Genomic DNA, 144,179 nt, shown 5'->3' with positions numbered 1-144,179 from the left:
AACAGCCAGGCTAAGGAAGAGGTTCTGAGTAAGTGCAGACATATTTAAGTTTGATAACACTGTTTCTCACTTTGCTATTGTTTCATGGTGCCAGTGATTTAAGAAGCAACCAGGCACACAACTGTGTATTATCCCACTAATATATATACTGAGACATACCAAGGAGAGAGACATAACCTGTCTCGCCCACCCAATATTTATATCCTAGCTAGATAATACTGTAATACAGAAAATAGCTGTGTATTCTGGCTGCCGGACAATATTCCTGGCTCTGCTAATGCAATCCCACTGAAGCGGAGCAATCATTCTGATGCATCTTTAAAGAGACTTTTGATTTTTAAAGTGAAATAACTCATGGGGAGGGAGCTGCTACCAAGATGATTTCCAAGTAGTAGATGTATGGATGAGCATCTTGCTTGTAGTGCCTGTGTACTGTGCATCTTTTATGGTAAAGGGAAGAGAACCTGTGTTTTTGCGAGCTGATCCAAATCTTGCTGAAGTGGAAGGAAATCCTGCAGTGAGCTTTTGCTGAGTGCATTGAACATGAACCAAAACTGCAGTAAAAGATATAAAATGGAAATGTTTTTTTTAAATAAATAAAAAAAGACATTTGATACCTGCTGTGTAGTTTGCATGTTTTCTCTCCTTTGCCTTACTCTTTATTTGCCTTGCCTACTTTAGCTTTTTTCCTAGGTCTCACTGTTTTAGTTTATATAGAGTCTGTAGCTGTGGGTTTCTCTTCTTAGCTGGTAGTCTTTTGTAGGAATAAAATACACTAGCAGGAGGGAGAACCAGGCTGCTTCCAGAATAAAAATATTACTGCCTGTATGAAACGTCCCATCTACCTTCACAGCCTGATTGGAAAAAAACATATTTAAAGTCTGGGGGGTTTTTGTTTTTGTTTTTTTTTTTGTTTGTTTGTTTTGTTTTGTTTTGTTTTGTTTTGTTTTGTTTTGTTTTTAAGGTGATGGTACTTTGGTAGAGTATCCATCTTCTTTTCTCCGTCTCCCTCCTTGCCACTCATTATTTTGCCTGCTCTGTCTTCCTGTGATGTCTTCTCTGTCCTCAGTGTTTTAACTGCTCTTTAATCCTCTGGAGCATATTCAACAGTTTCTCTGTGTGTGCAGAGTGAACAATTCCTTTTTGTACGCTCTGTGGAAACATTTCTAGCATGGCTCTTTGAGCACATGTGCTAGCTCAACAGGGAGGGCAGAATTCTTGATTCCTTACAAAGTGCTTGCTGTTTTAAGATTAGGGAGCTGTAGATTAAAGTGAAAGTAGCAGATCTGTGCTTGCATGGTATATGGTGACTGCGCTGCAGCCCTGCATGAAGGCTTGGTTATGTTTGGCCCATCTGCCTTGCACAGTAATGATTTTATAACTTTGTGGCAAGCAGCATAACCTTTTTCATAGCACCATCAGCGATGACTTTTTTTGTAACAAGAGTCCTGTGGAAAAAGATTCATTGCATTGAAATAGGGTGTAAAGGTGCTTCCTGTGGGAAGAGCTCAAATGCTGCAGCCAGCATGTGTATCATATTCTCTCTGCAGTTTGTAATATATGCTAATTTTAATATTCAAATGAAAAATGGAAGTGCATGAGCACAACCTGAAGCAATATTATAGCTCTCTGTGATCTTCCCTGTTTATTTATGTGTAGCCTGAAACAGGACTGCAGAATGGAAGGCACAGATACTGTGGGTGGCAGGCGATAAATGAATTCCCATCTTCGATTCTGAAAGAATGATTGTAGTCTACGGCTGGATCTGTATTGAGATGGCTATATCCCCCCACTTGGATAGTCACCAGAATACCTTATAAGGTGATAATGGCAAATTCTGTTAACTCTGCCGTTTGTCTAACAGAATGTGGTTAGGATGGTCCATGGAGATAGTGCTTCAGTATGGAAACGTGCAGTCCTAAGTGTCCTCCTAAAGGTGACGTGGGCAACTCGGGCAGAGGTGGTGTCTGTGTAGAATGTAAATGCGGTTAAGTGAACACCGACGGGGCCAAGTGCCTTCGTGTGTGCTCTCCTCTGCCAGTTCTTTCCTTCCCCCTTTGATGGGGGAAACTCCACAGGTTCCAGCCCCAGCTGCAAAGGTGACAGCTGGTTCCAGCGGTGGGTCCTTTTCTGCTGAGACGTAGGCTGGAAGAGTAAAGAGCTCCTTGCAGAGCTTTTAAAAACCTGACCGCTGAAGGACAAGGTCAGAGGCAAGGAGTCAAGGGTTTTCTCTGTTCAGACTGGAGCTGTAGGAGGTGTTAGTGCAGGTGCACAGTGGATTGCTGGGAGCCCTACCCGTGGGGAATCACCACCATCCTCCTCAGGAATTCTAATCCATCGTATAAAAATGAAAGGCCTTTGATTCAGACAAAGGTTAGGTGTGTTGTTACTCGTCATTCTAGAACTGGAGTTTGAATTAAGCTTGGCAAAAACCCTAATGCTCATGTGAGCACTTTTCAGCTCTGGGTGAGTGCAAGCTAGGTCCAGGGAACAGCACCCTGCAAGTCCTTGGAAGAGATGAGGAAATATCTCTTGGGGCAGATTCAGGTTGTCAATTAAAATTTAATGATAGCCTTTGGCAATATGAGAGCAAAGGTTGAGTCTAAAGCCTTTGTTCAGTCCTATAAATAAATTAAAGCCGTTAGGTGCATTGGTCATCGTTTAAAAGACAGCTTTTGCCAGTAAACACAATCACATCATGTATTAGACTGTGGAATCATGAGTACAACTGTACAATGGCAGAAAATTAAAAATTGGCTTCTACTGCAGGTTTACTATGGTAAATAGGTATAGTGACTGAATAAACACAAGCGAGATGGCAGAACAAAATTGGAAGCAGCTGATTACTGACCTGTACCGGTTATTGTTTTGCACAGGGGGTGGTGACAGTGGCGAGGTGAGAGAGCCAGCGCAGGGTTCTTTCGCGATCTCAATAAGAAGGGCCTGACAACAAATGGCTTAATAAGACAACTGCTTTGATATGATGGAATAATAAGAGGAGCATAGATAGCAAGTAAATCTTGCGTCCCTTTAGATGCTTTACTTGCTACCCTTTAGATGAACGGGTACCCCGCGTTCATGCAGCATCGGACAGAGCCCGGATTGAGTTTCCCCTGGTGCGCTGCGCAGGGCAGAGCAGATGCTGTCTGTGGAGAGAAGCCCTCCCTTTCGGTCATTTGAGCTAAGATATAATTTCCCTACATGAAAAAAAAATCTGTTCCTAAAGGGCATTGTCATGAGAACTTCTTGCTGGACTTCCAGACAAAGGCAAGGCCAGGCGGGTGGCCTAAGCGCGGTGCTAAGTGGGAGCTGCCCGCAGGCTCCTCCGTTACTCCCCGCCGGCTGAGTTTATCCTGCAGCCACGGGTTTGTGCAGCGCGACACAAGGCTGGGGCCACGCTGGGTGTGCGGGTTAAACTATCCTGTGGGTCGCCAACTCCTAAACGTGCAACCGTCTCGGTCAGGATCAACGCCCCACCCCTTGATCCACGTACAGCTTACCTTTCTCAAAGACATTGTAAGTTACAGATGACATTAATAACATACGGGCTTCCCAAGCCTGAACTACGAGGTCCAGCAGAGCAGACATGGCCTGCCTAGGATCGCGGACTCCTCGAATACCACGTCCTCCGCAAGGCTCCCAATACAGTCACAGTACTACACCCCAAGCTAAGCATACATCTCACCACCTTTTGTTTAACATCAGCTGCACGGAGCTCCATAGCCTACCCGCCTTACCCATCGTTTCAGACAGAACAAGTGCGGAGAAAACCTGAAATAGGACTGCCTTCCCCTCCAAAAAAAAAAACCCAGCAGAAGATGTAAAGAGATGGTATGTCTTGGTAATAAGAGTGTCACTCCTGAGAGCATCCAGCACCAGAAAGCTTGTTGCTAGGCAAAAGCACAAAGGAGTGTGTAATAATGTTCCAAAGAGGAGTCTGTAGATTTGATTCTAAGAAAGCAGCTGAATTTCAGTAGAGACATTTACATATTTACTTTGTAGAGCTGGTGTTTGATATTAATTTTAAAAGAAGTCTATAATTTGCCTTGCTGACTATTGTGTTTTAACTATGGCACTATTCTAATGCCTCCCATTAAATTTTTTTCCCACCGCAATTAACTTATGTAAAATCAGGTTTCCAGGGTTTTTTTCAAATTTTATGAAGAAAATTGCCTTGAATACGATTACTGTGCCATGGCTTTTCACAGTGCGTTTGTTCGTTGTCTTACACAGTTAAACATGTGTTATTAAAATACAATAACAGTAACATCATAGAGTCGCAATTACATTATGAAAACATTATCTTCATGGAATAATGGTACTTGAGGGACACAGTAAAGTACAGGTTTTCACAAAAGCATCTTGAGGTTATTTTACCAGCATGATGATGTCTTTATAGGCATGTCATGAGACTTCTGCATTGCTTTTAAAGTGAATGCATAATAATAATAAAAAAATCCTGAAAAGTAGCTCTTGCTTAAACTTTAGTGACTTAATTCAAGCAATTTGACTACCTTTTCAGAGTTGCTGTTAATAGCCGGAAGACTTAAACTGTTGAGAGAGTTAATCAGTACACATATCTATGTATGTACCCTGTATTTACACGCATATACAGACAACATCTATGTGTGTGTGAGTGCCCATGTAAATCCAACTGGAATACAGACCTGTTAAGTGATCGGCTATCAACAGATTTTTTTTCTTTCACTTTTCTCAGCAAGAGAGACATGGTAAAATCTTAAAGCTGGCCTTACCTGTTGGCCTTGCTGGAGCTACAATTTCAAACCAGGGATTTTAACCCTCAGGCCAAGGGAAATATAGAAAAATCCAAACATTTGAAGTTTAAATAGGAGAACATTTTTTAAGATTTTGAGGGTTTTGTGTGTGTGTGCGTGCGTGTTCCAAGCCCATCCTAGTACAACAGGGTAGTAAGAAGAGGGTAAAACTTTTGTACCCTTTATGGCAATTTTTTCTCCTCTTTATAGGAGATCTGAAATGTAGATGATGTGCCGGCACATGCTGAATGTTCTACAGACACCAAGCAGTATCTTATTTCCTTGATAACGGCTGGTTCCTTACTTGCTGTAGTACACTTTGGTATCCCATGTAAACGGGCAGAAAGAAAGACATTTCATTTAGGTAGAAAATTAACAGCAATAATTATGAAATCAATGTACAAGTTTCTTTACATTAAAAAAAATTAAGTAATTGATGACAAAATTAACTGCACATAATAGCATGAGTCATATTAATTCACATATCTCTAGGCAATTCTATAAAGATGGCTTCAGCATTTATATTACTTATGATGTCTCAGCCAGTTCTGGCATGCAGCTAAGGAGGGAATAGATTATTCTGCAACAAAATGAAGTTATTGGGAGTAATGTTAATATCGTTGCTTATTTATAAAAAAGTAGTCATCCATGTTTGTGTAAAACTAACTCAAAACTGATCTCAGCTGCTAGGCAAAACAGGGCCACGGGGAAGCATATGACAAAAGGACTTACGAGTGAGTCCATGCCTTGCAAGCAGTTTTCGCCCAGGGACCGGGTATGGTGGGGTTGCTGCTTCTTTTTCCTGCTTTACAAGCCTTCCTTGAGGGTGATTAAAGACCTGATTAGTGTCTCAGGCTGTGGTAGGGGGGAGGCTCTTTCCGCAGCTCTGCCTCTGCCGCTGACTCCCCTCCACATCCATTTCCTTCATCCCCCAGGTTATCCTTAGGTACGGGCAAAGCCGCCAGGCCGCCCCTCGAAGGGGATGCTGTGCCTCTTTGCAGTACGGTGCTTTAGGTAACTGCCTCCACTTACAGCTAAGGCTGCTCCTGTGTGCCTGTGTTTACGTGCAAATGCACATATGTGCTCTCTTACCTTTAGCTTATTCATGCAAGTGTTGTCCACAACTGTTTAACTTGAATAAAGTGTTTTTGTCTCTCCTTGCTGAAGGAAACATTTGATGTTTGATGGAGTTATATTTATGTGATGTATTTGCCTGGTATCTTCGTATTTTTGCTGATAAATGAGCTTGTCAGTATATAAGCAGCAATCTGCTGCATTAAGCAGCTCTAGCTCGTGAAAGATGATGCTAAGAAAGTGTAGTTGTTTTATATTGCTGTGTGATTGTCCTGGCTTCGGCTGGGATAGAGTTAACTCTCTTCTTAGTAGCTGGTACAGTGCTGTGTTTTGGATTTAGTGTGAGAATAGGGTTCATAACGCGCTGATGTTTTAGTTGTTGCTAAGTAGCGCTTGTCCTAAGTTAAGGATTTTCAGTTTCCCATGCTCTGCCAGCAAGCAGGTGTGCAAGAAGCTGGGAGGGGGCACGGCCAGGGCAGCTGACCCCAACTAGCCAAAGGGATTTACCGTACCATGGAACGCCATGCCCAGTATATAAACTGGGGGGAGTTGGCCGGGAGGGGCGGATCACTGCTCGGGCATCGGTCAGCGGGTAGTGAGCAATTGCATTGTGCATCACTTGTCTTTTCTTGGGTGTTAATTCTTTTTTTTTGTTATATTCCTTTTCCTTACAATTATATTATTATTATTATTATTATTATTATTATTTAGTAGTGTATTTTATTTTACTTTAGTTATTAAACTGTTCTTATCTCAACCCATGAGTTTGACTTTTTTTTCCCTCCTCCCTACCCCACTGGGAGGGGGGAGGGGGAAGCGGCTGCGTGGGGCTTGGTTGCTGGCTGGGGTTAAACCGTGACAGTGATTGGCTTCTGAGGTGGAGTTTCAAACAATTATTCTATTCAAATAGACAAAGACAGGATGGAAAATTTTCTTTTGACGTAGTCTTGGACTCTTATAAAAAATACCGGCATTAACAAAAGAAGGAACAACTTAACGTCTTTATGGGTGGAAAGACAGGAAACAATTTACCGTCTCCTAATGAAATAACTGTTCTAGAAGTGAAACATTTATTTATTCTACAGCTCTTTTAGAAAAGCCATTGCAAGGACACAGCCTAGCGTCTGGGAAAGGTTGTGGAGATTGGGTGGGGGGAATCCCTGACTGCTGGAGAAATGCCGATGTCGCACATATCCTCAAAAAGGGCAAGAAGGACAATCCAGGGAACTACAGGCTAGTCAGCTTCACTTCTGCCTATAGAAAAATCACGGAGCAAGTCTTCTTGGAAGCTATTTCTGGGCAGGTGAAGGAGAAGGAGGTGATTGGGAATAGCCTGTTTACTAAGGGTTACTCATGCTTGACCAACTTGATTGCCTTCTGTGAAGAAACGGCTACATCTGTGGATGACAGGAGAGCAATAGGTGTCATCTATCTTGACTTTAGCAAGGCTTTTCACAGCCTCTCACAGCATCCTTGTATCCAAGTTGAGACTTTTAAGAGTTACAGTCTGGATGTGTGTTAGTCTAGTTATTATGTAGTAACAGCCTAGACTAATAGGTAAGTGAAAGACTGGCTAGGTCATTCAGCTCCAAGAACAGTTCATGCTCAACCTGGAGAGAGGTTACAAGTAGAGTTCCAGAGAGGTTTGTGGTGGGACCTGTCCAGTTTAGTGTATCTGTCAATGACCTGGAGGAGGAGGAGGTGGTGTGCACCTTCATCTAGTTTGCAGATGACACCAAGCCAGGCAGTGGAGTTGATGTGCTTAAGGGCAGGGCCACCTTCAGAGGGACCTAGGCAGGCCAGAAGAAGGGGCCAGCAGGAACTTCATGAATCCAGCAAGGTCAAATACAAAGTATTTCCCTCTGGGATGGACTAACCCTCTGTAACAGCGCAGGCTGAGGAATGTTCTGACAAACAGTACAGATGAAGACAGGCAATGTGCTGGCCTCTATCAAGAGGACCATAATCAGTAGATCAAGGACAGTGGGTTTTTTTCTCTTTACTTTGCACTCATTAGACCACATATGGAATTTTGCATCCAGTTTTGGGCCCCTCTGATATTGATAAACTTGAATGAGTTTAGTGGAGGGCCCCTAAGATGGTCAAGGAGCTGTATCACATGAACTGTGAAGAGAGGCTGAGGGAACTGGGCTTGTTCAGCCTGGAGGAGAGAAGGGAACATAACAGAAGTCCTTCCTATGATGTGGTTACCAGGAACAACTTCCCTTAGGGGCATGATGGGAAAACAAGAGGCCATGGTCATAAATGGGAGGTTCCAATGACATGTAAGGAAAATATTTTTCATTGTGAGGGTAATTAACACCGGAATAAGGACCCAGCGGGGTTGTATAATCTCTGTCCTTGGAGATGTCTGGGTAATGCCCAAAGCAACCTCATTTGAACTCAGTGTTGACCTTGCTTTGAGCAGGAGGTTGGACTAGAGACCTCTGGATGTGCATTTTGGCCCACAGGAGTCTCTGGTTCTACAGAATAACGCAGCAGGTTCTCTGCTGGAGAAGACTCTCGGAGTTCCGCTACAGCCCATGAAACTACAGCACGTTATGTGACTTCCCCTTCTGTTCCTGCAATATGGAAATAGAGACTTGTCCTAATTTGGTATTACAGTATTACAGCATCCCTTTTCTGAGCAGGTATGATACCCATGAAAGAGTAAATTTGCAGCATAGCTGACAGGAAAAAGATACAATCCCAAGAAATTTCTCTGGTATGATGGAGCCTCACTGCACAGCTTGTAGGATAAATTTCAGGCCATGATGTAAGTTTACAACAGATTGCATCAGACAGCATTACATACCAAAATAACCCCCAGCAGACACCATCAGCAGAGATGCAAGCAACCTGGCAGCAACTGAGTTGACATGAAGTGAATGCGTGGGGTAGGCCAACCTTGAGGGCTGGAATAATACACAGAATATAATATGTGTTCATATCTTCTGCAATTTGTAAGGAAAAGGAGAGAAGAAATTGTGGCCCAAGTTTCCAGAGAAGCAAGAGCAAATGAGGGAAGATCAGTTTCTGCCTTCCAACGCAATGTTAGTGGTATTGCCTTCGAGGGAACCAACCCTGCATAAGACTTGAATGCACTGGGTGCATGTCAACGCCCTGAAGCTTTAACCGCTTTGCAACATGCCGTATCCAAAGTCACTGCTGCACCAGGTAGATGTAAGGCAGACTGCCTTACTTTTTGTTATGAGCCAGTGTCTTTCCCAAGAACAACTTCTTGCTCCTTGTCACGTGAAGCATTTTTAGGCTTGTAGTGTTTTCTTTTGCCTGTGGCTTTATGAGCTGTGAGGCAGTAACATGCTACGCAAGACAGGAGTGCAGCGTCAGGGTTTCACTCGATAGCTGAGAGGATGTAAATTAGTTGCGCAGAAGTGTTGGTACAAGCAGAGTTTTCAGACTTCTGTTTACTTCAGCCACAAGGCTTGCGACCTTGACTTCCACCTTCCGAACACATAATGTCATTTTTTGCTCTTCTTTCCCATTGTTAGGAGCTGGGCAAAAAAAACCCCTAAACCGTGCTGCTGTTGTATACTTGTACTATCACTTGCATGTCTGAAATAACACTATTCCTTGTAATCTTTGCAATACATAGCTGATATCTCAGGCTAAAACCACTTCTGTAGCTGAACATATGACATGCTATGACATACTGAACTTACAATGATCTTGTATAGGTGCAGACAAGTGTACTGTGCTTAAAAATGGCCTTTCCAAATCTGCTTTTATTGAAAGTACCTCCACTGACTGCTGTCTAAGATTAACAACACACTCAACGTTGCTGGGATACGAGGCTGTTCACAGGCGGCCCAGCTTGATGGATTTCATGCACCACTTAAATATAAGCCATATGTCCAACATATTCATCTTTCTCACCATCCCTTGGGTTCGCAGGTATGTTTTGTCCGAGGTCTGTATGCTCTGCAGCTGTAGCAGCAGGTTTGCAGCTGGGGTAAATTGGCACAGTCTGCTACACTACCTGAGGATGTGGTCTTTTATTTGTATTTTTGGATTTAGGAATCAGAGGTATTCGAGGAGAGGAGCCCCAAAGTGTCTGGGGCTCTTTTTTTTAATTATTATTATTATCAGCTGAACAGCTGAATATATATATTTAAAGCATTTTTTTAGTCTTCTCTAGTGACTCACACTTTCAGTGAAACATGGTCTGTAATTATGTTCTCCCTTGGTTTTTACAGTGTCTAAGCATTCCTATTACATTTGTCTAATGCTTGTACTATTTCTTCTGCCTCTTTTTAATTTTTATTTTAAGCCTATGACTAAGGGAAACAATTTAAAAACCCATTACAGTGTTGTCCTTGATGATGTGTTCATCAGAGAGCAGCTCATAATGCTCTCCTAGGACTGAAATTATTGGGTATCTTCAAAGCTCAGCTGACAGAAGCTAACGAAGCAAAGGAATTAGCCTGATCTATGAGATAGAGAGAAGAAATTCCTTTCTGCTTTTGCCAAAACATAATAGAAAGGACCATTGTTGGTGTGAGGGAAGCAGCCCCCACTACCGCCCTGGCCATTGGCCTGCATTGTGAAACGTGGGTTATCCACCACTGGAGGTCTTTTAAGAACAGGCTGGAACAACACGTAACTTGGCAGGAGTATTATATGCTTTGACGAGCCTGCCTCAGAGCATCGGGTTGGACTAGATGACCTCTCTTAAAGTGCTTTTTTATCCCCGCTACTCCAATATCGTTGTCTTTTTTCCCTGCTTGACAGGCAATACAGATGTAAATGCCCGTGTGTAGCTAAGCAACGTCTCCAACTAGATCTAAAGTTTTGCCCCCCAAAGTCACTTTTTCCATTTTTGTCTCTGAGAAAATACAGAACTGGAGGCTGGCTCAGCCCCCAGGGGAAAGCTGCAGAACCGACGAGGAGCACGCGTTTCCTATAGCAGTATGGAGGGGCAAAGAGCATATGCTGCTCTCACGAAACCATGCTCTTCAGGCCCCCAAGCCCCTGTTTCAAAGCTTAGGCTTGGAGACTAGTTGAACAGGTCAGTCAAGAGGCCTTAGCGTGCAGAATAGACGAAGAGAAGACAAAGGTATCTAGCTAGGTTCCAGGTGGACGCTCCAAAATCTATTTAAATTTCTTCTGAATCTGCCATTTAAAAACTTTGAAAGAGTTGATCCAGATCAGGAAAATTAATCTGAATTCAGGCTTCTAGCAGAACCTGGTGCAATTCTTCAAATCTGTCGTATGCCTTCGTAATCTTTTGCGTTTGCACTAAAGATGGAATATATTTGGCTTTAAAAAAATCGAGGACAAATTTGCATTAAAATTTGCTCTAATTCATTTTAAGGCCTTTTGGATTCTTAAAATGGTGTATCCAGCTAAAGTTGGATGGGGCCTTATTTTGCTTGGGAAATGCAACATCTGAAGTGGTTGATGTTGTGCTGTTACCGCAGTGGCTTGTTTAAACACACTCTGACTGACTTGAATGAACCCTTTTAAGTTATGATGCATTAAGATTTACAATGCAAAAGCTTTTTCTTTTCATTTTCCTTTTTGCTCTGTTAGTTACAGTCCAAACAAGCATAGCTATCATCTAGAGCAAAATCAGGCATTGCCAGGTTCATGGTGCAGTAACTTCGAGACAGTTAATACGGCTTTTTATCTGTTTCTGCTTATCTTGTAGTGCAAATCCTCGCTCTGTAACACACCCGAGGAGGAGAACAGCCAGGATGGAGGGCCCCTTGCCGCGCTGCCCCGCTGAGCCAGGTCTCTCCAAGCAGATTGATCGGATCCCGTCCTTGGCTGGTCAGAGTGAGAATGTAACAAAATCACTGCTCTCTTCTTCCCTTCCGAGGCAATTTAACCCCCAAAACACTTTTCTCCTAAGCAATTTTCAGTTAGTAACTATTCAATAGGGGTTTTATCCAGAAGTTATTATGTTCTTTGATTATTTGAATCATTTGGAGTACTCTGGAAATGTCACAGCATTCAGTGAAAACTGCTGACAGCTCTTCATATCCTTAATGGGGTATCCCATTGTTGCTAAAATGTATTCAGTGTAAAACAATGTAATGAAAACAGGCAGAAACTCTCTCTCGATCTAGTCTAAATGTAACAAAAAAAATCCTTGCTTAGTTTTTAATCAACAGCTTTGCTGTACTATCTTGTGCATACTAATACAGTCTTCTTTTAATAATAAAGAAGAGAATATTCTTAAAATTAACTTTATCAACAGTTAACTGGTTAGTGCCATAGTACTTGGCTTGATATTATTGGTTATGACTGTGACAAAAGACATCTTCCAATTTTCAGCCCAAGAGTAACAGAACTGGGCAGTCACCGCCGTTACACTTTTATTTTTTACATGTTTGTATTTGGATATTCTTTTTCTATCATGTTTTTTAGTAAAGTTTTTCAGGTCTGTCTCAGATTCTGTAGAAGTAGTGCAGCTCCCAGAAAAGGCAATGGACCAGATTAACCACTGATGCCATTTCACACATCCAGCAACCTCATCTAACTTGCACATATGTTGTATATATGTTATATATGTGATTTTATAACTTGCATTCAGAAAATGTTGAAGGGAGTACGCAGGTAGAGGAAGCACAGCTAATGGAAATTTCCTCAAACAAGACTTGCCTTGCAGCTTAGCTGTGATATATGATAGGGATTGTTCTCTGATAATCTGGTCCATGAACTCTTGCCATTGGGTTGCCATGTGCAAGGAAGGAAGAAGCTCTTTTTTGTTGCAGAAAGAAGGTATGAAGAAAGTTAATAAGAGTTATGAATAGAGCTGCACACCAATATAAGCCACAATGAAAATATACAACCAACTGGAGAACTGCTGAAAGCAGAAGGGTGTTGAAAGTGGTGCACTATGTACTTGATTTATGTTATTGACATCGAAAAGTGTTTTTGGATGGTGTGAATCCTTATCCAACTCTAGCAGAAAACAACGGCTCTCTGCAGTCACACTCAAACTGTCTCTCTCTCTTTAGTAAGGTATGTCCTTTCTGACAGCAGAAATAATGCCCCAGTAAAAAGCTTGACCAAAGGTTTTATTCCTGCACATGAGTGTTTTGCTGCTGGTTTTCCTTATTTTTCTGTGTCTGAAGCTGTTCTTTCCTGCTGTTACGCTCATTAACTTCACCTCCCGGATGAGCAGCTGGAATCAGCCCACGTCTCCCTATAAAATGACAATACTTGGCAGCAAGGTTGCAAGACCCTGCCGCATCTTCCTACAGCTGCTGGTTCATGGTAATTTTCCATGATAGTGAGGAACAGCCGACCAGCTAGCGATGTAGGGTCAGTGCATGCTTTAAACAGGCCAATTCCTGTGCACTGGTGTAGTAAGTCTAGATCAGTGAAGAATATACCCGTTGCATGAGTGACAGAAATCTGTATAACATTTCCTTTCTGTTGTTTCGCGGTAAGAAACTGTAAATTATTTCACAAGTGCACAGATATGACAGTGTTTGTTATCATGCTCATTTGTATTATAGCTGTTAAGGTCTTGGGTGTCTTGAAATATTATGTGCTTTAGCAAGGAAAATGCCTCTGCTATTCCGCTGAAAGCTTGCTCTGTGCAATATGTTTCCACCAGAGAAGATGCTTGAACGACCCAAGTAGAAAATGTAAAGAAAAAAACCCTAACAAAACGAGAAGGCACCTTTGCAGAGTTTCAGCTGGTAGCCTGGACGGCAGGACCTGGGCAGAAGGGAATGCTGTGTCCGGCGGGGAGGGTTTGTCCCAGGGGAAGGGGAAGGTGATGTCTGCCTGTCTGCCGCTGGAGAGAGCAGTCCCCTCTGCTAGCCTGTGGAGTAGCCCGGTCTGTGCGATACGTGGAGGGATGATGTCTCGTGCACCAGATTTACTCACGAGGGTCATTCATGTTAGGGAATTCTTTACGAACCTGGTCGCAGGAGATTCTGTTTCTATATGTTACTTTGCCAGATGACTGCATTATGCAGGATTTGGTCAATCCCTGCATCTAAAACCAACTATGTATTTTAAAGTCACAGTAATTAGCTAAGCTAGAGGAGATAATCTGCTAAACCTTTCTCATAGCTAACATCTGAAATGTGTGTAATAAGACTTCCAGAGTATAGTGTGTTACTAAAGATGTGTCTACTTCCAATTACTTATTCCAGTAAGTCCATGCTTTTTAGAGTGCTCAATTAATTTTCATCACAGCACTCCATTGGCTTTTGGGGGTTATATTACATCTACTGTAGATTAATTTTAGGCTGCTGTATTTGTTCTAACCAATTTTCGTAATGAAACTGCAACCTCATTTATTTTTATTTACGTTGTAATTAATGACAGCTATATATTAGATACTTGGAAAAACTCTGATCAAACGCCTAGGGTGATAAGTTGGGCAGAAGTCTCCCCAAAACAAACTGCCTGCACAATCTGGAGCGTGTCCTTGGCATTTCAGTGGTTTAAGGAAGGCGACCCGTGTGATCATTGTTAAGTATTTCTGCTTCCATTGGGGGGGGTCAAAACCAGCTAGAACAAGGAACTTCCAGAAAGAATGGGAAGGAATGAATTAACTTCTTGAACTTCAGAGTATATCTCTGGTCTTTTCTGTAGGAAAGTTTAGTTTTTAATTTCTTCAGATCAATTCACCTACCTCCAGCTGTCTTAAAATGCCTTCAGAAGAATGGGAATATTCATTCTAGCAACAATAGTACACTCCAAAACTATAAAATCTTTTAAGACTGGTTACTAATTATCCTCATCTGTGAAACAGAAGAAATTATAGAAGCCATTAAAACAAAGAGGACAAAGAAATAAATGTGAATGTCTCATATCTTACAGTTTTCAAGAAGAAATTTAGTTTAAAAGATAAAACCTAAAGATTTCAGATAAACCTAACCCATCTAGCCACAATGTAGATATAATTCAGGGTTGATAAAAACAACCCACAATGGAAAAGAAACTTGAAGCACCTATAAACCTTGCCAGGATGAAATTAAAGGAAGCTGATCAGAATGTGGCAGTGGCCGTCTCGTAAAATGTGTGAAGATGGATAATGATCTGGAGAAATACTACTGCAAATGTAATCATGGGATATTTGGAATCCACATGGCAGCCTCACCTGAAGCACAACATTCGATTCTGTTTGCAAAAGGATTTTCGAAATAAAAGCTACTGAGAAAAGTAGGTAAGAGATAAGCCAGACAAATGGTAGGCAGGGAGAATATGGGTAAGAGGGGATGTAATGGATGTGCTTAGAGAACTGAAGAGAAATCTTGCACTTCCATGTACTTTTATTGCAAGAGCAAGCATTTTAAATCAAAAGGCATAAAATCTGATGTATCAAAAAGGCAATACACAGTTTCACTGAGGAGCCGCTTGTCTTGAGACGCTGCCTATTTTCTGGACAAATGTATTGAGCACAAGAAAAGAGGTAAAAAACCCCACCTCTAAAAATTGTTTGAGCTGGCTTAAATGATTGTCATCCTCAGAAATCTATTTCTTAAATCTAGAGCAGGCCCTGGGGAACAGCAAATATATGAAAGGTTTTCTAGGCACCATATGGTGGTTATGAAAGAATCTAACACAGGCCTATTTTTGAGTCAGAAGAATGGAAAAGAGGAGGGCTAAATCTTGGATAGCAGTATGTTCATGATTATGAAACCGAATGTGGTAGACAGGCTCAAGCCCTCTACACTTCAGCAACACTTGCTCTGTATCTATTTATAAGTCAGTTTGCTAGAGGGGCATTGATCAAGTGAGAAAACACTCTTCTGCTCTGGCTTGGGAGCGAAGAAACCGTTATGGCAAAAGAAAAGCAAATAGAGCTATTTTAAGTTGTTGCAAGAGGCATTAAATACAGCCATATACTTGCAAAAGATTGTTGCCTTTGCTGTTGTCTCCTGTCCTGTGCTGCGAGAGCAGTGTCTGTAGCCTAGCCTCTCCCCGAGCAGGTAGCTTTGCAAAGCTTGCCTCGTATTGTTCTTTGATAAAACCAAGGCTGATATTGCACAACTACCTACAAAAATGCTGGCAAAGCATTTCAGAGGATGTTGATAAAAGCAGAGTGAGTGCCTTTAGGACATCTGTGTTGTGCTAGAGGATTACCGTCTCTGTGATCTCCTCCTATCCTGTGTTAGAGAGACACTATGTTATTGTTTTGCTGGTACTGGCACTGTCCTTCTCCATGGCATTCCCAGGACCTCAGTTCCCTTTGTTGCTCTTCCAGTTCTGGGAGTCCCCACAGTTGAATGCTACAGTGTTTGGGAAGGATGAGGTTTATGTGCTTTAACTGTCCGTATCCCTCTTAGCAGGACAGAACCTGCTGGGGCTTTTGTTTTACGATAACAATAAAAGTGCTGCAAAGCATCAGTTGTTTGCTCATGACATTCCTCCGATAAGCTCATACCTGCTCCCCAGTCTGGCAAAACCCAGCTCCTCTGGGTGTTCCTTGTAGGAAAGAAAACTTTCAGGGATACTTCCAGGTTGGCTTTGCCTCCTTTTTACCAGTAGCAGGTTTCAAAGAGGGGTCTTTCTGTAAGGCGATGTACAGCAGCATACCTCCCCAGGCTGAGCAGTGATGAGCAGAATAACTCAGCAAGCTCAGCCCAGCTGAGCTCAGCTCAGCCTGTTTGTTTCAGGCTACTGATACCCATGGGAGAGAGCTGAGGGGAGGAAGGAAGAGTACTCAGCCATTTTCACCGTCTTCTAGCAAAAAAGATACGTTGGGCACACTGGGAAAACGCATTTCCAAGCAGTGGTGATTTCCTTGCTGTGACACAGTCCTTGATGTTGTCTACTTCATTAATTCCTTTATATCCTTGCTATAAACAATCTGAAGGACAACCAGCTATATTTAAATAGGTCACACCGGAAACTGATCTTTTATTTTTCCAATGTTGCTGTTATTTAGTAATTAAACCAAATGGATCTGTACCCAATAGCAGAATTTGGCACTGAATACTTAATGCTGCTGTAAAAACTGCGAAATCAGCGGGAAGAGCTGACTTCAACCATCAGGGTTTCAGTGCAGAGGATAAAGGTATATTTTTGTTCCCCTGTGGTTCAGATCAGGGATGTCCAATCTACTGAACACAGATACAGTTTCAATTACTTATTGAAGTTGGACTCTATTGGTAAAACTAGAATAACATTTTAGAAAATCTACATGCTTAAAAGAAAGAGCTTGAAGAATTCCCTGCTGAGGTATTATTTTACTGCCTTATATAGAGCAATTCTGCCTCACAAAATGAAATAGCGAAAGATCCAGCTGTAACTGGATATTACGCAAAAGGGAGGAATGAGGATTTTGCTTTAAAATTAAAACAAAAGAAGATTTTTATAACTGTTTTTCATTTAATTTTTTAGCAAGTGTTTTCTGCAAACCTCTGAAAAAACTTCAAATCCATCTATACAACAGCAAATCTGTATGAAAATTTTATTCTTCAAGTTTGTTCAAACTTGTAATGAAATGCAGTAGAGAATGCTCTGTGCCCTGTTGTCAAAAGCTGCCAAAAGTTAATTGTAGTGCCTCTCTGATGCATGACCTGAAAGCCCCATGTTTAACTACTTTTCCAGCTTATAAGAAGATCTTCGGGTTTTTTGCACTACACCCTTGTTTACAGCAGTATTTTTAAAATGATGGTAAAATTAAATAACACTATTTGAAAATGAAGACGATCCTTTATGAAGTGCAAGTAAGTTATGGAAAAACCATTCACAAATAGGAATAGCAGAGGCATTAGTTATTCTGCTTACTATAAATGTCAAGCTATAAAGCCTCCTACAGCACCTGCTAAAGAAAGAATGGAAGGCCAGGCGAAAACTAGGTATCCTCATTCAAATCCACGATTGTTTCCCACAGTATTTTCCACCATTCGGCAAGATGCCAGGCTTTAACTTCTATCTCCTTTAGAAACTAGTGCTTTTGCCAGTTTAGGCTGTATATTCTAAATTTCACTAAATGTTGTGAACTGGTTTAACTGGTTGGCCGAGAAGTGACTTCCCCGGTAGGAAAGAGTAGGATCAGCTTGGTGGAAGCTAGGCTTAGGTGACTCTGTGCCCGGGTGAAGTGCTGAGCCACCTCCAGCTCCCAGCCTGTCACAGGACGGCACATTCACCCTCTAGAAACTATCGCCCTGTTTACAGTTTATTATATATCAATGTAATGAAAATTGTAGATTAACCTTTTCAGTATGCACTGAAATACGCCAGCCTCTCATTAATTTCCAGTGACGTGCTCACAATTTCCCGAACCTTGAAAACCTGCTGCTCGGGCATTTAACTGTGAGAGCTACACACGACTTCTTTTCCCTGTCTAATTCCAGTTTCCCTGTCTAATACAAATATGCTTTGCCCAGTTAAAAAGGTGGTTGTCAGGTGATGTCCATTGTTATAGCTGAGGACCGTGTTTACGCTGCGTTGTCAGCTGGTACTGTCAGAAAACATTATCCCTTCCTCGCTTCGGTCTCCAGTAGCAACACGGATTTCTCCCTCTCTATGGTGTTCTGACAGAAGCCCTGAAAGGTTATCTGGAATTTTTAGATTAAAATCCTAGAAGCAAAACAATTCTTATAGTTATGGAAATAGCACAGATTTTGAAGCCTTTGAAGACCTGGCATCCTTTTCAGGAGGGTAATGGAAGGAATTGTCTTAAACGCCTAAAGCCATTCTGGTGTTCAGGGACAGAAAATACTATGCGCATCATTTGAAATAATCAATGACTCAGCAGCTTGGTTTGCCTCTCCCAGGACGATGGGCTCACAAGCCATTGATCTACCATCCAATATGCAATTATATGTCTCTTCCGCTCTTTCCCTGGGGTTGCACCCATGATTAGTATGCGTTGATTCTGTACCAATGCGGAGATGTGTGTATTTTCATACTTGAGGGGGATGCACACCATTCACCGAGTTTCGCAGAGCTTGGATGTCAGCCTTTGAAGGAAAGCGTGTTTCACGGGAAATGGATGTGGAGGGTCAAAGTGAACAACTGAGACTTGTCTTAATTCTACTTCATTCTCATATAATGGAACATCATTAAGACCTCCAGTGAAAGGATGATAATGCTCACAGAATTTAGCTGACGTCTGGAAAAGAAATTAGGGTGTCGGAAAAACCCCATCTTTTAAACTGTTCTAATTTCCAAATTCACTGTTACTTGAATTAAACATTCTGTGCTAGTTTTTCATGTTGATATTGTCTTGGAGTTGGGAGGCTGTTATTGGAATTCCACGCTCTGATACAGCCATTCAGTTATTTTGGTGTTGTGTACTACTGATGACCTTTTTAATATTCTGTCATTTGACTGACTGCCTATTCTTATTCTTTTTGCTATTTACAGTTTTACAGCCCCACGGGGAAGGAATAACCGCACTGACTGTTAATGAAAATGTAGACTGCTGAAATGAGCAAAATGGTTTCTCAAACTGCTACAGCGCAGTGTATTCATGAAGCTTAGGAATAACAGCAGCCTTGTCGCAACGGTAGTCCTCAGCTCTATTCCCACTGAAGTTTCTGAGTGTTTTGCCATTGTCTCATTAATTTGCAGAGAGCAGGAACAGCACTAAAGAGCTATTCCAACAAAATTTCTAACAACGTCATGTAAAATTGTAAAGAAAATGAGAAATTATGGATACAGGCGTTACTGGGTTTTTCCTCCTCAAGTTCATCACAGGTTTTTTTTAGAGCAACACAGAGTACAAGTAATAAGAAACGAAGTCTTAAGATGTGAACCTAAGAAAGAACAAGAATCTCTGCAAAAAAAAAATCAGGACCAGGAAGTTAAGATTAAGTTTATGTGCCTGGTCAGCGAAATTGAGATCAGAAAGATACACTTGGACTTTCAGCGCAGTTTTTTTATTATGTGACAGCAGTATCAAATAGGAAGGAAAATTGGCAGAGACCTTTTGGCCTCTCTCGCCCTCAGTGCCTGACCCATAATAGCATGAAGATGACTGTAAGCATCTAGAGCTGAAGCAGCCCAGAGGCTGCTGAGGATGGTTCCTGCCCCCGGGGAAAAATGGTCCCCTCGGAACAGCTACAAGGACTCTGCGCTACGGAAAGGTTGCAAAGTGCCGGGAGACACCTCGCCCTGCTCCTGGGGGCTGGCTTGGGGAGCTAGGAGTTCCGTTCTCTTTTGGGTAGTTTATTTTAGAAGAACCAAATGTTAGCAGAATTTTGAAGATACGTTATTGGTAGTGTCGTGTACACAGTTGAAATCCAGGTGATGGATTTAGAATAGAGAATTAATAGTAGGTATGATAACAGGCAATTACGAATTCATGAAGTTAAAGTTTAGGAAGGAATTCTTTTACACCTGTCTGAGCGAAATAGTGCAGATACTTGCACGCTTAAAGAAGCAGAAAAAGAATATGAGCTTAGAGTATAATAGGATCTCATTTTTTCTAGCTGTTGCATTACAGTGGCTTTGATAAGATGTGCGGGGCAGCACTCCTGGGCTGGGGGGTATTTTTCATTTGCTTGTTTTGCACGTGGCACAGGATAGAAGCTGTAACACTCATAGGTAACTTCTGAAGAACATGTGGAAAGTAACCAAATAGTGGAGAAAATGTGTGCTTCAACTGAAGGGAGAAAACGACCTTGTACCATGAGCTATCTGCACCATATTTAGCCTCTAATTTTCCCATACGTGTGCTTGCAGACTGTGCCTTGTTAGGTATGTGTTTGGCTAGACGGTTGGCTTTGCTCAATGGCAGGCTCGGTATCCTGGTAAAGATAGTGTGGTAGCCCACAGGAGTAACCATGTAAAATCACAGGTTGGGATTAAAAGTATGGTCTCCCAATGCTTAATTGTTTTGCTGTGTTGTCTGTCATGAAGCAACTTACTCAAATTACAAATTGGGTGTGACACAGCATGAAAGCGAAAGAGGAGAGGCACATGCTTTTGATTGACTTTGTAATATCGTACATAAAGAATAGGGGAAGTAGTGCCGAAAGAGGGCCTCTAAGCTTGTACTGGGAAATGTGCAATTAGAAATGGCATGGTTTATATCTTTCTGTATTTCTAATCGTATTGTTGTCTGATCTAATCTAAACCCTGAAGGCTTCTTGCTGGGTGAAAATTGCATGTGGAAATAGAATCTAGATAAGATGCCTGTCATCTTAATATCAAAGCACTTGAGTCCAGGATGAAAATGGCAGGTTTTTATTTTAGAAAAAGAAAGGCTCTTCCTTCTGTGGGATTCTGTGAACAACATGATTCAAAATGTCCAAATCGTTGGGCTGCAGAAAGTCAGACAGAGTCAATTAGGTTTCAAAAACATGGCCATGGAGAGGTGTAACTAAACTAACCGTGACGAACTCAGTATCTCACCAATATATGTTTGATAGCCATTTCTTCCTATCTTCATCTCATAAATGAAAAGCATAAAATACCTGCAAACGCTGTTCTCCAACAGCGTTTTTGTATTTGTCTGGAGTTTATGGAGAGAGTTGGCAATAACTGGTTCCAGCCATTTGAGCCACATCTCTTGGCTCTCTGGAAAAGCTGCTTAAAAATCTGCACCAAACTGAAGTGCCTTGTTGCGGAGATTTTTAATTTAGAAATAACGGCTTTTAGATTTGCTTTACCCAAATTATTTAACACCACGTCTCAGAGTATTCCAAACAACGAGAAAAGTCATTGAGACCCCTTAATGGCACACCCGAAGTGGAACCCTCGTGCAGCACATTGCCCCAGGCACAACGTTCAGAGTACATACCTCTCTGGTTAGTCTTTAGTTTCAAGGCAAAACCAAATGCATTTACTAGCAGTCATTTTGGGGTTGTCTTTGAGGATCGCTGGAAAGAGAAGAGTGATGATAGGTAGGTGATACGACCGATAAGTGAAAGATAGCAGTGCAGAAGCCTGGTTAGGGGCAAAGTTACTGTGTGAGGAAAGGCAGATAGCTCTAAATAAAGTACATAAGATATAGAAGCTGATAAGGAGAGAGGATAGTGTGAAAAGTGTGCTCTGTAAGCCAAATGAAAACATATGGCTTAAGCTTTGGTTGTGTGTACTGCAATTATCACTGTAAAAGTTAACTGAATATTTTCCTCCCATAGCAAGAACCAAAAATACCCCTTTTATCCCCAAATTAACAGAATCAAGAAAAACACAGAATCTCCAGGAGTCCTTTTGCAGCCCAGTCCCCTGGGAGAGAAAGGGAGAGGGCGAGACACCCCTGACATTCAGCAGAGGAATCCTAGTTATGCCTGCTCTTTGCCAAGTCCAAACCTGTCTCTTGTGAGAATGCTGCTGGGTTGGTAACATTCAGCATCAAGGAATTTGCGTTCAGAAAGCCACTGGCTCCCAAATGGTGGTGGCTGTGGGCTGATTTCAGGGGTCGAAAGGGAAATGCACAGCCTTTCTCTCCTCCACTAGCCCCCAATGCACCAGGAGAACCCTTCCTCTAAAGTTACTTCTGCTTCACCTTTGTCCTCATCAAAGAAAAAGGACTTGTATCTTCATTAGCCAGTGGAAGAAATCCCCTTTCTGATGGAGGTGCATGAATTCTCAAAACAGTTGGAGTGGGTTCACATATCTTCTCACAGTTTGTGTGCTGGAATTTTTCTAGGCAATTTTGACTCCTCCGCAATGAGATACCCGCAATGAGATACCATAATGCACGACTAAGGATGATTGCAGTGGTTGCTAATGAAAGCAGGTTAATGTATAGAGTATATTCCATCTGTTTTATAGCTCCTATAACATTGGGACCACTTGGTTAGTAGAGAAACCCAAAGAAGGTTTCCTACCTGTCCTAAGGTAGGAAAGGTCCTAACCTTTCCTACAACTCCAAAGCCTGCTCAGCCTCTTGCGGGGAGGTCTGTGTGCCGAGTGATTAACTTCCAGCTTTGCATTCTCTGCAGCACCCAGCAGACTCCGGAGCAAACGCAGCTGGCACAGTTAACATTGGGCACCTTCATTTAACGGGATGGGCTACTGCAGTTCTTCTGTTGAAGTGAAGGAATTGAGAAGTGTTCTCTGACATTACAGATGAATTTCTCAATGCAGGAAGTAACAGTAAATTGAGAGTAATGTTCTTTAAAGCATCTATAACTCAGTCTTGTGGCCTTCTGATGAGGGATATATTAAAGCAGATACTGTGTTACAAAAACACTGACAGTGTACCATCTCAGCTGCTTTTGCGTAACTTTGTGTTTTCACTTCACTGGTATGTTTTTACAGTAAATAAGTGAGAAAGAGATCCTAAAAGAGCTCAGATATTAGTGCTGTACGCTGCTCTGCAGAGTGTTTGCTAGCACTCTGCCTCCTGGTTTAGCCTTGGAGTTAGAGGTTTCTCGTAGCTATTAAAAGGGATTAAACCCAAGCAAAGAGCAAATTGCACAATTTTCTGATATTTCTTCCCATATAAGCAACTGCTGGAAAAGACTGGCTTGGCAAGGAGCTGTCCCAAATCCCACTGCCCTCCTATTCCTCTGGGACCACGCAAGTGCTTAGAGTGCTCAGAGCAAGCTATTTTCCCTTTGGGATCTGGATTATTTGGCTTTTGCACGTTGTACAGTTCTTAATGCCCCACGTCCTCAAGTGTTCCTGGGAGCCGTGGAAGCCAGTGAAGACTGGCCTTCCATCTTAAGCTCCAGACGTCCACCCTCCAGTTGCTGAGGACCAGGAGCATCTAGATGTGAGTGAGGCACAGTCCCCTCTTTCTCAGGCCATGTAATGTCTCCATTCGATCCTTAACAACTCTTTCTGCTGGCATCCCTTGGTCACAGAGGAGGATCGGTACATGCTACTTTTCGTTCTAGTGTTTTTTCAGGTTGCCAGGGAGACAGTCGTCTGTCTGCACTTTACAATCCAGGCGTTTGGGCCCGGTTCCTCCAAGAAATAGTCAGGGGTGGGATTTCTTTCCTCTCAACCTTAACTAATTCCCCCGAATCACATCTCCCTACCCGTGCCCTCCCCTGTCATTTCTCTCAGCATTTAGAAGGGCCTGCTTGTGACAGGGGAATGGTCTGGGGTGAAGAGCGTGGTGGCCCGGACGGGGGCTGCTCCTGGGAAGGAGAAGAACCATTTGTCACGGACCTGGGTCTCCGCACCCACGCATTGAAAGATTTTCCTCAAGACTCAGTGACCTGGCACAAGCCTTTCAATCGTGCTTCCCCTTCAAAGGAGCTACAGGATAGCGTGTGAAGACCCGGTGTCACACAACACCACAAGACGGTGTGACATACGGTTGCTCTGTCATAGGGTGGATAAGGAGTGAAAAACAGACGTCTAGCCGCTATCTTTTTTCTTTTTGGCTCGTCCTTGGCCATGACCAATTTCTCTGTCGTTTCGCGGTCACGAGGAAATTGCATCCTAGGGAATTCTGTCGGTCCCATCTTCCTTTCCTTTCCTGCTTCCCCAAGCTTATTAAAAATCTGGTTTGATAAGACTTTTTCTGTGATTATTTCTGTGTGTGGGGGACGTAGTTCCTGTTGTGGAAGGTGCTCTTGCTGGCCATAAACAACACTGGAAAACGTGGTGCTGCAGGCGGATGAGTGACGGCTGGTCCGGGAGCATCCTTAAGCTGTCCGCAGTTTTACAAACACAGATAAAATAGCTCCCTAGTTTGGAGAGCGTACAGTCTAAGTAACGTGAGATCCAGAAATATTCAGGAGACTGATATTCAGTGAGAAAAAAGGAGATGCTTCCACAGAACGATGGATAAAGGCAGAAAATACACATTACTAGACAAGGGTGGGTAGATATTTTCATGTGTAAGACCAAAGTGGGAGACAGTGAGAAGCTGAACCTAGGAAAAGAAGACTACTGTTCTGTGATACTATGGGTTGTGAAGGCAAGGATGACAACAGAGCATAGCGACGAGTTCAGACAGAGGGATAGGTACAATACTGAAAGCATCACTGGTTTTGGAATGCATTCTGGGCTAAGAACGCATGTTGCTAGGAAACTTTTATATTAAAAGGCATTTATCTTTAAATCTTGGGAACATAGTAATAGCTTTTCCTCTGTGCTAGGGAAGTTCTTTTAATGTCAGTCCTGACGTTACTCAGACAAGTAATATGTGAGAGGGAGAAAAATACCTTGAATTGTCTTGGGCAAAGATTAACATTATTTTTAGATAGCTTGCAGGGTTTAACTGAGCTTTAGTCATTCTGGTCTGACTAGTAAGAGACTGATAAACAAAGATGACCATGTTTTGTTTGATAAGACGTTCTATGGAATAAGAATTGATATATGTCTGGAAAAAGGTTTAGTTAGCCCAACCCAGGAGCTAACTTTGGCTTATGGCAAGATTCAACAGGCTGCCATCTGGAGAGGAGGACAGTCAATCAAATTCCTTCAGGTTATCGCATCGTCATCCAGAGGCTTTCTGGCTTTCAGTTTTCTCATTTTATACAAGTTCTGTATACAAGTCTCGATAGCTCACATAAACTCCTTTAAAAATCCCCAAGCATCAAATCTCTTGAGGCCGGTTTCTAATAGGTTTCTAATATTTTTGCTGATGTTAAAGACCTGCTTCCTGAGCAGAGAAATCTTTCGAAAAGAGTGGAGCTATTTATGGGATTCTCTGCTCAAATGAGACATCCAAATCTGGTTCTAGTAGTTCCTAACCCTAATACTTTAAGACGGTATTACCTATTTTTCTCATGTGCTTTACCCCGCATTTTGTTCACTCTTTTTTCTTTAGGTTGTTTTTTTTTTATTTTCTCTGTCAGTTTTTCCTTCCTTCCCTCTGTGGCTGGAAGGTAGCTGCCATCCTAACAGCCCCTGACTGATGCGATTGTAGGCCAGCATCCTGAGATGCCTGATGCTTGCAGTGGCAGCTTCAGCACCTCCCTCTTACTGCTGCCACGCTCTCCATCGCGCCGATTCAGTCGCCTGGGGAATTGCACGGTAAACCAAAGTTACTGCTTTTATTCTCCCAGTGTGCTCTCTCCCTCTGTGCCCTGGGCCCGCTGAAGGTCTATCCGACTTATTTGCCATGCTAAATTCAGAATTTAAAACATGTTATATAACATGTAATTGTTCACTTAAAAAAAAAGAAAAAAAAACCCACCCCAAAGCACTTCTGATAAGAGTATTATGAGTAGTTTTAATGGACTTTTATTATTAATATCACTATGTGACATGTCCCAAGGCATTGGGAGCTTTCCCATAGTATGTTCAGCCTCAACCTCCTCACATGCGGCAACGAGAACAGAGAGATCTGCCTTTCTGTCTGGCACCTCCAGAACACAGGAAATTCTGCTCGGGGGGAGCACTGCAATTCTGAACGATTCACTGAGAGGGGAAAACACCGTGTTAGGATTGATATTAAACATGTTGTTAAATTAATCTAAAAGTGACATCCTTGGAGTTCTGTGGAATGAAGGTGGTTTTTTTTTCCTAGGGGAAGGTGATAGCCTTTGTCACATCAGCTGATACAGCCGGAAAAAGCAGACAAGCTTTTGGACTCAACTTAATCATAACTTAAGACCTGTCTAGTAAAACCAGAGTGGAAAAGGCAATCTGAACCTGTGGGATGGAGCAGGGCTTCTGAAGGTGTTCCTCCCTTGAGGATCAAGACTGTCAGTTAGCGCTTGTGGTACGCCGTTGTCTTTGTTGGCTTCTCTTGCATGCTATCTACTTTTCCTAGTGTTTTCATAAAGGGATGTGGGTTAATTTAACGTCTGGAAACCTTTCAGGGCAGGAACCATCCTTGTTTTCTGTGCTGGTAACACCATGCGTGTCCTGCCTGATATACTGCCAGAATAGAAATGAGTAACACCAGATGTTTGTGTGCCAGATGTGTACGTTCATACAGGCACTGATTCTGCAAATAGTTACGCAGGAGTGTGACCCTTGCACAATTAACCTCATCGCCAGTGGGACGGATGAGTAAACTTGTACTGCAGGATCACGAGCTGAATAAATATTATATGAATAATAATTATATTGCAGGGCATCTTTCCCCCAACGCCCTGCTCATCTTCCATGTATGAGTTAGAGAGCAAAAGTAGCTGCATACTTAATTATGGTAGGCTAAAGGGAGATCGCAATCGCCTTTGAAACCATTCCAATGCATGGACGTTATGGTAACACCTTCTCTCTTATGCCACTTGGTGGAGCTTAGTGATTTTGGCTATCACATACATCGTTTTGCAAACTTACTGTTGGATTACACAATCAGTTGTCAGTATATATCTTGAAAACGGACCGAATCCCTACTAAGGAAGTAAAACCAAAAGTGTACCGTAAGTTCTAACAAGCAAGATGCTGATTCCTGGCTGCTAATGAATTTGGTATTCATCCCTTCTCCTCTTGAAAGCAATAAAATATATGGTGTTTTAATTTTTTAAAGAAAAAGTTGAAATATGGACTTAGGATCTTGGTATTCATTATATACAGGTTGAGAGATGGGTAGACTTATGTCATGTTTGGTTTATTTTTCAGATTCAAAAAAATGTTTTAAATTTTAAATATTATCTTCCCTTGCAGAATTTTGGGAATGTGTAGATGTGTCTGGGTGAAAGGCCTCACATTTGTTGGAATGTATGCTTTTCCTCAGCAAGCATGCAAACAGTGAGCAGATTGACAGTTAAATAGGGAAATGATTTTATCACACACTGGTCCTGCCTTCATTTAAATCAAGAGCTAGTCAGGTCAATAAAACCAGAATTGGGACCGTGGCTAATTATGTGTTCAGTCAAAGCGCTTGTGCTCAGAGCCGATCTGGCAATTCCGGATATTACACCAATTTGACTTTGGTATCATCTAAACTATCTGTTGTTAAATATAAATTAACTGCTCTACAAATCTTACTGAGTCCTAATTTTGAACGTTTACCTAATACTTTTTTTATTCTAAATTATCAAACAAATAATATTGTCAGAGGAATGCTATCTGGTGTTTTGGGGACACTGAATTTTCACATCTGAATCTGAACTTCCGACCTTGGAGTTTGGTACCCAAAGTGAGATCTGTTGCTTTTATTTTTGTAGGTATGTTGTAACTAACAGGTCTCGATGATTCTTCCTCAATCCCTTCTAATGCAGGATGCCTACTGTCTAAGCAGAGTCGTGAGAAATAAAGGTTTCACGCGCAGTCTCTTTGCTGTTGTCAGGGAAGAGAAGGAAAAAGAACAGAGGACTCACTCCTGAAATCTGTTGTCTGCGATCTTAGGTGTCTTCCTGTGTAGGCGGCTTAGGAGCGTCAATGGCTTTTTTGGCTTCCTCTTAGGAACTGGAAGCCGTAAGCGCAGCTTCTTTTCACCGTGGTATTGCCCGGATTCTTTTTTGTTGTGTTGGACTGACAGATGAGAAGGAAATTTTTGACATAGCGATGTACCATACATATTTATCAAATGCTAAAAACTGGTAGTATATCAATGTTGTTCTGGTGTGGCATTTTACAAGGCATGAGAGTAAGAGCAAAATTCTGTTAGGAGCTCTAAAAGCGATCCAGAGCTGGCTGTAACTCTCTGTAACACACGTGTACCAGTGGCTAGTGTTCAGTGCCTGTCCAGCAGTACTTACTACAAGAAAAAAAGCAGTGCAAGTAATTCTGCCCAGAAGGACGATGCAGCTTAAATTGTCTTTTTCAGATGTTTACAGGGCAGCTAGCAGAGAGAAGAGCAAGATTATACTAAGCAACTACCTATGACTGTATGCGACAACACTCACCGTGCACATGGCCACGCTCCTTGCCCATGCATTGTTTCCATCGATGGACCTCTCTTCTCCAGATCGTATTGCCTATTTTCTAATGATCCCCTAGCATTCCAGCAGACCAGTCAGGACTGAAAGGCCAGACGTCATGTACCTCAGTCACCTTGGGAATGTGGAAAGCTCCTTGTCCTTCAAGTGGCTCCTTAAACGGGCCTGGAGCTCCGTGTGTCTGTGTGCTGACACCTCTCGGGAAGTCAATGGTGTAGGCTACTTACTTAAAAGTACTTAAAAATGAAGTGTCAGTGTGCTAAATAGGAGACTTCTCATGAAGAGGGTGGAGGATGAAGGCTCTTTGGAGCACAGGCATTGACTCTTCAGGTGTTTTGTTTTCATCCGTGTGTGACATGGTCTCTATATTACTTACTTACGCAGTTTACCTTTGCGAATATTGTTTCTAGCTCAAGTTAATGCCATAGTAGACATAGTTCTGACTTTTGACTGTTGATCATAGCGGTGTGTTCCAAGTCACTGGAACCGGTCAGACAAATGGACACAATCCTCTTAGCACAGCGCTGGTTCTTACTCTTGTTTGTAAAATGAACCTAGGCGCTAGAAAGCTCTTTGCACGAAGGGAGGGTTTTGTGCTAAGGTTATGTGCTCTCATCACTTCTTCAATTCGTAAGAAAAACCAGGATCAAAGAGCTAAGTACAACAGGCAGCATTGTGTAGCAACGAGATCAGCAGATGTTGTTATTAAACTGAGAAGAACTTATGCCCCATCTTTTATGTTAGGAGGAATGACGGCATTGTCGTTATGTCTTAAATCTGCCCATTTTGCAACACAATGTGTTAGATGGGCTCTTTGATAAAATACAGCTTCATGCTAAAAAAAAAAAGTAAAGGCTATTCGCTTGCTTAACATAAACATTAACATTTTGGAAAGTCCTAACTGTGCTATGAAGCGCCACATTTGACTCATTGATTTGGTCCATTTTGCTCTGTTCCTTATTTTGCTCTAATCCTTACTTTGCTCTACCCATCTATTTTATTTTCCTTATAAAGGTACTGCAAGGATCATAGCAGAAAACAGCACAAGAAGAGGGAGAGAGGTTTTAAAAAATACCAATGTGCTGTCTGAACTCTTGCAATCCTCGTGGCCACACAGAAGCATTGGGAAATTAATTGGGTAGTTCATTTGAGTTTATTGCAGGCTCAAAGCCATCATTTCCTGGCAAATAAAAGCAGATAAATAATTAAATGCAAACTTTTGAATTACGCAGCAATTCTAAAACAACTGTTAAGCATCGGTCAGATTTGGGGTGGGAAAGGTGATAGCCTGCCTGTCTGAAAAATAAACCTCACCTTCATGAATTGGGGTGGAGAGACGATGCCCCAAGTAAATCATATAGAAATGCGAAATAAGTGTGCGCTGTCGGCTTTGCCGCCTCAGCTGCCCTTCAGGGGAGCCTGAACACAGCTCCCTGGGGCAGAGCTGCTTCTCGGGCAGGGGAGCAGGGAACACGCCTCGATAAATCCATAAAGCAATGAAGATACTGTCCATTAACTTCTCTGCAGCACCATTACGTTTGTTTATTTTAAGGAACCGGAGAGGTAATGTTATGGCACGGCGTTACAGGCTGTATAAGCTCCTATTAAAATCTGTAGGAATTAAAAACACAGAATATTTTTTGAGTTTAAGGTTGTCACGCATGTTAGAACGATAGATTGTACCGGTGTCGTACTGGAGGGCAAACAAAGATAAATGGAGTTTCTCCCCTCCTGAGGTGGGTGATGCACATCTTCCTCACCACTTGCTGCCCGGCTCGCTGTACCTGCTCGGTGAGTTTGCCAGCAGCATCCGTCATTTTGACGTACAGAGATGCTTTTTTACACGTTTGTGATTAAGTTTGTATTAACTCGATGACTTGAACTATTGTATCTATAAACAAGTAGTTAGAACAGAATACAGATGACCTAACTGAGAATATATTGTGAAACTGGGTTTTTAAATTATTATTATTGTTCTTTTAGAGAAAACACTATTATTATATAACACTGCATGAGGGCCAGTAGCACACGTGCAGTGGTAAGAGCACACCCTGGGTGCAACTGAAAGTAGCTCTCAATAGGTATTTGACCTGTTTTTAATGAAGTTATAAATTATATAAAAAGCAAGTTAATAGAAAACTGGAGGCCAACGTAAATGTTTCCACAGTCCCCTGCAAACATTTATTTTAAACAAATAAAAAATTTCTCAGTATCTGAGAACCTGAAAATCAAGCTGTTAACACGGAGAACTGGACTTAACTTCCTCACTCAAAACTAACAACTACAGAAAGAAAATAATGGCTGGTATTAGGAGAAAATGGTTATTTTTCCCCCTTTAAAAAATACCACTAGCTATTAACTCGGACAAGCTGTCCTGCTCCGCGTTGGTTGGTGGCTGACTGTTCCTGACATCGGTCAGCGGAGCGGTGAGGGGACTCACAGACGGAACGGTGTTAATCTGCTTGTCAAGTGGAAATACCCATCTGTGCTCCGGGGGCGACGGGTGGCTCATTCAGCCTCTTGCATGGAGGGAGAATTTCATCCGGGGGATGAGCAGTTTGGCTTTCATACGTACAAAGAACGGTTCTCCAAGTCAAAGGCTTGATTAAGGTCGCTATGTCTGAGGTAGCGCCTTCACTACCTTTTTGTTGCAACGTGCTATAATTTACAATGCCGCCTGCACACCAGCGTGCTCTCGGGGGTGAATGTACTTCCAGCTTGCTCTGGTGCTGCTCTAACAATCAGGAAAACTGTAACCGTTTATCTTCTTCTATGCCCTTTGGTAATAAAGCATACTAATATAGCATGCTGTATGTGGTACTATAGAGTACTATCTGTCTGTCTGCCTACTGGCTCGCACAGAGCTGAAATCAGGACGGCAGAAGAATCAATAACGTGTTTCTGTTCTGGGTAAATTGAGGCAGGCAGAGGAAACCCAATAAAATAGCTTACGGAAACTTAGCTTGTAGGGCTCTGTTCGCGTCAGCTGAGGGGGCTTTGGCTAGGTGGTAGAAATGAAGAGTGTGTCAGCCTTTACCTTTAGGTTTCCTTAAAGTCCACCCTGTGTAGTTGTCAAGCTCTCCTTTGCCAAGCAGGGGTGCGCACTGGAATGGCAGGCTGTCCGCGGGACTGCTCAAACAGGGAACGTCAGAGAACCGAGCGCTGGATGCCTCTCCGGCCGCCGCGTCCGTTGTGGGCACCGACGCCTGGGAAGGCCTGGGCAGGCAGCTCCTGAAGGCTGAAGAATGACTCTCTCTCTGCTAGGGAGCATCATTCCACTGGGAAAGGCCATCGCTAGCTGCCGCAGAGCACTGGATCAGACCAGTTCCAGAGCTGCTTACGCTCTAACACGTCGCTCTGTACGCGTAATATGAGTGCTATGTTGGTCCCTGATCCTCTTGACGGTGCGCATTGCCACGTGCTGTCGGACTGCTGTCCAAGGGTACTCGCTTGAGGATGTTGAGCAAGTGTAGAGCAGCATGGAAAATGTCAAACAGTAGGAGTGTGAAGAAGCGTTTTCTTTCTGTTTAAGTACTATTAAAAAGTCATCCATGTAAACAGATTCAGAGCACTTGATAGTGGAGCATGATTAAGTTTGTGACATGCAAATTATGTTAATTTTTCAGTAGCCAGATGGACACGGGAAGAGCACTAGGCACCATCTCGACATAGGACAGCACAACAAACGCCAGAGGAAACTCAGGCGTGAGAAAGCTGTTGTGAGGACGGGTCTTGCTTCGCTTGCCCAGCACCGAGGACTGGGCAGGAGTCACCGGTGCAGCTCCGCAGTGCCTGCGTGTCCTCCTGGGGCTGGCTCGTGATGCTGTCCTCACCCGTCAACGTGCAGATCCTTGCCTTCTTCCGAGGAGGCCTGGCAGTGAAAGGCAAACGGGGGAACCAACTCTCTTTTTTTCCCCCATATTTTTCTTGATTGAGGGTTTTGAGTTTTGATATTTGGTCGGCTCTAGAATATTCCCCATTTTCTTCTGTCCGCCTTCTGTTGCCTGCTACCTTTAGTTGTCTCATTAGCCTGAATCTTGTCCTTTTTTCTACATGGTGGTGGGAATTTCTCTAGCTGGGAAGAGAGTTCTAGGTCAAGTTTATGTAATAACTAGGAGAAGGTGTCAGAGCTCTTAACCTTCCCTGCTTTTCTCTTGGTAACTTCATACTGCTTTCTGTTTATTAAACCTCTGTCTGTGGAGTAAGAAGAGCCCAGCATACAGAACTAACAGGAGGTAATTCTGTATTTCTATAAATCATGCAAACCTGTGGTTTATGCCACAATTGCAAGTCCTAGAAATATTGTATATATTTGAGCACTTCGAAAAACAAGCCACTGAGAGATCGAATGTATCCATAACGCTGAAGTATTAGTCATCAACCATGTTTTTTAAAATTAAACCACCAGAGATTCTATTTAAAATAACCACCTGTTTTCTTATTTTAAAAGGTTTTTTTTTTTGATCATCCTTAACTAAAAATGAATTAATTAGAAGAAAAACTAATTATGGTTGCCTGGCAGTCAACTTCCTTTCCTTCAGAAATCTCGGGGAATAATTACTTGGTAAACCTTCTCTCTCTCTCTTTTTTTTTTTAAAATTTAGTTAGATTTTAATTACTAAAACATATGGTATGTTTGTATGAACCTAATACCTAAGAAAGCAAGCTTGAAAGTGGTGGGGACCAGAGTCCTTTCATGAATTTACAGAGCAGAAATGTCACAGCTGTTGATGGGCGCAGCCTTTAGCAAAGCAAGCGTCCCGTGTCTCCAACCTGACCTGAGGGGAAGCGCAGCTCGGCCTTCAGATGCACGCTTCCCTCAGCCTCGTCTAATGCCAAGCGTCAGACAGGAGGAACCATGAGGTCGATGTTCATAGACCGATTCACGAACTGCTAGGAATGAAGACCAAAAAACCCCAAACAAAGAAAAACCCAGATACGTGCGGCAGACAGCGCGTTCAAAGCCACAGCACGGACACGCAGGGTGCTGTACTGTATTCCCCAACGCTATGTGCGAGTTACTCCCTAGTCACGTTTTACGTTTGAAGGATTCTGGAAAACGGCGAGTGGGAAGCGCACTTGGTTTCCTCTAAGTAACCTTCCTTTTAATCGCACCCGAGAGCAACCGGCCGCTGCTCGGTGCGGGCACCTCCTCGCCGTAGGCGAACCCAGAGAGCAGACGGAGCCGCGGGCCGCGGCCGGGACCCGCACCCCTCACCCCGCACCCCGCACCCCCCGGCCTCGCAGGAGGATGCTCCTCGGAGGAGCGGTGCGGGGCCACCTGCCCGCGGGAGGCGGCCGCTCCCCCCGGGGCCCCTCCCGCCGCTCCCGGCCCCCGCCCGCGCCGCGGGGCGAGGCGGCGGCGGGGCCCGGGGACCCTCCCATTGTCTCCGGCGGCGGCGGCGGCGGCGGAGGGGGGGGCGGGCCGGGCGGGGGGGGGGGGCCGCCCTCCGCAGCCTCATTGGCGGCCGCCGAGCGCCGGTGCCTTAAATGGGGCGCTCGCCGGGGAGCGCTTCCCATTGACAAAAGCGCCGCGGCGGCGGGGGGGGGGCGGAGGAGCGGGGCCGGGGCGGGCGGGGGGCGGCGGTCGGTCGGTCGCCCATGGGGGCGCGGCGGAGGCTGCCGCAGGGCTCGCCGCGGGCAGGGGCGCACCCCGCGCCTTGAAGCCGCCGGGAGCGGAGCGGGGAGGCCGGCACTGCGGGCAGGGGCGTGCTGCAGGGGCGGGCCGCGGAGCCCCGCTGCCGGCAGCCGGCTCCCTCGGCACCCGCTCCGCGGCGCGCACACCCGGGCAGGCGCACGCACGGCGGTGCCCGCCCCTTCTCCCCGCCGCCCTTCTCATCCCCGTCCATGGCGCTGAGGACGGCAGCCCCCCGCTCCGCACGTAAGTAAGCGGCTCCGCCGCGCCTTTGTGCGCGGCCCTGCCCGTCCCCGCCGCAGGTGAGGCGGCCCCGCCGCGCACCTGAGCCCGGGGCACCCCGCGGGGCTTGCCCGGCGCTCCCGGCCCCGCGGCCGGGAGTGGGGGGGGGGGGGAACGGGCGGGCAGGGCGGCTGCGGGGAGCCCGGCTCGCCGCAGCCCTCCGGTTTCGAAGCCCCGGTGCGGCTCTGCCCGGGGTAGCGCAGCGCTGGGGCGAACCCCGGGGCCGGGGGTGCCCGCGGATGGGGGCGGGGGGGGGAGCGGCGGCCGGGGCTGAGCCCGAGCCGCGGCCGCCGGTGCGTCAGGGCTCTGCCTTGCCTCTCGCAGGTGGCGGTGGGGCGGCTCGGCGCGGGCATGGACCGCGGTGACTTCCCCAGCCCGGGGGCGGCGGCGGCGGCAGGCGCTGACACCTCAGACCTAATGGAAACTGGGGGCGATGCCAGATCGGCACCTCGGCGGGGAGGCAGAGGAGGAGGAGGAGGCGGCGGCCGTGGCGGGTTTCCAGCGACTGCCGAGCCCAGCGCTCCCCCGGCTGCGGAGACGAGCATGAATATTGATGGGCCCGTCGGTGGCGGGAGGAGCGGGGCGGCCGCGGCCGCTGCTGCAATGCCGGGAGCCCCGGGAGCCCCTGCCCCGCCGCTCCGCGCCCCCTGCTCCAGGGATCCCAAAATGGTCCATCAGCGGTTCCTGCGGAGGAGCGTGGTGGACTCGGACCAGGAGGAACCTGCTTTCGACCTTCCCGAGTCAGAGCATCAGAGGAAAATTATCCTGCTCCCTAAAACCAGGAGGATAATTGCGGAGAGGGCGAAGGCAGGGCGCGGGGCCGGGGAGAAGGTGTGCCTGGGGGCTGAGCCTTCGGGGGAGCCGAAGGCAGCGCCAGCCCCTGGCAGCGTCGTGGGGGCCGAAGAGCAGAAGGAAGGTGGCAAGGATGCGGAGAGGAAAGAGGCGTCGGATGCTTCCAAAGATCAGAGCAAGGCTAAGAAAGAGGAGCCCGAGGAGGAGGCTGATATGAAAGCGGTTGCCACCTCGCTGGATGGCAGGTTCCTAAAGTTTGATATTGAACTCGGGAGGGGATCCTTCAAAACGGTCTATAAGGGTCTGGACACGGAGACGTGGGTGGAAGTGGCGTGGTGTGAACTTCAGGTAAGCCGAGCTGATCCTCCTGTGTTTTTTCTGCTTTGTAAGCCTAGGAGCTAAGGGCAACATGCCGGTGTCATCTACAGAAGCTCAGCTTTGAGCAGCCTTTATAGTCACCATTGCTTAGTATCCAGTGTCTAACTATAGCGCAATATTCTCATTGGCTCTGCATCTACCACCTTATGTACACTCCTCCCAGGCTTAACCCTCTCGGCCCTGGCATCTGACTGCCGACGCTAATGATGTTAACGTAGGACCTGTCATATTGCATAAAAAGGTCACGAGTCGCTCTCTCCGAATGCGCAAAGCATGCCGAAAAGAGCTGAACGGAGCTCCTCTCTTCCCCCTACCCCCAGCCGCTTCAGAAAGCAGCAGCTTGATTTAGCAGGAGTGGAGCAGCAGGTCTATGTTAAAAAGACACCGAACATAAATGAACTTGGAGTGTGTTTGCAGGAGTGAACTTTCCCTTTGCTACAAATATAAATGCATTATGCTTTTACAAAGATTGAAGATCTGCTGCCCCCTTACTTGCCCTTTCCCCTGCTCTGAAATTGTGACTGTCCCCAGCTTCTTGTGAATCACACCTCCGAAAGTACCTGGCTGCTTGCCTTTTCTTGAGGCATCATGAACTAGTGCTGCAGTTAGGTCAAAGACCTGTCTGTCCAAATACCTTTTAAAAGGAAGATTTTAAATAAACAATCTGAGCTCTAGATCTTCAGAGTGAAGTCATGCGGTAATATCTAAAGAGAGTGAAGGTTTAGATACTGTCTTTTGCTGGTTTGGGACATCGCTGTTACCCTTTTCTTCGTGATTTTTGTATTCTCGCTTCTGTAAAAATGACGGTAGTATATGCTTGATGGTTTTTTCTTTGTGAAGCTTTTAGCGTCTGTTGCTTACCTCATTTCTGTTAGTATCCATTTGAATGAGACCTATCTAAGAGAAAAACCTAAGACAGATTTTTATTTTTTTTCTTGAGCTATTACTTAGTCTGGGTTACTCTCTAATTTTGGTGCGAACTAGAAGATTTAACTCTTAGTTATATATTGGGGTCCTTAAACTCCCGCTGGCTGACTGAGCTTTATGGCCGACGAGAGTATTTGAGAATAGCATGTAAATAATGTGATACAATAAGCCTGAGCTCCTGATTGTTTGTTTATTCTTTAATGTTGGCCCAATCTGTTTGTAAATCACTCCTGGCTTCCTGGGATAGGTGGGGATGGAGGTACAGCCACATCTTTACTCCCTAATGATTTAATTCCACGATGTAATCATAATTCACTGCAGCACTACTTCCTTAATAAGAAATATGGGGAGCACTTCTCAGTCTTCATAATCATGCATTCCCCTGGCTTTTATTAGACAGGGATGCAGAACATAGAGCCACGGCAGCCGGGCAAGGTATGGCTGCAGAGCCGAGGACGCGATGGGCTGGTGGTAAGGGGTTTCACCCCTCTCCCCCCCCAGCCTGGAGGGGGTCCCGGAGGGAAAGGGGAGAGGCTGTGGGATTGCCGAGGGGATTTAAAGGGGAGCTGAGCGAGGCGGGCGCCGCTGGCAGGAGAGCCTGGCGGGCAGGCCTGGTCTTTGTCTGGCTTCTGCTTGAAACTGAATCCCCAGCACGTAAGGCTTTTACTTCGGCATCCTGAAATTCATTTAGGATGATAACTGGGATGCTGTTGGAGGGAAGGTTTGTCCGTAGGAAGAGGCCGATGTTGTTCAGCTGCCGGTCCGACCAGCGCAGGCCAGCTCTGTCACTGCAGAGCGATCGCACAGATCAGGAATTCATCTTGCTGCCAAATTTTCTCAGTATGCTCTAGCAGGGGAATTGAAATAGATGTATTTTCAACATATTTTCTGTAACAGAATAGCTTTAACTACAAAAGACTGCCAAATGTATTGGAGAGCACAGTGTATTGAAATTCCAGTGTTTGGGTCATTTACACCTAAAAGATTGGGAAGGGAAAACTGCAGTATGAAGCTTACCTGGCGATTGGTTTTCTTATTCCTAGTTACACTTGTTTAGGAATTCTCGAACTGACTGCAGGTGAAGAAATCATCTGTAATAATTCCCACTAGTTTCCATTATATGTGCTTCAGCTTAAATCAGATCTTACTACTAGATATTTTCAATTTAATACAGAATTTGTTTTAGGCCTCTCATTGTAGAAAGAAAACTCTCTTTATGACTCGACTGCTTTAGAGAAATTGGTGTGGATCCATAGAAGTAGGTGAGGGCTGCTGGTTCTCCTGAAACGCTGCTGTCTGCAGATTTGGAGGTGATGCCAGTGGCCGGATAATGCGAGATGGTATGTGAATTTTGAAAGCCAGTACTTTGGTCTGGATCGAGAAAGTCGAACTGAATGACAAAAGTCTTTAATCACCATGGGATTAAAGCCTGTGCTTCTGGGATGAGTTTGCATGAAGGAAGCAGTCAGGGGAAGGTGTGAATAGCTGTGTGTTGTCTTGGCTTTTTGACTTGTGGAGTACTCTCTTAATTCAGCTGGGGAGTTTTATTGGGAAAACATTCAGAGGGTGCTGTCAAGTGATCGCTTTATTCACAGCATTTTGAAAATTTTTATGTAAGCTGTGCCAGTTAGATATGCCCCCTTTTGTCTCTTTCTCTGTAGAAATTTTAAGTTCAGATATACATAGCAGAAGGCTGCGTGGAAGCCATCATCACCATGCTGGTGAAGACAAAATGACTTCCTCTGCAGTCTGGCATCATCAAAGCCATCCCAGAGCCTTTCTGTAGAAAAATTGCAACAAATTGTACTTTGTCTTTCTTCTGGGGACGCACTCGGGCTTGTTACTTTTAGAGCTGGAGAGTTAAAAACTAACAGTATTGAGGTTCCACGCAGGCGTTAATCCTCTGTCCTTGCTCAGCATTTTTTTCAGCCCAGTTGTACTGTTGCTTGTGTGTCTGTCGCTTTTTGTCCGTCTGTACAAAGACCTTGCGAGCCATTCTTGTTCAGTGGTTTTATTTCATTGAAAAGATGGCTTTAGGGTTCAGAACCAAAATCATGGCTTGGATTAGGGTAGGATCCAAATGCTAACCAAACTAGATCTGGGGTTTAGACCTGTCTGAAGATGTGAAAGCTGTAGTCAAATTCTAGCTAGAAAATAAGTTTATTGTTCCTTCCTGAAACTGATGTGTTGGAGCAGGATTAGCGTGCCCTTGCAGTTTGGAAAGGTTTGCATTCTAAGTTTTTCAACAGCTATAATTAATTTTAATTGGTGGCATACAATTGCTGTGTGGCGAGGCTTCAGCAAACAGTGTGTCAGTGTTGCGCTCCTAAGTAAAATGTTGGGCCATGAATAAGGAATATAGGCTTCTGCCAATCTACTGCTGGCAAGCCAAATATTCTTTTTAGTTAGATGAATGGTCTCAAAATCCCCATCCTATTTCCCTTTGGGAACATGTAGGGAAACTGCGGAAGAGTCAAACCTGGTGCTATCTCAAGTGCGAAGACCTCGTACTTTATGGTTCTTGCTTGGACTGTGAATACTGAGCTTCTGTTTGATTGTATTTAATTCTAGTTTTCTTTGTTGAAAATGTGGAAAGGATGGACTGTCTCATCCTGCTGTTGCTATACCCATGGTGGGAAGGTGAGAAATGCCTGTTGGTGAGCACTGCAGGGAAGCCGGCCTTTTTCCACTGGTTGCCCAAGACTTGTTCTCCACTCTGCGTACCAGTGCTTAGATGGACGCTGGTTTCTTCAGGATGCTTGGCCTCCAGGTGCTCGGTGTGAGAATGCGTGGGAGTCCTTGATGCTCCCTGGGACAGAGCTCAGTTCGGGTATCGGATGTTAGAGGTGCTTGGGGAGCCACGTAAGAGTGAAGGATGGGCAGAGGTCAATTCTCCTTCCCTGCCCGTAGAGCTGAAGTTAGAAATCAAGGGTGTTAGAATAGCTCTGACGGCGTTTTCCAAATGGCCACCAAACCAAGGGGTCTGTAGCGGTAAACCAACCACAAATAGACACGCTGCTTTAAGGTAGCAATTCCTTGCCCCCGCACCTGCAGCTTTTCTGCCAAGCTTCTGGTAGTATAGTCCTGTAGGAAAAGCTTAATTATCTGTGCCAGATAAGTGTTTTACTTCATCGTTTTATAACGCTTTTTCCTTTTTATGTCATTGCTGGTCTTCAAACTGCCTGAACCAAAGAAAAAACGTGAAAGTACGTTGTATGTCTTAAGTCACTCAGATATTCAGGACTTTCAGATTTTTGGAGCGCACAGATCTTAACTGAAAATTAAGTTCTAAATGTGGATGCGTTTCTGAACATTTATTTCATTTGATTCACATGCGGTATTAATATGGGAACAGATAATGTATTTTCTTGATCTCAGTTTTTATTCCTTAAATGAGAAGCTCATCCAGATTGGCTGATAGCTGGCTGGTTTCAATATGGCATGAATATTCTAGAAGTACAAGATGAGATTAGATTTTGTTTTAATGCAAGGTGAATAAAAAGGGCTTTTGAAGTCATTAATGCTAGACCTATGCGAACTTGCTAATTTTTGTTTCTAAGGCTGATAATTTTTCCTTAAAGCAAAATTTCTAGCTTGAGTGGAGGAAGGGAGGAAGAGCATGCAGTTTATTTCTAAGTGTGTTACCTTATGTATGAGAGAAGGCTATGATGCCTATGTAGCTATTTTCTGAAATCTTTAAGCGGTGTTTTCCATCTTATGTCCACTTAGAAGATCTGTGATAGTTGTTTAAGGTGATACCAAAGGTCCATGGCTCAGACGTTTTTGCGTGAGCAGATACGTTTGCATGGTGAAAAATGGGAGCCTGTAAAATGGACAATATTAAAGCAAGTTCACGTTGCTCTAGCTGGCAAGTCACTTCTGGCAAAATTAAATTATGGGGAATTAAATTATGTGGAAGGAGGAGGATGTCCTATGCCCCTATATCAAGAATCCAGGGTATTTCTTTCTGAAAAAGGTAACATCTTCAGGATTTTCACTGTGTGGTGGTTTGGCTTTTGTTAGGGTCCTTGTTGGCTGACGGCATTCATCTGATGTCGAAATAGTAGCTGGTTACTATCTATGCTGTTAATTTATTGGCCGGGTAAACTTTGTAGTGTAAATGAACAGAATAACTTAGAAAATCTGTTTGGGAGAAGAAAGGAGGGAGACTGTATCTGAAAGCTTGAATCTGATATTGCTGCATGCTCATATTAAATTAACTCTGAGACTAATTTTGTCTGGTTTGAGTTAATTCTTGAGATAGTGACTTCTGTTTAAATTTAAACAATTGGTTTAGCTCTGCTTTACAGTGTCAATATGAAAACATGAGCCTGCATCACTGGTGTTTGTTAGTATAGCTGTTGCCCTGACATGGAGAAGCAGGATAGGGATATGGTAGTGAACTATTAATAGACTGCTTCTCAAATTCAGTAAATGAAATAGAGCCGGGTCAGACTTCAGATTCTGCTTGTGAATCAAACAAGACTCCTTTCTTCTTTTGCTTTTGAGTACAGTTTGCCTAAAGGCTGGTTGTAGGGTCTTTTAATCCCGGTTAAACTCTTCACGCTAAATGTGTGGGGTCCAGTCGCTGTAAGAGGAAATGACCTAAAATAAAATCAGAACTTGGTGTAAAGGATATTTCTGTAAAGGATATTTCTGGTCCCTTTGGCCATCTCTTGTCTGCAGCTGACAGGGGAAAAAAAGGTGATGTTGCAAGCTGTCATCTTAGTGATGTTTGCACTTCATATGCAGTCTGACTTGTGTGTGTAACATGCTTACAGCTATGGGCTGCTGCCTTGTTTTGTGGCTAGGGTGTAACAGAGGTCTGAAGAAAGTTCAGTGGCGCTGGTAGGTGATGTGCTAAAAGAAGGGCGGCAATAGCAGTTCAGCTGTTGGTTACTGGAGTTATCAGGGGCTTTGCATGCTCTGAGAGATTAGAGGTGCTGCAGCGGTTGATCCTTGGGTGGGTAGATGGAGAGTAGAGACCCTACTGTAAGGATCAGGTATGAAGGGGTTGTTGAGGAGGGAGGTAGTGATAAATCTCCCATGCTCCAGCAGCCCCGCTGGAGCGGTGGGTCTGGGTGCTGGGAAGAGCTTGCTACAACTGTCTGATCAGGGGAGGTTTGGTTTTTAGACTTGCCATGACATAGCTGTTGCTTGTCGGCAGCAGGATACTTACCTGCCTGTTCAGTAGGCTCTGTGGTAGGTCTGACTGGCCAGAAAACATGAATATAAGGTAAGTGCTGATGCATGATACCTGGACAGCCTGTAGGCATAAGAAAAGGGCAGCCAAAGGCACGTCATGCGAGATGTGTGACACTTGGCACTCCTGTTAGAAGAGACATCTTCGTTGCTCTGAAATAGGAGGGGTTTATGCCAGTAATGTTTGGAGAATATCTGAAATGGTCATGCAGAAGCAGAACTGGTTTTCCCCTTGTCTAAGTTGGTACATGTGAAACTGAAGTTACACCTGGAAAAGCGTTATTTCCCTGAAGTGCTGTTGGCCTATTAGAAAACACGGGTGCTATCCCAGTGTTGATTTCGGTGTGCCTGAAACCTAGCTTGGCAAGGAAGGGCAAGCTGGGTTTTTTCCGTGGAGTTGAGAAGTCGGCTAGCAACAACCTTCACCTGGTAGCTTGCTATTCCTATGTAGCTCTGAAATGGAGGAACCAGCTTACTGCTTTCCTACTGCCCCTCTGCCTGCTCTGAAATCAGAAGCCTGCCTTTCTGCCGGGAGTGAGTTTTACAATTATGTCCTCTGCAACAGTGAATGGCTGCAGCCTCTTCTGCAGTGGGGTCCGGACCAGTTGTTAAAACTGCAAGATAATAGATACTTTCAAATCTCTGCTGGATCTGGTGTGGTGATTTTTCTTTATATTTAGAGAGAGAGAGAGAAGAGTCTTAGCTCCTCTTTGCCTCCATTTCATTTCTGCGGAGAAATGAGAAAAAGGCTTTGATCAATTGGTGGAAGAGCGTGAGCTGTTCGGTATGTAAAAAGGAAGGTGTGCACCCTCATTCTCCGTGCCGCTCTTCTTCCCTACAAGTACCTGTAGATCTTTCTAAATCCGGTTGCCACATAAACCACCAAACAGAGCCGTTTTATGTGTTAGATTGGTCCCTCGCTCTGGAAGGGACTAATCTTCAAACCATACGCAGCTTCCCATATCCCTGAATAAAATCTCATTGTCCTCCAAAGAAATCAAGTCCATACCTCCTTTTGGCATGATGTTTATCCAAAACAGCTTGCTGCTTGGGAATTTTGTCCATTCCAAATTAGCTTGGGTCCTGCATAGTTTCCGAGCCGTACTTTTGATTTTTCTCTGTGTAGATGATCATGCCCATGTAAAAGACACTAGGAATTTGGCGCAGGGAGGGGATCACAAGTCCTGCCTGTCCTCCTGTGTCACCTGCGATCGCCTGTGTTGTGGATGTAGGATGTCACACGTCACTGAACACTTCTAAGCCTTAGGAAGCATCTTAGTTGCCAGCCAGTTGTCTGTGGGGACTGATGAACTTAGATTGAGTTCTAAATCAGCTGGCAATAAATGTGTACCAAAAGCTTTCTAGAGTGACTGTTTTGTTTGTTAGCAGTGACTTGGCTTACTCCAAATGTGTACAGTTAGTGGTGTGTGGTGACACCCCTTCTACTGAAAGAAAAAATAAGTAAACTTATATAATTGTACTCATCTTGAATTTTATTTTTTGGAAGCTGCTCCATCTCAGGCTTGAGTGGTCTTACCTGGGTTTTCAGTTCACCGTCACCCCAACAATGAAAAAAATTTATTACCCGTACTAAACATGCCCTAGCCTTTCCGACCCCACTGTGGCTGCAGCGTTATTCCAAAGGAGTGGATTTCTGGAGCTGATGGGATTTCTTCCCTCCTTCTCAAGAATCTTCCATAGAAGTGCGCATGCGTTTTCATTCATATCGGGTGTCACAGTGTACACAATCATAAGTGATTTACTGGAAAATAATTTTGCTATACTGTATTAATACAGTATAACGGCTGTATAATATGGTGGTTAAATATGCAGTGGGAGTAATGGGTAAAATGAAATGCCATATTATGGGAATATACATCTTGTTTAAACTGTCGAGGAAGGAGTAACTTAAGACCTAATACCATCTGTTCTTCAGTTGTTTGCTACAGAGGGATACAAACCAGTTATTCATGAACTCTGAGGAAAACAGATAGGAGAATGCAGGCTCAAATAACGTTTGTGGGGTTTTTCTTATTTGGCCATTTTGTGAATTCAATCTGATCGTCATTCCTGACTTCTTAAAGGAAAATTAAACACGCTTTAAGTAGTATTTGATCCTGTTATGAATCTTGGCAGCACTTTACCAAAGTTAATTTGAATTTCCATGTAATTTTTGGTTAAACTTAAAACGGCTTTGATTCCTAGCTCTTTCTAAGAAAATGAAAACCCGAAAGGAAATGGGCACGTTTGTTACGCGCTAGTCCTTTTTTGCAATGCTTTTTGGGGGGGAAGCTGTACTGTAGTTGGTTGCTAAAGCTACCAGTTTGCCTTTCTCAAGTTCTGAAAGTCCTGCTGTAGTCCAGCTCTCCTGAAAACTACTTAAAAGGCTTTTTGGTTCATCTTAACCCAGAGAATTTGAATGTAAATCCATATGGATGACGGCAGGGTCTTTTTTTTCTAGTTATATTTATGCTTTTGGGGAACTATCTTACTTTTTCCATTAACTTTTTAGCAAAGTATGGGCCTTAAACTGTGGTTCTGTACCGAGCACAGCAATGTTGTGTTCCCTGTATTCCTGTATTAACAGGGCTTGTCCAAATGCCATTGTCAGTGTGTTTCAAGTGGTTAAAACTGTCTAAAACCCAGTAAGGCTGAACAGATGGAGGAAGGTTTTTTCTTTAGCTAAATTTGTTTATAGTCTATAAAATAAGGTTTTATTAAAAAGAACAAATCGCAGTTGGTCACCTATTTATTTTACAAAAGCAGTATAAACCAGGCATTGCCTGTGTCTGCTTCTGAAATGGATGTTCCTTTCTCTCTGGCGTGTGCTTGAAGGATTAAAATTATGGTGTTTATTCCAGATTTTTGTACAATAAGCAGCTTTTTAATATTGCTTTTCCTGATGCTGTCTGGATTTTTTTTCAGTTAGAGCAACATTTCGGGTGACCCATTGTACTCGCTGGAGCTGATACAGCTGTGGTGGTTGACTGAGCAGAATCAATTCTGTCTGTTAAAATAGAACAGTGTAGAAGGGTGGGGGGAAATCACAAAATTTCCAGCGGCTGTATCTCATTGCTGCAGGCCCGCGCAGCGCTCCGCTGAAACATTTGATAATATCTTGATCTTGTAAAACTGATTCCAAATAGGTTTGTTTTGTCCTAGGCTTTACTGATTAATTAAGGAAAATTGTCGTGGTTATGTGCGTTTGAACTTGTTTCGTTCCTCTTTGGTATCAGTATTTGTTTTGAGAACTGTTGTAGATAATAAAGCAAGTGTTGCACTAATAAAATGGACTTGCTTTTCTCTCAATTGCAGTAAGAGTTATATTGCCTTTGATTTTTAATGGAGGATGAGAATATCTTGTCCTTTGGCAAAGAGCGTGATCATGACTAACATGGGTGGGTTTGCATATACTTCATGTTGCTTGTGCATATAGAAAATTAATAGTAGAAGTAGAGAAAATACACAACCGCTTGTATTAAGCCACAGGATATAGGGTAAAATGAATTGGTAAGAATGACCTAGAATGGTTGCTTATAGCCCGTCTGCGATCCTGCCTCTTCAGGTTATCTTCTCCCTTGTGTGGTGTTTTTGCACGTGCTTCTGGGGACGTCGCATCGGTCCCTGCTGCCCTCCAGGCTTCTAATTTTTTTTTCTTGCCCAAGTTGTAATAACTTGGGTAACATCTTTCATTGACCTTAATGAATTTAAAAAAATCATTGTGGCAGTTCAGCCTAACCGAAGCCTGTGATCTCCAGGAACTTCCAGCAGAGGCAGACGGGGGCGAGTGAGGGGGGAGAACATCATGCGATGTATTTGGGAGTTATTTGTATTGTAAGGGCCTTGTGAATTTGAAGCTGTTGTAGCACCGTTCCAGGAAACAAATGAAGGTTTTTCTGTAACTTCCCTCTAAAAGAAGTGAGAGGAAAGCTTCTGCTGATAATCTGCTGGTCCCTGGATGTGTGGCAGACTCTTGAACTGGACTGAAGTTATCTAAAGCAGGTTTGAGCTATAAATTCTTCTAGGCTGCTGAGAGCTGCTGAGCCCCATCGGTGTCAAGTAGCAGTGATCACTTGGTCTTTAAATAGAAAACTCACTTTGGAGTCTCCGTTTCAGACCTTAAGGACTGTCTGCGTAGGCCGGTCTCAGACTCGCATCAGGCAGCGGGTGGTAAATGCTGGGCGTCTAGGGCCAGTGCCTATAAAGATGGACAGTGGAACCCTTAACCTGTTGTTAGGCATGCCGCCAGCGGTGCGGGTAGTGAGGTGTGTTAGCTCGGAGGAAGGACCCGAAAGAGCGGCACGCTGATGGGGAAGGCTCCAGCCAACAGCTGGTGGCTCCATCTTGAGACACATGAACTGCCTGGGAGGGAGGTGAGACCCGTGGCTAACCGCTCTGTCCTATCCAGCAGGCTCCAGTGTTTCCTCTTGGGATTCACTTCTTACCTGAGAATGGAAGAATCTCCTGTCTTGGAGGCATGAAGTTGCAGGAGGTATGCTCCTCACCCTTCCCTTAGCTGCAAGTGTAGTTTGGAGGCTTTGGTAAAGGCTCCAATGACTGTTGCAGGTGGGGCTGGGAATTTGGAATGGATCTCCCCTGTTCGTGTAAGTCCTTTGGTCTAAGTATTGCCATCGTGGGAGGGGAGATGGGCAACACCTCTTCTAGGTGTCACGTAAGAGGAAAATAGGTGCCATCACCCAGCTCTTTCACAGCGTGGTAGGTGTGTTCCCCAAATCTGTCTTGGCTTCACCTATTTGAGGAATGGATGAACAGTTTGTTTCTGGGTCCCAGCTGTGTTTATATACAAGGAGGGCACTGAACTAAGTTAAGACTGAGGCCCCTTGGGGTGCATGCAAGAGACCTTAGCTTTTGCAGGCGCCTCATCTTAAGGAAAGGCACGGTGCCTTCAGTACGGCGGCAGCTGGAGGACTGGGTGTCGGAGCTGCAGGTGCTTTCAGAAGAGTGTGTTTGGACCCACGTCAATTTTATGCCTTATTTTTATATTCTCATGTTAAATTAAGCCAACTGGATAGATCCCCACGTGACACGAGATACTCCTACAAAGGCACCCTGTGGTTTCCTGTAGGCTATAGACAACTCTCTGAATCCTTGTATGTGGAAGGGGATTAAGCCTTCTTTTCAAAGTATAGAAGAAACAAACTTGTAGCAAATATCTGTGGTCGGGAGAGGGAAATGAAGTGAAACCTTTTTAACTCTCTGGAATAAATGATACATGTTTTGTGAGATTTTTTTTTGTGGCTAGACTGCTTGAATTCCCGTTCCCTCTCCACCCCCCACTCCTGAGGGCTCTGCCAAAGCCCACAGCCCTACCACAAAATGCACCGACACCGGGGCTGCTGATGTGGAAGGCTGCTTGTATGAGAGGAGAAAAGCAGCTGTGCTCACTGCTTCCAGAGATAATTCTGTCATCCCATACCATGAGAAATAGTGAATACTTAAAATGTGTGTGATTTGATGTGTGTCTGTTTACTTAGATGAAGCCAGCATTGCAAGTTTCTAACCACTGAAGCTACAAAGCTATTAGAAACAGCAATTCTTCCTCTAAGTAACATCGAAGCATTAAATACAAAGCTTCATTTATTAAAGTATGTGTCTACTTTTTTTTAGAGTTGTCTCTCAGGTGGTTTGAGGGAGGGGGAGAACAACTAGTGCTCACTCACCTGTGGGCTTCAAAGTAAAACTTTTCATCTAAACAGCTTGGGGTTTGGGCTGTGAACTCTTGTGTATGGAATGAGGCACCTGAGGTGATGGAGTCTGTGCATTCCAAAGCAACTCTTGCAAATAAATGGGACTGTGGATGTTTATTGACTTTCGCCACACTAAGATCTGTCCTTTTTTTGTGATGTTGCTGAACAGCAACTCAATTTGTAACAAGCGTTGCTGGGGACTGCAGCCTGTGTTGGAGGGAATCTTTCAGCGTGAAGATGGTGATGGAGAATGACTGAGACTGGAGGGTCTGAGCTTGGGGAGTTAGCTTTGCCTGAACAGGCTGTAACAGAAAATACACAGCTTACTAACCTGGGACCTAAAAATGACATCAGCGTTGCTGCTGAATCCCACATTCTCAGTGCGAGAGGTGTGACTGATGCTGATCTGGTTTTGTTACAGATTAGGGAAGGATTACACAGGGTGGTTCATCAACCCGTTCCTGCGTTCCTTTGCATTTGTAGGGAGGCTTTATTAAAAATGGATGCTACTTCATAAAAACTTTCCAGTAGGCTTTTAAAAAGCAGTTTAATGTCTTTTTCCTTCTCATTCCTCCTCTTCCCTGTCCTAGTTACAAGGACAAGGTCCTGCTCTAACACCTTCTGCACTGCCACAGGGTGTATACAAACACCCTGGATCTCTTTTCATGTCCCTTTCTTTTCTTTAGAGGGTCATCTTCACAATCACATGAAATTATCTTCTTTGATTAAGGTACTATTTCACCTAACAGTCTTCCAGTGTGCAAGGTGTTTTCTTGGGCAGCGGCTTTGTGCAGCAATGAGACTGTCAGTCAGCTTCTGATCTTTGTGAAAATCCCGATGAACCTGCCATGGCAATGAGAATTTGCAGAGGAATAAAGGAAAATGAGGTAGCATCTAGTGAGATGAGATGAAAAGGCATTTTATAACCTCTTGTGCAATAGTTGTTAGTTTCTGATTCTTAGCAATGACTGATACTTGTAGTCTTTCTGACCGCCTTGCTGATGCGTAGCTACCTGAATTCTGATGTTGCAATTAATGATTTAAGTGCATGTGCTGTAAATGCTTTTTTTAAAAAAAGCTTTGATAAAATTTGTTATGTATTTTATGCATGCTTTATCTGTGATCCTAGTTGCATTGCCTCTGATTGCTAGAGCTGAAATTGTAATTTATGAATTCTGTTAGAGAAAGGAAAAAAGCCATTAAAACATTTCCACTAAGCTAATTTTTGTGTGCAGAGAGAGAGAACTCTGTAATTTCTTATGAACTGTGACCTTTGTACCTTAAAAGATATAGCATATATTTCAAAATGGATTTCTGTCAGCAGGGTAACTAATGACATCATCGTGGAGTTGGGAGTCCTCAGTACCTAACAAAATGTGAACTCCCCATGAGGCTGCTTCTCACGGTTTGCTTATTTCTGAATGTGCTTTTCTGTGGATTTTACAACTACTAGGGTCGGGCTTTTTTTTTTTTTTGCAGTTTTTCCTTCAGTGGGGGCAACTAGAGAATTTCTCTTTCCATTTTAGATCAATTTTCCTGAAAGTTGCTTTGTTTCCGTGAGTCGCTACCCTGATTTACATGCTAAACGTATTGCGGACAACAGGGGCGAGGTACACACACACACACAGCATCAGTGCAGTCTTATTTCCCGAAGACACAAAGGCTGAAAAACCACCTTTGAATTTTTTCTTTGACAACCCCTAGAAATAACTAGAAGGGATGAGTTTTCTTAGTCTTGTCTCGCTCTTCATAAGTTTATTAAGATGCCAGACTCCCAGTAATTGGGGACGAGTGCTGTAACGAGAGCTGCAGCCTGTGCTGACGGCACGCGTCCTGCAGAGATGCTGCTCTGCTCCTCTGGAGTGCTGCGATGGAGTTGGAGGGCGGTGGCTGGACCAGGGGTTTGTTGGGGAACCATCGGGTCCCGCTGGGTCCCGCCGCTGCCGGAGCAGCGCTCCAGAGGGGCAGAGCTCTTCTGCGTCCCGCTGACAGCCTGGCAAAACAGAGAGCGCGCTGCATTGCTTATAGTGCTTGTATAGTGCTACAAAGTACGTACTTGTATAGTAATGGATGGGTGACTATGCAAGCTATACGGAGGACGTAGTGGAGTGCTTCAAGTCTGTTTTAAAGTAATTTCCCAGCCTGGATGAATTAAGTAAGAGCCACTCCTTGTTTATCATCGTTGCATCAATTCTGAACAACATGTATTCAGTTTTTCCATCAGCTTGGTACAGTTTTGCATGTATTTTTCTCGGAGGATACATATTGAAGGGTCAGAATGAGCTATAATCTGTGACAAAGCGGAGTGTTTAATTGCGTGAATGGAAAAATGGAAGGACTGGTTTAACTAGAAGGTCTTAAACATGCTGAAATGTTAATTACTCTTAGAGGTCCAAGATTGTCAGATGAATAATTGGTCATGAAAGCCTGTTCACCTGTTTTAATAAGCTCAGTTTAAAACAAACAAACAAAAAAAAGCTGCATACTATGTCTAAGGTGCTTGTGTACCAAAGTTTTAAAATCCCTGAGCCAGGGTTTATGCATTTGTTTCAATAAGCATTCTCTTCAGTCTGTGTTTTAAGCATGCTATATATTTTGAAATGTAGTGGCATTCCCAGAGCAGCAGCTTTTATTCTTAGGTCTGCCCAAAATTACCATGCAAACTTACCTGGTTTTAAAATAATTCCTTGCACTGTGGTATGATGATAGCAGGTCTTGAGAGTGTTATTTCTCTTGCAAGATTAAAGTGAACAAACAATTTTTTTTAATTGAAGACAGATAACAAAAGCAACTATATAACTATATACAACTATATATACTGTATGCAGCAGCAGTATGTAAGCCTGTAATCTCCACAAAGGAGAAAACAATGCAAAATCAGCATATTTGTAAATATATATGTTTTTAGAACATAGCTAGAGTCAGTGCCTCAGTTGATTGGCTTCTCCTTAACCCTAGATGTGGAGGTGAAAAGATAGGCTCAAATGTTTCCCTTGCTTTTCAGAGAAAAATCCAGTAATTCTACCTTTCTTTAAGAAACCGTTTTAAGCAACATTATACCTGCTATCTGGGTTCATTTTGTAGTGTTGAGCCTGGTTAAATAGCTGATGTGATATATCTGGTAACAATACTGCAAGTGGAGTGGGGAGTTCGTTAAGTGATGGCTGTGTTGTGATTTGATTTAGATTACTTTGGCCTCACCCGTTGAGTTGCTCTTTACTTTCATATTTGTGGCAAGGGTTTACTGTTTGTTTGCTTGGTCTTTGCTTATTGCATATCCGTAAGATGGATGTGAGAGTTACTTTAAAAATGGCACACAAATGTGCAATAGTGATCCTAATAAGGATAAAATGTTTGTACAGGTGGGAGAAATACAAGAATCTAAAATTGTCAATGTCCTCCTAAATTTAGCAACTATTAAATAAGATCATCGCAATGAGTATTATTCTTTGTGAAAAGACCCTTTAAAGTATGTGGGTTTTTAAAATTAATTGCAGTATGTGGCACTCTTAATTGTAGTGGTGCAGAATACATAATGTACTTCTGGTAGGCAAAGCATGCCTCAATGATTTTAAAAAAAAAAAATCTTCTTTAGTTTGTGAATTCTCAAGTGCTTTCTTTAAAAAGTACCTGGAACGGTTTAGGTGGATTGTGAACTTGTTATGTAGAGTTCTACCTAAGCCTTGCTTTTACATCAATTGCAGTGTAAAGAAACAGTTAAAATATTTGTATCAACTTCCTCTTGAATGCTGCGTATAAGATAGTGCTGATCATGTGCTGTCATACTCTAAGATGCTAGAAAGTTGAGAAATTTGATCTTTAAAATGAAATTGCAGCTCCAAGGCAGGCTGTGCTCAAACTTTTGTTTCATTGCAGTCAACAAATTGTTCTTAGAATTTCTGATTTTGAAAACTTCTGAAAACAAAGCCTTAAAATATTGTAAGTAAATCACTTTGACTCATAAGAAGTTTTTCTTCAATCTTAAAAATGCTCTGGTGTTTTTGTATGGGATGATAATCCGTATCTAGATTTTGATGTCTTGTTATTATTACTTTTATTTATGCTATTCAAACCATTCCAAATTCTTTGGAAATTGGCTGAATCTGCTGGCAAGACTAATCCAGCCTCCTCCTGCAAGAAGTCTTTTGCCGAATAGCTCTGAGCACCCTTTTATGAGATATCTAGAATTTACGTTCCAACTACTCGGAAGCTCTTGGAGCTCCAACTTGTACAGTTTTAGTCTTGTAGACTAAAAATACATCTTTTAGGAAAAGAATGATATTTGCAGTAAATCGAATTATATTTGTTTCAAGAGTGCTAGCATAAAACGAGTGGTCTTTGAAAACTTTCTTGTCTAGAGCTTGATGAAAACCAAGCTTTTGTCAAAATAAAAGGCTCAGCATAGCGTGCTGATGGCAATTAATTCCCAGGGAGGCTGCCCACCGCTCTGTTTCTTTGCACTGTAGCAGAGAAATGCCGCAGATTATTTCTATAATCAGGTTAATTGAAAGAGCGGAAAGGGGTAAGGAGAAATTTTCTGGATTTAAAGTCATAGTCGGGGGGGAAAGAGCGGGAAGGGCTGAGCTGGCACGTGCTGTGATGTGCTGCCTTCCCGAGTAGGAAACGCGTGTTGTGTCTTGGTAGCTGGCAGCCTGTAACGCGTGCTGGGAGCCTGAAATGCTCTTTTAATAACATACATTTTATGTGTATATTATTAGAGTGGGAATTAATGGTTTTTTCCCATGGAGATGTCTTAGGAGAAAGGGGTGTGACGAGAAAAATATCTTTAGCCAGCCTTGTCTTGGTTTTCAGGGAGAAAACTCCCAAACTCTTTCACTTGAATTTCTCCAGCTCTAGAAAAGGCTATGTGAATTTAAACACAATTAAGAAACTGCCCTATGGTTGGGTTTTTTCCTTTTAAAGTTCAATAGGTAAGGGTGTTTTATTTCCTACACCTGTATTTCCTGGTTCCTTGCAGGAGCTGCAGATTAGGGCTAGTCTTTTCCCATGGCGGCCTCCTTAGTTGAAAGTCGGAAATATGAAATCCTATTGCAGGCTGAGCCTGCGAGGTTTTTAGAAAAGTTTGCTTGTGTGTGTTTAAGAAGTTGCAAAATCTGATCTCCATGTGAAATGTCTTACTATCGTGGTGCATGGACTCAGTGTTTGGGGTTTTTTGTCTACTTACTGTCTTACCTGCTGGTGCCGAAAGCTGGCCCCGGCGGCGATGGCCGTGCCGGAGCGTGCCCGCGCGGCCGGGCTCTGGACCAGAGCAGGGCTTTGGGTCTATCACAGCAGGACCAAGGGCTCCCCTTGGTCATCTGTAGGGTGGAAATCTGGGAGGTTTGTGAGTTGAATTTGTAGGCCAAACCACTGTTGACATATTTATTTCCTGTCCTATTTTTGTCTCTTATTTGAAAGCATTTTTATTCAGGGTAATGTTCTGGAGGACCTAATGTAGTTAATAGCCTTTTTTTTAAAAAAACCAAACCCAAACTAAAACCAACCAAAACACCCTATTGGGAATGCAAGGTCATCACAGAGCTTTTAATTTGAAGTCCAACCAAAGAGACGTGGTATTTAATCCACCTTTCCTTGGAACAGCAGCCAACCTATAAAAGCTGTAATAAGAAAATTCTTAGTTCCATCCTCTTCTCAGTCTAACTGAACATTCTCTAAACTAATACGTACGGGCCTGTGGTGGCTTCCTTTAAATGTGGCTTTTTTGGTTTTTTTCTTTAAGTTTCTAGTAACTAATGAGAGGCTGTCCTGGCTTACCCGGGATAACTAGCTGTGCTTCATCCATTTATTTCCAGCTAGTTATTCTTCCGGATAGGTATCCCTATTGTAAAGGGATCCCAACTTATTAATTTCACAGAAAATATTTACAGTATATTACCTGAATTCTGAAAAGATCTATTCCTATAATTTCTTCCAAGTCCTATTTCAAGCTAGTTAAGCTCTGTTGAGTTAGTCGAATTAAGAGACGTTTTTTGTTCTGGATTTAAGTGCACACCTTTTTGGTTTTTTTTTTAGGAGATCACATGTATTCTCTGCATCTGTTTTTCACATCTTTTTTAGGTTGAAATGTTCTTGAATTTCTTTCTCAAGAGCCTGCAAATTTAATTGGGTGGGGAAATCCTTTCCTCACTTTACATAATAATTTAAATACACTATTATGTCTCAAATCAAACTTTTATAATAAAGAAAGCAAGGCACATTGTAATACTTGGCTGTGCTGTATAATACTCTACAGTTAACAAAAAATCTTATGTATGAAGTTAAAAATATGAAAAACAAATAATCAAGTAGATTCTTCTGTGAGAAAAGAACAACAATATTTCTCAGCTGTTGCAGAGGAAGAGACATCATCGGCTTTGGAGGAATTTATTCAGATATCTCTTTTTATCATCAGAAATGGAGCTTTGACAGCAGAGGCTGAGAATTTGTCTCCCCGTGTGGCCTCTGCATCTCCTCCATTTCTGCAGGGTGTGCAGGGCAGGTCGGTCGGAGCGCTGCGTCAGATCAGTCGGACCAACCTCTGTCCGTAGGGCAGCGGGTGCGGGGAGAGGCAGTCTGGCAAAGCATGGAGCGGTGCAAGAAAGCAAGAATTAGTTGGGTTACCTGCTATGAAATCTGCTGGTTTAGCGACGCCGGTGTAGGTATTTCAGGGATGGGAAACAAGCTGCGATGGGATCAGCGGGTGGTGGTTGGGCCACCGGGCTGGGTTCTTGGTGGTTGGTGGTGGCCATGAAGCTCCTCCTGGTAGCCCTGCGGGCACTGCTCTCCTTTGCTGTTCTGCTGGCGCAGGCAAACAGGTGAATAATCTGAGCTGTTTGGAAACAGGGAAGTCTAACGGAGCCTCTGTGAAAATACAGCTTGTGGTTCGACTGCCATTAGGACTTTTTCTTCCCCCTGCACGGGTTGTTTCTGCAGAGGCTGTTTCTCTTGGTGGGCAGACTTAGAAAGCACGGTCGCATGTGGTATTAAGGCAAGACAATGATTCACAAGAGTGAGTTCCTAATGTTCCTTCCTCTCAAAATTGCCGTGAACGTACATGGGAAAATGTGGTTAAAGCTGATACTGGAGAGATTTGTCCACGTGCAGAGGCACAGTTACATAACGTGGATATAAAGGACAACAAGTACTGTTGTCTGCTAGCAAACTGTAGGACAACTAAAATGCCTTTCCAGTTAGGAAAGGCAGGCTCAACATTTAACACCAACTCACAAAGCAAGGGGAATGTGGTTATTCCAGACTTCGTTTCTTTGATTCCCCAAATGTTTGCATAATATTCACTACTCTTTAGGCACGGCAGAGAGAAAATGCAATTCGGGAAAGAGTTAATTAAGGTCTTTAGATGAGTGAGCCATGCAAGCGGCACTGCCTCTGTCTGCGTCAGGCACACCAAGGGCTTTCTGCCCCACTGGTTCGCCTATGGGCGAGTTATCGTTACGGGCTATAGAATAGCCTTGAACCTGATACACACCCAGCCGGTGTCAGGTTGAATTTGGCCACTGTTGGAAATCATGTTGGCACTGATCTGGTTTTTTGTTTCTGTTTTTTTTCCGGGAGGTGAGGAGGGAGTAATGTAATGTCAGTGCAGCAGAAAATTGAGAAGGCACTCCAAGTGTTTTCCAAGGGAAGATAAACTGTATGAATGGCTGCTTGCAAGAGGGGTGGCTCGGGGACTCAGCAGGGCATGGAGGGAGGAGAGGAATGAGGGGCTGGGATAAATGGGGGTGGGTGGTTGTGGAGAGGGAGAAGCCCAGGGGCTGGGAACTGTGGGCAACGTACGGTCAGAGCGGGGGATGCCTTCCTATCCCCTCTCTCCCGGGAGTGTCTGAATCCTCTCCTTGCTCCTTCACCTGAGCTGAAGCTGACTTGATTCTTTAATGTGAGATGGGGCTCGGAGGATTTCTTCTCTTTGGATAACATTTTTCCCGAATTACTCTTTCTCCTTGCCTATGTGTTACATTTGCAGTGAATCACGGCAAAGCTCTGAGCCCTCTTCTCTGCCTTTCTGGTGAGACAGAGGATCTGTGCTGCTCTTCAGCTGTTTTTCTGAGCAGCACCGTTTCTGTCTGACCTGCCTTGCCGTGGTGGGAAATGAAAGCAGGCATCTCATCCACAAAGCAGTGGTGCTGGGGGCAAAATGCAGGCGAGTGAGCTTGCCCAGGTGGTACGGTTGTGAACACAGTCGCTGGGAAAGGAGGATGCCCTGATGAGAATGAGCAGCACAACCCACTGAGGTGTTGGTTTAGGAGGGCATCTGATTGGGATGTATGAGCCTCCTCAAACCTTTCTGAAAAACTGTTTGTGTTTAAAGATTAATATCACAAGTACTGCAGTGCCTATAGGCTTTTCTGGATTTTTCCTCGAATTGGAGTGCCTTGTCCTGTGGTTCTAAGGCAGAGCGAGTGCACCGAGATACCCAAAAGGTTTTCCAGAAAATGGATTAGAGCAGTATTGTGGTCTAGATCCCACAGGTAAACTAAATCAACAACCCAAAGTTTGAATAGGCATATTAACCTCAACTGGCTGCTGACCATTGAAATGCTGCCTGTTTTTCAGATTTAACAGTAATTAAGAATCTGTGAAACACCTACTGAGTCTCTGCTCTTCCCAAAAGCAGGGATACGTATCAGCAGGGGAGCTGTGAACCATGAACTCTGCTTTCAACTGATGTTCCCCAGTCTCCCAATCTTAATATACAAAATGTTGGACAATTCCTTTGGATAACTAACAGCATACTGTCCGGTGCGAACCACTTCATGCATCTTGCTTCAAGAAAGATGTGGACTAGTCAGTCAGAATCCAGCACGTCGTTACAACAGCAAGCGGAGATCTCGAGTACATGGCTGGTAGTGAGAGATGGTTTGTCCAGTCTGGGGAGGAGGTGACTGAGATAAAGATATTGAAGATAAAAGTATTTGAAGAATAGTAGCTGAAAAAAACCCAAAGCCGGCTTAAAGTAGTTGAATACATTATTCTTCATGCCCACTATGTACAGGCAAATAATTAATGGGCTTAAAATGAAACTAGGGAGATGTAGGTTGGACAAAAGGGAGAACTTTCCAATTAAGAGCAGTTAAGCATTGACAAATATTCCCTAGGGAGGCTCACTGGAGCTGGTGTACAGGTCTGTCAGGTATAATTTAGAATCATTGCTCCTGTCTTGGAGCAAGGGAGTAGACTAATGATACTTCCCGGTGACTTCCAGACCCACTTGCTGCAATTCTCTTGTTCTATGCTATGGCATTGGTCACATATTCAGGGTTACAAGGTTTGCATTTATATTGATATGGTGAGGCCTGTGAGCACTGTTATTTCAATCAGCACATGGTTTATGTAAGTTTGGTTTAGTTTGGTAAGGAGCCAACCTAAACTGAACAGTCATAAGTCATCCTTAAATTGAGCTGTTGGCAAATTCTGTTTGCATTTATTTCATTAAGAGTGCATTGAACTGGTTTCGGATAGTGTAAGGGTTATGGTGCAACTTCAAATTATAGCCCGGTCAACAAAAATTGTCCCCGTTTTGCATACAGAGGAATCAAGCACCTAAGAGAAGCAGTGACTTGTCTGGGTGCAGAGACTACCCTCACAGTTGTGGTCACTGTCGTCAAGAAGGAAGAACACGTCAAGTAGGGCCACCGGAGTGATTAAGTGAATGGAGAACCTTGCTTATAAAGTAAGGCTAGACTTTAGCTCGGTTAGCCTGGCAAACCAAGAGGGGATGTAAGAACTCTGTAGGAAGGCAGAGGGAGGGAAAACTCACTAGAAGGAAGCCAGCCATGAAGGCTCAAAGATGAAGTTGGCTCGGGAAGCAGTGTATCTCAACAGGCCTTGAGTAAACTAAACAAAGAGGCGGAATAAGGTTTTAGCACAGCTTTGCTTTAGGAGTGGCATGACAAGAATTCTGATTGTTTTGAGATGAAGGTTGCTGAATTTATGAACAAGATTATCTGGCATATCCTGCAGTTGACATCAGAAGTTCTTATGTAGAAGGCTTCCACAAGAAGAAACTCTTCCTGCTAAGAGCTTGAGCTATTGCTTGTCTTTTTTTTCCAAAAGTCAGGAGCTTTATTGTCAAAATTTTCAGGTTTCATCCAACACCTGCAATGTACTAGCGCAAAGTGGAAACTTCAGAGAGAAACACTTAAAAAAACCCAAACAAACAAACTTTAATTTGGAAATCTGCTTTTTTAAGTGCTCATATTGCTTCTGAATTGCTGTTTGTTTGGTTGGTTTTTTTAAAGGTCTGTTGTATCCTGAAGTGAGGTCAGGTTTGCAACTGCACGAATCCCTGAGTTGTGAACATACCTGTAAAAATAAAGCTTTGTGTTTTCCAGATAGTGCTTCCTATTTAAAAAAACCAGGAAGAAAGGCTCTCATTCTGTTCATGAGCCGTGATGCCTCTCAGGTTATGCATTTATACTTTTGTTTATAGATTTGACTTTTTTTGGAGTTATTGGCAAGGGCTGGCAGCTCAGAGGCAGAAAACTAACCCAAGTGTCTGATGCCAGCGGAGCCTTGAACTTGAGAGCAGAGATAAACTGATGTAACCTGATGGTGGCTTGTCCAGCACAGAACGTATAAACTGTTTTTAAGCAAAACGTTGTTCTGTGCAAGTAAACTGTCCGACTTTCTCAGCATGCAGGGATGATCACGGTGCTTCAGCAGCTCAGACGCTGAAGCCTCAGAGCAGAGGAGCCAGCAAGAGGAGCGGGCAGCATCATCGCATGGCCCTGGCTCTTTGTGGCTCACCATTCCCCTGGGGCTTACCTTCCAGCCCAAAGTGATGAGGTCATACGTGAACTAATTTTGTCATCCTTACTTTACTGAGCTTTGTTTTTACGGCTGTGAAAGTGGTGGTAGAGTGTTCCCTGTAGATGTAGATGTTTCCTGCTGTCTTTCTAATTTTGTTTTAAATCGCCTCCTTGTGTTGATTCTTTTTCCCTTTGGGTTTTTTTTTTTAAATGACAGGGTTGGAAAAAGGTTTTCAGTCAGTGTTTCTACGACTTAATTTGAAAGGGTAACTGCACATCATACGGCAAGTCTGCAGAATGAAGGAGCCTTTTCTTGATACTTTCTAGAAATGCTGCGTCTGTAAGCATTTGCCAAGGTCGCTGTTTGTAAGGACACCATCTTCCTGAGGATGGTGTATCAAGTGTCTTGCTAGCTTCTGCTCAGCGTAATCTGAAAATTCAGAGCTGGTGTCTGTACCGTCAGAACATACGTGGTGGGTTTTGGTCGTAGTAGAGGAAAAACGCAACGCTTGAATCTCAAAAGCAATGAAGCATTAATGTGTAATTTTTGGCTGAGGCTGAAACACTGAGGTTAATGCTTGGTTTTCCACAAAGCCTCATCCCTTGAGAGCAGGTCTCCTCTTACTGGCTGGGCGCCTATTTAGTGAAGCAACCAAGTAAATAGACTAGAAGAAATCATTGGTTATTAACTTAAGGTTGGTTAAGAGAGACAGTAGTAATAACAAGAGAGAAACTAACCTGATTTGTTATAGTGGTAAATCAGCTCTAAACTGGTTAGTGTGGTATCTTTATGTTGAAGGGTTTTTTGTGAAATAATAACGCTTTATTGGAAAGATTATTGCTGTTTTTACTAGGCATTATTTTCACACACAGTATTGTTTCTATAAGGACACAAAATGAGCGTGCGTTTGCCCTTCTCCCTTCCTGTCTTTCTGTCGAAGTTATACGAGTGCTTTTGTTTCTTCTAAAGCCTTGATTTAGTGCAAGAATTGAATGGAAACAGTGTTCCTGTTGTGGCAAAGGTTTATGTTTGTGAGCTGTCTCATCAATCACACCTGCTTTCCTTCTCAATGTTTCCTATAGCAAGAACATCTGTTTAGGAGAATACCACCGATCCCTACGGGACGATTTTCCATATGCTCCCGTTTCAGGATAAAATTAAACCAATGGACCTTGACAGTGTTTTCTTAACCAAAAATGGGTCCTTGTGCTTCCGTTAACAGAACATGAACGGTATTATTTAATAATGGCATGAATCACTTCCACTAGCGCTCTTCTGGAGAGTAATGCAGCGTCTGTGTGACTTGAACCGGTCGTTCGCACACGAAGGCAGATGGTGTTAAACAAGTCAGATAAGCGTCATATGTCCGATCTGGTGCTGCCTGGCATACTAACAGGGTAATGATTTATAGGATTGAGGGCTTGGAGGTATGGTTACCGCCAGAAGGAAGAAAATAGAGCTCCTGTACGCTTTCCTGGAAGATGAGCAGAGCTGTCGAGTGCCCAGGTTTCCTTGGGTAGCTCCCCTTTCTGAGTCTATAAATTTTTGTCTAGAAAATGGAGGGCTCGACTGCACGATGTCCAGGGATCTGAGGCAAGTGGACAATCTGTGTTCAGACTAACTCTCAAGTGGGTGTGTGTCAGTCAGGCTGTACGTGCACAATAAAGCCAACGTGTTCTGGGCGACTAGGCTTGCAGGGTGGGCTCTGGCTAGCTGCACCGCGTGTATGTGGATAGTCCTGCATGGAAATCTTGCAGAAAAGGACAGCCCAAACGAGTTCAGACTGGCTGTGATTTCTCCCTGCATCTGTCTCATCCTGCAAAATCGTGACCTGGCAAAATTAGCATCTGTAAAACACTTTGTGGTCCTGGCGTGGCTGAGAAATGAACGCTAATGCGCTGCACGGTATTTATAATAAAGCTTTCATTTGGGAACTAGTATGAAGGCTCAGAAATCCCTCGCAGCTTTCACGAGAGTGAAGCCCGTTGACAGGGAGCTGGGTGCCCACTAGGATAAACAGCTGCCAAGTTGCACAGTGATTTTTATTTTTTCATGTGTTTTCTGAATGTCTCTTGTACATCTCACCCTACATACACATCAGCGTGAGCTGAAAATAAAAGCGCAAACTGCTGTTTCTGACTTCAGTTGCGTGGACTGAAACTGCAGCGTGTGCTTTGAACTTGCGTACAGTCAATGGCGAATGAGCGTGTGGCCTTGGATTTTAATGTGCCGATGAGTTTTAAAGACAGCCCTGCCCTCTTATGTAAGCTTTTAAGGTATTTTCATGCCTTATTTGTGCTATTTATCATGGTATCTTACCTGAATTTACTATGCAATTATACAAAAAGGATATGTTGGGAGGGTTTGGGAGGAATTGGGCAAGTTATTGGGCAAGAATTGATGACAAGACATTTCTGATCACTCTACTGATGAGTTGAATTAGACTCATAGACTTAAATTCATTCATCTTCTCTGCCTGCTGTACCTTGCATTAATCCAGGTTTTGCTGAAATCTCTATAGAAAAATGTATAAAGACATAAACTATAAAATAATTCAAACATAAAGTGGGATTTTTAATACTTCATTTAAAGGGATGAAAATATTAAAATTGAGATCCATGAATGCACATGCAGAGACTCTGAAATCTCTTCATCTGTGAAAGTGCTGTTTCACAGAGGAGAGGCTGTATCCCTTCAGAAATTCTGAGCAAAAGCATTTTATGTAAGACACATACCTCACCACTTCCTTTGATTTTCCCCAGGAAGCTTTTAAAAGTATTCTCGGTGACAATTTGCCATCCTCAGACTAAGCCTCACTTTATTGCATCCGTAACCGTTCGTGACCTGCTCTTCCACACGAGCATGGTAGCTCCGTGGTCTGAGACGACGAGGTGCGATGCTGCGTTAGAGGAGGGTGAGGCTGCCTGGTGCCAGCCAGGCTAAGGCTGAGCGGTGGGGAAGGCAAAGCTGAGCAAGTGTTAGAGAAGTGGTGCTATATAGAAACAACGATTTCATTGGGAAAGAGGTAAATAGAATCATTTGAGGGTATCTGTTTTGCTTTTAATTTCAGTAATGGTCTGGAACGTTTTCCTGCAAGGATATATCCTACAACATTTCTTTGTCCCAGGGTAGGGCAATTACTAGTAATGTCCTGTGATGTGTGGTTAAATACGGCATTCTTTTTTTTTCAGTTTACTCTGCAGACATCTGTGCTTTCATTTTTCTGTATGAGTACTGTTTTCCCCACGACTGAACAATAACTTGTTGACCGATGAAGCCTTTCTGTGTACTCACCTGTCACTTATCTTGGGGACTGTGGGAAACACAGTTCCAGGATTTACATTCTTTACAGTGAGCGTCCATTACTGCTGGCGATTAAAAAATGTCTTACTTGAATTGCTGGTTCTCCTTCTCCACTAATTAAGCTGTTGTTTCATACTAGGAAAAAGCTTTCATGCTATGCAAGCCACAGGGACTTCAGAGACACCAGCATTTGCAGTCTTAAAAGGACATATTGATCGGTCTTTATTAATAGGAAAATCTCTAAGGAGAGATGAAATACCTGAATTTTGGAAAGTTTAAAGAATAACTATGAAGCGGTTTAAAATCATACAAAAACTAGGCAGAATTCTCAGGTCATTTTTCCTAACTTCTAGTCAAGTCTTTCACTATGCTGTATTTTGTGTTCTGTAGGCGGTGAACTTTTACTGAGCAAAGAGATCCGTCTTTGAAAAAAAAAACCTATTCTTTATAACTCCTTAATGAAAGTGTTTAGCAGTAATGTTATTCATCTATTGAATACAGAACCATTTTGTTTAATGTGCACTGAACCAAATGGATCTTCAATCCGAAGTTTTGCAGGCAATGCAATTTGTCTTTAAAAAAAAACAACCCCAAGCAATGAAACCAGGTGTCACTCAAATTAAGATGATTTGTATGCACTATTGGTTTTTTCTTTAGTTGTTTCCTTCAAAGAGATTTTAGTCTTTTTACTTACTGAAATTAGTAGAGGAGGGCAAACACTTCTGCTGGGTTACTTCTCTGTGGGTGGGTTCTTCAGTTCTGTAGTAACTTGTTAGTGTGCTTGAAGTCAAACACTAGCCAAACTGAAAAGAGTTTTTATTTGTTTTGCGTAGGTACACATCATTACAGAGTGTGCAAGATAGCCAAGAACAGCATCATCTTTATAAACCCCATTCTTAAGGGAGTTTGTAGAGTAAAGCCAGCTTTTGCATTTTTTTTCCTGTTTACAGAGCGTTTTGGGAGAGGGGCAGAGAACAGAGAGAAGATTCTGTATGTTTTTTTTAACTAGCATTGGGTTTTACCAATGTAGGAAATAATGTGATTAAACATACAACAAGCCTTTTTGGCAAATAATGTCTGTTGACAGTATCTTCTCCCTGCACTACTCAATGAAATCTGAGTGTGAAGCCCAAACTACCAGGCCATTCTCTTCCATTACCTAATTTTCCCATCTGAAAGTCTTAAGTATTCTTAAGCCAACCGTATCCTGGGCTGCATCAAAAGCAGCGCGGCCAGCAGGTTGAGGGAGGAGATTCTGCCCCTCTGCTCTGCTCTGGTGAGACCCCCCCTGCAGTACTGCATCCAGCTCTGGGGTCCTTGGCACAGGAAAGACATGGACCTGTTGGAGCAGGTCCAGAGGAGGCCACAAAAATGACCAGAGGGATGGAACGTCTCTCCTGTGAGGAAAGGCTGAGAGAGTTGGGGTTGTTCAGCCTGGAGAAGAGAAGGCTCCGGGGAGACCTGATTGCGGCCTTTCAACACTTAAAGGGGGCTTATAAGAAAGATGGGGACCGAGTTTTCAGTAGGGCCTGTTGCAACCCCTGTTGCAAGGGGTAATGGTTTTAAACTAGAAGAGGGTAGATTCAGACTAGCTATAAGGAAGACATTTTTTGTGCTGAGGGTGGTGAAACACTGGCAGAGGTTGCCCAGAGAGGTGGCAGATGCCCCGTCCCTGGAAACATTCAAGGTCAGGTTGGACGGGGCTCTGAGCAACGTGATCTAGTTGAAGATGGCCCTGCTCATGGCAGGGGGGTTGGACTAGATGACCTTTAAAGGTCCCTCCCAATGCAAACCATTCTATGATTCTGTTCTTGAAATCTTTTGTAAAATTATATGTAGTGTTTTGTCCTCATAGTTTTCTGATTAATATTGCTTTCTGTAGAGTCTCTGAATGTCTGATGCTGTTTGTTAAATAAAGTATATGGAACATTCCTTGCATCACATTATAAAACCCATACTTCTGTAGGTTAGAGATTTTAGCTTATTAAACAGCTGTGATCAAGGGGTCTGAACATGCTGACTTGTAAGAAATGTATCTATGCCCACCAGTTGTGAATCTGCCAGTGCAAGATACGGTTTTTGTTTTGGTTGGGGTTTTTTTTGCTTATCCAATTTTCAAACTCTTGTCATGATGGGCTGCAGGAACTCCTATCACTAAGCATCACTCCCATTTGTTTAGATTTGGTGCTGCTGACTTCATGTTTCCAGAGGTCCTGTCTAGCCAAGATTTGAACTATCTTGTTTGCATTTGATAACTAGCATTCAAATTAGATTTCCGGGACCTTAGCCAAAGGCATGTGTCTTATAACATAACTATGACTGTAACATAACTATGTCACAGACTTCAAGTCAGAAAGTACCACTGTGATCATCTAATCGAATCTCCCTTACCCTCTCTCAGATAAGTTGTGCAGACTGGACTCCTTAGTCATGACCAGTACGGCCCAACTCTTTAGTGATTCTCACAGCCCATCCTTAAAACTGGGTTCATGCTAAGGGGCATGTTGAAAAGTGTGCTCTGCACCGGGAGATGGTTTTTTGCAGCAGGAGAATACAGCAGACTCTTCTTGATTCACTCTCGCGCTCCAGCCCCGCGTTCCTGCTGCCCGGCAGGCTGTGCTTGGCTGTGCTGGCCTCCCTAGGTCTCGTTTAGGATCACTGCTTAGCTAGGCTGGCTCTCCAGCCCCTGCGCCGGCTGATCTGTCTCTGGGCCGAGTTACACAACCTCCTGTCAGCCGAGCGTTGTTAGACTGCTTGCACTTAGCTTACACAAGCATCTCGGTCTCTGTTTGTGACTTGTCATCTTTGTGCTTCAACACTCTCCTAATTCTTTTCAAAGTGTAAAATTTGTTAGTAACAATGGGTATTTTTCACAGTTCTTTACAAAAATACAAATCACTTCGTTAGAACAAAACCTAAGTCCTGCAGAACCTCTTGAAAATCATCTAGGACTTGTATTTTTATATGTGTAACTTATATTTTGTGACTGATCACTTACCCAATTTTTAATCAATTTATGTAAATGGATATTTTCTGTTTCATTCTTATTCTTTCTTAATGTGAAGCAAATAAACTCAGATTTCTGCAATGTATTATGTCAATGCTATTATCTTTATCAACCCAAACATATAATCTCATTGGAAAGTGGCCAAGATCTGTTTCTCATAAACCCGTGTTGATATTACCCTTTCATGCTTTGCTGTTCAGGGGATGGGAAGTTAAATTTTTAGCTGTTAGTATGTTTTAGCTGACAAGCTAGTGTTATTCTTTTGGGCAGGGCTATAGAATGTCAAGCTTTGCAGGAGGGAAAAGAAAGAAAAAGGAAATATTTTGTTAAAAATGTGATGCTTTCAGCTTAATTCTTAACCGTTACGGGAGACTTTGATTAATGTATACTGGCCAGGAGCGCAGCGTTTGCCTTTGTGTGTTTTCTAAGGGTTGTCAAGTGGTGGTAGGAATGCACGAAAAGTGACAGCTCTTTTCAGCATTTAAAAAGGTTCCCAAGTAAGACTTTTCCAAACTCCAGATAAATTATTATGTAAGTGTTCAGGAGCTGGGATACCCCAATTTGCAAAGTGTCTTTGTGGCGGGGAAAGGTCCCTGTCCCTACTTTCCAAGAGTTTTGCAAGCACGCTACAGGGAATGCTTGTTTCCAGTCTCCGAGTTGTTACAGCAGGAGAGATGGCCTATTGGCTTTTTCCTTCGTCTTTGCACTATATCCTTCCCACATATCTTTTCTTTTGAATCTTATTTCCAGCAGCAGCGAGCAGTTGGTCCTTTCTCAGGTGCTGCGTGCTGTGGGGCAGGGCTGGAACGAGAGCGGAGTGTTCCTGGGGCAGCTCTGAGGTCTCTGAGACTCTTGACTTTCCAGGTGCAGGAGTTTAAGTTGGGTACTTGCAATGATATGGCCCTCTGCAAGGATTTTTTTCAAAACAGCAAGAACAAGTCATGTTAAAGGACTATTTTCCTGTATTCTCTCCCAATGAACTCCCCTAAAAGGTCCCTAGCAAAAAACAGAAGCAAGTTGGGAGGAGGAAGAGTTCACGATACTGCTGGTTATGGTGCTGCTTATCCATAGATCTCCAGGGTGTACCTGGGAGCTCCGTATCGTTTTTTTGTGTCCTAGAGATGCGAAACGTGGGCACAGAATAATTAAATGACTAGGTGTAGGTGGCTCAGCAGGCCACAATGTGAGGGAAGAACTGAAAAAGTTTCTCTCCAGGACCCATTAAGCCACTATTAGAGTTTAAAGTAAGGTCTGTGCAAAGACCCATCACTCTTCTGTGGTCTAGCTATTTTATATTCCTTTCCCTCAATATAATTCAATTCAGCATGTATGTACACAGACACACATGCACTTGTTCAGTCTTACTTGTTTTGTGAAAACAAAGACGTGGAAAGTTATGAGATGCTGAACTTACAGTGAAGGCTGCGTGTGCAAGTTTTCCTTGCTCGCCTGGCTTGTGCACCCAGACAGCTCTTCTCCGGGAAGAAAATAAAATATGTCCAGCTAAATAAAGGCTGCAGTCATTGGGGTGATAAAGGAGATAGAAGGTGCAAGTTGTTCTCCTGCATGGAGAGCTCGGGGCGGCTGCTGCAGCCCCGGCCGGTGAGACCGAGGGGACCTCCTGATGTTCTCGGTGCTCTCCTGGGCTCAGCTCCACTTTGCTGATGTGTTTTAAGGTCTTCAAGTATTATGCTGCATTGGATGGACAGGAACAAGTGAGAAATGGCTTTTAAGTGCTTTTACGTGACATGAGGTGGGTTTTGTGGGAAGAGTGGTCGAGTTAAAGGTGTGTTCATCGCTGTGTAAGAACCATGATTTGAAGAACTCTGCAAATATCTCTTTCTACAGCCTGCTACAGGCAGGGCTGTTAAATGGTTGTTAGTCCAGCCGTCTGGTTTGGTGGGGAGTCTTGGGGTGTTTTGTGGCTTTGGGGTTTTTTTACTAATTTGAAAATTTTTGAGGTAGTTTCCTAAAATAAATGTACTTAGTCTGTAATTAGAGACTAAGTCTGAAGGCCTGTTCAGTGGGTATCTGCTGGGATTGGTACGGCTGCCTAACCTGTGGTTGACTAGCAAATTCAACACAGTCCAAGGGCTTAATTTTGAAGGCAGAAAATACATGTTCTGACTTGAATGATCTCCATTACAAATGTGATAATATATTTCCTGTTACTGCATTTCTGCTTAAACAAAAGTTCCAGAGGGAATGGTTAGTTTTAAGCGACTTTTCCAAATTAGTATATTTCACGAATGATAAAAACTAATATGAAGCGAAAATATTTAGAATTATATATATAAATGTCGCATTTATGTTCTTCCACTTATAAGATGTCAGCAGATAGAAATGGATCTGGTTTAGCTAGTGCTCATTTTGCTACTGCTGCAAAGAAATTTTTAATCATTTACAAAGGATTTTACTGAAACTGTAAAGCCATGCAAACGTTTCTGTTAGGTCTTAGCAGATTTACCATTTTGACAGATTTTACCATTCAAAACACCTACGATACTGGAAGGTACATGTTAAGCGGCTGCACTCAGGTTACAGTGAAACTGTTGTGTTATTTCTGAATGTATGTGACTGTAACTGAGCACCCTTTTCTCTACTGAGGGTTACTGGTGGATTATAATTAATTCACTGGTAAGAATATTTCACTGGAAGTGTGTTTTACAAACTGAAGTACGGAATAGCGAGGTGATAGCAGGATGGGAAATGGTAGCAGTAATAGGATGAAAATGAAATTTGCCTGTTAGAAAGGCAGGATTTGAATGCTGCATGAGACACACTCACATTAAATTTGCCAGGGTAAAGCTAAATAAAACTTGCCTTGTTCTACTAGTTCTTCGTGCTGGGTTAATTTTGGCTGGCAAAGCTTATTGGCCAAATGAGCATTCACATTTACACGCTGAGCAGTAACGTGGGGTGAATAGCGATGTTTTCAGGTCATCCTGGAAGGCTGAGGCAGGCGGTAGTGCTCCTCCGGCTGGGTCTCCCCGGCGGGCGAGGAATGGCACCCCCTCTTTTTTAGGAAAGACAGCACTTCTACTTAGCAAGCACACAGCAGAGAGAAACTGAAGGGGAGATTTCATACCCATAAAATAAGTTAATTTGAAAATTACCTTAGAGTAAGGAGAGAAGCTGAAAGAAGAAAAAAATCGGATGGCTTCTCTCTGCATGCAAGCGCCCCGCCGCTGCGTTGGTCTGGAGACAGGTTTTATCCATCATGTTATACCCGTGTTATGCTGGGAAACACCAGCCCTCTGAGGGCAGCGGCATCTCCTCTCTTCCCTCCGCACATTTTCAGCTCTCTGAAGACGATTTCTAGGCAGCAGCACTGAAATGTCTCTTTCCACTCCTGCTGTGGCCTGGGCCAGAAGGGCTGAGCCTCCAAGGGATGGCTGGAGCCACCTCCTCCTCTGTCTGGCTGCATGGTATAGATGAGTCCAGCACCGAAACAAGGAGAATTCGTAACCACAGCGATTAAAATTACAAAGGCATCAGCCATTGTACTTGGAGGTATTTGCATCTTCTTTCTGAGTCTTCCAGCGTGCAACTCGTACTCTTCCAAACCCCTTAGAAATGATGACAGAAGTAGGAGCCCGCTGCGGGTGGGACACGGGACCAGGATCACGGGCACATCGGCATTTGGCCTCACCCATCTGAGATGTCATGTCTCATAGTGTTAGACATTTTACATGCCCGAATGCTGTGGTAATGGATCATGTGAAGTGGGTGAAGCAAAATGCTTTTTAAAAACAGCACAAACTGTTGCATAAACTTTAATGAACGCTAGGTTCAGAAGTGAATTCCAGAAAATACCAAAATACCAAATTCTCATGATATGTCTAAAATGGTTTTCTGGTGGTTTCGGTTTTTTCTCTCTGTGTGAGCAGAGGTGATGTGGTGTCACAGGGTTTGTCAGCTTTTTTTTTCACACGTTGATTTCACAGTTTCCTTTGAAAAAGTCATTTTTCTGAGGCAAGCCTTGAACTGTTTCTGGTATTTCATCTAAAATTACAAGCTTATGTGGAACCTGTGAAGCACTGGTAATTAAGAGAGTTAATGGGGTGCTACCTGCAATTAATTCAATTGCTTGTGACAAGAACATTTTTGTTTAACCATAGGTTATCATAGTGCAGTTGTGTTGGGAGGTTTTCATCTGTAAAACACGGTCTCTGCCCACGGTGTTGGGTTTCTTGGGTGTTTTCGTGGCTCTTGTGTTGAGATTTGTGATTTGAGATGTTGATTCCCTTTCCTCCTGCACCTTGCAGGACAAGTTTTTTAAGTTCTGACATTCAGTAGAAGACACGAGTCTCATCGTTCCTCTGCCATAAGACTTTGATATGTCCCTTAAGCAATTTAAAAAGTAGCAAGCTGTACTTGCATCCAGCAAAAAAGCAAGCTCAGCCTATTCTACAGTGCCAGATTTGGCAATAAGGAATTCAGCTCCTAATTTTCTGTGGATTTCTAGCAATGACTCAGGCAAATAAGTAAATCTCTCTCAGCCTGTTCTGTAGCTCCTGTTCATTGAATTGTGAGCATCCTTGGGGGCAAGGGCTGCTTTTTATGCATTTAGAAAGTGAGTTACCACTGGGAAACCTCACTGTGCTTCACTAATACAGCTACAAAATACCAGGCTGTACCTTCGCCAAGGGTGACTTGGTGAAGAAGAATGTTGGCTGAATGCTGATATGTAATGAAGCTGTAAAATCTTTTTCCTGATTTGCAAGTTGTCTAATGGCATCTGCTGTTTGTTCACAGAAAGGGGGTCTTCTCCTTTAGGATTGCTTTAAATGATACGTGCTTATAATTGAATGTACAGGCTATGGGAATAAAAGGTCCTGAATGCTATTAAAAATGTATAGCATAGGCATGATAATATTAAAGGCATAGAGCTGGTACATGAGAGCAGCTACTTCAGTAATACCTTGAGCTCTTCACAGTCCCAACTGCTGCCTGTCTGAGCCTGCTTTTGCTCCCAGTTATGTCTTTGGGAGAAATCCTAGATTCCTCTGATAGCGGATTAGGCAAGTCTTAATGTGAAATGCAAAAGGTGATTGCACTAAATGAGTAAATCTTTCATTTTAAATGCAAAAATGGTTTTTATTTTTTTCTTCTAAAATGTGTTATTGTTCATTTTTATTTCTAAAGGCCTTTGAATTTTTAAAATTTGAAAACTTTTGCAAAATGGTGACGTTTCCCTGAAGAGGTGGTATTGACAATACAGAATTTAATGAATTAATAGTCATATGCAGGTACCAGCTAACACGTCCTAAGTTCACTGTCAGAGCGAAGCAAGTTCTTGGCTTACACTGCAGGATGTCTGGGAAGGCTTCTGTCTATTCCCACCAAGTTGGGTATCGCACTATCGAACTCGTGACTGCAGGGCAGACCAGAACTGCACTTCTGTTCATAAATCCCCAATAAACCGACAGACGGCTACATAGGAGGAAGCTGTCAACGGATCCCACTGCTGATTTCATATCTCAAGGTGATCTCTGATTAGAAGAGTAGTTGCGGTACATGAGCAAATGTACAGATTTGGCACGCAGATGTGAAAATGTAATGGTATGAACAGATGTTCCTTCTGCTGATTTAGGTATTTGATTTCTGTTCCTGTGTCAGAAGTGCCTCTTCAGTTTCCTTTTCTTCATCACTAATATGGGTAAGAGATGTTACAGCTTCTGCATGACAGAGGTGAGCCCTTCTCTCATTTGCTGACCTACTGCTCCTACTTGCTTCACCAGACAGACCTTAATCTATTCCAAAATGAGGACTTTGTCCTGTTAGGCAAAATTAAATAACCATCAGTAAATACAGCTATGTGAGTTTAAGCATTTAAAGAAAACCAACCCAATATTTATAGGCTAGCTGGACACAGAAGTAGAAGTCCTTAGGCCAAGAAGTCTAGGTAAGATATCCAAGTCATGTGCCAAGGAAGGAGACATGCTCGTACAAATGTGCGGGCAGGAGAGGAGAGGACTTTCCGATGTCCTTAGCAAGGCTATGACACCCCAAACGGACAGCTTGAACCCGTTGGGGCTGGGGAGGGATCTCTCAAAATAGTGAAGGGTCTTTTCAGAGTGAGACAGGAGAACTTCGGCTGGCTGGCTGAAACCAGCAGTACTGCGGCCCAGGTTCAATCACTAGCGAGTGTGAGTTTATTCTTAAGTCATTGCCACTTATAAAGTGTTTCAAGTAGCTTAATTTTTTTTAACTTTACTGAAAATTCAAGACTTTAAAAGGAGGAACTTAAAGAAACACAATGAAACTGCAAAGCAGCACAACTTTCTAGTTTGGTAACAGCTATTGCTTCGAACCCTGCTCTTACATGGTTATAGGCATTGCTATGTAAAAAATAATTTTTTTTGTGTGGTCTTGTTTTTATTTCTTTCATTTGATCCCCTTTCCTCATGGGGTGAGGATGTAGTTTATTCCCAAATCTGTTAGCCCCTCACAAGTAAGTAGGCAAGAAACTTGACCTCCGTTGTTAATCTTTCTTAGAAATCTTCTAAAGACTCAGGTGAAAGCCAGTATCTTGCTTGTATAAGTTTCAAAGTCTTAGTCAGAGCCATATGTTACAACCTGGAAGAAATGATGCTTGGGGATGACTAACAGAACATGTTCCTGCTGTTAATTTGGGTGTCATTCCAGAAATTTAATTCGTAACCTTTCCCTTTCATTTTGTTAACACATTTACTCACTAATTCCAGTCTTTGCTGTTGTTCCCCACTAAGGAACTTAATGAAGGGATAAATTTTATATTAACAAAGAGAAGTATTTGTTCACCCTGCCTGCGACGAGTAGGGAGAAGCAGAGAGCATACCTGTGTTAGATTAGCAGAAATATGATTTACGGATAGGAAATTCACTTTAATGTAGCTTCCTGCTGCAAACATTGTTTTACTCCAGTCTCTCTGAATGCGTGTGTAATTTGCCAACAGTGAGGCTATAAAGTACTAATTGGGAATTATTTCCTCCTTCCAAAAAGAAGCGAATAGCTTTCAGTGGTTTGATGCTTAAAACTGACCATGCAGTTATAATCTGATTTGCAACAGGAAAGCTAGGAAAATTAATGAAGAAAAGGTAGCTTACAATTTATAACCTCTTCTTACCACTTGTTTAACATCTGGCTGTTAGATTGCCCTTCATAGTGAAGGATACATTGTATAACCCCAACCCAATTAACGCTTTTATCTTATATGAATATAGATACCTATATGAATATAGATAGCCAGGCTGTATGTGTGACTGGACGGTGTCTGCGTGACTGGTGATGCTGTGCCTGAGACGCACCATGAATGCTCACTGTTGTGGTTTATTCCTGCAGAAGCACTCCATAAGCACCTAACCGCAGGAGCCCAGAGTAGCTGTAATAATAAAATGTCAAATTCTCAACGCAGGGTTAAGGCAGCCGGCCACGGATCAGCGTGGCTGCACTGGGGAATGTCTTTGTAAACCAGCCTGCTTTGTAGGCTGCGTGGCAGCGGATGCAATCTCCTACCTGCTCTTGTGTTTTGTATGACTTGGTGCTTTCGTTGCTGCCGGGCATGATTCTAGCTATGGCACTGCAGTAAAATAACAGGCAATTGATGAGTTTGCATTGTGTACGTATTTGCAAAGCTGATCCATCTAAAGCTCTGAGGGTGAGAAGGCTCGTTGTTGCTGTGTCCACTCCCTCTGGTGCTGTGCCGCTGACAAAGTCTGTACTGAAGCCTTTTAAGCTGACTATTCTTCAGTTTATTAAGATGGAGAAAGAAGTTAAATATACAGATTCTTTCTTAGCAGTAACACAAACCGAGCAGCTGTCTCGCTTCTTGCTTGGTTCTGTTTAACTTCAGTTTGTCTGGAAAAGTTGAACCAGCTCAGTGCGATTGCTGTGGACTTTTGAAGGTTGAAGTTTATTTTGGAAACCTTGGCGCTAAGTAGTAGGCTTGAGAAGCTTTCAATTATTTGAAATGGAATTACAATGTTGCCTGCTGAGCCAAGACTTTATGTCCCAGCGAGGAGGGAAAGAGCCAAGAAGTGTGAATGCCTTAAAACGAGACGAAGCGTGTAGATATCTGCAAATTAATATTGGTATCTCGCGGATCACATTGAGAAGAACGTTTTCCAAGTTTCAGGTCTCGTGTCTTGAGGAGGCTCAGAATAGCAGTAATGCCATAAATGCCGTGGAGCAGACTGAGCAATGAGCTTGTTTGTCAACTCGGCGTGATGCCGCTGTTGCACTTGTGAAGCTATGGAGGAGCAGGGCCATCGTGTGTAACAGCATCCCTGAGCCTCCTTGTTCGGCTGTGCGATGGTGTAAACATCTGCTGCTGCAGATAGCATGATGGTTGATGACTCCTTGGGTAAATCTGGGAACTTGCTTCATTCCCCCAAATTTATCAAAATTTGGGTTATGCAAAGTGATGCCTTAAATCCAGTTAAGTGGATTAGCTTTCTTTGGCATGACCTTTCCAAAGAATCCTGTTCTCCATCTTAAAATTTGATGTCCTAAGGTTGTTTCAGGCTTATACCCTTACCTTCAGCATAAGGATGTTTCGCCTTGTGTGGATTATATGATGGGGAATAAGCGTCTGTGACCCCAGTGAAGGTTTTTTGGGTTTGGCTTAAACCCCGAGTGAGTCACGCAGTTAAATGCCTTTTTTTTTTTGCTGCTTCGGAGTAGAAAACACTTCAACTGTTAAGCCCTTTCAGAAACAACTTATGCTTTGGTCAAAGATTCATGTGTCAGGTTCAGCCTGGAGGGATTTAGAAAAGGTTGTTTGAGCCCTTACAGTGGCGGAGACCCCTCCCGCGGCGGGGAATGCGGCGTGCGAGGGCGGCTGCTCTGCCCCAAGCCCTGCCTGGGCGTCTTCCCTGCCCTCCCCTCTCCTCTCAAGTGTTAGTACTGGACCCAGGCTTTCTCCTGAGAAAGTTGCTTAGCTATCATTCTGATGGAAAAAAAAAATCCAGATTCTTTCTACTGTAGTTATAGATAAAACACATATTTGTCTTCCAGAATCACTTTGTTGCAGTTGCCCAGCTTGCCATCTTATACTTTGAATTCAGACAGCAGCCCAAATGATCCTGCGCTCATAATGTGTAGAATATACAGAATATGATTGTCTGCGATGTCTGAAGGATGTTTTTAAAAGTTACACTTAAAGCAGCAATGGAAAATTTCTCACAGGGCTCAGAAATCTGGAAATGAGAGTCAAGGGGTACGGTATTGCTTTTTTTTTTTTAATTAGAAGGTTTTTAAAAAACTGCTGGATCTGTGTCACCGCCTTTTCCTTTCTCTGCTAGCCCACACTCTGCTCTTCCTGTCTCACACAAGGGCTTGCTCCTTTTCCTCCTTAATAGCAGTGTGTCTGATTTATTCTACAGGGTTTAAATTAAGAGGAAACTCAGCAGTAGGGGAAGAAGTGATGGATTTGAAAGCAATTCTCAGGCTTTTCTGCCCTGGCTCATTAGCTAGCTTGCTTGGTTTTTTTCTTTTCTTTTTTTTCTTTTCTTTTTTTTTTTTTTTTAAACTTAGAAAAAACGCAGTTGCTACAGAGCAGCAGCAATACTGCTCTGCCTTGCTCTCGGCTGTTGGCGTTCACCGTGCTGCTGCCCGCCTGTCCCCGGCAGCACCGCTGGGTGCGGGGTGCTCCCGGCTGCCCTTGGGGATCCGGGCATCGGTCCCCACAGGGCACCCCGCTGCGCCAGCCCAGATGGCTGCTGTTGCTTGGGGCAACGTTCGCTCTGATGCTGCTCCGTAAAACGTAAAGAAAACGGAGAACCTCCTCATCAGCCGTGGTGTAAAATGGAAATGCTTGCCCCACGCACGCACACTGCTGGGGAAGCAGGTTTTCTGTCTTCCAAGAAGAGGCAAAGCATCATCCTTTCAACCCGGGTTTTCCTCTCTTGAAGACTCTGTGTAAAGCTGACTTGTTTGTAGCCACGGAAATTCTCATTCCCTATTGAGTTCTTTGCGATTGCAGATGAGGGCAGGCTATCAAAATGGCGGTGGCCTGATCCCTCTGCATCTTGGTTACAAATCAGCTGGGTGCCAATTTGATTCACTACATATATGCTCTTACAAACATGCCTAAGTGAACTGAGAAAAGGAAAATGTCTGAGGTTAAAACATGAACTAATTAATCTGAGTGATTTGTGAGCCTTTCCTTCTGCAAGTAAGAACAGTGACACAATTGTGCCTTTTAAAGAACGAAAAAGCTTCATTTCTAGGGCAGCGGAGGGAAGTGCTCCCAGCCCGACCAACCGTCCAGGGGAGACAAACCAGAGGGTGATGGTGTGGTCTTCAGTGGAACTCCTGTTTTGCTCTTTTATGTAGTCTGAAGAGGCTAGAGCATGCATCTGAGCTGTTCGTTGTCGGGGCCTCCATGTTGCTACTGAGGTCCGGGCAGCCCAGTAGGCCTCTGCTGAGCTTGTGGGGAGGAGGAGACGGGCTCTGTGTGCTCCTTCCAGGGTCACTTCACAGCCTGGGATTTATGGTAAATGCTCCTACATTTCTCTAGGAAAACCAGAGTAGTAGAACATGACATTCCTCACATTTCTAATCCAAAAGAATAAGCATTTCCATGCGGCCAATGTGCAGCCTACAGAAAAGGCTGAAGGACAGCTTTAAATCCTTCCTTTGTCAACTTTAAAGAGAAGCCTGTAAAATTAGGCAGAACAGCAAACAACTAGAAAAATGTATGTGTTTGGTTTTTTTGGAGGGGGGTATTGTTTTAATTTGTCCCTAGAGAAATGGGGTGGGCTGTACAGCCCAGCGTGGTCACTGCCATAACATCCCAGGGGCAGTCGTGGAAGGTGGTGAGCAGTCACCGCTATAAAAGACAGCAGCAGCTTAGCTGTGAGGACATTCGTACCTGGAAATGAAATCCTGTGTGTGTTACTCTCAGATAACGAGCCTCACAAAACCAAAACAAGAAGTAAATAGCTGTGTGTTCATCCGTCAAGCCACGGGTGTGTTTATGTTGCCTGAAATATTAATGCTGTCATGTAGCGTAGCACAGACATCTCTTTGTTTGGAGGCGAGTCTTTGTCTTCTTGACACTGGATTTAAGGCGAGTGCCCTAGTTCATACACGCTGCTCATCTCTTACATAAAAGATTTTATAATTGCTCTTGATACAAGCATAAAACAAATCTAAAATTCTGAATACCCTAGCAATGCAGTGCCTTTATTTTATTTTGGTCCGTTCACTACTAATGATGTCTTATTTTGGACTGTAGGACAGAAAACTCACAAAGGTAGAGAGGCAGAGATTTAAAGAGGAAGCGGAAATGTTGAAAGGTCTACAGCATCCAAACATTGTGAGATTTTATGACTTCTGGGAATCCTGTGTAAAAGGCAAAAGATGCATCGTGCTGGTTACTGAATTGATGACCTCTGGAACACTAAAGACGTAAGTACTGTGCTCCTGGTGAGGAGGCTAAGAATAGCAATGGAAATTTTTAGAATAATCCTACTTTCATATTCTGAAAAAAGGCATCTCCAGATAAAAGAAAAAAATGGAGCTGTTCTCTGGTGTCTGTCATTTGTCCCTGCGTTTGAACTGCATTGATCTGACAGGAAGAATTTTGGCCTCCATCTCTCTTTCCCTGCTCTCCTGTTTCAGTTATGCAACTAGAAGTTGTTCTCTGGTGTGTTTCATCTTCTGCCTGTGACGTTTTAATTTGTCAGGGTGTGTTTTTGTGATTGCTTTTGTGTTTGCATTTGCATGTTTTGTTAGAAAATTCAGATAGAAGAGCACTTGAATGGTAGAATCTCTTTTTGAAGCAGAAGGTGCTCTAGGTTATCTACTAAACAATATTAATTAATAGCTTTTGGTACTGACAGTCTTGTTAAGGTTGATATAAAACAGTTGGCATGAATTCTGGAACAGATTTTCGGCCCCAATGGGAGCAGTACTCATCACTGCATATATCCAGTGTGCTACCCTGCCAGTGCATTAGCAGGTTCTACGTTCTTCCAAAACGTCCCCTCCTGATCAGCGTTTTAGGTAAATGGAAAAAATGCAGGTGCGTGGTACAGAGGTCAAAGTCTTGTGGTTAAAATTAAGCTTCAGTATTCTTCTGATTTGAATATATGAAACATATTCTAAAGCTGTTCTCTGCATGAAGTGAATTGCTGTACTATTAGACTTGCAAATATTTGGTTGTATTTGCACCAAAAATGCTTATTATCGTCCTCCCTAAAAATGAATGCTCTAATTCCTCCTTTGAAAGGATCTATTTCTTTCAATTTTGTGACATTTCTGAGCTGCTATTATGGCATCTAATAAGGGGCTTTTATCCAGAATGGAGTTTCAGCTGTTAAAGCCCCTAGAATCTCTGATAACACTTCATTTTCTTTATACTCACTTCTGTCTGTGTTTGTGCTCTAGGTATCTGAAGAGATTTAAAGTGATGAAACCAAAAGTCCTGCGTAGTTGGTGCCGGCAAATCCTGAAGGGTCTTCTTTTCTTGCACACAAGAACTCCACCAATAATTCACAGAGACTTAAAATGTGACAATATTTTTATTACTGGACCAACTGGATCTGTGAAAATAGGAGACTTGGGTCTGGCAACCCTCAAGAGAGCTTCGTTTGCCAAAAGTGTAATAGGTAATCCTCCTGTTCTCCTTGGCTTCCTTCTGTTGGTATGGTGGTTGTCTTTTTAATATCTTTCTTTCACATTTTGTGTTAGTGTTTTTTTCACTCGTAGGTTGGTAGTAGAGACTAAAGTGGTTTTGTGACTGTTCCCTTTATACTACTATAAAAATCTCAATCAATATGAAATGGCATCATGACTTCCTCTTCTCCTTCCTTCTGTATCACAATGGTAAAACACTTTTTTTGTTTTTTTAATTGAAATATTACTTGGTATCCACAAATCCTTCTCCTCTCCTTCAAAAGGAGCAGCAAGGGTTCTCAGCAGCTTGTGTGCATCATCCTCCTGAGGACAGGCTCAGTGCCTGCCGCGGCGGGAGAAGAAAAGGTAGAGGAGAGGGAAGAGAAAGGATGCCCTGCTCTCTCCCTAACAAGGGAGTGCTGCAAAAGCCTGGGAAAGCCCCCGGGAAGTCTTCTGCTTCCAGTGATGCTGGGATAGGGACGGTTACTTTTGCTGAAGGGAGAGGCAGCAGTGCCCTGCGGAGCCGGGCTTCTCTCCTTTGCAGAGAGGTGGTGGGGGAGCTGGTCTGGCTGGAACACCTTATCCCCGTTTCCTGGGGCATCAGCAAAACAGGCTGCTTCTGCAGGCAACTGCAGAGCTCATCCCTGCCTCGACGCCGTCCTGGCAGAGTCCTGCTGAAACATCATCTGCAATTTATTAAAAATCAGTAGGTACGCAATTAAAAGAAATTTCCACTAGGATATGCAATAGCTGATGCCCTTAGGTGGTGCCCGCGTGAGGAGGGGTAGAACTTGGGTTTGCTTGAACTGGGAGGACGTTTTCTGAATGACTGAAGGACGTCGTTTCCTTGCAGAAGTTACATTTAATGTTTTCTGTGGAAATGTAACGTTTTCTTGAATTCTCAAACATTTTGGGTTTTTTACCCAAGCTCCCATAGGAAATCTCCCCTGTTCAGATCTGTAGGTGATGGGTCTAGGAAGCCACAAATTCCTGAAAAATGATGCTGAAAGTGGGGAAAGTTATCATGCACGTAGTTGTATTTCAGCTTACAATATAAATGGAAATTAGATCCTAGGTAATTAGAGTTAGCAAACTGATAGTGACAACCACTGTTCCCTTGCTATATGTGAAAATAGCATCCTATCTTTCAAGCAGTAGTTGCTTAAATAATTATTTTAGTATATCAAATTTTCAGAGATTGTAATTCTTTACAATTAGTTGTACAAAAGTATTGACCTTAATACTTAGGGAGCCCAGTATCGTTGAAGTCAAAATGATAGAAATTTTGGATATGTGCTTGGTTACTGTGGGGCTGCTTAACCTTGTTGGTTTTAGTGAAATCATGTTGGTTCATATATGTTACGTTTCTCTAGTTTTTAACTTCTAATAGTTGATGGGGGTTTTTCTGTTGAGGGTCAGTATTTCTTCACGTAATTTTTTTGCAGTATAACAATTGTCCCTGGGACATAATGGAATAATATCAGTAATACCGATACTGGGAATAATATCAGTAATACCAATACAAGTTTTTGTAAAATCCGTTGTTACCACAACACCATTAAAGCACGCTCATGTCTAAAAAATTCAATGCTGAAAAGGGCTGCAGGCTGCTGGCAAGGTGTCTGCATTCATTTTGGCAATATAACCAAGCTTATCTTTTTCATGAGTAGTGCTACTCCAAGGAAAGAATTAGGAGGGCTTGGAAACACTGGTGAGATGAGTAATTCTGCCCCCTCCGTAGATGTAGTAGCTCTAAAGGAATATTAGTAGCTGCAATTTTACATTGGCTTGAACGGAATGAAGTCAGCATGGCTGAGGTCCAATTTTTCCCTTGCTGCGTTCGTGCCATCGCTGATGCTCGTCTGACCTTGCGGTGTATCTCTGCAGGGAGCCGAGCCAGGGCAAAACTCCTTCTGCCAAGAGGAGTTGAATAGATGCTGAGTGGCTTTACATTTAGGTGGTCTGTTTTGTTTAAGGACATGTGTACGTATTCCTTCCCACCCCCAAGGGATGGGGGGAAAATGTCGTTTTCATGCTATTTTTGGAATGGTGTCAAGAATTTCATTTGCTTCTTAGACTATCGCTATCATTTTTTTCAGATTTGCTTTAAATGCTCTGTAATGCATGAGATTCACTCCTGCCTCTGAGTCTTGTTCCTTCTAAAACAAGGCAGCAGCTCCAAAAAACATTCTCTGTGGCAGTTGTTAACTGTTTCAGAGCAGCAGACACCGCCTGCGTGACAGCTGGGAGACAAAGCCGAAGAGCAGGCACTAAGTTAAGCTTTTATGACATGGGTCTGGCTGATTTACAAAGGCTGAGGGAATGAGTGTCTTTGAGGTGGAAGGAACGTAAACAAGGGGAGAGATCGATCCTAAATTTTGCAAGATGAATTTTACAGAAATGCTCATGCTGAGGCTTGTTTTGTGAGCTAGACCAAGTCTGCTTCAGAAAACGTGCAAAAGCAGAGCTTTTACTGACAGATCCTGATTTTAAGAGACATCATTTATGTTGCCATTAAAAAAAAAGCTTACGGCAAGTCCCCAAACATATACGAGAACTATTTTTTCCTGGTATATGTTACTTTAATTACAGTTGTGCTTTTGCTGCTGATGTAGAGCTGTCATAACAAAAACCTGAGGGACCCACCAGGCTGCCGCGGGGCTCGGGGGGGGCAATTTGGGTGCTGAGGCGGCTGCTGCTGGGCTGGACAGGCAGAGTTCGGCCGGGTCCTTCACGTGGCCCGAGACCTCTCGCGCTCCTTTTGGCATCCCAGTGCTCGTGGCTCGCTGGTCCTCTCCCGCAACACACGACTGCATTGATCTCTCTTCCTTCACCTTTTCTAAATGTAAAAAGGAAATAAATTAGTCTTGACTCCTAAGCATAAATTACATTGAGATACAGTTCCTGGAATAAATTACTTCAGTGTTAAATTTTTTCCCTTTTGCTTTGTAAGACCACACTTTTGCAGTGTTGTAAGTTTGCAGTGTTGCAGGCGTTGTAAGTCGCTGCTTGTCATAAAGCTGCAACTTCCCGTTATGAAGCAGTGAGTACGGTGCTTCACTTAGTATTTATCCAGTTGCATCAGGTTTCTGACACCTTAATCCCTGTTGAGTACGACCTTATTCTGTGAGTAGCCTCATTGATTTGTCCCAGTAAACCAGTGACAGAATTAGGTTTAATGTTTTGTGTGTGACTTTGCAGGTGATCAGTGATACTACTTGCTTTCAAAGTGCTGTCTGTCTGCCAGGTGGTTGCTATGTATCTCTGGAGGAAAAAAAAAATGCAGATTTGTGTTGATAAAAACAAGAGTGAAGGTTCTCGTTCCTTCTTTCCTTGTCACCTCCACAAGCCTGTACACATCCCTCTCTCCGCCCAGAAAAAGAAACCATTTCATGACTCCCAGTATGGTCAGGCAATGTGCCATATCTCATTCTCTTGTTCATTTGGGGTTTTTTTCCCCAATAATCTTGCATGCACCCTTGCACAGGTATAATGGGCACACTTCTTACAGGCGAAAAAGATGGTGGTTAAAGCCATTTAGACTTTATCAAAAACTTACATTCTTTTTGTGCGTGTCTGTGTAGGTACACCAGAATTTATGGCCCCGGAAATGTATGAGGAACACTACGATGAATCTGTGGATGTCTATGCTTTTGGAATGTGCATGTTGGAAATGGCTACCTCAGAATACCCTTACTCAGAATGCCAGAATGCTGCTCAAATTTACCGGAAAGTAACCTGTGTGAGTAAACATCCTTAATTTGTATTGGGATTTTGTAATTTGAAGGTTTAAAAACATATTTCGATGAGGTGTCAGTACTGTCGAACGGGTAGTGTGTTGTAGGAGTTGAGGTATCTGAGCTCTGGGTTACGCAAACGTGTTACAGGTTTATTTGTAAGCTTGTAATTCCACAGTTGGATTGTGTTTGACTGTACTGCAGCGGTGTAAAGTATTTTCAGTAATCTTTGTTGCTGATTTTGTCTCCATCAGCCAAAAATACGTAAAACTTGGGAAGAATGAGCAGGGAAAAATCTTTGCTCTAGTCTTGCCTCTTAAATGGGGACTTTTCAGACTTGATCAAGTTTCCCACAAAGCTAAAAGGACTAACTTTCAGGTTACAGCCTAAATACTTATTTATATGGCAGAGGATGTTTGATTCAGATTTCCAGCACAGATTCTCTTTGTTTGTATGTGTAACAAATTATCTGAAGATATAAAAGGGAAAAGATAGCAATGTTTAGTTTTGGAGTCAGCCAGAGGGGCTTTATATTTGTATTTTGGAGCTCTGCAAGGTCTGGTAATCCCCAGACAGGAACCATGGAAATGGGTTTGCTATGTTTTCAGGTGGGGTTAGGCTGGAGGAGAAGTCAATCTAAAATAATCTCTACACTGAATAACATACCCTCTCCAACATTCTCACCCCTAGATGATAAATGTATTTGTCTATATGAGCTGTACTGCGAATGCCTGAAAAAACTCCTGAGTCTGTAAGATGCTATCAGATTGCAAATCACTGACTGCAGAGAAATGAGACTTGCCAAAGGCTTTGGCAGCTGTAGTTATATTCTGTTCTACTTGGTTAAGTGAAACCAAGAGTTACAGGAGGTTTTTTCAGGATAGATTATGTTAAACAGACTGGTTTGTCAAAGATTTTCCCAGGTGGTACTTTCCATCTGGTTGTTACAAAAGAAGATAGTGAGGTGTGTGGTTGGGCCCTCGTGCATCACCAAAAGATGCAGTCTGCACACTCGGGATGTGAAGAGGGTAATCCTCGGAAGAAAGCTGCACCAAAATTTGCAAAGATTAGCTACAGATAAGGTTGCTTTTCTTTCTTTGATCTACAAGGTAGAAAGAGTAGTTAGGCTTACATAGTAAATATATTGAGCGGATCCATCTCTCGGTCTCCAAAAGCATGGTCCCAAAATTAGTTTGTATTCCTCTTATCCAACTGCTTGTTATGAGCAAAAGTCTTCCCAAATGAAACTTAGTAATAACTGGTTGATTTTTGAAAGGTACTTGAGACCACTTGCCTTCTCCAAGAGGTTTAGTGAACCAGGCTAGTACAAATACGGTTCTGTGAAATCCTGCAGTCAGCAAACACTGCTCGAGGTCAGAATTGCATTTTCTGACTTGCTCTATGCTAATCTCTCACACGGGATATAGAGATGGTTTCATCAGATACCCAAACACTCACACGTGCCAGATGATGGGTTGATGTGCAATTTAATTCCTATAGGTATAGTTTGTATTGTTCAATATCTGTCTTTTCCCACCACTGAAGACCGGGATGTCGGGAAGTTGGTGCTCTTGTTGTAGATTGCTGTGCTAACCAGCTGTGATGATGCTAACCTGGTGGGAGCGGGGGGATGCAAATGATTTGGGAGTCTGTGTTTAAAAGTTGAATTCAGTATCACAAGACACAGGAGGATGTCCCTGCTGGAAATGAGAGAGATGCCATGACTTTCTGAAAGCAGGAGGACACATCTGAAGGGGGGAAGCAGCTTTATCCCGTTTTTGTGTAAACCATTGCAAGCTGACATTTGTAGCTTCGTAAAGCTGAATCTTTCCCAATGGACTGCAACCCTGATTTCTGGTAGCTTAACTCTTCTTAGAATGTTGCTTTCAACCCATAGCTACTCAGAAATAATAATAATAATTTAAAAAAAGGCATCAGAAGCTGCTCAGCAGTGCAGTTAGCTTCATCGCTATGGCTGGAGCAGCTCCCTACGGCGCTGTAGGGAAGGGAGTGTGGGCAGAGATGGGTCTGCTGGTTTACTGACTGCAGGCCATTGCGCTCTGCAGCACGGGCTGGCTGGAAACGCATGTTACATCTTCTCACAGAAATGAAATAGGTTTGATGGCTCAGTGGAGTTGCTTGCCTGAATCCTTATGAGGACGGCTGCTTGTTCCACATCGTTATTTCACGGTGCTTTATCACATTGTTATTCCGCTCACTCCTCCCCTACAAGGAAAAGTTTATTTCGTTTGGCACAATGGCTTGCTGGCTTCATTTAGGTATGTAGTCCTTCAGATACCCTCTAAATGCCATCTTTGTAGGTAGCTTAGGAGACATCTCCTTGGGCTCTAAAGCTCCACATGGTGATAACAAGAGTCTCTTCTAATTTTGGGCTCTGGGACCTCATCTGCTGAATGTGATACCGGTCTTGTAAGCCTAGATACTGAACGGCTTTCATGGGAAGTGTAGGGTGTGTTACCTGCTGCCTTGGACAGGCGTTGCATGAGCAGCGTGCCTCATTTGTTTTTGGGGCTGCCCTCACGGTTAGCTGATGTTAAGGTGACCTGGGTATGTGTGCATGCATCTAGAGCCACAAATAATATAGATGTCTTCCATTGCTCCACATACCCAGAGAAACTCTGTGTACAACTCTTAGCCATCTGGAATATTGGTAATTAAGACTTCGTAAGACTCCTAAGCTTCATTTATCAAAGCAATATCCAAGATGGCAAAGAATAATGATTAATCAGAGGATTCCTAATTAGATGTTATATTTCAATTTGCAGACTTAAGTAGTCATTTTTTTAAACACTGATGAAAGCCTGAGCCAACTCATTTTCTGTGGCAATAACCTTTACATAGCTGAGGATTTTATGGTAAATTATTATAACTTTGTAAAACTGGTCTGATACTAGCAACTTTAGAGAGATGGAAAATAATGCTTATCGTGAAGAATAAGTAATGGCGGAGAAGCTGTTGAAAGGTCACTTTATTACTTGTAAGGGGTGTTTTTGAAACAGAACAGTGTAGCAGGGAAAGCTGAAGCAGAAGGCGTCAGGTACAGGCACGGAGGGTGTGTTTACTGCGTCTTTCAGCTGAACTCGGGGCAGTAGCAGCAGGAGCAAAGGCACCGGGATTCCTTAGATGGAAAAATTGGCATTACTGTCATTCCAAGGAAAGGGTTAACCAGCTCCCTGTGGAGAGGGAAAAAGCCCTGTCGCATGCCATGAGCCGCCCGAACTGTCAGACAGGGAGGAGGAGCAGGGGGTGGACCTCTTGGTCAGGGTGCAAGAGGAGCAGCGGCGCCCTGGGGGAGATCCTCCATCGCAGAAGGAACCTCTCTCGTGGGCTCAACAGCTTCTCTAGAGGAGCTGCATCTGCGGAAGAGCTGGCGACAGCAAGGGACCCCGCTTCGACCCGCGTGAGTCGCCCAGCCGGCGCCGCGGGGGCTGAGGGAAGCTGCTGCTGCTGTGGAGGTGTAGGAATTTGGGGTGTGGGGTCCTGAGCCATCACCAAACGGTGAGGTCTGCCCCGTTAGCTGGGGCGGTGACGACTTACAGACGAAAAAACTTTGAAATCGCTTTTCATGAAGAGTTAGGGTTGGTCATGCGGCAGCTATTGCTAAGTGTTGGGTTTTACTAGACTGAAATATAGTATAGAAATGGAGCGTAGACTAAACCCAAGAGGCTGAATTAGACTGTTTTCTTCCCAGTGTTAGATGAGGTTTGGGGCTCTCACTAGAGCAGGAGGTGGCCCTGACCACCTCAGATGAGGGGAGATCAATGGTGCAGTGCTCCTGAATGCTGTCACATGCTTCAGCCTGTAGGTGAGACATTTACTTAATTTTTGACGAAACTGTTTTTTTGCACCAGAAACGTAAACAGTATTTTTAGGGTTTTAGACTGAGGGTCAATGTAATGTAAAAATGTGATTGCCATGTCTAGTTTCCTGATGCTTCTATTTTAAAAATATGAAATAAAATAACTCACTTTTCCTGCCTTGGGCTCAGCATCGTGGTGGCAACCACTGGAGGTGCTAATAGCATCTGAAGGGGTCGGAATTGCTTGCTAGTGTTTGCATCAAGCAAGCGATTGCTTGCTAGTGAAGGTACAATAACCACCTTGTTCTTTAGACTGCCCGTTCCCTCTGCTGCCCAGCACAGTCAGTGTATTACTTTGGTTTTACCAGTAGAATATCTTTTTCAATTGTTTCTACTCTGTGTCCTAACACTCTATCAAACTCTTGCCTGCTAATAGGACGTAGGATACATCTGAAGTCATAGCTGTTCAAGTCACAGGCATTGGTACTCCCTATTGGTATAGAAAATAGAAACATTACCTTTGAGACATTACTGTTTTGTTTTAAGATAGTATGCATTATGCATTTCTGTAGTGTAAGATTGTTATACTTATTTATTTCAGTGACCATATTCTCATGGCTTAAAAATGCTGCTTTAGTTTTCCACTCTTGTTTTTACATATGTGTAACTGTATGTATATAATAGTCCACCATAAAGTGGCAGTCATTTTCGAAATGTACAGAGGGGCTCATCTGTCTGTCAGATGAGACATGCTTGTTACAACTTGTCACCTCTCTCTGCCCTTTCAGCCTGAATTATGGAGTGTAAACATAGAAAAAGTGGATATGTAACATAAATAGAAAACATATTTTTCAAGCAACAGGTCCAAGCCCCATTTACTGCAGTTCGCTTTGAGTGATTTCCTGGTCAGCATATTTGCAGTGACCTTCATTCTGATGCCATAATCTCATTTTTCATGCATAACTTGATGGTTTTTCTTAGTCAGATTTTTTTTGTGTTTAATCATTCTGCCAAGTGATTTTGATGTAGACAATAGTGATGAAACATCGGAGTCTGTGACCTTCCCATGCAGCTCCAGTCCAATGTTTTCTTACTGATGCGCTGCAGAATGCACAGCAGACCAGCTGTATCTGCCGGGGGTTCATGGTGACCTCGTTGGGTTTAGCAGCACAAACTTGCGCTTTAAAACAACCCACGTGTTTATAGTGTTCTGTTTTGCATTTTAAGTTTTCATATTGTTTGTCGTGGTTTAACCCCAGCCGGCCACTAAGCACCATGCAGCTGCTCGCTCACTCCCCCCACCCAGTGGGATGGGGAGAGAATTAAAAAAAACAAAACCAAAAACCCCTCGTGGGTTGAGATAAAGACAGTTTAATAGGACAGAAAGGAAGGAAAATAATGATAATAATAATAATAAAATGGCAATAATAATACTAAAAGAATTAGAGTATACAAAACAAGTGATGCACAATGCAATTGCTCACCACTCGCTGACCGATGCCTAGTTAGCTCCCGAGCAGCGATCCACCCCTCCCGGCCAACTCCCCCCAGTTTGTATACTGGGCATGATGTCATATGGTATGGAATAGCCCTTTGGCCAGTTTGGGTCAGCTGTCCTGGCTGTGACCCCTCCCAGCTTCTTGTGCCCCTCCAGCCTTCTTGCTGGCTGGGCAGGAGAAGCTGAAAAATCCTTGACTTAGTATAAACACTACTTAGCTACAACTAAAAACATCAGTGTGTTATCAACGTTATTCGCGTACTAAATCCAAAACATAACACTAGACCAGCTACTAGGAAGAAAATTAATTCTATCCCAGCTGAAACCAGGACATTGTTTCTTTTTTATAAATGTATTGAATGTTTTCTCAGCATTTGGAGCCTATATTTGATATTGCCCATACAGGTAGAATAAATGCTATAGCTGTAGCACAGCAACAACAGACAAATAACGTTATGAACGACATTGCATTGGCTTTTTGTGTGTTTCGGATATCTTCTTAGATCCTGCAGATAATCTTCTTAGATTAGCATTAGGATTGAGTATCATTTTGGAGTGAAATAGAGATGAGTTTATAACTGCACACAGTGATCTCACTGCTGAATGTCGTGGAACAAAATCCTGACAAAATTGCGAACTTTACCTTCACTTTATTGACTTCAGAGAGTGTGTGGTAGGGTGGAATTTCAGTTGGAAACGTGGTTTCAGCTTTTTGGGAAGAGTTTTTTTTTTCCTTTTCTAGGAACTACATGAGTCTAGAGACTACCTTCAGGTAGAAGGTGGAGTTTTAGTCCAGAGTAGGCTGTATCTAGACTAGGAGGGCACCTTCTGGGTGAAAGGAAAGCCTTTAGAAAAATTACTGACTGACATGGGTCAGACTTAACATTGACTTGTCTGGCATACGCTGTGCATCTTATAAAGCATTACGTGTTACTCTTTCAAAAGTGTGCTCTGCTGATGGAAAAATGACAAGCGGCTATTTTTAGACCTCTGAAAAACCAGCTTCATGTTTTTGCCCCCAACATGGAGGTTAAAACTTTAATGTTCTGTATGTACCTGACTGTAGACTCAACTATCTTATACTGGAGTGCAATGTGTTTCAAATCTAATGACTTCAGAAAGAAGGCGAGGCGACTAAGTGGTGGTGAGGGATTCAAAGTAAATCATCCTGTTTGAGACAGAGAAATTCTCGAAAGGGAGATTATTTGATCTTCTCTCATTTTGCTCTTGGGTTTTTTATATATATGTGTGTGTGTGTGTGTGTGTATATATATATATATATAAAAAAAAAAGCATTTAAAGAATTTGTATGAAAAAATCCCTGTGCACCTTATGTCAACCAGTTAGCCCTGCATTTCAGGTGCAGGCAGTGGTGTTGAATTTACTTTTGTTTACAAGACGGCTGTACAGTTTTCAAACTGTCATGGATAATTCCTTAGCTAATATACTTTGAATTTTGGTGCCATGTTTCCTTGGGAATGCTCAGCAAGACAGATGGCTTTTGTATAAATGAGCGAGATGAGTCCTTTGACTGCAAATAGAAGCCTGCGTTTCGCCTAAACCCCCTTCGTTGTCGGGAGGCTTGTAAGCATCAGGGCACAGCGCTGTAGGGAGGGTTTGTGGCATTGCAATGAGATGGCCTTGGAGATTTTAATGAAGAGCAAGGAGTAAAAGCATACTACAGCATATGGGCATTGAGAAAACACTTTGGCAAAGCAGTTCTGTTCAGTGCTTCACTGTGCATATTTTGTCCTTGTTTGGTTTGGTCATCTATTCATAGCTTAGCTGCTCAGTAGATTAATACAATAGATGTTCGGAGAGGAGTCAGTGTTCCTTCAAAAGATGTTGAAAGTAAAATGGTGTTTGGAGGAGTTGCTATTTTTTTTGTGGAAGCCATTTGTAAGGTCAAAAATCAGGGTCAGTCATCAGGGATCTGTCAAAAGGACCATTTTCAGGCAAACCTGATTTCTAGATGCCCAGTATGCCCTGCCCTGCTCCATCCCAGTCATGTCAGAGTTCCAATCGAACCATGTAAATGAAGATTGTTCGTGAATTCTGGAAAAGAAAATTAAATTGAGAGATACTGTGACATGCCTTATGCTATTTGTGTCTCTCATATGTTCAATTTGTGTTAAGATACCCATGAAGCGCTCTGCAATTACAAAAAGCAATTGGCAGGTTCCCTTGAGTGCGTAGATACGTGAGCAATATATTCCTCTAGGTAGCTGACAGCTCTTCAGGTAGTATGATGAAAGTTGCCTCTACTGCTTTGTTGGGGGCGGGGGGAGGGTGGTGGTGGTGTTTTTGGGGGGTTTGTGGGGTTTTTTCCCATTTAAATTGATACCGATGCACGTTTGTAGGATATTTTTCAGTAAACATTAAGCTGTGGCAGATGATGGTCTTTATTACCCATTCTTCCTGATAAGTGTCACGGAGATGGAAGTCAGTGGTCTCCTATAGCAGACTGGAGTGTTTGAAAATGTAGAGGTTTGTCCTATTGCTTTCCGTTGTGAATTACCGAAGATTTCTTCAAACTCCTCCCCATCTGAGAAAACGATAGGCTCCTGTAGCTTTAGGGTATATTAGGGCATAGAGGATTCATGCTAAAAAATGTCTTTTGGTGGTACTTTGTTTTCTTTCATTTCTAATTCAGGTATCGGAGCTCTCTTAAACACTCTTGACACACTGTGGTGTGCTTTTGCTTGTTTTGAGCAAGCCTGGGCTTTGGTAGGCTAGGCACTCCCTATCATTTTGACACATTTTTCTAACATACAAAATTTGAACCCTCATCTCATAAGTGAGATTTAGGTTCGCTTAAGCAAATAATTCTTTTCAGTGGGTCACAGCCAGCCAGTCACGTGTACGGATTATTTTGTTTTGTTGCCACAAGAATGGTTTTTTTTGGATCTCAGCAGCTCTCTGCCTAGGCAAAACTGGGAAGCTGAGTCTTCGTATGACTATTCCATCTTTTTTTTTTTTTTTTTTTTTTCAGAATTTGAGTTACATATTTCACTCTTGAGTTTTAGGACAAAAAGGGAGTGGTTGACCTGAAATAAATAAATAAATCCAAGTTTAAAGTCGAATCTGAGGCTTGAATGGCAACAGAATGTTAATAAAAAGATAAAAGTATAATCTGATGCTGGAACATTCAGAAATTCTCAGAGAGGTGCCAGCCCTCATTGAAATTCACCCATAAAATTTATTCAAGACTAAATTCAGTGAAGTACTTGCAGACACTTTCTGAAATACATGTTTTCTTTTTTTTTTTTTGTCCAAGCCAGCATCAGGTGAGCCAAAAGTCCACTCTTCAGGACTTCAGGCTTCCTTATCTGTCACTGCATGATGCGTTATTTACTGTTCTTTCAGGGTGAAACTTTAAAAGGATTTGAATGGAGTTAAATGTCCAAATCCCATTCAGTTATGTGCTTAATCAGATTCTGGGTTTTTTAGATAAAGGAAATCATGTTTCCTTTTTATTCTGCTTATTGACTTCATTGGAAATACTTGGGTCCTTAAGTAATAGGGTCTAACTGCGGAATCTGTTCCCAAATTAATTTTGTCAAATTTTCATCCATGTACATCTTGTTTTAGTATGTAGAGATGTTACGTGTTTTTTAAAATGGAATCAATTTTTTTGTGACTTAAGCTGAACATTGCAAATAAAAAGGATAACTTCTTTCATTGCCACTCTTGTCATCTATAGCTGAATATAGACATGAAAAGTATTCACAGGAAATCTTCTGTTGAACTGAATGGAATGAGTTACCAGCGTTACAGATGTTGGGTACCTGTTAGTTGCTCCTACATCGTTTGACAAGGAGAGCGGTAGGGTGGCCTCGCTGGAAATGACGGCCGTTCCTAACGGAGCATCCCTTCCTCCCTGTCTGCAACCTGGCATCAGAAGAAATGGTCACCCTGGGCTTTGAAAATGCAGAGCTGCACGTGTGTGTTCATTGCCCAGGTGTTCCCAGAAATTATTTTTTAGTATATTTTGATTACATGTACAGAAAGATGACATAATATATAAACTGTTATTTAGCCTGAGAACTTGCATACTGCTTCTCCTACAGTCTCTCTTTATGTTGGTAGGATTATCTGTTATTTTAATTAAGAGGCTATATACCCTCAGGAGAACCATGCTGAGTTAAGATCTTGGTCCTGAAATATTCGAAAGTAGGGAGAGATGACCTATGACTGCCCTAGAAGTGTGTGTTTCTTTTAAATCCTCTCCATCTTCTTGAAACAACCCCACCTAACCTGAAAGAAATGCAAACTCTTCCTGTTGCACCTACGTCGAGCCAGAGCTCCTGATGTGGAGAAGCGGATTCTGCTTCTCTAAGTTTTCTTCTGCAATGAACAGTTGGGTTTTCTCCTTGAAAGGCCATGCTCATAGGTTAGCTGTTCCCAATATAGAACTGAACACCATTCCCAGCAAAAATGTTAACGTTTGACAGAGATTTAACTTGATTTATAGGTTGATTTATAGGTTACACCTGCTCTGCCACTCGTGCTGATGAGATTCTAACTATGTGCTGGGGAAATGCAAGAGCAACACAGAGCTGTTGAGCATATTCTCCTGCCCCCTGCTTGGTCTTGGGGTGGGGTTTTTGGGGGGGTGGGGGTGTTGGAGCGTGTTGGGGACATATTAAAACAAAAGATTTGTGGGAAACAGGAGTATGGAATATTCCAAGGTATTTTTGACTCATTCTTGAAACTGGCTATCTGAAGAAAAACATGATTATTTGTCTTTATTCATTTAGTGTTTTGAGAGTTAAGGCAACAAACATAAAAGGAATAATTTCAGAAAAGAGTTATTTTGAAAATTTAAAATTGGCTGTTTCTTGCATATTGACTTCAGAGTCCACAGGATCTAAAGGTAAGGTTTGCAAAGGTTAGTAAAGAAAAAGGGAGATTTGCCCTGCGTATGGCTGAGTTCATGTACAAACTAGTGTGCTTATTTTGAAGTGCAATGGTACGTAGAAATATGGTAGCCCTAAATCTTCAATTCAATTTTGCATTAAGACTAACAACTTTAAAGTATTGGTTACTCCAAGGATTGGATTGACTGTAAAATGTAGGGAAAATGTCCTTAATTAAGAGATACCATTTTTCAAACTAAATTGTTTTTCTCTATCCTTTTAGGGTATAAAGCCAGCAAGCTTTGAGAAAGTTACTGATCCTGAAATTAAGGAGATAATTGGGGAGTGCATTTGCAAAAATAAAGAAGAAAGGTTTGTTTCAAGTAATCAAGTTTTGTATTAAATAATGTGTATGCAGGGATTTCAAAGCTGTCTCTGGATTTTTGTTCTGGCCTCTGGGTCTCCCCTGTGCAGGAGAAAATGCAGAATGGAAATACAAATATAAATGATTGCCTGCTTTCCTGCCGTGTAATGTCAGGATAATTGAATAAATGCCATTGTTGTGTGTCTGTCTCTCAGCTTCAAAGAATAAGGTCAGAAAGCGTCGTTGTGGACATGCGAGCTAGCATATTCTAGCATATTCTGGCATAGCCGTCCATAAAATCTCACTCAGGAGGTTCTGCGTGGAGCATCGAGTGTGGTGGAGGTCAACCACGAATGCAACATGGTAGATTCAGCACAAGCTGTTCTAGCAGATTCCATTGACCCCTTCACCTCTGGATATGGAGACAAATTGTGCCTTGTTTCCAGCTTTGGTTTTAAAACCTAATCTTCTTATACTGGCCTCTCCTAGATGAGCGCATCTACTGTTCAGTATTTCTTAACTTCCACAAATACAGTTTTTAGGGACCTCAACTGACTACCTAGAGGGAACCTCTTTTTTTAGTACTCTTTAAGCTCAGATACTCAAGCAAAGTTGAGCAAAGCTATAATCTGCATGTCTGTACTTGCTTGTGTTGTATGAATGTTGCTGAAGCTTTGTGAAATAGGAAATGTCATTTTTTCAGCAGTCCTCAGGAACGCTGAGGTGTCTATGCGCTGAGGTACTATGTCTTTTTGCAAAGAACAAAATTTGTTATGGATGATCACCAAACATACTGTAAATGTTTTTGCCTTTAACAGCAGTTTCTTGTCACAAACCTCTTTGAAATTGCTTAAGACTTGCAGTATTTGAATATTCTTTATATCCATTGCAGATATGAAATTAAAGATTTATTAAGCCATGCCTTTTTTGCTGAAGATACTGGGGTAAGAGTGGAACTTGCAGAAGAAGACCATGGTAGGAAATCCTCTATTGCCTTAAGACTCTGGGTAGAAGATCCTAAGAAACTGAAAGGAAAACCCAAAGATAATGGAGCCATTGAGTTTACTTTTGATCTGGAGAAGGAAACTCCTGATGATGTTGCACAAGAAATGGTAAAATAAACTTCTCCTGACAAAAATGTATATATATAAAGTAGTGCATAAATCTCAAAGGACAGGAGGAACGAGTCTGGTAAAGTTACTTCCACTTAAACCATTCCAGGTGTCTAGTTTAAGCAGTTTGCATTGATTTCAGAATGAATGCTGCAGGAAAGGGGTAAACGGGGAAGAACTAATAACTGAAAAATACTATTTACCAAGTATGAAAACAGATGTGTGAAATGGCATTTCAAATAGCTTAGGGACCATAGAGGTCTCTTCTACTTTTATATTTTGAAAACTCTTCTGCCAATTTCTGTTAGCTGTTGAGTGTCTTTAAATTTGTTTGGAATCTGTTTAGTTTCAGACAGCAGCTTGAAATAAATTAGAAGAGTTCAAAAGTTCAATCACAAAATATTCTGCACTGAATTCTTCAAAACACTTCTTTCCATCTTTTGTCGGTGTTACTTAGGAGGAATGTAGATGAGGAAGGTCTGTGGTCAGCCACTCTATCGCCAAACATAAATGGGAAACTAGATTCAAGCCCACTGCCCAGAGTTAGCAGTAAGCTTTGGATTTTTTTAACAGATAAGTTTAACTTGGTGAATTTCTGTATCTTCCTAACTTGTGGGGTTTTGTTAGAAAAACTATTTTGTGTTCCAGTTTCACTATGTAGTCCTTGAACTCGTATTTTAATGATGTCTTTACTGCAGTTGTTTAGGTTTTCTGACGTCATGGAGACATAGAATCAGTAAGCACTGAGTCAAGGGTCTGAATTTTCTTGTGCTTGCAGAAATGTTCCTATTATAATCTAAATCCCAAGGGATCCCATTTAATGATGTTGTCATCACCATTCCTGTTCTGCCTAGCAGGCACTCATTTTGGTAATGTTGCCTTACTATGCTTGGACTCATCACCGTGTACTCCAAATGTAGTGGGAGAAATTTAGGCGCCTCTGTCTTGTCGTTAGTTTGAAGTAGGTCCAATATTTTTTGAGCAATGTATTGTTAGAGAACTCATTTCATTTAAAAGTTGCTCTGGTACGGTTACTTGCTGTTATATTTTGCATTTAAATATTTATGGAAATATTTGGGATTTTGAAGTTCTGTAGGTTACTTGGCCCATAGACTATACCCTTTCCCAACTAATTTTAAAACCTGTGTTTTACTATTACATTAACAGTTACCTAAGTGATTACATATGAAATGCTTTCAAACTTGAGGCTGTTGGCAGGGGCAGGCAAAGGGGGACATTTATTCCTAAATGTCTTTTTCTAGCCCTTACGAATTGTGGAACACCAAAGCCGTGTACTTTCATCAATTTGTGTTGCTTTATGTGCTGTGGAAGAGAAGAATGCGGGAGACCTTTTGAGTACGGGGAATTCTTTATCATTATTGATGGGTTTTCAGTAGTCAGGCATCCCAGCCTGTCCAAACGCTGTGGGCAAAAGGAACTTAAAACGTTCTGGTGGGTTTGCAACCTGAAGTTACCTTTCACAACCAGTGGGTACTGTAAAATAGCATGTCTTCATTAAACTTTAACCATTCTCTATACAGAGATGTAGGAATAAGAATTGTTTAAAAAAATTGTTCATGGGGCAGGTTTTCAGTGCCTTCCCGTTAAGCTTTGTCATGAAGAATCTACTAGGCACATTAGTTAATACCATACAAGGTTCTCTGGACCTGTGTGGTGGTTCTCTCGAGTAACTCCCTTCTGTTGTTAGTATTTGCTGGATCATCGGTTCAGGAATGTCAGTAAGGTCTGCGGACATAGGCAGTGGAAAATACCCATAGCCATCTGCAGCTGTATTTTAAGCTGCTTTGCACCTATTAATTTTAAACAGCGAAAATCTAAGCTGTAAAACTGTCTCGTGTTTGGGCAAGAGCAAAGAAGGAAAACCTCTAGATTTCCTCCATGTATATAAGTGCTTCTAAATCTGTAGAATATGCATGTTAAGAATGTAGGGAGAGCAGACAAATCTCTGGTAGGTCATTATTAAACTAAAATTCATACCCTACGCTGTAGGAGATTATGCAAACAAATGGCGCAAAGATGAATTTCCATTTTATCTGTTGAGCGGTTGAATTCTGAGAAAGCCTGGTCCCCTTTTCAGTCAAATGTGAACAGTCTGCAGACTCAATGGTAGGCTTTTTCTTTATAAAAGTCAATCAATACTGACTGACTTTACCATTTAAGAGAAGTTAATTTGAGATTAAATTCTGTTAACATCTTTTCCTTCATGACTTGCTGTGATATCAAGCACGGTAATTTGGGAAACTGTGTATACTGGAAAGGTTAAGGCAATAAATTCTGATTTAGGGTTAGTATGCTTTACTCAGTTGCATTGTTCAAAGATGGTTTTTTCGTCTTTTGACTATTCTGTTTGTCTCGTCTCCCCCCCCAAAAAAAGGGAACCCATCTGCAGTTAAACTTGCTCTCTTCTCAGTGGATGTTAACTGGTGAATAAATTGACCCAATATATATTCAGGTCTTAGAAATTACATATTGTTGTTTTAAAATGCATTAGGGATAGCATTTTTATGCAAAAAACCCCCATCAAGCTCTTGGGTGCTGTTCTTGTGAGGAATAAATATGTAATTCATGTTATTTCAAACTGATGTTTTCTCTGTTAGGGAGACATTCGACTAATATGCGTGTGAGCACACGTGTGCATGCACATCCGTGTGCACCTAATCTTGCTAAGTTTGTGCCTCCTCTGTAGATTGACTCTGGATTTTTTCATGAAAATGATCTCAAGATAGTTGCGAAGTCAATACGTGACAGAGTAGCGTTAATACTATGGAGAAGAGAGAGAATTTGGCCTAGGATGCAGTCAGAGGAACGTCGGGACTCTGAATGCCTGGAGAAGTTGAAGACGCCGCATGCCCAGCAGGTCCAGGTCACCTACCTTTCTCACACCGGTCACCATGTCCTGTCGGAGTCGGAGGAGCCTGAGGCGGACCAGCATCCCTTTCAGCAGAACCTGCCCACCAGCGTCACGTCCGTTGCATGTGAGTCGCGTGTTGGTTTTGTGCGCACGCGGTGATGAATGTCCGAGGGTAAAAATCGGCGATGATCTGAGCTCAGCGGTAAGATGAGCTGCTGTGCGTGTTTTTGCACAGTAGCTTGAAGAACGCAAGCATCTCGGACAGATGCCGAACAATTTTGAAAGAAATAAAGTTTCAAGAAAAACTATATTATGTAGCGATAGCTCCTCCTTCAGTAGCAATAAATGCCGAAAACATAATATATTTGTAAATGGAAAAGCAAGGAGACCTGCTGCTAGACACAAAAAAATACATGTTTTCTGTGCCAGGTGGTGGGATCAACACTAAGTTTGTGCGAAACACAATTTCAGAGCCTGCAGAAATTGAATTGGCACCAAACTGGCCAGAGCGACTGGTGGCTTTTTCAAACGATGTTGGCAATGTAGAGGTGTTTATTCAAAAGCAGACCTTGCTGAAACCAAAGCGCTGCAGTTTCTTGTGTTTTGCAAGTTACTCTTGATGGCTTGTGTGAAGATTTTTGTGAAGCTGTGCAAAGGTCTACAGCAGAAAAAAAAAATAAATCCATCTCTGAATGTTATGTGATGTAATTCGGGATTTCCCTGTTTTGTGGGAAATGAGCTGTGGTTTGGTCACATGTTGGGAGCACCAGATCTTGTGGGCTGATGCTGTAATTATTATTGGGGTCCTTAGGTCATGATGCAGGTGCTCTCGCTGTTCCTCCAGGCGCTCTATTTTGTCCTGAGCTCATGGCCTTGACGCAAGGGGGTGGTTTGATCTTTGTTATGGCAGGTCAGAGTAGGTGGTCGCTGTTGTTCGTCCAGGCCCTGGTAGCTATGAGCCGATGATCTGCCAACTCTTTACATTCAGCTGGGGACTGATTCAAGAGTGATCACTGGGCTATTTCAAGACAGGTGGATTTACATCTCCTGTTTTAACTCCAAGCGCTGATTTTGGCCTACCTCTGAATAAGAAACTACCTGGCTTTGCTTGCAGAGCTTGTTGTTTCTTCGTTTTATTTCTGAGCATCAGACTTATCTCCAGCAAACAGCAAGGCATGAGGAAGTAGTGTTTTTATTTCCCTAAAGTAACTTGTCTTTGTCTCCGTCCCCTAAAGTCAACCTTCATTACCGAGTCAAGCTCTGGTATTGAAATCTTAATCTATTTATACTTTTAAACATCTTGAAGGAAATGTTGCCAGATATTTTTAGCTTGGAAGATTTGAAATTTTATGAGAACTCTTTTTTTTTCTAGCCAGTTTTTCTGATAAAATCTGATGTACATATTTTGCTACTAAACTATTATCCTAACGTTTCTGTTTTACTGTTCCGGACTTTTATGTAAGCATATTTAAATTAAAGATGCATTATCTTTAGCAAAGAGACAGCTGCTGCTTTAATTCAGGTATTGTATAAATTGCTATACAGAGGTCTGCTTTGAGTACTAAAATAACCAAGCATGCCTCTACAAGAAAACAAACCTTTACAAGATATGAGAAATGGCCATATTTGCATAACTCTTAGAATAATGCAGTATTTACAAAGCTTTTTTTCTGAAGCTAAATTGATTTCATTTCATTTTTTTGGATCCTATACTTCTTTCGTGCTATCTAATTCCTTTGAGAAACACCGTAATTATGACTCTCTTTGTTTCCAGTGGTACAATGAGGCTACTTGTGCTTCCCATGGTTCTGTTGCACATGAGTTTTGGCAGGATTTTATACTAAATATAAACCTCCCAGTTTATTTCCTACTCCTCCTCAACTTTTAACCAATACTTGGTATTATTTGACAATTCACTATCAGATGTCGTCTTAGTGATGTTAGGCCAAAGACCTCTATAAATTACTGTTCTACCAATTAATATAATAATCTGTCAAATGTAAAAATGTGAATTAATAACTTCATGTGTGTAATGCATGTTATTCTATAAAAATCTGAGACTGACTCACAGCTTTTACTTTAGCACTCTACCGTCATACTCTTTTTTTTTTCCTCCTTTGAGGTCTTAAATAATTGTTTGCCATAAAATGGAAGTGTGTATGCGGCAGAAATCCCTGCTGCCTTAGAGTAGGGACGTGTTGACTCTTTTTAGAAATGAGCTGAATAAATATAGAGGGGAGTTTAATTTTGCAAAAAAACAGTTGGGAGAATAGTTTGTGAGTACTGAGGAGAAATGTCATCTCTGGTGCTATTAAAAAATAATTTGTTATTTGAAAGCCAAATAAGTAAAACCTTATTTGGAATATGGAAAAAAGAGAAGATGGAAGGTGTCAGAAAAAGAAACAGCATTTAAACTTAGCTGTTATTTAAGCCATTTTTTTGTAACTGTGTTATAGTTTTCTTTCAGTTTTGAATTTTAAATCTCTGTGACAAGCTATTTGTCTTTTGGATACCTACAGCTACAGTCTTGATTGTCTCATTTCATTTTTCAAATGAAGAAAACAGTAGCTTATGCTCAAGAAGAACTGGGCACCTGTACTTTACAGGCTTCAAAAGTCGTGAAAAGACATTTTTAAATCAGTAATACTCAATGGTACAGTTTTATTTCTGTTGGACAAAAGATACGATGCTTGCCCAGTACCCATAGCTGTGCAATTCTGCAGGTTAGCTGGGCAAACACTCTGCATGAGAAACTCTGACGGAGCTCTGAACGGTACTCCTAAATCACTGCAAACCTGCAAATTATTTTGTTATCTGTTCTTCATCTTGAGGTATTGCTATATACTCAAGTAGGGTGTGATTTGCTGAACTAATAAAGCGTACAGTATAAAGAACTTTGTAATTTCCAGTGCTACTAATAAAAAAAGGTGTTAAAGTCAGTGCATCCGTGGGAGAGCTAACTCTAAAAGACTCCATGATCTGCTGTGAACATTACAATTGGGGTTTCCTTTGCTTTCATCCTACAAAATCTATAAACGTCTGCAATTCTTAATGTCAACCTTATGCCCTTTAAAAGAAATATCAATGTGCCTACAATATCATCGTGCACAGAAATCCATGGGGATGGCTTTTGGCTTAAGAGAAGCAGTATGTGCCTTTTGTAGAAAATAACATTTGTGTTGTATAATTTATTTATATAATGGAAAGGGCTAGGGTAGTAAAAATGCTAATTACATAAACCAGTGTTGACCTTGCTCTAAAATCATTATGTGAACATTTGGAGTTGAGCTTTTAATAAAAAAATATTGTTCTTTCAGCCGACAGCACATTTGACAGTGGCCAGGGGTCCACTGTTTATTCAGACTCCCAAAGCAGCCAGCAAAGTGTCATCTACTCGTCTCTGCCTGATCCAGTACCTCCTGCTATCCAACGGGTGTATAGCCCACCTCTGAGCGAGAGCCAGGCTGTGCCCCATAGCCTTCAGCAGCTGGGGCACTACCAGCAGCCCTCAGGAGTAAGTCTAAAGCTTTTTGAAATCATTTTGTATCCGAGATCATACTTAATGGCTCATTTATACTCTTGTTTTCAGTAGGTATGGATTCCAGGGCTTGCTTTGTATATTCCTCACTCACCTCTGTCGATGGTGACTTCCTTAGTAATACATTTCTAGTTGATCTGAAATGTGTGCTTAGTAGATGGTGTATGGCTAGCTATGTTTGCCATTCTGAAGAAATGCTTCACTGGCAGCTGTCATACTCTCAATAAAAAAGCTTCTTATCAACCCATTGTCGCTGAACTACATTAGTAGCTGTGCAATGATTAGTTTTGAACTCATGCACGTAGTTGAGAACTGTTCTGTTTGGTTTTGTTCACTGTCAGTATAGCCAGACGTTATTGTTCCTTCATTTGTTCAAGAGCCTCTTGGGTCTGGTGTTTCTTCCAGTTGTGACAAAGGTCACACATCCAGTCACTGCCTTTCTGGCTCTGGGTTTGGATTTAATCTTGCACAGAGTTGGCGATGTACGTCCATTACTGAGGCTCCAAAATCAGGCGCTGGTAGCCCAGTCGGACGTTCACACTTGCTCCCGTTTTTGTGCTGTTATGACCTTGACCAAAAGCAATTAATGGAACTACTGGTGCAAGAACGAACACATGTGAGCCAACATAAATCTTCAGGTGCTTCCAGTGAGAGGCACAACATGAATGCGTTGTGTCCTTCAGAAGCCGTGGCAGCACCGTGTTCCAGTTCCAGCCTGCACCCATCACACACGACAGGCAGCGCTTAGGCTGCTTTTCGCCGCCACAGCGACCCCGTCGTGGCTTTGACTCCAAACGCAACGTCCCTTCCCCAAGAACCGGGAGAGGAAAACGCGTATCTGCAGACTAGAGAAGAGGCAGCAGGCGCATCGCCTCTGGTGGCACTGGGGACCTCTGCAAACCCTGCGGAGCTAATGTTTCCTCAACAGTCTCGTCAGACTTGCCTCTTTATTTCAGTCTGGCCAAGATCAAAACGTGTCAGAAGTCTTGATGCCTGTTGAAAGTGCTCACTCCCCAGGTAGCCAACTCCCAGAAAACTCGGTGTCTCAGCCTCTTCCCCAAGGAAGCAGGCCATGTGGCAGAAGTTTGGACCTGCCTCTGTTACATGAATCTTTACAACACATAATTAGCCAAAAGACCAGTTCTTCTCCCATGAGATCTGCAAGAGTTGTAGAAAACATTCTGCCTTCTGAATCCTCTGATGGGGGAGAAGCCAACGTGTCCGGACAGTCCCAGCCCTGTTGTAAAGTGTGCGCTGGCAGAACACGGCTGGCGGAGAGCGAGCTGGTGACTGCAGCTACCCCGAGCAGTGGAAGCAACCTGCCTAGTAAAAATGACAGTAATGATGTGGTAGGTTAATTTTGTTTGTTTGTCTCATCCGATTTGACTTAAGAGAAATAAAAATAAAATCCAGGGCCAATGGTTTTTTCCTGCTTGATCCAGATTTACCCTACATACTTGGGAAGTGCATCATTTTTCCTGGTTTTACCTTGTATTTTCCAAAATGCCTGCAAGAAATTATGAACTGTATTTTGTGAATGCATTGAAACATGACTCCGTTTACCTGAAGGAAAAAAAAATTCATCCTTGGCATCTGTAGCCAGCTCCCTCCACTGTGGAAACCACCTTTCCTATGTGCGTACGTCTCCTGGGATGCATCCTTCCTCATTTCTTGCTCATCTGAAGCGCTAACTTAACAACTCTAAATATAATGCTCAAGAGGCACCTCTTGAGCAGATTTTTTTTTATTAAATTGAGCTGTGCAGCATACTCTTTTAGAACAGATTCATTCTTTCATTGATAGGTTTCAGTAATTTTAACCTAAATGCATTACTTTTTTCATGATTGAGGGTTTGGAAAGATAATAACCTTTATTCATGAGCAAAATATTTCTCATAAGTTTTTATTTTCTGATGGGGTTTCCATACTTTTTTTTCTTCCTGCGATAACTTAGGTAAAAAGTTCCAAGGTTTGAAAATCTCAACGAACACAGGAAACAAAAGTCTGACTCAAAACCTTCTGTTTTCCAAGAAAAAAAAAAAATCACTGTATTTGTCTGGGAGATTATTTACCAAGATAACAAGCACATAACTGGAGCTGTAGTAGGTTTTTTTAGGCTTATGAGCCTCAGTCTGACATACTGTTCATTTTTCATTTATCTGCTTTGTTTGAGCTGAAGTTTTAGAGAACTGCTGTTACAAACCTTATCTGAATTTCTTTTCATTCTTTTTGTTTTCACTTCCACTGTGGTTTTAATGTGTTTCTCATTTCTCTATTTGTTTTCTTGGCATCCATTTCAAGTACATTACCTGCTTTTTTGGAAGATAAAGATTCTTTATGAAATTAGAAAAATCTTTGTGAAGATAAATTTCTGTTTCACCCAGTTAACGGCTTGTTGTTGCTGTTGGTATATTCTCAGTCACTGTGTATGTGCTTTCAGTGGTTTTACTGGTCTGCACGCTTGCTTCCAGAAAGAAATGCAATGCAGTTTGGTTGTCTTATTTGGAATTTGCCGACTTTTTTTCCACGTTTTTAGATTAAGTAACTTTCCATTCCTTGCAGATAATTTTTCGTATTTTTTCCCCTGCCTCTGTTTGGAACCACGTACTGAGTAGACTATTCACTTACAATTATATTCTTGATGCACAGTCGTAGAGGCTCTTAACGTGGGGGTTGCTCTTCTCTAAAGCCGTGCTCTCCCTCCTGCAGCCTGGCCTCCCCGCGGTTCAGGCTGCGCCCGCGGTGGTGCCCCAGCGGCCCCAGCACTACCAGGAGCCGGCGATGCCGTTCCCCGTCGTCCAGCCCACCACCGTCGCCTCCCTGCAGCTGGGGCAGCCGCAGCCGGTGCTGGCCGGCCAGCAGGTGAGAGCTTGGCTGCTGCCAAAAAGCACTTCTCTCATCCCATTCCTTACCCGTGCTCTGCTCCAACCCGTACCTGTAGCAAGTTTGAAACGATTAAACTGCCGCTTGAGAGATTTAGGGATTGGGCAAAGGGTGCTGGGTTTAAGGGATGGAAGAGTAACGGGCTTGAGGACAATCATTGTGTGATACCTTGGAACGTCTTGATGTAGTTTGAGACTTCGCTTCTGTTGTGGCTTAACAGCATCGGCTTGAAGCCTTGCATTGATTTCAGTGTTTTGTCTTGGTCCTTAAAAATCGAATAGTTTTTTATTAATTTTGCATTATTATTTGGCACCTCCTTTCTAAAAGGTTAGAAAGCAACTCTGTTGCCTGGTGTCAATTGTCTTTGAATCCTCAGCGGTGCTGCTTTTTGAGTTGTGCCACGTGTGTTGAATATAGTTCAGCATAGGCATCCAGCCAGTAGCTTTATCGTCCAAGAGAAGAGTCTGTCTCTCTCTGAATTGTCTCCAAATAGTAATTCATTGTGCATTTTGAATTATCAAATTCCCCCCAAAACCTGTATTCCTTAAAGGTATTTACAAAGCAGCTCTCAAGCAGCTGAGGGGCAGCCGCGAAGGCTGCGATGCCTCCTTCAGCAGAGGTGGTGTCAGCCGGCGAGGAATGCAGCCACAGACCTGTACGGCGTGGTCATCCATGGCTCGTTGCTGTGATTCTACCAAAAACTTGGCTTCCTTCGGAAGAAAGTGTTGACGGGGCTGGGGAGTGTCTGTATACTTTGACTGGTGTGTATCACACCTCTCCAAACCTTTTTAGTTGTCAACATTTATCTCACAGGTTGCCTTTTTTTTTTTAACGTGCCCTATTCTTCTGAAAGCATCAGTATAGGAACAATGTAATTTGGTCTCCTCGAAAAACATATGCTTATGTGAAGCTTTGTAATGTATCTAGGTTTTTTTCTAATGGGCGGAGATATTCTCATGGTTCTCAGCCAAAAATTTTACACTTACGCAAATTTAGGACCTCACCAGTTGAACAGATCTCTCTAATGGCCTCTGGAGCTTTATGCTGATGGTTCAAATCTGTTGTTTATTTTCCCCCATGAGTAAATGCTGGTTTGGAATAGGATAGTTGCCCAGCTTGCTCAATTTCTTTCACATGCCCTTCCTCACAGCGTTGCTGTCTCTTGAAATAATTCTATCCCTGACAGTAAAAGGATTTAATAACCAGTCTGTCTTTGTTTTCTAATCTTGCCAGGAAGCCCAATAAAAGACTGACTTTTTACAATATTATTGTTACAGAAATAGGTAAAATGATAAAGTTTCTGTGCAGAACTTCCCAGAGCACCTGTGTGCCTCAGAGACAGAAGTAGGTCTGGTGTTCCCAGAGTCGCCAGGCGCGATGCCATGAGCAGTGGAGATCTGCAGTCTTTTGTAGATGAACAGTAGGGCAGGTCAGCAAAAGAATGGGAAGTCGGGATGAGAAAATTCATCTGCATAGCAGAATGAAATGTGTATTGATCTTGTATGAATATACGCTGATGGCTCAGACACGTGGGATCAATGTTGCATCTCCGTGTTATTTTTTTCCAATTTGGGTATCTGTGCATTTATAATGTTAAGGTTATAATGAGGCAAAGTTAGCATAATTCATTTGAATATTTTCCCCTCCCTATGCCTCATCAAATTCACAAGCGTCTTGTAAAACACAAGTTGAATCTGAAATGGAGGCTTTAGGAAGCTGCTTAGTTCCATGAGCGCAATTTTTCTGCTTTTAACGCAGTGTCCTCTCGAGTCAAAAGTGGGTTGAGCAGCCTGTGCTCAATCCTCAGTTAGCTGTGGGCAGCCTGTCTGAGCTGCAGATTAACCCAGCCAGGGATGCCGAGATACCTGAGCTGGCTTCGGGTGCTGGCAAGGTTTATTAGCTCCGGCCCAGCACCGTTCTGCTCCTGAGGTCGGGTTGGGTCTGGCGGGAGTTTCCCGTGTTGCAGAGCTCACGCTGTGGGAGGAGTGGGGTCCTGCCGATGCCTCGGGTGGGCACCGTCTCAGCCGGCGTGCTCTGTCTCATCACCAGTGCCAGGCCAGCTCCTGCTGAGCCGCTTGTGTGCATCGGCGCTGCCGTTCCCTTGAGTTTGGGATTTTAATTGGGTAAATGCCCCTGCTTTCCCAAAACCTGGAATGGCAGAAACTGCAATACAGAGCCATGTCATGGTTTTTTTTCTTTAAAGTGGCAAGATGAATACTCAGGCAGGACTAATAAACGCTGCAGGAGCTGAGCTGGTGCTGTGCAGAGTTATTCAATGCCGTCTCCAGCATGTCTTGCACTGCTTGTGGCATTCGGTGCATTCAGCTCCGGACACTCGATACCAGTTGCCAAATACTCTTTTGTTCACTGAGCCTTGTATTGGAAACTTACCAGTCGTGGTTGAATTTTAGCTATTTAAGGGTGGGTGGCATCTTGCTTCCTTGATACATCTTCTACAGTTTTATCGTATTAATACCTAAAAACTGGTTGAAGCATCCTGCCACTAAAAAAGTGCAGAGCAAAATGTTACAGTACTGATTTACGGTGGAAGTGGCGAAGATGAAAGATTATAATGCTTGGCTATTCATTTTAAAGTTACCTTCTGACCATCGGGCATGGTGTTAGGTTCTGTGTGCTGCAGAGCCCGGGTGAAGCAATCAATCCTGTGGTCCCAAGTAGGTCAATCCAGAGCCGAATTGGTGCCTCGGTGCCATGCTTCTGAAACAGAAGATTTTTTTAAAGTACTTTCAGCATTAGAGGAACTGAAGAAGGAGATACCAGTAGCATGGAAAATGTGGAAGTTTGTTACTGATTGTTTTCAGCTTTAATGCAGCTTTTTATTTCTGTTCTACTGTATAAAATCTGGCAGGCCAGTGGAGCACTGTTTTCCCTGGAAGGGTAAAACTGCTTTTTTGGCTGCCACATTGTTACTACAGCACCTCAGAAATAACTGGGATCCAGCTTTTACTATAATTATTGTGTTTTATTCCTGTCTCGGATAATAAGTGTTGTGTATTTCAATGCCTGCTACATTATGTAGTCAGCTTTTGAATGCCAAGATTAGCTGGGTATAATCTGCATAGTAGGAATCTTTGAAGTTAGTAGGTGGGGATTTTACAAGGCCAACTAGAACAATCTCTGGGATTTAAAGAGTCTGAGTCATTACAAATAACCTTTCCAAGACAGTTAGAACTTGTCTTTTCAGGTAACATACCTTGCATTTTAAATGTGTTTTAAACATAGGTTCTTGTACAGTGTTTAAATTAGGAGCGCCCTTCTCTTCTATACGCTGTCCCTACTCCGAGTGACAGTTCTGTTCTGACTGTGTGGCTTGAACTAGAGAGACACAGGCGGCTGCGTCCCGGGAACTGGTTCTTTCATAATATACAGGCTCCAACCTTTTTTTTTATTCTTCTTTTCTTTCCTAGCAGCAACCCATATCCCAGCAAGCTTCTCTGCAGCAGGTGCTTGCCGGCCAGCCAGTTTGCCCAATCCAGCCTGCAACCCATCTGCTACCCCAGTATCAGCCCCAGACCTCTCAGGTGGCAGCTAGCAGTACGCCGCTAAAGCCCCTTCAGATTTCGACTGTGCCACAGCTTCCGCCGGTGGCCCCTTCCCAGGTAATATCTTTGAAAACTGTGTGGGAATACATCCATTTGAGTAAAGCTTTCCAGCTAATAATTAACATGATTTGCAGTTTTTGTGTGGCTACTTTGAATGCATGCCAATTTAATTAGTCCATAAGAATATAGCTTTTTCCTAATTCCTGTATATTTCTTTACTATTGGTTTTTGTTTGGTGAAGCAAAAAATCTCCTTTGTGAGTAATCCTGTGTCATGCCTAGAGAATCCAGTTAATGGCAGTTACAAAATTGCAATAAATGCCTTTTTTTTTTTTTTTTTTTTTGCACCTTCCCCTCTGGCATACTCTCTTCCCCATCCCAGGCTTAAGAGCATGAGAAGTTACCCATTTTTTTTTTCCTTTTTCTGAGCTCCTGACTTCACCACTTTCCCCACCACCCACCTGCCCCCTTCCCTAGCTCTCAGCCCTGTTTCTGTTTTCAGTAGCAGGGACGGACCCTTTCCTTGGCCTGGAAGGGTTTGTTGGTGCTATTCGTGTGTGTTCGCTAGCGACAGCCGCCGTGACGTGAAGCAGCTTGCGCCAAAGGGAAGAAGCGAGCTGCTTCTGTGATGACAGGGTAGTTACGGTCTGCTACGTCACGGGGAGGTTTTGATTGTAAAAACTCTTTTATGGGATCTTCCGTGCTGCCTGCATTGCAGCCAGCCTGTTTAAAGACAACGGTTTTAAATTGTCTTACTGAATTTTGCATGAAAGAGTTTTGCATTTTGTCTGGTCCCATTCCTTTTCATTTCTGTTAAAAGGAAAGCAACTTTTAGTTAGTGTGTTGCTTGAAGGCCTCAAGCTAGTGTTAGAAATAGTTTTAAGCTTCTAAGGTATAAAAACGTCCGCCCGAAATGAAATTTTTTTCTCTTTTACTAATGATTTAAGCATAAACCAGTTTTTACTACTGTTTATAAACCTCAGGAAATGAATGGAAGTGATTAACAAACAGACATAATTATCATCATGGCACAGGTGATTTTTACGTACTTGTATGGCAAATGAAACTACTTTGTACCATCAGTGAAAGCACTTGCAATTTATGTGATATTATATTTTTTTCAGATTCCTCAGTTTCCTGTCATTCCTGCAATTACTCCTCTGGCAGGACTTGACAGCCTTCCTCCAAACCTCTCTGATATACCTGCTGCAAACGTGCCCCCCATACCGGCTCCTTCTCAGTATTTTGCTCCAGCCGTGATTTTACCCAGCCTCCCCATGAACCCCACTCTGCCTATGGCACCGAACTCCCCTGCCCTCCCCATGCAGGCAGTCAATCTGCCTCATACCACCGTGGCTTCTTTGGTCTTGCCCTGCCAAACGATAGTGCCAAATATGTCGGCTGCTACGATACCATTGCTTGCTGTGGCTCCGCCGGGAGTGCCAGCCTTGCCGCCGCATCACGGGGTGCCCCAGCTCCCCCAGCAGCAGATGTACCCGACCACCTTCCAGCAGATCATTCAGAGCGAAGCTCCCTCTCCCCATCACACGCAGAGCACGCAAGCAGTAGCCCAGCCGCAGCAACCTCCACCTCCTCAGTCACTTCAGCCAAGCATAATTCATCCTTCAGAACAGACTCTGGCTGCGCCTGGGGCCGGTCACCAGGTAATCCACTGGGCGTGGGGCTGCGTCGATACTGGACCCTAGGGTGGTTACTGAACGCAGGCGTTCCCGGGGCTCGCTCCGTTGTACACACGCAGTGGGGAGGTTTTTTTTTTTCCCTTGCTCTTAAGATGTTTTGTTAACTTCTCGACCTCGCTCCTGGAGGCGGTTGCTAGAGCTGTGAAGTCGGGTGGAGCAGGTGACCTCTTAATCCTCCTTAATATTGAGGATATCGGGAATAATCGAACGGGCTTCGGAAAGGGAGCAGACAAGCACTTTTTGAATTCCCTCTTCCTTCCCCCATCTCAAATACGAAAGAAGCACGAGCTGTCGTTCTCCTGTGGCAGGAGAAGAGGCCGAGCTGTGACAGCAGCCGCAGAGCCTTGCTGATGCCTTTACTCCAGTCTGCGCATGATGCGTAGGCTGTTGTATGCTCATGGCAAAATATGGGTGAGCTGGCAGGAGTGATAGAGCTGTTTTGATGTAGAACTGCTTTAAAACAGTAAAGGGAAATGGCCACTCGATAACGACTTCGGAAAACTGCACGGAAGAGGTTTATCGGACAAGAATGAATTCTAGCTGCAGACCCTTTCCCCCTTAAAAGAAATGAAGCATAAAATGGAGCTTCTAATATTAGCACTATTTACAAGAGAACTGGTTCAGGACTTGTTGACAGAGTCTGTAAATACTTCTATTGCCACATCTGTCATGTGACAACATGAAATGCAGTCTGACCCAAGCAGGAGAGCGCACTAAATCTGTTAATAATAGCATTCTTGAAAATCTGTGTTCTACTACATCACTTTGCCATAACATATTGATTAACATTCATAACATCCCATTTCAACCTGCCATATCATGGCATCTTCAAAGCAGTACGTCATTTTTAAATTTCTCTCTTCAGCCATATATTTGGTACAGAAATACTGTTGGTGAAAATGTAAGCGACGCGGAGGCAGAGACAGTTACTGCTGAGCTCATTAGCCGCGGCGTTTCCAATGGCTTTAGAGGGAATTGAATCAGGCCGGTTACGCACAGCAAGCATGGCAGACACCAACACTGGAGAACTGATACTCCCAAACCGTCCTGACACAGTCATTATCTATCAAATACGTGTGGAAGAGTTGCATAGTAATATTTTTAGGATAAAAAAATAGCTATTACAAACAAAATGGACAAGTGCAGAGGAATATTCAAAAATACATTGTTCTATGTTTTAAAGTACTTTTAATGGAGAGGTATTTCTGTAAATAAAGGCTTTCCAATGCAGTGCTCTTTTGGCAGTTGATGTTTAGCACCTCTGAGTTTAGTTTTGCCCAGGTGAATTACACATGGAAACATTTTGTGAGTTATTCTAGCTTATATAAGATTAAAAAAAAAAAAATTTCACTGCTCTTCTGCAATGCACACCACAGTTGCTGTTCTAACAACCTCCACTTAGGCGGTCGTGTAACTGTTATGTGTTGCGAAGCACATCGCGTCTTTATTTTTATCCACATTAAAACCTGGAATAATAATTTCGACTCATATCCAGAATCTGCAGAGAGCGCGCAGTAACGAAATTGTGTGGCCTAGTTCTCATCTGAGTCTTGATATTTTTTTAATATATTCTGCAAATAGTCTAAATCTCTAGGTGATGATATTTTAAAAAAGTAAAAATTAGGCAGAGTTTTACCTAGTACTAAAAAGCCTCCTTCCATATATTCCTTTCTTTCCTTTTTCCTTTTCCCACAAGCTCAGTCCCCTTGGAAAAATACATGATGTACCTAAAAGGAGAATGTTCTGTTCTTAAATGTACAACTCAAAAGAACTGTTACGCAGAATAACAACATAGTCTCTAAGGTAGTTGGCATCTAATCGCATCAGTCCAGTTCCCACAAAGCGCTTACGCACACGAGTTATTTTAATGCACTGAAGAAATCCACTGAGATAAATGAAACTTCCTCCGTGTGCGTAACACAAGGAAGCGTTTGCAGGACTGGGGCCTTGGTGCTTAGCATGTCAAGAGTTAAGTTGTGTCTTAAATGTTTAAACTAAATGGAAAACAATGTGTTCCATAAGACACTGGTATATATTCAGTAAAAAAAAGATTTAATTGTGTGGTCTATACCAGCTACTGGTTCTACATACAGAGCAGATTTTTAAAAAATTCTAATTTAGATTATGGGTAGAGTGTATTTTTCTTTGCATGGACATTGTGGTAGGCTCGTTGAAAGCAGAGCAAACTATTCAGGACAAATGAATTCATAATCTATGGGTTTAATTTCTTAGCAAAATATGTTTCTACAAATTAAATAGCGCCTGAGCAATACACACATTGTCATAATTATATTGGAAGAATCCTTAGATTTTTATTGGTCGTTTCAAAGCAAGTTTAAACTCTTAAGTAGTTACCTTTCCAAGCGGAGACCGCACAAATACAGTCTCACTGCAGAATTATAATCCTTTCTCCGTGAACTCCGGTGGCTTTAGCACCTTGTCATGTAAGTCACAAGCACTCTAAGTAGAGATTTGTTTTAATAGCTGTCTGTTGTGTTACAGCAGATTACTGGACACACTCAGTATGCTTTGGAAGCTGGAGCCCAGGTGCCCGTGCTGCCTGTGCAACCTTCAATAGTCATGTCACCGCCTTTGCAGTTGCAGCCCGAACTGTTGCCTCCCCGCATCGCTCCGGAAGGCATTTCACAGATTCATGGCAGCCTTGCTACAGCTAGTCCGCCTGTCCCCATAGATCACTGTCTGCCTCTTCAGCCTTCTGGTCTGCTGCAGCTTCAGCCCGATCTTGCCCAGCCGCTGGGTCAGCAGCTCCCAGCTCCCTGCTCAGCTGTCCAGGCAGTCGCAGAGACATCTCAAGAGGTAGAGCCGTTTCCTCTGAAGTAACACACCAGCCTCACCCTTAACCTTCTTACTTACTCCTCTGTGAAATAATGGGCTTATTTCACAAGGGAGATTATCCCCTCTCACCGTATAGAGCCGCTTGTCCTAAATGCTGGCAGCTCTGGGTCAGCAAGTAATTGGCTATTTCAAATGAAGCTGGGAACTGCATGTTGTACCTTGTGAAATGTCTCCTTGAAGTAATGAGGCAGCAGGGCTAAGCACCTCTCTGTCTGTAGCTGAGCACAAACACGGAGATAGAAATTGCTTTCTTTTAAGTGCTGTGGGTCAGTGAGAAGCTGTTCTGTAGAGTTTCATCCATGTTTTGTCCAGTCTTGTTTTAAATGTCTCAAGCACTTGTGCAACCAGCCATCATTTGCCTTAAGAAACTGCTTCATAATCTGATTCTTCACTATGTAAAAGTTCTTCATGCTCCTCAGCTTGAGCCTTATTCCCATTTCATTTAGCGTTGTATCCTCCTGTATTGCCTGAATACTAGTCTAGCCCTGGGATTTTTGTTTCCTGAGGTATTTGTAGGCATTCCCAATTCTCAGTGGTCATATAAGCAAGATACATTTTATTGTTTTTCGTTGTAAAACTGTCAGCTCCTCCTGTGTGCTATTTTGACTTTTCTTTCCGCTCCCATAATTGTTTAACCTTCAGTCTTGACAGAATGTCACAGAACATCTCCTTCTCTTCAACTCTTTACTAGATATCCATAAGCAAAGCAAAACAAAGGTTTTGGCATTTGTACCAGATTTCAGTAAATAAGTCCAATTTGTTCTCCACTTCTGAATGGAAATGTCCCTCAGCAATTCTGCTTTCAGAATTGTTCCTCTTCAGGCTTTCTGTTCTGAGCTACCTTTCCTCCCAAAGTAACAGTTTCCATCTTTTCAAACTGAATCTCTTTTGTTTTTACCCATGCTTTCGTGCACTTGTTGCATGCCTTGACTACACAGTACAGCCTACAAATTTCATTAGAGGTACAGCTTAACTCCTCTTCCAGAAGATGTTCAGTAAGGATGCTGCTAACACTAAAGCTAGATTCTAGTTCCCCATTTTGCCTGTCCTTCTAGTGGCAGTCTAATTCTTGTCAAATAAATATTCATGCTGTGATGTGGGACGTTTCCTGGTGAATTTCTGTATACTATAGGTTAGATAGAGCAGAAACGGTAGAACCCGTCTATAGTGCTTCACTTGCAGAATCCCCAAGTAAAGCCTGGCTGTGTCAGGCGTATCCCTTACTCAAGGCATTTCTTCTCCACCTGCCTTTTTTCTGTATGCATGGCTCAGGTCAGGTTCGATGCTGATGCCAAAGCTACAGCCTTCAGCGGAGGGTCCATCCAATTAGAGGTTCTGAAAAAATGAATAAACCTCACTGGTACTGTGCAGTGTGATATGGGGGATACAAGTTGCCCTATGTTACCTGAGAAATCCATGCCCACTGAGGCACGTGTCTGTCCTGTCGCTTTATCATATCCCTAGGAACATTTAACCACTGTTTTGCTAACTCCATTCTCATATTTCATCTGTAAGTTAACTCCCTTCTCTCTTTCAATTTTAGAAATCAATCCAGTATCATAGGATGGTCAAATTGATCAACGTGCTCCCCATGCTGATTTTATGGCATATATTGCTAAGGTTTTCTTGGGTGTAAGAGGAGTTTCATATCTGTATATATTCAAAACACTGCATTTTGTGGTTACTCTGCCATAATGTTTTTCTCTCTTATCTTTGTTTTGTGTGGCAGTGCTCACATCCGAACCAATCTGAACTGATGAGGCAAATGAGATTTTGTAAGGCACTCGATCGAGTGCCTTACTAAAATCTAGATACATTATGTCTGTGTTCTCACTGTGCATTAATTTTGCAGTTTTATTGAAACTGCAGTCAAGCTTGGCATGGCATATGTGTGGCATTATAAGCAACGAGTGGCGTTGACTGGTTAACTGCTAAGCTTTTAACTCCAGTCTACCAACTGCTTTGGTATTAAGATGTAGCGATGACAGTCAAGGGGCTTGTTTCTAGCTGTGTGTCTGTAGAAGGATTTTATAGACATACGTTTGTAAATATATATGTATAAATATATATAAAATTATATATATTTATGAATATATTTGGGGTGTGTGTATATACCTACACAGTTATATACATGCACAGGTGTGTGTGTCTGTGTACATGTATGGTAAGTTTGTTACAGCAGCATCGTCATCACAAATTCTGTGAAAACAGGTCTACCCGACGCGAAAGTCAGGCTATCGATGTCTGCCCTAGCATTGCAACCAGGGAAGAGGGAAGCTTTCAGGGAAAACTTCTCTTGTGTGGAAAGCAAGAGGACATGATGTGAGGGCGGGGTTTTTAAATGATGAATTGTCATCTTTTATTTGTAAGTTCCCCAGAAATTTTCGCAATAAGCCAAATACAATGACAATACTTAGCATATTTCAGGAAACTATACAAAGCAATGAAGCAAATTATACTTCATACCCTTTCAAAACTAAAATTAGGTAGGTGCTGATGTGGATTTGTCCTGCAATCAAGTTTTTCCACTGTGGTGAGAACTGTTTTGTTGCTTTCACCACCTCTTCTGCTTTAGAGACAGCAGAAGGGAACTAGCAGATTCGTGGCTCTGTCTTGAAAAGTGGTTGTGCACAGATGCTGATGCTTTGGACAGAAGTAATGTCGGGAGGGTAAAACGGGACGTTTATTTTTTGACAAGTTCCAAGAATTGGTTAAACAGAATGGTTTAGGATTACTGGTGTCGCAACAGCAAAACCTTTCTTAAAGGTGTTTTTCATCTGCCAATACAATGCATTTACTTAAATGACTTTTTCTTACATTTTAGGAGCAGGCAATACAGGACAAACTTCAAACTCTGTCACAGAGCTGTGAAAGGTATCATTATAATCTCTTTGGCATAAGAAATGTTTTCTTTCTGGAGGCTGTTTTTCCTCTGTCTCTTTACAAGGCTAGGCCAAATGCCTGGCCTTTGCCTTGGCTGAGAGAAGAGTAGCAGGAGCTGACCAGGAGAAGACGGAAGGGTGCGCGTCTAGGGAGAAAGCTGCAAATGTTCTGTGTGCAGTGTGCCTATTATGGCTCCTCCAGCTCTTTTTTAATTCTTCAGTTTGGGTGCTGCATCCTAGCCTTGATGTATGTACAACAGCTTTCACTTCAGCATGTAACTTCTCTTTTTGTTAAGACAACTGAAGCGGTACAGTCCCTGTGGATGTACCGCTGTGGAATCTGAATAAAAACATGCTGCGCTAGTATAATTGGGTATATAGTTTATTCCCGCTTTGGGAATAAACTGGGTATGCCTGTATCGCCTTCTGTAATGATCTTTCCCCAGGTATGTTACGGGGAACGGTGTATCGGTGAGATTTGTGTGTTGAGCCACTCAAAGTTATCGTTACAAGTGTTAGAACACGGGGCCAAGGCCCGTTCTGTGGTTTTGCAGTACACGAGGTCACACTCGAGCCTAGTAGTGCTAATGACGGAAGTAACGATAAATAACCCCCCAGAGCCAGCTCAGCACTCCGCAGAAATAAAAGCAAATTTCGATTCTGGCCAGCCCTCGCCTGCCTGTTTCTGTGTCCAAAAGCAGAAGGGAAGCAGGAAGGTTCTGGGAAGCAGTGAGGAAGAGCCCTGGAGAGGAAGGCTCGCTGCTGGACTGGAGAGGGGCTGCATGGGGGCAGCGGCTGCTGCTTCGGGGGCAGGACTCCTCTCCCCAGGCATCTGCTGCTCCCGTGCTACAGCTCCTGCTTCGGCACCAGCAGTAAGCCAGATTTTTCAGTGTTTGGATGTGGATAAGGTAGATAGGAACTGTGTGTTCATAAGCAGCTGAATGCCTTGCCTATAGCAGGAGCCAGCACCAGCTTCGTCCTTATTATAAAGCTTTGGGGTTAGGATTTTAGTGACCCTTTTCTGTTTTCCTGAATAGACAAGATGAGTTAAGTGTATGAACTTTGAAGACACCTCTCTCTTACTGTTTTCATTCTACCCCACCAAAAAAGTTAGCCTGACACAAGGCAGTGCAACCCCGCAGCCTTAAAATGGAACCTTTTTCCCCAAGAATTTGCTGCTTTTAAATACTGCATGGAAAGTGAAATCTAATTTTTCGTGACTATAGTTTAGTTCTGGCTATAAATAAGTTAGACGAAATGAGTTCATTTTGTCTACCCAGTCTGTTGTAGAAAGACACATCAAATTTTCAGTCGTCTTTTGAATTCTAATTTGCCTGTACGAGAAATGTGTTTGAAAAGCTGACTGTCGTGACAGCAGCAGCGCGGAGAGTCCGTGTCAGCGCACGTCTCGTAGTCGTAGAGGGAGGTCTCTTTTCCAGGTGCATAGGTAACTCAGCGCTGGAGCTGGGTTGTGCTTTTGTAGAGTGGAGGGTAATGGCACGTCAATCAAATGGCTGGCAGTTGCAGCAAAGATGTGATCTAGAGTATAGCCTACGCGCAAAATGTGTTCACTTTCCTAACGCACGAGTTACATGTACAAGGTAGCTGCAAAGGGAGTAGAAATAAGCTGTCCTGTGCAACTAGTGCAGAACAAGAAGTAAAAGCCTTAAATTTAAGAAAGGGATCCATAGGTTAGGTTTATATCCTTTTATGCCTGTATGGCTAAATGAACACAGGAATAAATTGTCCAGGAAGGTTATGAAATCTCACGGGAGCTTTGTCAGATCAGTTTACACAAACCTCTGTGAGGACTGGTTTAGACAGAGCTGATCATACCTTAGGGTAATAAATAGGCCAGATGGCCTTACAAGGTTCCTTCCTGATGCGGTTTTTATGAACCTCTGAAAATTTCCTGCAAATTACTTGCATGTTGACGTTTTCTGTACATGTCATATTACAATAAGGTTGTTAGCAGCTGCTGTTTTGGCTGCTAAAAATAATACACTGTTGCTGGCTGGTCATCTGGGATATTGTGGCATAAAACCTTCTTTCTGATCCTTGAGAACTGTAGAGAGAGGAGAGGCGGTCTCTTACGGGATGCTGTACCGATTTCTCACTCTTTTCCTTCATCTCCGGCAAACATAAACTGACCCTGTTTAGACCTTCTGCTGTGAGTGCAGGCAGGCAGGAGTTGAGAAAACTGGACCTCAGAAAAATAGGAACTTGTGCAGTTCAGCGAAGGACTGTAAGGGTCCCTGAAGTGAGGGGATTAGGGGGATGTAGTGATATATTAAGGGTGATGGGACTTTCCCTGTGGTATTGGCAGAAATGTTAATAGAGCATTTCTTAGTAGGTGTGGTAGCCGGAGGACAGGCCTGACTTGGAGCAGTTGCCTTCGCTCACTGAGCATCTTTCAGTAGCTGGCTCAGTTTGGGCCAAAAGAGTGCAGATGTGCACTTTGTTTTTGCAGTATTTGTTGTTGCGTGTCTTACCTATGCGTAACTCCATCGTGTGTGACGGTGGTTTTATTTTGGTTTTTCTTCCTTTCTCTTACAAAGCTACATGAGTCCAGATGTTGCTTCGGGTAAAGAGATGAGTGACAGCTTTGAAGGAGCAATAGGAGGTGGAAAACAAGAAGGAAAGTCTTCAAAGAAACATAAGAAATCTACACGCGCTCGTTCACGCCAGGAGAAGTCCAGCAGACCAAAACTGACCATATTAAATGCAAGTACAACCTCTTTGAGGGTAACTTTAGGATTCCTTTGGCTTTGCCAGAAAGAACTGTTGTCAATCTTTGCCTGCAGGTTTGTAACACGGGGGATAAGATGGTGGAGTGCCAGCTTGAAACACACAATCACAAAATGGTGACTTTTAAGTTTGATTTGGATGGTGATGCGCCAGAGGAGATTGCTACTTACATGGTAAGACTTGGTGATGCGGCTGCCCGCAGTCTCTTAACGCACCAAGTTGCTTCAGCCAACTCGTTCTCATGTGTGCTTGTTGCCCAAGCTTTCTGGTAGCTGTGGAACGGGGCGTTAATCGAAACGTTACTGTTTTCCTCTTTATTTTGATGTGGCCGTACAGGTAGAGAATGAATTCATATTGCAGAGCGAAAAAGAGACATTTATTGAACAAATGAAAGATATTATTGATAAAGCAGAAGATATGCTCAGTGAAGATACAGAAGGAGAACGAAGTTCTGATCAGGGAACGAGTCCCCAACAAGATACCGATAGACTGGAAATGAACGAGGTAAGAAATGTTAAATAAAGATTTCTAGTTTGATTCCTTTTGCTTAACAGCCAGTTACTGTAAATTAGGTTTACCTCCTGTGTTTAAAAAAAAAAAGATGTTTCTTAGCTAGAAAAATAATGCTTTTGCTCCATGAAGGCTTATGATATGAGTGCTCCTTGGAACGAGGCTCCTCTTGCATTGATACGAGACAGCTAGTTCTTCTATTGATTTGGTTTTGGTTTTTTAACAGGAGAAGCGGCAGTCTCAAATGAAGACACCCGTGTATCAACAAAATGGTAAACGTGCCTTTGAATACAAACTTAATCTCAAGCTTTAAGGCAGTGATGAGTTTATGCAGAAGTTTGCTAGATTCAGGAAGAAATCCACCAGTTACTGGTGGTTGGAAATATATCTAGAAAAATGGGTATAACAGTGGTCCCTGCGGTTAGCAAGCTGGAAGATCGCAGGGCTAACCTGGATGAATCTAACATCTGGGGCTCTTTAGGGAGGCCCTGAGTTACACAAGCTGATAATCAGCGGTGGAAAAGCCAAGAAGGTGCAGGCAAGCATACTCATTTCGCAACAATAACTACGTTTGCAAGAGAAAGCTGAAAGATTATGTTTGCGTTGGTAATTTAATTGAAATGTCTAACCCATAAGTTTTCAGCTACTTTGGTGTTACGGGGGGGTTCTTGGCCTTCTGAACGCAATCGTATCTTGCGGCTTTCACAGGCAAACGGAATGGGAAGGGAATTGGCCCATCGTTTCCAAAATTCTTGTTACTGCGTGTGGCGCTGTGTATTTGCTCCATGCTGACAGGGCAAGAAGGATAATTTAGAACTTCTTTGACAAGCGCAGAAACTGGGAATCCTCCAAACTAGACGGTTTATTTTTTGCCTGTAAACATCACATAACTTTCTCAGGACACCTGTTCTAACGTAACATCTATATTTCTACTAATGAAGGTTACAAAGTGTGTATAGTTCTGGTTTGCCATTTACATATGCCAGGCTTCGAGATAGGATGTGGAAGGAAATATTAGCTGGAAAACTTCCAACATGGAAAAATGAAGCTGGATAAACTTTACAAAATTAACAAATTTTTCATTGTGAGAAAACTGTCCACAGTACCGTTAATAAAATTTTCATGTACGTAACTATTACCCTTCTAAAAGTATGAATGAACACTTGAAAATAAATTTTCAAATAACTTAAAATATGTGGCAGAATCAGGAGGCATCACTGTCTCCCTCCCAGAAGGATGAGAATCAAATTAGGAGCCATTGATTTAATCTTGGCTAATACTGTAGAAGTTCTGATTTTCTTTCTAAACATGGAAATTAAGCCTAGGGTTTGACAGATGATCTGGAATGAATGGAAAATATTGTGTTCACTTTTTATTTTCTTTTCATCTCTAGTTTTGCATACTGGAAAAAGGTGGTTTATTATATGTCCTGTTGTGGAAAATGCTGCTACTGATGCACCAGAATTTTCTCCACCAGTACCTCAGGGTACCCAGCAGTCTGAAGGGCCAGGTATTTACCAACTTTGTAGAAAATGTTTCCTTCTCTGAAGCTGCTGTGTCATCTCTCTTCGATTCTCACCTGACTTAGTTGTGATTGTTTCACTTCATTTAGTCGGAGGAAGAAAATGATGACTTTTGTTGTCATGCATTCTTACTGTGTTCCTGGTATTGAACCGAATCAGGAATGTTTATTTGAGTTTCAGGAAAGTCTCAGTATTTTAACTGTGCCTTACGCTATGAGGTAGCTGAAGTTCCAGTCACTGCTGTTTTAATAAGCAGTGTCTTTTCAGTGAAATATTTTTGCATAATCTGCAATTTTAGATTCTAATTTGACTTGTATAAGAGTTACTTTCTGACGGGAAGCACTAATGGGTTACGGCTCGATGTGGTTATCACTGCAGCTAGCCAGGAGGTTTTGCAGTGACTTCCTTTCACTCTCTGCGCCTCATTAAAAAGTTAACCTGATGTTTGTATTCTTTCTAGACCTGGAGCAGTCGGATGATCAGCAAGCGAGCTCCGTGGTGACGGATCCGCCTGGTGTCTTAGCTGCTCAGCAGCTTCCCCTACAAGCAGGTGTATGTGACAGCCCCATCGGAGCCTCTCTATCTTTGGCACAAGTTCCTGCCGCAGCATCTTCCGCCGGCTTACCGAGCCAGGTGGAGTTTCCAGCTCCGGCACTACCGGGATCTGCTCCAAATATCCTGGAGCAGGCGGCTGCTAACGGCGGTCAGCTGGAGTATTCTCCGCTGAAGGCAGCGATGCCCGTGCAGCCGGGCACTCCTGCCCCCCGTGCCGCCTTGCTGGAGGAGCCTTCCGACACTCCTCCTCCTCCTCAGCACCTGCAGCCGCAGGCCGACGAGGGCACGTGTGTCCCTGACGTGGAGATAGCGTGTTGCAGCGTCGGGCCGCACAAGTTGGTCCCGGCAGCTCCTGCAAAGGCGGCAGAGCTCTGCCCGCTCCCCGTGCTCCCGGACGCCGTCGTTTTGGAACGGCAGCCTGCGGCACAGGTCCCTCACCTGCCAGAGGCCGGCCAGCCCGGCGTGGTGCAGCACTCCTTCGTGAACCAAGCGTTCCCTGCAGCCGCCGCATCCGATCCTCTCGCTCTGGCAGGGTCTCAGCTCCAGAGCCCTACTCAGGTGCCAGTGGCCGCAGCCCAGCAGCACGCGATGCTGTCCCAGGCGCAGCCCATAGCCTGCGCCGGCGTGGGGATCAGCCTGCTGCAACAGCAGCAGCCGAGCACCGCCGAGTCCGACGGAGAGGGACCGCCCAGGGTGGACTTCGTTGACAACACAATAAAAAGCCTTGATGAGAAATTGCGCAATTTGCTTTACCAGGAATACGTTCCTACTTCTTCTGCATCAGCAGGGACTCCAGACACCTCTGTCCCGTTAGAACAGGGCGACAGTGAATTTAAGTTGCCACCTTTTCCCGAAGATCAAGTTCCCGTGTTGGATTTGAGAGAACCAGGCCATAGTGTTGCGGATACCGGCCAGGAGGTGAAAGCTGCTGCCGAGGCCCCGTCGGTGCCGCTCATACCATCTGAGGTCTCACCCTACCCGATACTGGTTAGTCCAGCAATGACTCTGCCCTTTATACCCCCAAATGCGGCCGTTAGGGACAGCACCAAGGCAGAGCGCAGAACCAACAAGCCTGTGGTAGGACATGTATAGATTTCTTGCTTCTCTAAACATTTGATGTTTCTGCTCCTGGGTATATTACCTCTTGTCTGTTGACTGCTTTCCAATGTGAAAGTTCTCCTAAATTTCTACTGTCAGATGCATTCTGACTCATTTTACATAAATGCTTGTTAGTGAAAGCCAAACTTTTTCTTTGGATTTAAAAGCAGTATAGTATCTTAATTCATTCTCCTTCTCTCGTGTCCTGTTTCTAAAGCATGCAGAAATGTGATAATTTTTTTTGTACTTTAAGAATGTAAAACACGTGAGGGGTATAGTCATTCAAGTTCTGATGAAGACGATCATGCTTCAATAGGAATTTTTTCTTAATATAAATTAATGGCGGTGATTATAATCCCTGCCGTCCAAGTCCATAAACACTTCAGGAGCCTTTGCTTTTTTCAAGTGCTGCAGCTAAAGGAAGAGACTCCGTAGGTAGAAGCTTGCTCTGCTTCCAATAATGATTTCTTTTGTCTGCCCCTGAACTTGGCAGAGCAAGACTTCACTGGGAAGCATCTGAGGAAGGCTGGAGCAGCTGGTCTGGGTCATTATTTACTTGCTGTCTCCATTGCGCACCTGTGTTGCATTCTTTCCGATAAAATCCTGAGTTTATGGAATTCAACAGATTGGCAGCACTTTCTGCTAGAAGATCAGTGTGTCTCTTACTTGAAAAGTAGCATTTCTGGAGATAATTACGTCACCACTAGCAAGGATGAAGCTGTTCCGTGTAGTATCAGCTGGATGAACTGTATCAACTGCTTGAAAGATGCTGTATGTTACAGGAAAGATGGCTGCAGCTGAGTAACTCTTTAGAGCATGTTGTTTATAATGATAGGTGACTTTCTACAGCAGATAAAATTCTCTGTCTCTGAAAGGTGTTATGTCTCTCCAGTCATTTGAATTTGTCCTATTAAAATCTGTGCCAATTAGAAAAGAGAGACAGAGAATTTCTGCAGACAGACATACAGATGAAGAATGTACAGTCGGGCTGGGAAAGCAAAGCAGAACAAAACCTCAAGCTGATATATATAATTCAATGCCTCTTTTTTAGTAACTTAGGCTGCAGTTCCCTCTGTGACACTGCCATTGCTTTTTTTTCTTCGAAGGGAGGAAAAAAAAATGCAGGAGTTGAAGAACAAGCTAGACGGCCACCTCCACAGGCACTACAAAATAGTTTAATATTCCACAATAGCGTGAGGGCAGAGAGGAAAGGAGAACGCGTTGCCTTTCTGCTTTGTGCATGGGACTGAAATTCTTTTTCTTTTTTCTTTTTACCAAAAGTTTGAAAAGTCGGAGGTCACCGGCATCGGTGCTCATTCCTCAGAAGCAAGAGGTGGGTCAGCAAGCAGAAAAGGTAATGCTCCTTTCAGTGATGAATGGCAGCGATGCATCTGTACTAGCGCGTGGTCCTCTTCGCCGGTGTCCCCTTGCTGCTCGCCCTTCTGGTTAACTGCAGAGCACTGCCCAGCACGAGGCATTTCTGATCCTATTTGTAATATAACTAATATTAAACATTTCACTTCTGTCAAGCTTCCTAGAAAGACACTGCTTCACGTGCGGATTTATTTTAAACCATAAATATGTAATACATGTCTGTGGCGTAGGTATAGGGTATTCACATGGAAGGCTATGTTCCCAATAATAAATTTCCAGTGCCCTTATAAAGTCCAAACAGAAAGTCCCTCGGATTTCCTGGGTTTCATAAAAACGTGTTGACAAAAATAACGTGATTGAGGGTAGCCCCGCTGGGGGGAAGCCTGTAAGATTTTCAAGGCAGTCCCACAGAGAACTAGTAAAGAGTACTTTTCTTTAGGGACTTGTAGATACAGCCACACTTTCTGTAATAACGTAGTAGGAGCCACAGTAAGAAACTGGGTGTTTATCATGCTCCATTTAGCTGTCTTCCAAGTCATGGGAAGTTCTAAGGGCTGAGGAACCCAAAACTGCTCCTGCTGTCATGGGTGGGGTTGGGGAAGGCTTATGATATATATTTTTTTTGAGATTGTCGTGGCAAAGCTGGCTGCCAGGTTTGTGTGACAACGTAGATCATTCTTGTCCTGCTGGAGGTAGATCATCCACTGCTTTTAGGTCAGTGTGAGAGGGGAAAACTTTGGGTAGCCTGCAGTCATCTGTCTCGCTACAGACAAAGAGGAGAGCGTGCAAGTGGAATATAGCGCTGTGTAGTAAAATGAATGTATCTTAGATACCATCAAGCGGTGATGTATTTCACCGTTTCAGAACTACGAAGTGACAGATTTTTGCCTTATGTTCACTCTGTGCGATGTGCCATAAGAAAGCAGCTTTCTCAAAAGCTTGCCTTCATTCGTTTAACTTCAAACCAGTGTCCAGGTTGTGAAACAATCGCGTCTTGATTACTGCCACTAATATTTTGCTTTTGTGCGCTTCTGTGGTCCAAGTGGCCATCTTTTGAGCTTATAGTTTCAACTTCCAGCAATGTGCGTTTAACTTCATTTCAGGCACTTTTAATTGTCGGTGTCAGTATCTGTCAAATGAAAGGTGTGGAATACCAGTCCATCTGTGGTCAACTGCAGCATTTCGTATGCATGAATAGCTGAGTGCAATTGCTTTTTTGAGACATCAAGAACACCTTAGTAATGCAGGCCCCACGTACCATGCAGATTTCGTTCTTCTTCTGGTTTTCTCCTTAAAAATTTTCAACTGACTGATGAAATTCCACACTCCTATTATTATTTGAATTCCCCGAATCAACAGATTGAAGAGAGTGCCTACCTGCAGATATTTTATATTGTCATCGATATTGCCTCTTGCATTATAGATCCTGTGTCACAGAGGTTGAATATTTAAATTATTCTTCAGTGCTACACTTTATCACACTTCAGTTTATCGCAATAAACACGTTGGCTTTTATTATACTAAAGCATTCCAGACATGAATATGTATTTTTTTTTTTCCCAACTTGTAAAACAGGTTCGGCTGCAAGCATCACTTCAGCTCCTGCTGCTGCAACAAAAGGCCTCCTTCAGGTAACCAGAAACGAGAAGCAGTTTTATGCTTGATTGTTACGGTTACTTTCAAAATGAATCTCCGTTATTTTCTCCAGGTTGCACCTACATCATCAAGCATAACTAAACAGACGGAAACTTCTAAAAGGAGCGAGAAGGCAAAGACTATGACTTCGTCTGCACACACAGATAATGTAACACAGATATCGACAGCAGATGGGGTGATAAATAACCTTCAAAGGGATGACTCTCTAGACTCTGGTTCATATGGAAAACAGGCTGAAACTCATGACAGCGGTACACCAGCCAAAACTATTGGCAGGTTTTCAGTAATCAGCACGCAAGATGAATTAACTTTAACAGCGCCGCACTGCTTAAGGTTCTCGGCACCCCCAGACGTCTATTTGGATGAGCTGCCTTCCAGCCCTGATCTGAAGACAGCTGTCCGACGGGTGCAGACAGCCTCTTCGGTCGACGTCCTCTGTGACCAGGGTTCGAGTGATTCTGCTGATGAGCCTTTCCATCGTCAGTCGGCCGCTGCTGCTGCCCAACTGTCCCCCCCGAGCAGTAGCGCAGCCACCGACTTAATTAAAAAAGCAGCTGCTTTTCTGCAAAGATCTGGCAAAGCTAGCTCGCCAGGCCTCGACTCGCCTAACGGGCAAGGAACAAAAATTCCTACCATCAACATAACATCTTTCCACTCGCAGTCGTCATACATGAGCAGCGACAACGACTCGGAATTTGAAGACGCAGATATGAAGAAAGAATTGCAGAACCTGAGAGAAAAGTATGTCGGGTTTGCAAACAATGCTAGGGAAGCTTGTGTTAAGATACCTAGGCAGCATCTCTGTATATGATGAGCAACTATATGGTTTTCATAGCTGTAATGAGTAAACTGGTTCTGGGCAAATTAGGCATCGCTAGGATCTTCCCCCAGGTGTCATACTGCATCCTTTTATGCATCACTTTATTTGCCAATTCCATTTAGAAGAATAATTCAATAATAACTTTTTTAAACCCCGAAACATTTCTGCTGCGATGTCCAGTTTCCTTACTGAAAAGCGATGTTGATACGGTAGCAAACGAGCACTTGTAATGTATGTGATAGTGGGTTCCCATGTGGACGCTATTTAAGGTGGCATAAAAATAATCTGGATGCCTGCGTAGACAGCTGCCGTAGTGTTCTCTTCATGCCCCTCTTTGCAAGGGTGATTTAGACTATCGGGTCTACAGAGCCGTCACTATTCCGAGCCTCGCTTTTACAGTAGATAACCTAGTATCTGTTAGGCAGGTGAGAGCCTCGCTTCGCCTCCCATCGGATCTCTCATCAAGTCATCGGTCCAGTCTCGGTGGGAGGCTGGGCGAGCCCGGCAGGAGTCTGTCGTGCTGCCAGTCCTGAGAGCTAGCTTCTTTAAATTGAGCGTTTTCTTTCTTTCCTGGCAGGTGATGGGCAAAAACTAGCATTAGATGCTAGTTTAACCAAAATGTTAAACTTTATCTTAAGGTATAATGGTTTTAATGAATACAGATGATGCATCTTTTTAAAACAGAACTACGATAATACAAAACCTTTAAACTGACTTCACGGCATCATGAAATCTGCATTGCAGATAAGGTAACGATTCATGTGCTAGTGGCATTTTTATGGGAAGCACTTTTGTTTTTCTTCATGTTGAACTCCTTCAAACCGATGTACATGCCTTGAGAGTTAACTTGTTTGAAGAGAGAAATTCTGGAATAGCTTGGAGTTCCTGTCAGATCTCATGTCAAAATCAGTTGTTTTTACTGAGAATATTGAAAATCTTTTTAGCTGTCTAGGATTCTGTCTTATAAATGAATATTTGAGAAGTCAGTCACCACATTTGCCAGGTAGATTGTTATAATTTCACATACTTTTGGATGAGCAGTTGATTGTTTTATAACCAAAGACTGTTTTGTTTTTTATAACTAATTATGCTGTCAAGATGTGGTGCTTTATCAAATACATCGCTAGCAGAGTTCTTTATTTTTTATGTTTAGGCATATGAAAGAAATTGCTGAACTTCAGACTCAGCAGAAGAATGAGATAGAGGCACTGTATATTCGGTTAGGGAAACCCCTTCCTCCCAACCTGGGGTTCCTTCACTCAGCCCCACCAAGCGGCCGTCGCCGAAGAACCAGCAAAAATAAATTGAAAGGTGGAAAACTATTAAACCCTCTGGTCCAGCAGCTCAGGAGCGGAACATCAAGCACAAGTAGGTACACTAGGTTGCTTTCCATACGCCTGTTGTTTGTGTCAGTTGTGGTTCTGCTGTGTAATTGCCTGGACTGCACGAAAGGCACTGAAGTTTTATTGTTTTTAATACTATGACTCAAGTTTGCGTCCTGCAAACTGGTTTTGAAGTGGTCTTCCTTTGGGACAGGCTTATTGCAGCTGCCCAGTGCTGAACCATACATACCTTCTCTGCATCGGTTACAAGGCTTGGCAGAGAAACAATATTTCACTTTAATTTGGAATACAGCCTGGTTACATTTTCTCATCCTTTCTCCAAATGCAATTTATTGATGTTTGTATTCACTTCTTAGGTGCTGTTATCCTCTATTGATTATGTGCTGTATCTTCTTGTTGTTGTTTATTTTTTCCTACAAGATGCCGTATAAATAAGATTGGATTGCATTTGCTCCCCCAAAGGATGGGAGGTAAAAACAGTTCTAAAACTGTGATGGATGCTTTGACCATCTGCAGTAGCTTGAGATTTTTCAAACAGTAGTACAGTCTTGAGTCGTCATCTCTTTGGAAAGTATAAAGACATAATTCAACTGGGAAATGTTGATATACCCCAGTACCTATTTCTTCAGCAAAATGTAGAATAGAATATGAATAATTTTTCTTCAACTTAGTTCGTGCTGTTATTTAGAGGAGCAGCAGCACTTCCAGCATTAACCCTGTATTTCAAAGCTGGTAGCTCTTGTTTTCAAAGTCACTGCATCATAGGTCCACTTTGAATTTCATTGCATCAGTCTTAATTATAGACAGAGTGTTTGGGAGGTTTTTGCTTTTAATTAAGGATTTCAACTGAGCAAGCGAAAGCAAAGATAGTCAGAGGCAAGATGTCCTGTGATCCATCTTGAATCTCAGTATTCTTGCCTACAGGAACTGAAGCAATGTTCAATGTCCGTTATCCTTGGTCCATTCATTTTCTGGTTTGTTCTTGAGTTCTCTCTAGCCATTTTCCCCTCTGTTTATTCACAAAACCCCCATCTGTCTCCACTCCTGGATCTTGGCTCATACCAGTGTGCTACCCTAGTCCAAAGAATTTAAGCTTATTTCTGCATAAAATGTCCCAATTCTCCTTTTTTTTTTTTTCCCCTTGTCACCTTCACTTAGAGAACAGAAATCTGCTCAGTCAGACCGCTGCTTTGGTGCATGCATTTCTTCTGTGTTGTTTTCCACTTTTCTGAGGCACTGTGTAAAGTTCACATTATCTTTGAGAATCTGTATTCATGCCTGAGTCTTCTCATCCTTGACTATGTAGATTCCTCATTTTTTGGCCTTCCCAGATCCTTTCTCAGGGATCAAGGGCAGGCAGTTTCTAGTCTGTAATTGTCATTTCCACTGTTAGATGCTTTTGCTGATAAATCCATGTAACAAATGATTACAAAGGTGTTCTGGTGGTAAAGCCGCTTTACCCGAGATGTCCATGTAGAGATATATAGATACAGATATTTATATATAGACATGTATCTATCTATAGATAGCTATAAATAAAAGTTACTCATGTCTTTGCAGCAATTTTTTATTTCTCTCCATTTGCTTGCTTTCACCTTTCATGCTTGAGAGCAAACCTACGTGTTCTGCTCAGTCGTTCTGTGCGTTCATCCTCCTACTTAGGCACTTCTGCAGCTCTCGCTTTATTTCAGCAGTGCTCCTTGTGAGGTCCTGACTCCAGCCTTTCTGAAAAATGCAGAAAAGAGACTGTAAAAATCAAACCTACTCCAGAAGCTTCTTGGAGAAACTGGATCAGCGCTGTGATTATTTTCTGGTGCAGGCTATCCGTAAAGCCTGTGCTTCCCACAGTACTTCAGAATTGTAAACCGCCGTGCCTCTGGGTGGCAAAGTAACGATTATGTTGAGGCACGGATTGTTATTCGGTGGTTTCCTAGCATTTGCCGTTGCACGTGTTTTGTTTGTTTGCTCTTTCAGGTAATCTTTCAGACTCTAAAGACTCACCCCACAAAGAAACAACTAAAACTCAGCCTGGATCTCTGGAAGCAGCAGCAGTAACGTCCCCTGCATCAGCCGCCTTTGGGAAGGCTGTTCAGACACAGCAGCCGTGCTCTGTCAAAGCCTCTTTGTCTTCTGACATCTGCTCCGGCTTAGGGCCCGAAGGAGGTGACGTGAACGCAAGCTCTGGCCAAGGTGATTTTTTTCATACCAGCTGTTCGGCATGTCTTCCAGCACATGCTAAAATTAGTTCGCTTCCCTTATGCTTGAACTTTATAGGAGTGGATTTCACTTCTAGTGATATAGGAACGTGAACAATTTGACAATCCAAATTACTGGCTTATCTTTAAAAAGCTCGTTGCAGTGTTGTCAGAAGAACAAAAGTAAAGTATCTTACCAAGTGTTAAGAGTCAACACTCAAGAAGGCTTGCTAATTTTTAGGAAGGAAAAACCTTTTATTTTTGCCAGCAGTGGCTTTATACTGACACCTTTTCTGGAGTCTGCCTTACAGATTTCTGAGGAAAAAGAAAGGAAAACAAAAAAGATATAGAAGGGATAGGAGATTGTTTCCTTTGGTTCATTTTGGGCTTTTTTTTTTTAGACCCTTGATACTGGTAGACCCAGAGTTCCTCATTATAAACTACCAAACCATCCTGGGTGTGAGGGGGGCGGGGGGGTGGGGGAGAAAAAAAAAAACCCCAAACCAGAGAACCAAGTTATGTTTCCTTTATCGAAGGGGTTAACTTTGCATGATTTTGGAGTCCCAGCTAAATGACTGTAGATTGGCTGTGTTCCCCAGTCCCGACCTCTGATACTTCTGTGTATTGCACACCTCCGTAGGCTTTGACTGATCTTGTTGCCATGCATATTGGAAGTTATAATGATGATTAAAATACCTTCCTCTCATTGCACATCCTGCCAAACTAATCTACAAAATATCTATCTGTTCTCTTCTGCTGTTATTGCATCCTTTGTGTACGGTCAATTAACTTACTCCTCTTTGGCAAAGTTAAAATGGAGATGTGGATGTTTAACTAACAAAGCTGATTTGACTGATGGTATAGGACATCTGATCACAGCTACTTGTACTTTATAAGTGTCTTTGTTTTCTTCCCTTTATATTCATTTGCAGGCTGGACGGTTTTCCACCAAACGTCTGAGAGAGTGACCTATAAATCTAGTAGCAAACCTCGTACCAGATTCCTCAGTGGACCTGTGTCTTTGTCCATCTGTTTGTATTTGTTCTTTTGTATTTTATCACAGTCCATCTTTCTTTTACCCCCTTTTTCCAATTCCATGTTTTATATCTCTAATATGTTTGGCAGGATGCCCCTTTTTCTGAACCATCTTTTCTTTCTTTTTATCTTTCTTTTAAGTAATCATCATGAACACGCCTTATTTATATTAATTTTTCATATGAAAGCTTTTTTGCACTGCTTTTGGCTCGTGCCTGGGCACCAAAAGCATGTGTGGAAGATCTCATCATTTATTATATATAGCCTTATGGTAAATTTTACCCTGGACTTATCAAAGCTTTTGTACTTTATGTGATTTATGTTGAAGTAATTTTATTTGCAATGTGGCAAATATACATGTCTGCTGTCCCGGTTCCAGCGACAACAAAAAGAAATCCATCCTTCTGTAGACGAATGGTCTCTTTCACACATGTTTGGACTATGAAGACATGCATGTAGCAAGCTGATACAATACTAGAAGGTCACTGAAGGGTATAACTTCCATACAAGGGCTGTATTAACACGATATACAGTACTGTTTATATCCACTCTCTTTTCTTTGATTTTTTTTCCCCGCTCTTTGCATGTGGAAATGCTGAGACAATAGTGCTCCAGCTAGTTCTTTCAAAATCTGTTTTCTAGGTGGGCTTTTCCCCGTGCATTCACTTTAATTACTTTAAGTGAGCAATTTTTTATATACCCGTAAGCAGCAGGAAGATCTGGTTACTCCGAGGGAGAGTACCGTCAACTTTTTTTGTGTAAGCTGATCTGGCTGAAGCACTTCACTCAGTTTATTTTCTTATGACCTTATGTGACCTCAGAGATGAAGTCAATTAGCAGTTCATCAAAGCGTGAATAAGTAAAAAGCAATATCAGATTTTCAGATGATACTTTGAAATGGATTGCTAGGATCCAGTATTTTTTGTTTCGAATAATTGTGCACCTGCTATTTGTACCCTGTTTGTATGACTTCTAAAGTAATTGGCGATTCAACCAAATGATATCAAGCTATTTAATTAAAAAATTAAGACCTTTTTACCCAATCATATATGCTGCTTTTTAGGCAAACAGATTTTGCTTGTACAATAAAGATATGTTGTGCTGAACAGGTACTATAGGCCACTTACATATAACATTAGAAAGGCTAATAATGTTCTTGAGAAAATGTTTGGTTAACTAACTGTTCATTTGCATTAATATCAGATCTCCCATTGGAGTTCTACATTGCTCATCATTATCCAAGTGGTACAGATCAAAGGCACAAGACCACTCAAATAAACTCCTCCTAATTTTATGAATAAACAATATTTTTTAAAATTATCTTGATTTTTTTTGTTTGAGGTCCCTAGAAGTCCAAGCACTCAGGTCCTTGAGAACTGAGGTTTACTGCTCAGCATACTGAATTTATTATCATGCAAGTTTTTAACGACTGTGGAAGTCATGAGACAGTTTTGCATTCAGGGATTTTTTTTCTGAGAACCTGAGGGCAATTCTCAGTTCACAAATTTTCCCATTTGGTATTATAGCGGACACAGTAGTTTCTTCCTCTGCACATGTAATTCCCAGAAGTCGTTTCATTACTCTTTCACAGAATTACTATTCAGTAGGATGCGAAAAGACTGGGAGATGGCAATTAAAAACCAGCATATTAAAAACGTTTGGGTGCACGGATATTGTGAATGAAACCAAGGGAATATGTAAACCCTTCAAATCATGAAGTTTCCCGATGCTTAAATAACTCGGCACGACTAATTGCTTTCTGTTCTCAGCCCATATGCTCTCTTCTCGGTTTCTTCTGGGCGAAGTGTTCGGAGAGGAGGTTTGCACTCCCCCATTTCTGAGTCATACGAGGAGATGGACTGAGTTTCAGGCGCTTAACCCTGACACATCCATCCAAAGTCACCGCTGCTCAGAGCGCGCACCTTAGTTTCAAATACTGCCTGTCACTTGAGCTGCTAGACAGTTTCCCACAGCTGAATTACTGGTAGGTTTTGATGGGGATAGGAGGTTATTATAGCTTGTGTTCCCACCGAGTCCAACGGGTTGGTAGCGTGCGTGTGAAGGGATGAAGATGGGGCTGCGTGCGGCCCCGTCGTTCCCCAAGGGCAGCTGGGGCTGGGACCGCTGCTGGAAGGACGTCTGGCTCCATCGAGGCGGCATCCAGAGCAGCCGTGACCATGGGCCTCAGGAAAAACAGTGCTAGATGCTGCTGCTGCTGCTGGGAATGCCAGCTGGCTCGTGCTCCTTCCCCTCTGGAAGGGACGTCGGTCTGACCCAGCACGCAGGCAGAGCCAAGCGTTTGGACTTTCGGTGCTAAAGATGTTTGCATCTTTGCTGCACGCTTGAGCAAGGAGAGCGAGCGTTGGAGGCCGGCGGTGAGCGGGTGCTGGGCGTACGGGGCTGGGATGTGGCTGTCCAGTGCCGGCAGCTCGGTGGCGTGTCCGGGCAGTTGCAGGGTCCTGGCTCTATTCCACGGGTCGAGGTTTCCCTGGGTTTTTTTGTTTGTTGGAGAGCTGTTGGGAAAAGTTGTGCTGGATTTTCAGAAATGCTCTGAATCTATACGTTTGATTGAGGAAGAACAGCCCTTCGGGGAGCTTGGATATTCCAGTGTGAGGCCTGTACTGTGTTAGCAGGCAAATTAGCAGCACGCTTTTAAAAAGAAATGTTCGGATGCGTTAAAGATAGTTTTACAACTATCTCGCCCTGGTTACAAGATCCATCAAACTTGAACGCTTTCACAGTGTTCTCCAAGAATTGCTTTTTGATCTGTTCCCCGTGTCCAATATTGAATCTTCCTTTGCACTTTGCATGGAATAAAGTATTTTTGATGGGCTTCAGCATGATTCTAGCCTGAGCTCCTTCCCTGGGTTAAATTGCAAGAGCGTCGTAGGGAAGAGTTTGTGCTGATTGTGAGTGGAATTTTCAAAAGCTCCATTTGGCTTAGACTTGTAATCTTGCGTAAAGTGATTTTTTTTTTTTGGTCAGGTCTGTAGTAATTAATAGATTGTATGTGCATATGCAATTATGGAAATGGTCTAACAATTTATTGCCATTTCAATTTTATTTTAGCTTTCAAGCTTTTTTGGCAGCTGCTAGAGTGCAAATATGGGACAGTGGATTTTTTCTGTCCTGTATGATATAATAGCTACTTAATTTCTCAGATAAGAAATCTGGAATTGGAGGTAAAACGCTCTGCTGAACTCTTGCAGTCTGAGATTAAATCTTAATTATGATTCATCTCCTTAACTTTACAGCTATTAAACACCTTGATTTTAGAAGTAATACCATTAATCTGGTGAATTGGGTTTACCAAGTGCATTTTTAATTGAATTTGAATTTAAAACCAATCATAGCCGATGATTGTCAGTCCCTGCTTCAGGCAATATCACTGCTCAGATAATGTTTCTCATCTCCCAAGCAACATGCTGGAGCGATAGAGTTTGGAAGACATAGCTCTCTTTTTGGTGATTGACTCTCCTGTAATATTTTCCTTAACGTTGGCTCCACTCACGCGGGTGTTTCGTGGATCTGTCTAGTATCACTGTTCTCTGCCGCTTCCCCGCACGTATGGGGGCCCCAGGTTTGATTTGGCACCCGAGGTGCGTATAAACTTGTGACTCGGTTTTCAGGAAGCAGAGGGGTTGGTGATTAAACTTTTTTACATGCTTTTGAGCACGTACTGTAGTCAGCTGCCTGCTTTTATTTTTCGCAGGCGGTTGCTTTTCATTTGCATGCATATTGTGCTAAATACTACCTATTGCTACATGCAGAAATGCTGCAGGATAGTTAAGAAAATAGCATTCTAGTATTGCTGCCACTGATGTTTCCGTAATGGGAGTTGCTAGCTAACTTTGCGATAGGCAAGGTAAGGTATACCTGAGGGAAAAGAGGGGAAAAAAATTTAAAAATACGACACAGATTGTTGAGTTGCGAATGTGACTTGCATTTGTTATCTAGGCTTTGAGATGAGAAACTAAACTTGGTCATGCTTGCATAAGACATTACTGTAGTCATGTCCTTCTGATTTTCCTGGAATAGAAACCTCATTAAACTATATGAAATAATAAGAAAATCTTTCAAAGCAATCCTTCTGTTCCTCCTCATGCCACCCATATCAAAGCACAAACATTTCTTCTCCCTTTTTTTCCTCCCTCTTTTCTTTACTTTCTCTTCCTCAGTCTCTGACTGACGTCTCTCCTTTCTCCTTTGAAGACTCATTCAGAGCCTATGTCAACCTGGACCTGCAACCTCTGAGTTTAAAGCTGCATTTCTGGCACAGTAACATAAAGTATCTCCACTGGTTTGCTGTAGAGGAAAAAGCGCATCCATCCTGTATCTTGCTTTTTGCCCTACTCTGATTTTGCTCATGTTTTCAAGTGCTTCTTCGCAATAAACTTGCCATGCCCCATGTCAGATATTCATCTCCTCCCATACCATAATGATATTCTTCTTACCAAGTCCAAAATACCTTTCAGGAAATTTGGCACTCAAACAGAAACGGTGCTTATGTCTGGCAAGATCTGACAGTCAAGTAGGGTTCTCTGTACACTTCTGGCACTCTAACTGTCTATCCAAGAGAATATGTAAAATCATGATGAAGGATGTAACGAGATAATAATGAAAAAAACCACGTAGTTTGGTTAAATGAAAACTCAGCTACTCTGCTGGATTGTTTTTCTGCACTTGGACAAGGCGTAAGGGAAACTCATTCACGGTTACTTTCAATTGAAGTTCAGAATCACATTTAGACACAAATCCTACTAATGAAGTATTTGGAAACAATTGGCCTCAGACCTGCAGAACAATGTATCTTTTTGGACTTGTAAAACAGGACTTTTAGGGTTGTTTTACAGTTTGTCTTTGCAGCCAGACTAGCTTGACTTGTTCCTGAAAGCATTTTTGGCCTCCTATCACAAACTGAATTGACATCATTTCCTGCATAAATAGAGTAGGAATCAAAACCTCCTATTAGGAAGCCAAGGCAATTTGGAAAAAAAAAAAAACCCAACCAAACAAAAAGACCAAAAAAACCCCCCAAACCCAAACAAAAAAACCCCAAACAAACAAATGCATCTTTAAGTCATGGGACCTTGCTTTTGGCATGCTATTGTACTTCTCAAAGCTTCTGAATGGCTGCACATTAAGAAAGGTTTGAGCTGTCCAGTTATTTAGACTTCCTTTACTCACCTGAACTGCTGACTTTGTCTGTCCTTTCTTGCATAATAACTACTTTTTGATTGCTTAAAAGTACAGAAGCTTGTCCGTCAGATTTGTTGTGTTTAGTCTTACCTAATTCTGTATGTCTTGTATTGTTTTACCTTGTAGGGTCCACCTTGAAACGACTATGTCTAGGCAAAGATCACAGTAGTAGTAACTATCCCATTTTTGTTTCTCAGTATTTCCTTCATGGCATGGGATGTTTTTTGCTTTTTTTTATTGTTATTTTTTACTAAAAGCTAGTTGTTTAACAAATAGAGCTGATGCACTTATACTGATATGAATTTAGACTGTATAAATTGTGATACTTTCATACTAATGCATGTGCTGTGATGTCTTGGGAACCACGCATGCTGCAAGACAGTTGTGGTATTCTTTGTGTGTGAGACTGTGCACGCATGCGGCGAGAAAACTGGATTCAGTGTTTGTCTTTCTGAAATACACACCTTTATATGACTGCAGTTCTCTGCTGGAGGAATTTATAGCTTAAAACGATCTCATTCCTGTTGAGCTGCATGAAATATTAAACACGAATTGAAGAGCTTTCCTGTCAAAATACTTCTTTTTCTCACTGGTCCCTTTCCCCCAAGCAAAGGAAAAAGAAATGAGCAGTATTCACTTGAAAGTTACGTTGCAGGTTGAATGCATGATCATTTAAAGGTTATTAACGTATTTTATATAACCATAGGACTAATTAGTTTACTCGGTTTCATTGGCTGGTAACTGATTAACAGAAAAAAGAAGACTGAATGTTCATGTTTGCTTATATAATAATTTTACTACAGTTCTATGAACTTTTTGCTTGGAGAGATGGTCTTTATTTCAAATCTTTAGCTATATCAAATATGTTAGCTGAAAAGTTCCTTTATATTTTCTGCTTAGGTCAAATTCAGGCACCTTCAGTTGCTGTTCCCTGCTGATCTTGCTGTGTCAGACTTGTAGTTACCAACACATAAAAAGGGCAGATTTTTTTTTCCTAGTTCTTCTAGAAATAAGTGAACATATAAAATTAAATCTCTGTCAATACTCTTCCTGTCTGCTTTTATCTATACCAAAAGTTCTGTATCTTTACCTTTGTCTCCAAAACTCACACACCCACTTATGTCCTCCTCTCTCCTCTTTCTTCTGTACATTCATGGTCCTGATGGGTTTTTTCCCCCAAAAATATGCAGATGGCAGAGTAAATGGTGCTAACATCATCGAGAGAGATTGTGGGTTCCCGGAGCCTTTGAGGCGTAGTAGCCAACCCTACTTGTACCCTATATGACAATTACGTTTTTCCAGGAGGACAGTAAACTTATGCAAGTAAAATAAATGGTAAATTCATTTTTTTAAATGCACGCAGTTTAAGCATGTAATACATCCTGCCTCCCACTCTCTCACGGTAGTCTCCTCTGAAGAGACTTTGTAAGCCTTAGGCCATCAGTGTTACGGGGACCGCATTTGTTTCTTCTCTCCGAGTCATTAATTCCACCTAGAGAGAAGTTGTGGGTGCAACAGCTAGTGGCTGAGGTAACGTAATGCGATAGAAAATATGAGCGCATTAGACTTGGACCATTTCTTTAAGCAAAGGTGTTCTGTAGAAAGGAGGGGGAGGGTTAAAAAGTCCGAAAAGCCACCATTTGAATTGCAGTAGATGAGAAACTTTGAGCAGCAAAGTGGTGAAGCAGAGATGCCATCGTCAACTTTCTTTGTGTGTGATTTTCCAGGATCCTCGACAAACAGTCTCGTAACGTGTCCTGAGCCCCTCCCGCAATCAACCCTGCAGGTTCAGGCCAACAACAGTAACAACAAGAAAGGGACGTTCACAGACGATCTTCACAAGCTGGTTGACCAGTGGACAAGCAAAACTGTTGGAGCTGCACAGACAAAACCTTCCTTAAACCAACTGAAGCAGAACCAAAAAAGGCAAGACATGGAGCCAAAGGCTAATCCCATGCAAACACAGAATGAGACATGTGGAGTAAGTGGCGCTCCTTGAAGAACGTACCTTTTGCTATGTGTCTGAAAGCCTTTGCAGAACTCAGATTTGGAGGAGGACATAAACTAAAGTTGCTTCAGATAGATGCTTCCTATAAATGTCCATCTCTTTTCATTAAGTACTAAACCAGATTTTTTTTTAAAATTGTCTTTTGGAATAATCTTGAGGGATATATGGGCTGCAATATATATATATTAAAAATATATATTTTTAAATTGCAAACTGCTTATTAACAGCAATATACAGCAATACTCAGACCATTAACCATATGTTGCTCAACTTAAGTTTTAACTACTCCTAAAGTTTTCTTCTTTTTGGTGTTTAATATTAATCTTCCTTAGGCAGAACTGTGGCCGGGCTGGTGGCTTGGTGGTAGTGAGCCTTTGTTTTAGCGGAAGCGGAGTGAGTACTGCCCTGAGATAGGGGACAGCTGGATGTGTTTCTGACCCTTGCTTGTTGTACTGGGCATCTTTGAGGCGCTCTGCCTCATGAAGATACCATCTTCAGAGATGCCGTGAAAGTAAACTACGACAAAATGGAAATTGGAAGCGCCCCCATTCATCCCCTCTTATTTTCAGTAGCAGGAAAAAAACCATTGCGAGGTGCGTTTGTGTCTGTGTTCGGCGCTTGTTTTCATGGCTGAGTGATGATATGGAGGCAGGCACAAAAATGAATGAAGAATCTCAGTTTACAATTCCGTCCCACCCTGGTCTGGGTTTCCAGACCTCTTCCTTCTCCTCACAGTTGGATGATTCTTTGACTAATAATTTTTGCTGGATTCACGTTTTTGGAAGACTGGAAATTGAGCCAAAGTAGAGGAAAATAAATTAATTTTAAAAGCAAAGAAATAGTGAAAACAAAGCCAGTGAGGGACTGCTTTGTAATCCCTTAAAGCCAAGATAACTGCATCTGGATAGTAAACCATTGCCTTTTTGGCATGTAGAAGGAAAAAAACCTTGTATGCAGCTCTGTAGTTACCCGTGAGGTGAGATGTGCCAAAGCAGGAACCGCGCTAACGCGTCTGCTTTGGTACCTGCTGGTTTCAGAGTTAGTAGGGTCACTGACTTCGCAGGGAAAAGCATTTGTACAAATTCATTAAGCAATTTTAAGTCAATTCTTAGTTACCATAAATTAACAAAAACTAGAGAGTAAGTAATCCTTCTATGTAGCGATGGTTTAACCAGTATAAACTTGTTCTGGAGTAACAGTGACATCTACTTAAGACCCTATTAGTTCTTGTAAAATAAGTCAAAGGAGGTGCTAGTAAACACAAATTGAAGATTTCTAGTGATGGTGAGGGCATGGATTTTGTTCTGTTAAGTCACTTCTTACTCTCTTTTGATGTGCTTTTTGCAGCTTGATGTCTTTTCCCCGAGACTCCTGCAGTAGTTTGAAATATTTGATGGGGGTGTTTTGCCAACTTATAACTCTGGAAAAGAGAGTGGTTATTTTGCTTATTTAAATCACCCATTAACATCAATTTAGGGCTAATTTTACCTTCTGCAGTCTTGGCGTCTCTGTTTCAAAGCCTGTGGAGAAGGCAGAGTATCGCTGTGAGAGGAACAGGAATGTCCCTGTCTCGATACACTGATTTTAGAAGGTTTCTTTCTTTCTAGAACATGGCAGTTGTTCCTGGGAATTAACAAGGCTGATTGAAGTCTTTTAGAGATAATTCACCAAGAGCACAGAGAGGCTGGGATTCCCTGCTCTTCACGTCGCGCCATTCCTTGTTGCTTGGAAGAGTGGCGGTCAGGCGGAGACCTTGTGAGCCTCGTGCCAGCTTGCCCTGCGTGGTTTTGTGCGTAAAGTCCTTGTAGGGCCACGTGGGCTACAGAAGAGATGCAAAGGTAGATGGCAAATATTCCCAGCGTGGTTATTGTTGGGGTATTTTGGCCATGAAGATGGCACAGAATGCCGCAGATGATAGAAAACAGGGCCGTGGATACGATTTAAAAGACTCTTACAAGAGTTCTTTTGGGAGTTGAGTGTCATTCTGCTGTTTGTACCTTTTGAAATTCACCCTAAAGGGGAAACTGAAGTTAAGGGAGGAGAGGGCTTCATGATGTGGGGAGAAAAATCGCCAAAAGAGGAGGAAGGAAACTGTGTGAAAGGGCCCTTAGTCCAGACAGCCGGACACGTGACCCATAACATCAGTGCTTGGAGTGATGAGTTACATGGGGAGATGTTATACCTGCACTGAATCACCATTGAGTCCATCTTTTAAAATGGTATTGAAAAGACAAAAAGAACTCAGGGAATCACATAAAGGATGGAAAAAATAGCTTTCTAACAGGGAGCATATAAAGCTCAGGCTGTACTTCAGTCCATCTGTTAACACCATCTTTTTGTCGTCTTTTTGATCAAATACAAAAATGCCTTTGCAAGAAAAGAATGAGGAGCGCTAAACAGATTTCCAGCCCATCGGAGAGAGTTATAATAAGGTTTTATGTTGGAAATAAAGGCTAGATAAATTGGAAACGTGGTGATTCTTATGCCTTGGGGTTTTTTTTGATTGGAACAAACTAGCAGGAAACTGTTAGGGCAGGTTGTCTTCTGTCTTCAGACTGGGTGTTTTGTTTTAGGAGATGCTATTGTTGGTCCCGTGTGACGGTCGGAAATGAGGGGCAGGAGGGAGGCAGTATTCATACTGTCACTTCTAAATCGTCTCTGGAGGTTATTGGACAGAAAGGTGTCTCCTTGAAGGGTTTTTAAACAGGAGTAGGAGTGATGTGAGTTGTCCCGTGGTGCTCTGTTGGTTACAGTTCCCTTGGAATTAGCACCGCGCAGAGCTCTTGTACGTGACACAGAGGCCGTGTAGGTGATGAGCGTCCTCCTGGAGTGGAGGTCTAGGGCTTCTGTTATACAAGGTATGACAAAGAAGGCGTCAAACCAAATGGCCTCTTTCTACTCTGCCTTTAGGGTTTTTTCAGTCTCTAGGCCAAAGGAAAATTGCAACAAATCCTTACTGGTTAGGGGTAGAGGTTTTTGGGGTTTTTTTTAATTTATTATTTTCTCTTACTATCCGCTCGCTGTTGTTAATACGCAGGGTAGTTGTGTGGCCAACTTCAAGTCTTCTCTTTCACCCTGGAAACAGAGGAGTAACTTTCCTGAGTTATCTTTTTTCTTGAGATGCTTCTACCACCATCATCAAATTGTTTGCTGTGTGAATACAATACATTATTGGTACCTTTTTTTAACTAAGTGAAGGCTACTCTTTAAGGTTGGAAATCAGCTCAGAAGGGAAATTGCTGGTGTGTTTAATAAGAGTTAGTGGTTTTATTGTCATCCTCTTTATCATCAGAAGTGTAGAAAGCAATACAATAATTGGGATGCAAAGGAAGACTTTAAATTCTGCTTTGTTTCTGCGGAAGTTACCTGTCAGTTTGGCTGCAAATCCTGGTTGATACATATTAGAAGTTTGGGGGGGAACCTTCAGGCATCCAGTTATGTCCCAGGAGCACTGAAATGTTCCTTTTCAAATGTTTTATTTAAACATGGAAATACACGTAGATTCTCATCACCAGTAATTTGAAATGTAATAGGAGATATTAGGAAGAACTAAAGTTAAACTGCCTGATAATAGTTATTTCTCTCATGCTCATCCGTGTTTGAAGACATGATGAAATAATCCTTTTTTACAGGTAATTGTGGTTACCACCAGTCAAGGAGTACGCTTAGGAACATGAGCTGCCTTGTGTGTAAAGAGTACTGAATATTGTGTAGTTAAAGGCATTATTTGAAGATGCCTGGGAATAAAGGGCTTACCAAAGATGTTTTCTATTCTTCATACTGTTAGGTAGCTCCATGGGTTTTAGAGAAAAAACTATTACCCAAAAAGAGCTGTAAACATGTTCCAAGTCCATAATAAGGTTGCTTCTGTGAACGTGCAGGTCTGTGTCAGTCGGTGACGTGTGCTGGGGCTTAGACACCACCAGTAAGAGCTGCACGTCTGCTTGCATTTAGTACATCTTGGTTTTAATGAGCTGGCTGCCTGGGAAGCAGGCTTTCTGGAGATAGCCACAGATGCGAAAACAGAGCAGGAGGACTATTAACACCTTTTACTGTGTCTTCCGTCTCTATTGGATTGGAAGAATAATAAAAAATAGGATGAATCTGTGTCTGAAGCTATTCAACTCTGCCTTCTTGGTCTGAATGTCAGAATAGCTTTCCAGGAACCTGGAAGAGCACAAGCACAAATCTTCAGTAGCACCTAATAACTTTGGGTTTTCAGCAAACTGGGAAAAGGTGATAAAAAAGATGTATTAGCATCCTTGCCCCGCTCATGTTGGCAGCCAGCTCTAACCCTGTCCTGTGATTCAGTTTTGTTTCGATGGTAGTTGGACCATACAGAAGTAAAACAGTAATGCTCATAACGTAGCCATCAAAATGTAGCTGGAAGAAAAATAATCTAAATCCTGCATTTTTAGAATGGGTTGTGATAGTCACGGTCAGCTTTCACAGCAGAATTACCCAGTTTCATCTGTTCTAATGTAAAAACATAAATATTTATGACGTTTATAAGTCAAACACAACTCTTAGCTATACACTTTCACAGTACTGTAGCTATGAATATTGCTAAAGTGGCATTTTAGAGCTTGCTTGGTAAAGCATGACAGCAAGGCAGAGAATTAAAAAAAGTCCAAAGAACAGATATTTTTTCTGAACTACCACAGCCTTTGTCCAGTGGGGTTTGTTTCATTTTTACGTATGTTTTTGTGTGCGTTCTTCTTTGTGTATATATTATTCTTGTTTTCTACATGAGTACGTGTGATTATTTGGGGAACAGGAATAAATGGCGGCAAGGGAAAGACTGGCAGCAGAAGGCAGGCGTTTGGGGAAGTGGGAGCAAGAGGTGGCTCTTACCCGGCAGGGCCTTGTACAAGCCCTCAGGGCAGGGGTTTATTAGTGCAGGGAGAGTTTGGCAAGTGCAGGAGAGGCGGCAGCGTGAGCGGAGGTACGAAGGCAGCAGGCAGAGATGCCGCCGTAGGTGTTCATTCAGGAAGTTTATTTCTTCCATAGAGGAGGCTGAGATGCAGAGGGAAAGAGGAGGGGGGGAATTTCACTTCCTTCCCATATAACTTAGGATACATTTTAGGATGTCAACTCAGTCTCCCTTCCAGGAAAAAAAAAAAAATCCCCTATTAAATATCTCTAGCAGACAGACTTTTTTACATGGTGATGACAGACGTGAATTTTGCAGTGCATTTGTTAAATTCATGAAGTTTGAGACTGTGTCTACCTTATCAGCCTGCTTAAGGCCAGGGCAGCTGACTTTACTAGGCTCTAGACGGGCAGCAGAACAAACAGAAGTAAATTAATATTGTAGTATTAAAAATGAAGTAATGCCATCTATGGTTGGCTAAGTCATATAATCAATCTCGTTCCTTGTTACTAGTGTTGCATCGTCTAAAGTTGAATTAGGAAGGGAAAAGATCACTTCTGCTTCACACTCCTGCAGGAGGATTAGAGTATTTTAAATAAAACCCAAGCACTTGTCCTGTGTGACTGCAGGCTATGGCTATAAAGATCTCTTGGGTTTCGGTGATCTCTAAACATTGGTTGCTTGAGCTGGATACAGGAGTCTGATATTGTACCATTTGTTTTCAGTTCCCAAGGTAACTTCAGTATAAAAGAAAGAATTCACACCCATATCTTCAAGCTGTGGGTAGAACACCAAAGCCCAGACGATGCACTGGACGCTGAAGCCTTGTCGCCGCGAGGCTATAGCATGTTGTAGTTGATGCACATTTTGGAATCGACAGCTTGTGCTGGAACTGGCACCTTTCGAACAAACTTGCAAAAATGACAGGGTAGTAGCTAAGAGGAGAGGTCACCTGGGCAAGCAGGGAGCTACAGATAACAAATGTGTCCTTTCAGCACAGAACTGGCCAGCTCGTGAGTGATGAGAGAACTTACGGGTTCACAGCTTCACTGGTGAGCTTCAGCCCCCGGCAGCTGTAGGGCTTGCGCTCAGGGGTGAAACACCCTTACCTTTGACAAGGCACCCGGCCATGCCGTGCGTCTCAGGGGCTTCCTTGGGTGTACCTCCGTTAAAATACCAGCCTGATTGATTGAAATGCTGAGCTAGTTCTGTTTACAGCTGTGGCTTTGACCCCGGTGTAGGTACACACCTTGTCCCTCACTGCGTGAATGTCCATCTGCTTCCCTTTGAATTTTATGAAGAAAGTGACTTGTAATCTCATGGCTTTCCTAGCTCCTTGTGCTGTTTTGAGGACTCTTCTGGTGCACGTCGATTTTGATGTTTCAGTCGGCATCTACATGCAGGAAGAAATGGGTTGTTTTGGCCTCTGTTGGTGTTGAGTCGTCATAGCTGGTTAAAAGATGATGGTTAAAAAATGGCTTTGACCAAGAGACTTCTAGCCAGGGGAAGACGCAAGAGCTAGATGTCTTGTTGCCCCTTGTGTGTTTTGCTCCCTTGAAGCATGCAACGAAGGTAGAGGAAGCAACCTTAAATCATGAAGATGCATTTGTCACGACATTAACAGGTTTTAGTAAGTATGTGCAATGGTTGGGTTTGGAGCATGATGCAATTTTATACCTGGTTGCACATACGTAGCCTTAAATACAGCTGCTGCTTTACTGAGTAATTGAGCTGAGAATGAAATAGTCAAGCAGCATGAATCGGGTAGAGGTAGATCTCTCGGTATTTTAAAATAAGCTTTTTCAAGTTAGAATTTTTAATTAGGACTACTTGCTAAAATGTCACCTTACATTTTCAATGCTACTGTATAATCTGTTGCTTGTGTAAGAAATGATATATTTTGGTTTGGTATGTTTATGGGCATCCGTTGTCATCCACTCACAGTTGTCTAGTTTTGTGGAAACCATCATTTTGAGGATGTTAAAACAAGGGTCTAATAATAGCTTAAAAAAGTCTTCAGGTCTTAAAAATATGTACTCAGTTCCTCTGTTTATTATTCTTTGGTTTCTGCTGTTAATTTTGGTGGATTTTTTATACATTAATAATGTTAAATTCATTATACCAAAGCAGCTATCTCTCTTAGTTTGATGCTCGCCATCAGATTCAGGTTTCAGATTAGAGCTGGAGGCAGTGAAGTGAAGAAGGATATCAGATATTTCTGTATTTTTCTAAAATTTGCTTTGGAGCACAGGTTAATGCCTCAAAGCAGTAAATCCCAGAGTGACGTCGCCATTTTTATTTTTAATTGAGAAAAGATACTAAAATCAGAAACATAGAGTAAGCATTCCACACAGTCTTATACGTATATTCATTTTTTCCGCTGAAATTTCACCTTCATACCAATTTTATCAATTGAATGTGAAATATCAAAGTAATGGGAGATTCCCAGACTTAAATAATACCCTTTTTTTCTTATGCCACGAATAGGTGCTGGCTTGGTGGGAACCACGGCAGGGAGTTGTAAATTCTGTGAAATTAAAAACGTAACGAAACGCTGCAAACGCCATCCGCAGAGAGAGCGGGCAGCATTTTGGATAACGATTCTTTCCGTGGCGTTGCGCATGATGGAGCGTATAATTTGGGAAGCTCCGCCACCCCCGTATTTACGAAGGAGAGCTCTTTCTCTGCCCCTCGCATGCAAAAACTAAATAATTGACGTGGATGTTAACAGAATTTTAGAAAAATAGCTGGAATTGGTTCCGGCAGCCCCCGAGGCAGGAGCAGCTCCCGCTGCATCCTTGCTGGTTTACTTCGCCTGGCCTCAGCCACCACCAGCGCTGGGTATTTAACCGCCGTGGCAAATCTCTTTCCGTTCTTCACTACCCTTAGTTCAGCGAGGTGGGATGAAACGACTTCTTCCAGAAATATGTGCTAGAATTTTTAAAATCTGTTCTGAGGATGGCTGTAAGAATACCAGATTTGAGTTAATTCTGCATTTAGTTTAATTTATTTACTTTTATGCACAAGACTGAGCATAGAAGATTCTTGAGTTCCTTTGGACATTCGAGGTTTTTCATGGCTTTTTGTGGCGTTCAGTTCTCACTTGTTTAGTGATGCTTCCTACCTCCTTAAATAGTAAGATTATATTCAGACAGCTTTCCCCTTCTCCCCGTATCAACTTTTCCTATTAATTTCCAATTATTTTGCCTTTAAAAAAAAGGGGGGGGGGGGGGGGGGGGAGGAGAAAAAAAGAAAAAAACCCAAACAAACCAAAAAAGCCCCCAAAAAAACAAAAAGAAAAACACCCCCCCAAGCTCCGAGGACGCCGTGCCACCCCTGTGCTCCCGCCCCGGGCTGAGAGCCCACTTGTAGGTGCCCAGCCACGGGGCAGGGGTGCTGGTGGCGGTGGCGGCGGGGGCCGTACCGCTGTGGGGAGCAGCGCTGCCACGGACACACGTGTCTCGGCACGCCGGCGCTGCCTGCGGCAGGCGGGGAAAGAGGAGCTTAATAGCGACGCTTTTTGTATTTTTCTTTTCATAGGTTAATTCGGTAAGAACGGGATTGGGGAAAAAGTGCGTTGTTCCAGTGTCTTGCCCCATGCCCGCTGCGTTAGCTCCTGGAGCTTCACCGTCCCTGCCAGTGCCTATGCCAGGGCCTGCCCTCTCTGGCACAGTGACACCTTATGTGATGCCTCTTTGTCAGTACGGAGGAGTTTTCCCTACCCCCGTTTACGGAGTGCAGTGGTCGGGGCCGGCCGCGCAGCCCGGGATTGTCGGAGGTCCGAGCATCGCACGGTTCTCGCCTCTCGGCAAAACCTGCTTGCAGATGTACCCGGTGCCGCTGCAGCGACCCGCTGCCGAGCCGCCTGGCCCGCGCCTGCGAATGACGTAGCTGGGTTGCCTTGCCGTAGGTAACGATGATTTCGGCATCGTCACGTGGAGTGTTTGATCTGTAGATGCCATGTGTGTTGGACGAGGCGGGGGTCCGGGTCAGGCCTGCTAGCATACACAGCCATACACTGCATCCAGCGATCACTGTGAAATGGTTTCACACAAGATAGTTTGTCTGTTCTGGCAATATTTGCTTCTATTTCATTGCTGAAGACACTTTATTCTGTTGTGTTCTGATGTTTTACACTTGCGATCCTTAAAGTCGATGTACTTGAATTGATGACTAGAAAATTGTACTAACCCCTGCAGGAGTACAGTGCCTTGAATTTCAGCTTTTCAGTTCCAGCTGGGAAGAGATGTAAAATTATTTGAAAGGTGGATTTTATTTACAATCTGCTTGTGAGTTGAAGTTCTTTTTATTTGCAAAGATATTGAAGGTTTACAGTCGACGTTCTTCATCCGTTTCATTCTGCTGTAAATGCTTTTATTTTAATTCATGGGTTGAATTTTCACTTCTGAAGCTTTTAAAAAAAAAAAGTGTAAGGTGAAGTTTGAGATGCCGATCAAAAAACTTTGC

General features: G+C 42.8%; 1 protein-coding gene across 1 annotated transcript; it reads left to right on the top strand.

Moving 5' to 3' along the window:
- Positions 1–34,271: 34,271 nt before the first annotated feature.
- WNK2 (WNK lysine deficient protein kinase 2) lies at positions 34,272–143,603 on the top strand. Its single transcript, XM_050904678.1, has 29 exons — positions 34,272–34,367; positions 34,728–35,543; positions 75,712–75,884; positions 76,866–77,086; positions 80,678–80,835; positions 91,291–91,379; positions 92,264–92,483; positions 95,191–95,479; positions 98,673–98,869; positions 101,602–101,754; positions 105,204–105,395; positions 106,462–107,001; positions 109,540–109,854; positions 112,718–112,767; positions 115,334–115,499; positions 115,580–115,696; positions 115,860–116,027; positions 116,260–116,305; positions 117,427–117,543; positions 118,017–119,098; positions 120,491–120,563; positions 122,159–122,214; positions 122,292–122,980; positions 124,213–124,427; positions 126,377–126,592; positions 127,530–127,628; positions 132,958–133,002; positions 134,559–134,812; positions 143,253–143,603. The coding sequence occupies exons 2-29, from the start codon at positions 34,755–34,757 to the stop codon at positions 143,601–143,603; spliced, it is 7,080 nt and encodes a 2,359-aa protein (XP_050760635.1). The 5' UTR covers positions 34,272–34,367; positions 34,728–34,754.
- The last annotated feature ends 576 nt before the right edge of the window (positions 143,604–144,179 follow it).

This window comes from Gymnogyps californianus, chromosome 13 (genome assembly GCF_018139145.2).
Source record: "Gymnogyps californianus isolate 813 chromosome 13, ASM1813914v2, whole genome shotgun sequence".
Classification (NCBI taxonomy): domain Eukaryota; kingdom Metazoa; phylum Chordata; class Aves; order Accipitriformes; family Cathartidae; genus Gymnogyps; species Gymnogyps californianus.
This window is presented reverse-complemented; position numbering and strand designations above follow the sequence as displayed.

Coding starts and splice junctions, on each gene's coding strand:
- WNK2 (XM_050904678.1), top strand. CDS start 34,755: ATGGACCGCGGTGACTTCCCCAGCCCGGGGGCGGCGGCGGCGGCAGGC. Junction 91,380..92,263: donor TGCAAAAATAAAGAAGAAAG/GTTTGTTTCAAG, acceptor TATCCATTGCAG/ATATGAAATTAAAGATTTAT. Junction 115,697..115,859: donor AGGAGATTGCTACTTACATG/GTAAGACTTGGT, acceptor GTGGCCGTACAG/GTAGAGAATGAATTCATATT.